Source organism: Struthio camelus, chromosome 11 (assembly GCF_040807025.1).
Source record: "Struthio camelus isolate bStrCam1 chromosome 11, bStrCam1.hap1, whole genome shotgun sequence".
NCBI lineage: Eukaryota > Metazoa > Chordata > Aves > Struthioniformes > Struthionidae > Struthio > Struthio camelus.
The window spans coordinates 26,671,056-26,812,415 of record NC_090952.1 but is presented as its reverse complement, the minus strand read 5'-3'; the positions used below and the strand labels follow the sequence as shown (position 1 = coordinate 26,812,415).

At 42.8% G+C, this 141,360-nt stretch overlaps 5 protein-coding genes and 1 long non-coding RNA gene across 8 annotated transcripts in view; 4 read left to right on the top strand and 2 right to left on the bottom strand.

Moving 5' to 3' along the window:
* SH3BGRL (SH3 domain binding glutamate rich protein like) overlaps positions 1-37,939 on the top strand; it is a 39,437-nt gene extending 1,498 nt beyond the window's left edge. Inside the window, exons 2-4 of the mRNA XM_068956690.1 lie at positions 27,254-27,439; positions 31,255-31,335; positions 35,080-37,939. Of these exons, the coding sequence (XP_068812791.1) occupies positions 27,254-27,439; positions 31,255-31,335; positions 35,080-35,112 (300 nt within the window). The 3' untranslated portion in view covers positions 35,113-37,939. The remainder of the gene's footprint in view (positions 1-27,253; positions 27,440-31,254; positions 31,336-35,079) is intronic.
* A 1,275-nt stretch (positions 37,940-39,214) lies between these two features.
* Positions 39,215-41,588, bottom strand: LOC138068778 (SH3 domain-binding glutamic acid-rich-like protein 3). The gene is made up of 3 exons (XM_068957378.1): positions 41,492-41,588; positions 41,219-41,386; positions 39,215-40,829 (listed from the first exon to the last, which is right to left on the bottom strand). The coding sequence occupies exons 1-3, from the start codon at positions 41,537-41,539 to the stop codon at positions 40,728-40,730; spliced, it is 318 nt and encodes a 105-aa protein (XP_068813479.1). The 5' UTR covers positions 41,540-41,588; the 3' UTR covers positions 39,215-40,727.
* A 5,292-nt stretch (positions 41,589-46,880) lies between these two features.
* LOC104152342 (TLR adapter interacting with SLC15A4 on the lysosome) lies at positions 46,881-51,411 on the top strand. 3 transcript variants are annotated; one of them, XR_011143548.1, is made up of 3 exons: positions 46,881-46,956; positions 47,441-47,645; positions 49,661-51,411. XR_011143548.1 is itself a non-coding variant. In XM_009687650.2 (2 exons), the coding sequence occupies exon 2, from the start codon at positions 49,708-49,710 to the stop codon at positions 50,626-50,628; it is 921 nt and encodes a 306-aa protein (XP_009685945.2). In that variant the 5' UTR covers positions 47,424-47,645; positions 49,661-49,707; the 3' UTR covers positions 50,629-51,411. The 3 variants fall into 3 exon arrangements, 2 of the variants coding, with proteins under 2 accessions (XP_009685945.2, XP_068813474.1); XM_009687650.2 differs by lacking the exon at positions 46,881-46,956 and having other exon boundaries at positions 47,424-47,645; XM_068957373.1 differs by lacking the exons at positions 46,881-46,956; positions 47,441-47,645 and adding an exon at positions 47,656-48,555.
* Positions 51,412-59,390: 7,979 nt separating this feature from the next.
* Positions 59,391-103,968, top strand: LOC104152344 (sodium/hydrogen exchanger 2). Its single transcript, XM_009687651.2, has 14 exons — positions 59,391-59,657; positions 63,891-64,103; positions 64,459-68,196; positions 69,450-69,913; positions 70,310-70,560; positions 75,444-75,661; positions 80,739-80,935; positions 86,219-86,308; positions 89,395-89,465; positions 90,764-90,928; positions 92,213-92,327; positions 94,238-94,372; positions 99,083-99,149; positions 101,226-103,968. The coding sequence occupies exons 3-14, from the start codon at positions 67,920-67,922 to the stop codon at positions 101,360-101,362; spliced, it is 2,187 nt and encodes a 728-aa protein (XP_009685946.2). The 5' UTR covers positions 59,391-59,657; positions 63,891-64,103; positions 64,459-67,919; the 3' UTR covers positions 101,363-103,968.
* A 10,373-nt stretch (positions 103,969-114,341) lies between these two features.
* LOC104152345 (transmembrane protein 182) lies at positions 114,342-132,506 on the top strand. The gene is made up of 5 exons (XM_009687652.2): positions 114,342-114,562; positions 116,985-117,102; positions 119,461-119,559; positions 121,739-121,876; positions 131,156-132,506. The coding sequence occupies exons 1-5, from the start codon at positions 114,410-114,412 to the stop codon at positions 131,383-131,385; spliced, it is 738 nt and encodes a 245-aa protein (XP_009685947.2). The 5' UTR covers positions 114,342-114,409; the 3' UTR covers positions 131,386-132,506.
* On the bottom strand, positions 115,951-126,642 carry LOC138068735 (uncharacterized). The gene is made up of 3 exons (XR_011143468.1): positions 126,527-126,642; positions 116,251-116,367; positions 115,951-116,157 (listed from the first exon to the last, which is right to left on the bottom strand). It is a non-coding gene; the product is annotated as an uncharacterized lncRNA (long non-coding RNA).
* Positions 132,507-141,360: the final 8,854 nt, after the last annotated feature.

Sequence of the window (141,360 nt, the reverse complement as noted above, 5' to 3'; positions counted from 1 at the left end):
ACCATTGGGAGGCTTGTGCCTAGGTTCAGATCTTGCTCAAGCTGATAGTGTCTTAAAGGTCACTGGATTTCTGTTTGGCCTGCATGAAATAAGGCCTGAGTCTAAAACCCAGGGGATTTTGTGGCATTTGGTATAAACGTACTAGAGATTTACAGCACACCAGCCATCGCGTTAAACGATCAGTACCTTTTGCTGCAAGTCGATGAGACTGAACTGTTGTTTATGAGATGGTCTCCCGTGTGAGTGTCAGGTACTCTGCTTCTGGTGGTGATTCCCAAAGTTTCAGAGCCGTATTTAATATGTACTCGGGGAAAAAAAAAAGCCCATTTCACTGCAATTTCTTGCTCCAGTTCAGGGCATTTGCTAATCTACAGGCTTTAGCAAAAAACAGCCTGTTGGTAAACTTTGCTATTGGTGGCTATGATGCAGTAACCTCTCGTTCAGCTCAAGCAAGAGAAGTGTCTGAACCCTGCCGCAGAAGAGGAACAGAGGAGAGCAGGTGACATAAAAGTCTGTTCTTGGGTATCCCTGCTGTAACTGTTTTTCTTTGTGGTTTATGCTTATCTTGATGCTGACATAACATGCTGATGCTTATCCTGAAAAGATGGTGATTATCCAATGCTGCTCCTGAAAATATCTTGAAATCATGAGTAGATCCAACATTCAAATAAGGATCTAGAGGTTTCAATCCAGTTTCCTGCTGGGTTTATACAGAATAGTCGTCTTGAAGGAAAGAGAAACAATCGTTAGTAGACTGGAAAAGTAATTCTTGTTTTATAACGCAGCTGTTAATGTATTTTAAGCTGACTGAATCTGTGGGTATAGATTGTTATCACTGGCCTCTTAATGGCAGTTATTGATTTCATTCGGTGTGTGCTGATACTGAACTCCAGTGGCAAGAGCACTGATCTTGACTAAGGTTTGCTTTTTTTTTTTTTTTGCTTTTAAACTAGGTTCTTAATGATTAGCTTAGTGGTATCTCAGATACTATCTTGCCGTTGGTAAGACACTATCTGTGGGTACAAGTGAGAGTCGATTCTAACTTACTCTTGCCTTTAGGGTCGCTTGTGCATCCTGATCTGTGGGATTTGAGTAGCAGTGTTGGTGTAACCTTTATGGATGTTGGCCATAACTTGAACATAATTGCACATGTTTTAGACACTGGCATGAATATGCGTACGTAGTAATATTGGCAACTTAAGTAATCCTGAGGTACTGAGTGGGACTTGCACATTCTCAGTTTACTGAATATACGAAAGGTGTTTCTGTTGGCAGGAGTCAGCCGAGTACCCTGCTGCGTGCCTGTTTCCCTTCTAGTGTAAGAATTTAAATTGATGTTTCAGCTTCATGTAAAACGGCGAGCAACCTCGCTGTGGGGAGAGGTTCTGCGTTCACCTGAAATGCGCTCAGCGGGCAGGAATTGCTTTTGTGTGCTTTAAAACAAGCTGTTGGGGAGACACGCGTTGCTTGGAGGCTTAGAGAAGGCTTGTGAGGTGCAGGACTGGAAATGGCCCACTCACAGAATGGGAGACCCGCGCCCGGGACCATTGCTGCAGAAAGGTGGAGCTGAATCAGAGTTGTCTCCGCACTGTAATTGAACCAGCTGTCAGCTCCGTCAGGTGTTCGTTCCTCCTGAGACTCGGTTATTTTTTTTGGTAACGACTGAGTAAAAGCAAAGCAGAAATAAGTATAAAATCACATCCTTTCTAGAAAATGAATGACTTGTTTCTGTAAGTCAGTAAACTTTTGTAAGATTCTGGAAAGCATTATCTCCCCCCCAAAGCAAAAAGAGGTGAGAATGCTTAACACCTTGCAGCCTCAGGCTGTAAGTCTTGGAGGATATTCAAATTTCGTGGTCATTTATTGGCAAAGCAGTACTTGGTTAGGCTATATAATTTTCCGCATCACAGTATATAAAATGTTTCCCCAAGGCACTGTTCTCCATTAAGTTGACATTCAACAGTATGTACCTGTGAGGAAAAATTGTCATGTGCAATTCATGTCTAAGTGAAGGCAGTGTACAAGTGTATTTCAAGGGGATAGATTTCTTAATTTATGATAAGATGCCCTTCACAGAGTGTTTCTCATACACCTGAGTCATTCTGAGCCTTGCTGTGGTGTGAGAGCAGAAAGTGGTTGCTGAGCTGCCCGTTTACAGGTTCTCAAACGCTTGAGAGTTACTACGCAGTGTTCTCTTTGGTACGTTTCATTGGTTGCAAAGCAGTGTATTTGCATTAGATCATGGGTTTTTGCTTTATACACGGTGTGCAATAAAGATGACTTTGTGTTTGTCGTGGTTCATTGCCGTAGCTCTCATAAGCAGAGACAACCAAACCTACTGGCAGCCAAAATATTATGATTGCAGTCTTAGTCTGGCTTCCTATTTGAATTTCACTTTGAAATCATGTGACTTAGCGTAGCTTTCTTGCTGAATTTGGAAGTCTTGTGCTGAAAGATGCTCTTTTTCTTTAATCTTTCTCAGGATAAGTTTGTATTGGTGAATCATGGGCCAAGACTCACAGATGATTAGAACTATGAAGATGAGCTGTAGGCACCAAACATGGGAATATACTGGGAAGCTACTGTCCAGGAGTCTTTCTCAGATATGCACTGTTGAAGCAAACAGTGCTACTTAATAGGAAACAGTATTAGTGAACAGGGTTACTTAATAGGAGACAGTGCTGGAGACTACAAACATAAAATGGCAGACCCCAATTCTCGCTCTGGGGCACCCAAGCGTTGGCTTGAATGGGGATTGTGGAGGCTGTTACGTAGAATTTAACTACGGACTTCTAGTCAGATCCTTTAAGAGACAAGAGGAAGGGAGGCCAGAGGGTCGTGAGCTTTCTTGCTCCTAGAAGAAATAGAATGCAAGGACTGAAGAGACTGAATTGCACAAGTCTAGTTTATGATTTTCTCCCTTAGCATTTACGTATTTTGTGGGTAAGAGATTGCCACAGCTTTCCTGCAGCACCAGGAGAACTTGCATATGTTTTCCTGAAGGTCGTTGGAGTACCGGTTTTATTGATCTCCTGTGGAAAGGAGCCAGCCCTATAAATTCTTCTCGATCTTAGGAGTGTGCATGTATTGCCAGCAGCTGCACTGCTCTGGACTACAGAATTTGTCTTGGAGAACTATGTTTAACCATCCGACACCCCCTTGCAAGCTATAGAAGAATGCAAGACATTTGGAAGCTATAGCTGTCGAAATAGCATTTGCTTTTGACGACTTGCATTGGGTGCTGTGCGCTGAGCACTCCCCTGTGCCCCGGCCAGCGCCGCGGGCTGTGTTGCGCTGCATCTAACTCACGGAGTCCAAACAACGCTGCAGAGCCAGGCACTTCGCGTCTGATCCAGGGCCTGTATTTCCATCTGTGCAGACTCTTTCCCCTCCTCCTTGTTTTGATGGCTGCATGGGTGATTTTCCTTGCTTTCCTTATACTGCGATTGTAGACATGGAAAAAATAGGAGATGTTTATCCAGAATCAGTGCCAGAGTCCCAGGTTTGCATATCAGGCTTGCCGCTGCTTGGGAACGGTTTTAGAGAGGAAAGGAAATTTTAGTTTATTTTTTCGTCCACAAAGTTAAGAATTTGGGGTTTTAGCATTTCATCTTTTTCTTGTATTGTTTTCTTTTTTGGGAAAAGATCTAGGTCTTCTCCCACGCACCAGGAAATGAAAAGTGGCCTGTGGTCTGGAGGGAGAACATTTGCAAGCAATTACACCCACTCTTCTTTATCCCCCAAATAAGCCAGTAAGGCTCAGAAGCGCTTTCTGGTGGTGCTGGGGCTGTATAGCCAGCAGCAAGTGGTTTCTGGAGCATTATGGGCTGGAACTGAAGCAGAACAATTTTGGATGAGGGTGCCTGGAAATGAGTAGATCTGTTGTGTGTAACCACCGGCTCTCGTCCATGTTAGCCTTCCACAGCTCAGGGCTTTGGGAAGGTTGGTGAAGCTGCTTCAAACTCGGTAGCGATCGCAGTAAAGTAATACATGCAGAGATGGAGCTTGTGCAAAAATCTGTTTTTATCTCTTGCATTTAAATCTCTCTAGGACCTTTTTCCTCTGCTTTTTCCAAGAAATGCAATTAACGTTGTCCTCAGATAAAAGGAATAAAGTCTTTGTCCTTTATCTTTCTGTGCCGCTTTGCCTCTTTAAGGATTTCAAGTGGCTGGCATTTTGTCTGTATGAACAGCAGTGCAGAGTGACAGAGCAGAAGATGGTGTTTAGCCTTGCTGAGGGCAAATGCAGCTACAGCAGCATAATCCTTTGTGCCTAGCGTTTTTGGTGGTGGTATACGGCAAGTGTGCGTTCTTCTACGGTTGCATCAAAGATTGCAAAGGAGGCATCAAAGCCCGAACGCACTCAGTCATGCTTGTCCCCCCAGAAGCAGTTGTAGCGTCTGTTTTGGAATTGCTTATGTACTTCTGTCCGAATGTTTGAAACATATCGGTGCAGTTAATATGAGAAGATAATACTGATATGAATCCTATTTTATTCTCAGAAATACTCTTGTAATATGATGCAAGTTCAGACAGAATATGTGATTTGGGGAAAATAAGCTGCATCTGTAATTTTAGAAACGATTTCATAAGTGTACCTGTAATTTTTTTTGTGATACTTAGCTCATACAGTTTATCATATACTATGAGTGAGAGCTGACTTATTCTACAAGACGAGATACTGAGTTTAAACACATCTCTTGTATAAACATTATATGCATGAAGTACTTGTTTGGGCATCCAGTATTTAACTAAACTGAATGTCTCTCAATACAATGGCATGAATTGTTCTGTATTAGAGTTCCTTGGGTAGAAGACAAAATATGTAACATGAATCTAGCTAGACAGTTAGCCAGGATGCGTTCCATCTGTCCTGCTGTCTCTGTTCAAGTTATTGTTCCAAACTGTAGATAAGTGAAATGTCTTTCTTAAAATATTACATTCAAATTTTTAATAGTGCCAAAGGTTAAATTGGTTGCAGCTGTTGCAAATGTTTTAATGTATCCAAATAAAAAACATTCTGCTATGCTTAAATAGAAACAGCTTTCTGACAACATGAGAAAGAGGTGATTATGCTTCCTAGTTAAGACTGGGAAAGGCTTTTTGTTAGGAATATCTGTAGACTGTAAATGCAGGTGTGACAGTGCTTATTTATAGAAGGTGCATCAGGATTATGTCCTTTTTGTGCGCTGCTGGAGGAGTAGAGGCTGACTCTGAAAGGCTCTGAACACCCTCAGTTTGCAGTGCTTTGCTTGCACCCTGACGCTCAGCACGTTTCAAGATACGATCCATACAGTGTCATGTTAGGGCTAAGCACTTTTGCTCAGCTCTGTAAATATTAAAAAAAGCATATAACTTTTCTTTTCCTGAGGCACTAAAGTTGTACTCAAAAAATCCTATAGAAGTCAGTGAATTGGCATGCATATATTGAGTAGAAGATGCCAAAAACAAGAGTCTGTGGAAGGTTGTTCCTATAACTTATTCCTCCCAGAAGAGGAAGAATTGGGGAGTGAGGAGACAAATGGAACTAAACAAACATTGATAGATATCAGCTGCTTAAGCTTAAAACAGAACTAACAAAAATACTGCCTTATTTTTATAAACAGAAGAGCTGAGGATTTGTCCCTGGTTATAGCAAGAGCTATATGAACTCTGTGTTTTGTAGCTGTTTTTTGTGTTCCCAGACCCTTGAGTTGCCACACTGGAACCACAGATGTTAATTCCCAGCTGCTAATCAGTGACCTGGAAACCTCAAGGAAATCCACAGTGTATATCAATGTTCTGTTACTCCAAAATGTTTCGACTCAAACACGAAAATACAATGTTAGGTATGTTTTTTAACCTCAGCCATATTCAGGGAAGACCTTCAGCTTGTGATGAAATTGAAAGTACTGTTGGTGGTCACATACTTACGCAGGCCTGAAAAAGTGTTTTGGTTGTAACGTTTATGCTGTTGGTTATTGCAGAGCAAAGCCTCTGTCCGGGAGCACGTCCATCGCAGGGCAGCACCCCAGGGTGACTTTTACGGCCGCTTTCTGAAATTTGGCAAGCAGTAGAAGGACAGCAGTGCATAAGCCACCAGAAGAAAATGTAAACGGTTAACATCAACCCTGGGACTGAATGAGGTGAAGTTAATGCTCTCTGAGTTCAGCCACAGTTGTCCTCATATGCTGACTCGTAACTTCTCCCTGTTAGGCTTAGTTTTGCCCATGGGAAATGGATGTGATGATTCCTTTAATAAGCTATCTGAAATCTAGTTTTATTGGGGCTCCTTTTTTCATGTGTGAATGCCACTTTGCTTGAAATTCTAGAGGCACTCAAGCATAAAATTGTAATTATTACCTGCCGAGTCGTCTGTTGTTTAAATTGCTGTGGTGTCAGAGCGAAGAAAGGAGTCAAATGCCACAGTAATTTTAAAACGGATCTCAGGGAAGTCTGGGAGGTACAGGCTGTCTTTCTGTGCTGGACAAATTGACGTTAGTCTTTGTTAGGCTCTTTCCCAGCGGACACGTGGACAAGTAGAGTATGGTGGGAAAGAGTCAACAGTGCTATTGGAGAAGGAAGCTGTGTCTCACAGCTGTGTTCTTCGAAGAAAGACAGTGAGCGTATGAGCAAGGGTGGTACTTATTGCAGCCCTGGCCTCCAGAAAGTTTTGGACGAGCTTTGGCCAGATTAAGAATCACCTTCCTTAAAGAAACTAAACTGCTGTGGAATAAGAGGAAAGGATTTTTCTTGGCTTACATAATTGATTACAAAGCAGTTAGATAAACCAGATAACAAACGTGAATTTGGAATATAAAGGCGGCTTTGTGATATACAGAAGTTACAGAGGAAATTCTACAGGGATCTGCACCGAACAACATAACCATGAAGGACCTAAAGAAGGGGGAGCGAAGTGGCAAAGTTCATGGGCGCAGCTCAGGTGCGTAGTGTGAGACGAGCTTGCTGGAGCTGTCCCACATGGGGGAAGAGAGAAGAAACAGTCCTAGTCCTGGGCAAGAATTAGGTTTAAATTAACTGTTACTGTTTAGCAAAGAGATCTTGGAGTTATAACAGGAAGTTCTAAAAAAAAAAAAAAAAAAAAAACAACCATATTAGCTGTTATAAAAAGCAAATGAAATGTTAAGAATTTTTAAGAAGAGAGAGAGAGAGAGCGCAAAGTAGAAAATAATACCACTGTATAAAGCTGTGAGGAGTCTGCATCTTTAATAGACTAGCTCTGTTGTCTTTAAAGAATGTAATAAAATCAGAAAAGATACTGAGTAGGGTGAGACGGTGATCATTGTGCAAGGAACAACAAAGTAAGCTGGGATTCAGTAGCTAAGAAAAGAGAAGGCTGAAAAGATATGAAAAGTGATTAAAATCATGGCAGGCATGGGAGAAGTACCAGGAAATGATTGCCCGTAGTGCGTCGTAGCGCAAGAACTGGTGCACAGCGAGCAGGACTCGCAGGTGGCAGGTTCAAAGTAAATGAAATGCCGTGTTTGGCAGCACGTAGCTTAACTGAGAAACTCATCGCCCAAGGATGTCGTGTATGGCAAAAATTGCACGGGTTCAGGAAGCAGTGAGACAAGGGGGAAAGTCTATTAAGGGCTATTAAACGTAATTACTACACCTCTGACTCAAAACTGCAGATTATTGGAGGCTAGGAAAGTATAATGTTGTGATAGCCCTTGTGTGCTCAATCTGTTCATGTGCTTTTCCCTCAAATCTGTGGCCAGTGGAGACAGGATATTGGGGCAGACAAGAGCTGGATCTAACCCAATAAAGCTGTTCCTCAGTTCTGGGATGAAATTGGCCCTACTCCTAAAAATATATTAACAGTTTTTATGTAAAAAAACTTAAGAACGTGTCCAGGAAAAAATGTTCCATGGAAAAGAATATGTGTGTGTGTTTGGGAGGGTGTTGGTTTGTTTTTTATTTGGTGTTTATTACATGTGCCTAAGGCTCTAAAAGGATTAGTAGGCTCTAGAAGTTTTAGATATAACGAGAAATTTTCTTTGAAACATTGATTGTGTATCTGTTTGCTATTCAGATATACCAATGCTATTGAAATCTTACCCCTTTGCTTTGCAAACTCCTAGATGCTGTGAGAGACTGTAGAGATGGGAGGAACTTTCAACTATATTTGTCCCCTGTATCTTAGAAACCGGAAAGAAAAAAGAAATAGCAAAAGGTTAATAATAATTCTGCTCTTGGTTTCTGTCTCAACACTGCCGTTCAGTGCCAGAGATCAGGGCAAGGCCGTAGGAAACGCTGTGTGAAGGTATTTGTGATGTAATAGCTGCTAACAGACTCAATTTTCTGTTGGAGATAAGCATGGAAATCTCAGCACTTGGAAGCTAAGTAAGACTGTGCATAGGGGAGATTTGCCTTTAGATATTCCATTTTACATTATGATAAAATCCACTGTAGGATCCAGATCAGGATTGGGACGTTCGTACTTGAGGGCGTCAGCACGAAGCGAGCTCTGCCGGTGATGGGAAGCCCCTCTGCCTGACGCCTGACGTAGGGCTGAGGTGGGACTGAGGAAAGTTTGCCGGTAATCAGAGCTGAAATGTCAACTCTCTTTTCCTGGCTCTTGAGTTAATGGGCAGACGTGGCTTTCGGCTACCTGAAATGTAAATGGAGCGCTACAGGAGTAAACACGGCTGTTCTTCGTGTGTGTCTCGTCGCTGGTCGCAGTCTGTGACTTCTTCCGTGGGAAACATCGGCATTCGATGATGCGGACAGCAGGTGGTTCAGAAAACATCACGGCTTTGCGGCATGAGCAGCGCATGCTAGCGTACAGCATGGTTAGACCTGGATAATAAGGTGGTTTGTCAAAAACCCCTGTAGGCATAGGCCAAAATCAATTGGCAAAGTGCCAAGTAAACAGAAAACAGGCAGCCTCTGGGAAAAATAGTAAATTTTCACATAAAACCGCATTTTTATGAGTAGTCGTTTCCAGGCAGGTTTAAACAAAACATCTGTACTAACCTCATGGGTGAACCTTTGACTGCATTAATGCCCCTGGGAGTCTTGCCACTGACTGCAGTAGGACAAGATTTTACTCCTTAGGAAATACTTAATGCCACTTGCCTGCCATCGTTCCTGTGCGCCCGTTGCAAATGTACTCAGCCCGAGCGGCAGCTGCAGGCGGAACAGGAGAGGAGCGGAATAATTCAGTGAATGAATTAAAAAAGAAAATAATCCAAAAACTTTCTCAGTGGGCTTGGATAGAAATGACGCTCAAGTTAAACTGATGTATAGATAATTGAGATAGGATTTTTTTTTTCTGTAGGCAGGAAATAGGTACAATACATGTGAGTCATAATAGAAAGGAGTCACAAGATAAAAAGGGCAGTTTTGCAAATATATATGTTAGTGCCCTGATAATCCTGATTACGAACTAGAAATTCCTTTCTACCCTGTAAAGCAGATAAGCAAGTCCCATGGTTCTGGTGACTGAAACTGTAAAATCGTTGTCCTTGCGCAATCTTTCTCTGAGTTTGTTTCCTTTTGTTGCTCGCGAGTGTACGGGGCGGTGGCTGCGAGAGCCCTCGAGGAGATCAAAGTAGCTCCATAACACTATCTCCGAGTGGGCTTTTTTTCCTAGGAAGTTACACCTATGTAAACTGAGAAGCAGCTGGATAGACAGCTATGTCGTCAATATAATGATCTAGGACAAAAATGAGCAGCTTGGAAGGCCATAGGGTAGCCATGGCTTCGCGCTGCCAGCGGTCGAGCGCTGGGCTGGGGCCGGAGAGCATCAGGGGAATGAAGCTCTTTTGGCTGCTAGCCCAGGGCTGGAGAACTCACTCCATCCTACAGCAGATAAACAGCTGGGAGACTTAATCTTTTAAAAAGTAAAATGCAGTATGTATTTGTCTTAGCATTCATACACCAAGATCAACAACTTAACTTGTGTGGAGGCAGAAGGAAGCTTGTGTATTTAAAAAAAAAAAAAAAAAAAAAGTATTCTACAGATACCAGGGTGACAAGAGTGATCTAAAAACTTAGAAAAGGCAGGCTGGGAGGTTGAGCAGTTCCCCACAGGTTGAGGTGGTGGCGGTGACCTGCCTGCCAGCCACGGCACTGCGGAGCACCAGACCCGAGATGGATGGTAGCTCTTCCCTGGGCTCCTGCCATGCAGTGGGTGAGAATAGCTTGCTCATGGGAAAGACCTTCCTGCGTGAGCCAAACGCTCCCTTTTTACATGCCTGTCGGCAGAGACGTCAGCGGGATGTCTTCTGAGGTGTCCCCTCGGGAGCGAGCCTCAGACATGGCCCTTTGCGACCGTGGCAAGCAGGAGCTGGCTGGCTCCTCTGTGTCTTCAGCTGCTGCAAGCGGCTGAAAGCTACTGCAAGTATTCCAGAAACTGCAGTGTGGCCAACTTGCTGTGAGCCTTCTGTTTATCTTGGGGTTCTTTCTCTTACAGATACAGTTCCTCAAGTTATAATATTTTGTAGAAGTCTGCACTAAAATAAAAAAGGCATTTTTGGCCCTCAGGATGATAAACACTTGAAATGTTAGCCAAGCATTATTAACAGTTTCCAAAGTTGGTGGCAATACAGACTATTATTTTCTAAATCTTTTGGCTTCTGGATGCTTTGGTGTGGCTGTGCCGCACTGAAAGTCTGCTGTTCTGTTTTGGTATAGCCTGACCCTTTTTGGAAAAAGAGGGGAAAGATGTGTATCTATCCCAGAGCTTTCCTCGCAAGCCCCTCTTCTTTGTGTTATGGTAGTTAAGTGTTTCAGTTCGGGGGAAAAAAAAGCTTTCTTGTCTTGATAAGCTTGCTGAAATTTTAGAATATTAGAGTCTTCGCAAAGAGGCTGTGGCTAAGTAACGTCTGTGGCAATGTCTTGCAGGATGAAAAGCGATACAGAACCGAAGAACCTGGTTTTGCTGTAGGATCCCTAAGGTCATATTATATTTCTTCTTAAAATAATTTTTTATTTAAAGATTATAACTGCCTGACTTGGTATGGAGGTAGTAAAATAACAATTAGTACTGTAAACTTCAGATCCTTTTAGTCTTGTCAGTTAATTTAGTCTACTAGCACTAAAACGTACAGGAAGTAAACCTTCCCTGTACTGCAAACCACAGGAGCCTTGTGTAACGCCGTCTGTACTTTTTAGCTCGTTTGTTAACGGGTGTTTTTCCTGTCTGCGCTCTCTGCCTCACCAGGCTCCCGCCACCGGCAGAAATGCACAGGTTCTGAAAAATAATTACATTCTTAGCAGCTGTATCAGTAAACACCCAACATTGCAGCTCTCTACTGTCTATTTATGGTGACTGTTGATTTAAGGCTATCTTCTCAGGCTGCTTCTCCAGTAAACATTAGCCAAGTGCTATGCGGACTGTGGTAACTGAAATTTCAGGGTGGAATGAAATTTGACCTCTACTGGTTTGTTTAACCGTTGGCTGTAGCATTATGTCAGTTCTTACAGATTTCAGCTGCTGTCAACTTTTCATGGACCTAGTTTCAATCTAAGACCTGTGCTGGAGCTTGCTATGAAAATGAAGATAAAGGAGGAATCATTTGGCTTTCAGAGGGAGACTGGCTGAAAAAGCAAGACTCGGAGTCTGAAAACAGTGGTGACATCCAGATTTTCAGGACTGAAGCCTTTTTTTTAAAGTTTCTAGAGCAAGTGGTCAGGTTTTCAGTAGCACCCACAGTGCCTTTATTCCCGTTTTTCTCAGCCATGTTGAAAACTTTTGAATATCTAAGTATTTGCCATGATCCAGAGAGTTTTCTGCGACTTATGTGATATTGAACCTGTTTATCTTGTTGGAGATTAGTCTTTCTGTCTCTTAAACTGTATTACAGCCAATGCCTAAAGCCTATTTATGAAACTGAACTCTTCTGTATTTGCTTTTTGGTAGGAAACAGCGAGAGATGATCCCTAACCTAAGTATCAAAGTAAATAGACAGTGATTTGAAAAAAAGAATTATTATTACTACCAACTAGAGGCTTGGGAAAGGAAGCTCTGAGAGATGAAGGATGCGTTTGAAATTATTCAAGAAGTCTGTGACAGAAGTAGTTTTATACTTGAGTACTTTGAGTACTTTTTTTGTTTCCCACATGGCAAAAGCTCCTGTTTCCTGGGAATTTTTCATGCCTCCGATAAGACAATGCAGTGGAGAAATTAAGGCAGGATGCTGAGGGCTAAGAGACTCAGGAAGGGCGCTGAGCAGTTGTGCTGGAGAGGAGGTCTTTGCTCACGAGCGTTGCCCATCTGCTGGTGGTATTGGAGATGCTCTGGCTGATGCATCTCGAGTTCATCCCAGATCCAGGGGCAGGCTTTTTTATGCCGGCCTTGGGTTTCCGCTTCTTTCTCCTGGGTAGTCCTGGAGCATGGTGAGCTCTGAAGAATAGTGCAATGTGTAGTTGGTGAGATCTGTCAGCGCTTCCTGGTGTTTTAATGGCCGTAATAGATGATGATGTTCAATAGTTATGTTAGTTTTATACTGTTTCTTGAGAGGAGTTGGTCTATTCATTTTTATTTAACCCTGTTCGGAGTTAGCCGCTACAAGCAGAAGCGCATTAGAAGTTCAGTGAAATACAGCCTGCCAAATTCCAAGTTTGATGCAAAAACAACTGTGCGTATTAAACGAGGAGTCCACACTCAGCTGCTGCTTATGCTTTGTTAATGGATAACCAGGATAATGGGGTCTGTCTTCTAGCAATGGGAAGGCTGTCTCTCTGTTAGTTTTAGACGAGACAAGAGCGGTTTTCAGGCTTATAAAAGTCAAATGCCACAAAATTGACCTACAAAATTGCCAAGGGCCGATTTATTTTATGTTGTAATCATGATATTTTTATTTTGCCTAGGACGATTCTGGGTGCTGCTATGGTTTGTGGAAGGTAACAGGGCATATGGTTAAGTTTGGTTTTGTAAGGTGCCTTTATTTTGGCTAAATGTCGTAGTTTAGTCGCCAAAGAAACTAGAAGAAACCCTGGTATATGAATATTTGCACTTGCAAATTCCTCCAGTTACTGAATGGGGCAAAGGGCCAAGAGAGAAGAAGTGGCCACAGTTCGATACGTGCTTTCTGTCAGAATTGCTGCTAGGGAAGGCAGTGCTGTGTCTGCGACGGCTCCTTCCCCTCCCGGCCCCGTCCTTCCCTGGTGTCGGTGCGAGCATCTGCGCGTCTGGGCAGCCAGCTGCATGCGGGACCTCCACAAAATCATGCTGCTTGTGTTATTGGAAGAATTTCTCCGCTTCAGACCGCCACAAGAGCATAGGCAGGGGTGAGAAAGCGGGAATACACATGCTCAGAAATGTGCCTTTGGATTCGAGGAGAAAGTAACTGTTTCTTTCAGTAGTCCTGATTTTCGCAGGTTGAATGTGTATGCATAAACTTTGCTGCTTCTGCTCTGCACTACAACAACTGCACGAAGGACTACTGTCAAATACACCAAATCTCCCGCAGGGGTGTTAAGCGTGTGTAAGTATCACTTGTAAAACCAACAAGCTGGCAGGCCGTGGTCAACTGGCTCCCAGTGAGGAGCCATCCCAGCCCCAGGCTCAAGGATTGTAAGTTGGCTGCAGCCTCTTGCTGCAGGGGATGGGAACTTGGAGGCTGCCCGGGCATGGGGCAGAGCCCCTTCTTCCCTGGCACTGGCAGGCATTTCTTTCCTCTGGGTCAAGGCCAGAGGAGTCCAGGTGTTTCAGTTTTAAGCCCCTGCTGGGCAGTGCCTGGAGACATCAGGCTGTGTCCGAAGCTCAGCGTTTGTCAAACAGTGCTGCTGGCAGGGTGTTTGCAGTCCCCGCGGGAGGGGCAGAGAGGGCCGTGTTGCTGGTTGCTCTGCCCAGGTGGTACCTGATGCCCAGCACTAGCAGGGAGAATTAAGCAGTAGCCAGCAGGCAGCCCTTTTTTATGGAGAAGAGGAATTTTTAAAGGTTTTGCTGTTGCCCAGGGTGCTGCCTCCCGCTGCTTTGTGTTGCTTCTTTGCTGCATCAGCTCTTTGGTCCTAAAATGTTGAATTGAGGTTATAATCTGTCCAGCTAGGGTGCTGAGCGCTCTCTCTCCCTGCATCATTTCGTTCTTCATCGTTTTATCCAACCCAGATCATATGGAAAGTCAGCCAGATTTTCCCTCTGCCTTAAGCTCTGTGTACACCACTGCCCAGTCTCGTTCGTTAACTTCTCGACTGGGGGCCAAGGTGCTGCTACGAATGTTTTACGTGTTTCCCTTCTGCCTTCCTGGCTGAAATTCGGCTGAGTTTTTATGAAACAAGTAGCAACTTTAAGCTCCCGTGCTCTGATGTGAATCTCTAAAAGAATACTGGGATTTCTTAAATGACCAGCTTTAATGTTGTCTGGTACTCATTGAAATCCTTCTGTCATCTCACTCCCTTAACAATTCATATGCTTCTGGTTCCATTTTTGCCACCGTGTGAAAGATGTATGATAAGATAAGTCATGCACAGATCCTGTTTCCTGAGAGAGGACAAGTGCACGTCTAACGTTTTTCCAGCTCTGAAACACCTTGCCCAGTATTCAACAGTTTGAAACGCTCATTTACATTCACCTTTTTTTTCCCCTCTGTTGAGGCTGTTAGGTTTTATACAAAAAATACACACATAATGAGGTTCGGAGTCTCTTCGAGTAACAGCCCGGATGCCGCCAGCCCCTTATTGTGACTTCTTGGGTTTTAATTCCTCCCTTGCCCAGCTGTTGGGGATCGTAGGTATCTTGTGTCCAGAAATACTGAGTGTAAACGGATTTGCTGCTGTTCCATGAACAAGTGTGCCTATCACCAGCCAAAACCAGAGAGATTTGAAATGTTAAAATCTTGCATTAAAATCCCCCAAAACGGAACTTTTGGTTGCATGGGGGTATTTTGCTTGTTTCTTGAAATCCAGGCAATTAATCCCCTCAAGCATTGCTGCCACTTTCCACGTAACCTAAGGAAAAAAAGTCCAAAGCAAACAAGAAGCTAATCTCTTGATGTACAGGAGGGCTCTGCATTTAGAGCTGTGACTGATGAACCCCAAAGGCACTGTACATCAGCCAGTGCAATAAAGTGCTCTGGGATATTGGCATGTCAGAAGTTTGCAGTTTAGAAATGCGGATAATATATGGTAACTGTTCATATTTTACGTACATCTTTCTGACCGGGTCACATGTTGGGGGATAGTTGTTTTTCAGCCATACAGCACAGCCAAGATTATTTGTTGTTGCAATTTAGCCACTAGTATCAGCTATTGGCCAGATCTAAAGCTTTTTGTATGAATACCGCTTAACGCTATTTTTCAATTGGCAGTTATACAAATTTTTAGTAAATCTAGGGTTTGAGCTAGGAAGGCTTTTAGCAGGTTTGGGAAGAAAGCCCTACGCGGCGATCCGGCAAGTTGCAGGGGGAGTTGTGGCTGCAACTTGGCACTTTGCAGTTTTCACTGGGCTCGGATACCCGGATTCCAGGTTGAATGCGCAAGGAGCTGTGAAACGCGGTCAGTGAGGCTGTTGCATCCTTGCTGCCTTTCTGAAGATAAAGCAGGTCAGCTGTTTGAAAGGCAAAGTGGTTTTAGGTTGATTGTCCAAGAGGCATGATGTGGACTTAACTGAGATCCTTGGTTTTTTTTCCTTAGATGTGAATACAGGTCACTTTTCAGTTGTGTAATGTTTAGCAGTTCTTTTTTTCTGCAGCAATTAATAATCTTACTGTGAATGTAAGTCAGTGTGCCGGGCACAGTGCTTGGAAGCGAAGAGCAAAGATTAGCACAGACGGAGTGAATAAGTTCAGTTGAGACGGAGTGAATAAGTTCAGTTATTTAACCAGATTGCAACAGTAAAGTGATTCTACTGAATTGGATCTCTCAGCGTTTAACCATTTAGCTCTTTTCTCCAGGATAAACTCATGTTACCCGTGTTACCTGTGACTATGTTACCTGAGGTTTCTCAGCCTTAAACTAGGGAAAACTTTTCCTCAAGAATAGAGAACTATCTGAGAGAAATTCACGTTTATTGTGGCACAAGTTCATCCATATTGGTGATAAAACCTTGAAATAATAATATTACTTTTATTCTTGTAATCCTTTAATAGACTCTGGCTGCTACGGAGAAGAGCTTTTGGTAACCAGGAATTCCAAGAAGAGCTGTTACTAATGCCATCCTGACTTCTGCCAACGCCTCCGCAGTTGTGACTCTTTTTGAGCACTTTAGAGAATTAATAAGGGCATCTGAATAGCAGACAGTGGAGGGCTGGTGTTTGGGGGGGGGGGAGGATTGGAGGAGGAGGAGGAGAAGAAACAGATATTCTGACCAAATAGAAGGCACTGGAGTAGGCGCGTTGCATCTGGTCTGCGTGGCCATCCACGACAGTGTTGCGAGTTTTGTGTGTTTTGGCTGACCTGACGTCTCGGGTAATGCAAACAGGGCGCCCTCAGAGCAGTATGTGTGACTTAGTGTCCAGGAAACGTTGAACCAAGAAGTCTAAAAAGCCAGGGAGCGGCCAGGAAGGAGGAGAGGTAAAGACTTATATGAGATGTCACCTTCTTTATTGCAGCCAAGAAAAAGAAGAAAAACTTGTTCCTGAGTTTGGTGGCTTCAGTAGGGAAGCAGATGGATTTTCAGCTGACAGAGAAGCATAGTCATGTGGCTGGAGCAAAATCTGCAGTTTATTAAGTGGTACCTTTATAATTTATCTTCAGATCTTATTGATGGTAAAATGTTCTGTGTGTTAGAAACCCAGGAGAATCGTAACAGTCCTTTGAAAAGCAAGCATGAAGGACAATTTTATTTTATTACTGTTTCTTATTTTTTCCTGGATGTTTGCATGTTATCTGTTAAGCACCGCATTTGAGTTGAGCTGTGATAACACCTTGATCCTTAAAATGCCTTCATAGAAAGTAAACTTAAAACGTATTAAAAAGTAATCCATTCTTCATTCAGCAGTGCTGCTACCACTATTTGCCAGAAGCTGAGAAAGTATAAATCGGGAAATGTTACTTGTCCTCTTTCTTGACTAATGGGTCTAAGGATCTGCTGTTGGCCTCTGCTGAAGAAGAGTAGGCTAAACAGACCTTGGATATGACACAGCGAGTCAGTTCTGATCCATTTCTGGCCTTTTAGTATGTTTGGTGTTAGAATTTGCCCTTAACAGAGTTTCCGTGGAAGTGGCTGTAATGTATTGGTCTGACACAAAAAAGTGATGCTCAGAAATCCTGCTGCAGCGTTAAGAGCAGATGCTGTGTACGCCTAAATGACAGAATCGATACCATTTCAATCTGAACGTTTGGACTGTTGCTATTGCGTAGTGCTTACAAAGGTAGCATCCCACACCTTTGCTGCAGTGACCTGCTGGGGTGATTGTGCCTATAACGTGACTAAGGGGCGCATAATGCACTGTAGCGGGTGCAAGTTCTGCTAGCAGACAGCTCTTTTTGTAGATAGACATGCATCCCAAATCACCGTGTTGTAAAGCTATAAAGAGACTATGGGATCGCATTAGGGAGCAGTTGCTTTCTTTGGCCGCTTAGCTGCTGTGCTGCACGCTGCTTACAGCACTGTGTGTTCACAGCTTGGCGTGATGCTCTGGAGTCGCAGCACATACGCTTGGGATTTCCCCAGGAGTCCAAGGCGGGGGAAAGCCCTGCAGGGAAATAAGCTGTGCTGTTACAGTGGGAACTTCTAACGGTGACAGAAACCCAGCATTAGTACCGTTCACTGAAGGTGACGGTGCAAGTGTGTATGGTACTTTACACGCTGGAGCAAGAGTCCCTGCCTGGAAGTGGACACGGCTGTGCAAAGGCGCAGTCCAGCTGTGCCGAGCATTGGGCAAGGGTGCAAGAAAGGAGAGAGCAGCACAGCAGCCTTTCAGAGAAAGTGGAGTTTGAAGACGAAGGTGTGGGGTTTGAAGACGAAGGTCTGGAGAAGAAGATGGCTTGTGGTTAAGAGGTGAAATTGCTTCAAGCATAGGGATGAGAAGTTAATAGAGGAAGGAAGAGAGAGACTGTAGTGGCTACTTAAACAGATAAATGTTGTTTTAGTTAAGTGAACGTGTGAGATTCTATATTTAGTGTTGTCCTGCTGTTCTGAACAGCATTAGGCTGTAAACGGAGATTAGGTTTCTGAATTAGTAGCTTACTAAATGATGATTATATTAGTTTATTCTTTCCTTTGGAGCGATAGAGAAAAAGTTTCTTACTTTTCTTGCTAACTCATTGAGCTTCAATAGAAAGTTAGCGACATGGCAATTAGGAACCTGTTCAACAGGCTGCTTTAATAGATTAGACTAAGTAGAGGAGCCAAGGCCTGTGTTATTGGCTGAACTTTTCAAAGCAGGCTAAGGAGACTAAGAGGCAAACTCCCAAAAGGGATTTCTCCTCTTCTTACAGTCTACATCAAAGAGCAAATACAATTCAGTGGGAGCTGGGCCCATAAGCCCCTCGGGCTCCTCCAGGAGTCCTGGTCCACCCAGCTCTGTAATGCAGAGTGCGACACCAGCTTTTGTATTTGGTTCTTCTCTTAGAAAAAATTGTTCAATGCACTGGGGTCTCTTGACTTAGGTTTTGTTGCTTTGTGATCTAAAGAGGTTTTTAGGCCTTGGGTTACTGAGTGAGTGCACTTACAATAGTATTATAATCCATAAGAGAAGGTTTTATTTTTGTTCTCATGAATTGGCTTTTCTATTTATGTAACTTTCTGCAGTTTTTGGAGCCAAGTCATGGCCTTGTTTAGGGAGGTGCGGGCTTTGCCCTTTGTTCTAGCTGTGTTCTCAGCTTGGGCTGGATAATCTGATCTGTGGTTTGGTATCTTATATCTGGATAATGCCCTGTTGCTAGTGAAACACGCTTCCAGATATGATGCTACCTTCAGGTTAGGTGGCAAAAAACTTTCAATAGCTTGGGTTCTTCCCCCACCCCGTTCCAGGCAATCGCTTTCCCCCTTTCCTCCTAGGACTCGTACTTTGCTGCTTTATTAAAAAAAAAAAACCCGGCGTCTTCCAGAACCACCCAGGAGCACGTGGGAATGTGGTTGCTGCTCTTGGTATGCACTGGAGCCTCTCCATCTCCTGCTGCCTTGGCTCCCAGGCCCAGCACGCGATGCTCGTGCAGTTCGAGCGTGGCAAATGCCTAGTTCGTAGTGGCAAGAACCGTGCCCAAGTAAACAGCTTTTAAGCTACTGAGGGCAAACAGCATCCAGATAGGCTGCTGCAGCAGCCACACCTTGATACATCCTGGACTTTTCAGAAGTGTCGTGGTGGGAGAAAGTTAGTACATATGGAACCTGTCTGGATGCTGCCAAATTTCTACAGAAAAAGAGGCAAGAGTATACAGTGAGCTTTTCCAGCCTCCTGTGTTTGATTTAGGTCACGTTAGTTCATGGTGGTTTTACTGTGTTTTCCCTGAATCTCATTCCTTACAGCCCAGAAACCAAGCATTAGAAGAGAAAATGATGGCATTACTACGTGTAACACTTGGCTTAAAAGAGGCCAAAGAAGTGGTTAGAATTCTGTAATGATAATTGCCCAGACCTAAGAACAGGTCTTCTGGGCACCGTGAGGGAGACTCCTGAGACGTAAATCAGTGGGAGACACTTCCGAGGTTGATCCTGTGAAGGCCTCGTGGAACAGCTCGTTGCAGGAGGCATCTCCTGCCAGTTCCCCGTCCTTCAACTCAAGTTTACAGTGGGATGGGAGCCACCAGCACTTGCAGAAACTAGCACGTCTGCCTTTTGCAGCTCATACAGGAAGAATGTCTGGGTTCTTCTTAGGAAAAAAAACTGTGTGTGTAGATGGTTCCTTGAATATTACAGTGAAAACATGGGGAAGGCTCTAATGGAGGCCAGGCAGGAGTACTCCTTGTAAGTGTTTTGTGTCTGGAAGGAGCCCTGCTGTAGTACCTGGGAGTGGAAAACAAACTTCAAGGGGCCTTCAGGAATCCATGGCGTTTAAATCCCGAGTTCAGCTGCCGTGCTGTTCAACTCCTACAAATTATGTTGAACTGGGAGGCAGAATTCTACACGTTTTGCCACTGATTTGCAAGAATTAGCTTCTGCATTAGCAACTCACATGAGGAAGGCATTTTAGAAATTACTTGAGGGAAAAAAGAAGGGGGAACAGCTTCCAAAAAACGGTGTGAATAGCTGTGAATACTGTGAATATAGTGTGAATAATTCTGTTAGCTAGTCACAGCAACACAGGTGGCCAAGCCTTTTAAAAAAAAAAAAAACAAAAAACGAAAAAAAAAAAAACCCAAAAAACTGACCCTGGAACGCAAAGAGAGGAAAAACACTGCTGCTGATAATGGACATATTTAGCTTCATTTGTCTGTGCCTTGCTAGATAACTTCTTGGGCTGCTTTGCCCGGCCCCTGTTTAAGCCGCGGCGGTGAGACTGGGGCCTGGCAGTTGTTTGCAGCTGGCCAGTTTGCAGTTTGCTTTATCGACTTGTACCCGGAGGCACTTTCGGAGTGGGCTCGGGAACGCGAGGCTGGGCCACAGCACGCAGCAGGACCTCAGCCTGGCGTGAGTCCCTGCGGCAAATTCATTTGTCTTGGCAGTGGTCCAGCATTCCCTGTGCTGCCCGCTCCCTCAAAAGGAGAGGTCTCTCTGGATAGTATCACCTCGGCTGCAGGGACGGACAGGACAGGGCTGCTGGCTGGCACTGCAAGTTGCTGGAGATCTTTTGATGCTGGGCTTTCGACGTTCTCGGTTCAAGTTTTAGCTTGTCAGTCTTCAAAATATACCAAAGCATTTGAAGAACCGATGGTTACCAGTCTTGCTGCAAGTATTATTATCATTTGGGGGTTTGAATTTTCTCACCTTTTTGCACAGAACGGATGTCTCATGTGATTTAGAGAATTGTCAGCCTCAATGAAGGAGCTTGTTTGAAATCATCTGTGGTCTAAAATGCAGCTGCTCCTAAGAGTTGGTTGTTTTTTCTTACCTGAAGTCCTGACTGAACCCAGAAGGCTTGAACTAGAAACTGTAAATGCCTTTAAGCTGTTTTCAACAAGAGCTGGATTCACTGTTGTGCATTCATTCTGTTTTCCTGATTTTTTTTTTTTTAAATAAAATAATTGCTAAAAATAAGTTTCTCCGTTGCGAGGTGGCAAGAAGAAGGCAGTCCAGGCCCCACCTGCCCTGTAGATTGCTGCTGCAACTCATGAGGTAACCGGCTGTGGCTGGGAACTTTGTACGAAATCTCTTTAAAATTGTTTTAAATCCTCACAGCAATGTAAAAGCTGCTTAATCAGCAAAATTTGCATTTTTCCCCATGCAAATGGCCAGGATACAAACGCTATAGAGAACTGTATGCTGAATGCCAGCGCCGCAGAGCTGCCACCACCTCGGGGACGTGCGGGAGCCCGCCCTGCAAACTGCCCTAGAATTGCAGTGGGCTGAAAAGAGATTCCTAAAAGGAATCCAACAGGGGATTTATTTATAACCTGAAAAAATAAGAAGACTGGAGGAGAAAAAAAAAAAAAAAGCCACCAAAAAACCTCCTTGGCCAGCAGTACAAATGAGACTGTTCTCTTCTGTGTTTATCTACGTATACCAAACAAGATAGAGGAGAAATTTCTTTGAAGTTCATTTCAATGAAGTCTTTAAGACAGCTATTTCCTTGCAGGGCTGTGCCGGGGCCGGCCCCGCTCCGCCACGGCGCTGACACAGCGCGTCCACCTCGGCCCTTTTCCTTCCACGGTCGTGGGCCCCGATTGCTTTCCTCGCAGAGCTCGTATCGTTGGCACGTTCATGCCTTCTCCCCATGCTGTCCAAAATCCACTGAGCTGTACAAGCTATCTCAAGTAAAATTGCTTCCCTGAAGGTGAACTAAAATAACGAGCACAAGTGTTTTTTCTATAGATGGCAAGTGCTTGTTCAAAGAAACAAGTAGTCTTGAATCGCAAATCCATATATACGTAGGGTCTTGGCAAGAGCTAAGAAATACTAGATTTCACTTTAGTATCTGAAACGAAAGTTTTGGAGGAAATTTAGTTTTACTTGAAGTACAGCAGTAATATTTCAGGCTCTTTGAGGATGTAACCAACATCGTTCTGCTGCTCCTTTTGTGTTTATTATCATTTAGTTAATTTTTTTTTAAATGAGGGCAAAGGAGAGAAAAATATTTTGAGACTGAAATATTACAGCGTTTTCTAGTAAGTCTTCTGCCCACTTTGGGGTTAAAATTCCATTTTTGATGGACTATGATTTGTTGAAAACACATCACCCACCTCTGCTCTTGACAGCTTGTGACATGGTTTCTCTTGCATTACCAGGAATTTCCTTGCAGAGGGGCATTGTTGCAGACTGGAACGTAGAGTTGTAAATTCAACTTTTGATACGTTTTCGATTGAAGGGCTATACTTGTTCATAATCCTAAAATCTGCATCTGCGTAATGTACCTCTTGTTAAAGCTTAATATTTCATAATTGGCTTATAATTGGAAAGGAAGAGAATGTCAGTACACAGTGATAGCTTAAAATGAAACTGTGCTGGAAGCTTGCAACGCCGTTTGTTTGGAAACGGCCTGCAGAAGGTTACAGTGTCGGGGTAAGAATTTACTTAACCTCCAACCACTTGACGTAAAGGTATTTCCATCTTTGGAATGGCCATTGAAAGCCAAAACCGAGTGAAAATAGATTCGTGTGATTAAATAGTTCCTTTTAACGCTGTCTTAGGAAGATCAGCACACAGTATAACGTTTCCACTAAGCTGAGTAACTCTTTTTTTTTTTTTTTTTTTTCCTTCGCTCTGCGAGAATGCACTGAAGAGTGTGAGTCATTTTGTTTTCAGACTGAGAACTAGGTGGGTTTTTTTTCCTCTTTTTTTGGAGGGTATGGCGGGGGTGAAGCCACCTGTGAACCAAAGCAGCTGTCCTGCATCCATCCCAGTCGCCCAGGCAGGAGCTCTGGCGCCTGGCTGTGAGCCTCCTCCAGCAGGGTTGACTCTTGCTTCTCTGTCTGTCCATCACTGTCCTTGAGGTTTTCCATTGTTTTTGAGCTTTCACATCTGTCCGTGATTTTTCCACCTCTGCAGCGTCCGGGTTGCTTCAGCCCACAGGCTCCACTGTGGTTCCCACAGTCCCTTTGCTCTCCAGGCTCCTGCGCTTTTTCCGTTCGTGTTCCCATCTCTCTGACGGAGCCACGTAGCCTGGAAGATGCGTCAGGAGCGCTCGGCATAAACAAGGATTTTCATGTTTGCAGACTGTGGTCAGCTGCAGCTGATGGGCCAAAATAGCTGTCAACCTGACCATTGTGTGTGCAGTACTAGGAGGGTTATCTGGAAGGGATTTGGCCAGTGTCCATGCCCAGCTAGGCAACTCGGAGGGCTTTTTTGGGAAAGCGAGCGCTCAGTGTTGCTAGGTGAAGCCTGAAGATGGTGTGTTTCCTCCCACTGAAGGGCTTTGCTTCCCGTCCCGAATGCGGGAATATGGGAATAAATACTGTCTGGAATAAGACAAAATGCTTTGAAGTGGCATTAGGCGTCTCTTGCTCTATTTTAGGCACTTTCATCCTCGTACTATTGCAGTGCCCAAGATTAATCAAGGTTTGCTAAACAGGCCCATAAAATGACGTGATCGGGCAGCCCTATCCAGCCTGCCCAGCCGTGCAGACCGCGTTTCTCCGGAGCATTGAGCATTGCTGCATAGTTGCTTGTCACCGTGGCTGAGGAGCTGGAAGGAAAACATCACTGATCTTCCAACTTACTCTGTTTCTTTGGCTGAAAGACTGGGGTTTCAAACTAATGTAACGTGTCAGCCCCAGTTCCTTGCTTTTCTTTGCGGAGAATTTCCACCCTCTTGGAAAAGGAATTACCTTCCTTGACCGTAGCTGAACCGAGAGCAGTGCAGGGAACGAACGCCATGCTCGCCCGCTGCAGGGAGCCTTTTCTAGCTGAGGAAACCCATTTCCAGCTGGGGCTCCTCTTCTGTCTTCACAGATGGGCAGAGAAGGGCATCCGCTGGGACAGCCCTGCAAAGCCTCAGTCTTGGTCTTGGGGTCCTATGTGCTCCCTGTAGCTGAGCAGGCAACATGGAGACTCTCCTTGCCCCAGAAGCTGATAGCCCAAGATGAGAGAAGACAGAGATGTTGCACGTACGGATATCTAAAGGGAAATTTGCGTTTAAATTGTTGATGTGTCACCTTCACTGGTCTGATCCTGGCAACATGTTAATATTTTTCTAATACTGTGAATTTCCTGCTGTCATCAGTGAAGTTCCCGGCATCCATCGCCTCTAGAAGAGGTGTTCTCTCTTTGAGCTGTGCACCTAGATTCGTGATAGGAAATGATGGCAGTGTAGGATAGCCAGAGGCGTTTCCTTCATGTGGAAGGAACATCTTAATGGCTAAGATAATCAGGCTTCATCAGATATTACATACTGCTTGGTTATCTGCTATGTGTGTATATATATAGAGAGAGAGAGATGCTCTACAAAAGAATTAGGTAACGGGAGCCCGCCTCTGCATGGGTGGCAGTGTGCGACGGCGGTGAGGTGCTGTGAGGAACCTTTGGGTCTGTTTATGGTTAGGAGGCAATTTGCTTTTAAAAATTATTTAAAAAACAGAGTTCTCAGGAACTGCCAGATGACAGAGCTACTGTTGTACGAGGCAGAGTGTAATTTAATAGTGGTTTGGGTAAAAACCTGTGGTTTTTATTTAATTCTGAGAGATCTCAAAGTGTGTTCTCTCTGAGCCATTGATTTTGTACAAGCTAAGGAACTGAGACTAATGGAAATTGGCTCAATCTGTGTTTTAGAAGTGATGGAAAATGGTTAATTAAAACATAACTAGTTTGGCAAAAAACATCCTTTTCATCTCGGGTCAGTGTGTTGCCTTGGATAGCGACCACTAAGCAAAGAGTTTAGAGTGCTTTATGAAGGAAACGCTGGCTTTTTTTGAGCTTTGTAACGCGACTGAGAGCTTTCCCTCGCTGCTCCTTCCTGCTATGACTCTTGTTGTTAGAGGCGAGTGAGGAAACCTCTTACCAGTAGATTTGAGTCTGCTGAAAAACGTTCTCCTACGTAGCCCGTAACAGGAACGACTGCCTCAGAGTGGTATTAACCTGTCCGTTTTATTTATTTTCAGCAATGATGAAAGTTAGCTAACGCCCAGCATTATTCTTCTGTTGCGTGCCTGTGCCTTGCATGTTCTGCCCCCGCGCCCGAGCGCTGCTGCCAGCCCGCGGCCAGGAATTGCTTTGACCCTTGCGGTCCCCCGCAGCCCGTTCCCCTGCCGACGCCGGGCAAACGTTTTCCCTCCTTTGGGAGCGCAGAGCTAAGTCCCTTTGCGCTGTGCTGAGATGGATACAGAGAGAGGTCTATCTATCCAGAGTTATTTCCTGTTAAAAGGACAAGGTCCGCTTTGGTCCCGTTTCATGGGTTGCCACGCGGTGAGCAGCAGCGGCTCCAACGTGATGGATGGAGGAGCGGCTCCGCGAGCGGGGTGGCGGGGGGCCGGGGCTGGCGAAGCGGCAGGCGAGCAGGGGTGCGCAGCTACCTTATTTGGAGCTCGCCTGCCTGCCCGCCGACCTCGGAGCCACCGCGCCGCCGGGATTTCTGTGTTTTTGCGTCTCCATATATGGAGAGGCTGCTTGGGGAGTCTGGTGGCTGGCCTGAATTAGAAGCAACGCAACATCTGCAGTAAGTGCTGCTTTTGTCACAGGGAGCTAATGAGGTTACATCCAGGCCTGGAACTGGTTTTATAGCAAAAGAAATAACGTGAAGAAAACAAATTTCCCATTAAATCCAGCTTTTTCATCGTTTGCCAGGATGGGCATGGTTATCGTTTCCTTCGTAGCGGTGAATTCACACAGAGGAAGAACAGAGCGTAAGCAGAGCAGCTCTGTCTCAGGAAGTTAATAACTCATACGTGACAGTAATAAAAGCCACGTTTCCTGTGTGACACGGCTGCAGCATCTTTGCCGTAGGGACCCTGCTTTGCCCCGGGTGTCACGTGAGCGTGCACAGGACGCGCTGCATTAGCGGTGGGATCTCATTCAGCCTGCGCGGCTCGATCCCGAGACCTTTCCTTGAAACAGATAAGGATTTTGGTGGGGAGACTCAATCTTCCCTCCGCATTGTGCTGCTGTTGTGTTTGTAGAGGAATGCTGTGATCTACAGCCGTTCTTCAAGTAAATCTGGTTTTGTAACAAGTGAATAATGATAATACGTGTTTTGAACGACCTCTTGACTTTGCTGAGTTTGTTAGCAAAACTTTTGCTAGCATAGCAGGGCAGACCTGCCTTTTCTCTCACCTGGGGCACCACTTTTGCAAGTAGTTTCCAAAGCTCTTCCTAGGCAGTACCTGCAATCACTGCATGCAGAGCACAATAGAAAAGATTTTTTTGCCGCAAAAAACGTGAGCCAGAGGTACTTTAGGATTTTACTGTCGGGAAATCCTTGCGGAGAGAGCTGCAGAGTCAGCTTCTGAAGGATGAAAATTTGAATCTTGGACGGATGAGTTTGGCCTGTGATTCCAGGGGGCCTGAAGGATGCAGTCGGTGCCTTACTTAGTCATCCCGCCTACATACTTCACCGCATCTAAGAAACAAAATCCACCTGAGTTAATTTTAAGGCCCTGCCAGCATAGCCTCTGCAAGGTGACTGCTTGCACCTTTGCCTTTGGACAGATCCTTAAAAAAAGTCAAACAATAAAACCTCATACTTGAAGTCTCCGTTACAAAGTATCTTCTGGTGCTTTGATGCGTTTTCTGGAGGGAGTCTTGTGAACCACAGGGAGTATTTTGGTCATGCGTCTGAGTTCAGAATACGCACGTGTGGATAGGGATGGTGCCTGCAGGCTTTCAGCCTGTGCAGTCATATGGGAACCAAATCAAGGGATCCCTTAGGAGGAAACCAAGCACTGACAGGAGAAACGTGGGGAGCGTGAAGCGTGCGGGAGCTGAGCTGTGCCCGCAGGGAAGGGCTCGTTAAATCGCTGTGCATCAGCAGTAGCACGGTGCATACCTGCCTTTGCAAAATCCTTGAAGCATAGCGGAAAAAGGCTGCTGGCTTCTCTGAGCTCCTGGCCCTCCAACGAGCTTGGTGGGCTGCATCCTTCTAACCTCCCCCATGCCCTCCAGGGACGCGCTGTGCGCACAGCACAACGCGCGTTTCCCCTCAGCTCTTGGATTCCTAGCTCTTCTTTAGAAGATACTTGTTCTTGCTTAAAAAAAAATACTTCTTATAGCTTCCATTTTCAGCTTATTTTGTATCCCGCCGTTTCTGCATTGAACCCTGGAATTTCATTATCAGCAGTGGGAAAACGTTTTGATGACTAATTTTGTTTGCTTTCTTCTCTTGCTTCCTTTATGACAGATTAAAAAGCAACAACAAGATGTATTAGGTTTCTTGGAAGCCAATAAAATCGAATTTGAGGAAAAAGATATTGCAGCCAACGAGGAGAACCGGAAATGGATGAGGGAGAACGTCCCCGAAGACAGCCGGCCAGCAAGCGGGAATCCCCTCCCGCCCCGACTCTTCAACGACAGCCGCTACCTTGGGGTAAGGGATCTTCCAGATCTCTCGCTTGGATTTCTCTTGTCCCAGTCCTTGAACAGCTGCAATGGTTTGTGCTTTGCTATTTCGATCCACAGAAGAGAACTTGGCCAGCTGGACCCTTGGGTGTGCAGGCTTTGAAGGGCACGGAAGATGTTAAACGTTTACTCATCCTCTGGGGCTCTTAATAACAATCGGTTCTTGCATATTCTGCTGCACAGGAATAGACCTCAGATCTGCAGATTCTCCGGCCGTTGTGCTACTTATGGGAATGAGCCAGCTTGCAGAATGTGTATTTTTCCAGTGATTTTTGTTTGTTAACAGCTTTGAAAGTTTAGGGTTTTTTTTAATTCTCATTTAATTGTGAACTAGCACATCACAGAAATCTGACCCTGCTGCGGCAACCCTATGTTCTGCAGCAACTTCAGAGAGCTGCTCTGTGTACATGGGTTTTTTCTGTAAACATAGATCCTAGATCAATCTGTAACCTGTTATTCAGCTTCTAGAAGAAGTGTTTGTATGAAGTGATTTCTGCCGTGTCAGTATATATCAATTTTCTAAAGATGAGATGAAAACACTTAGCTTGGGATCAGCTTTTTGTGTACTGTTTCTGAAAGGAAGGCAGTTGCAATCCACTTATGCTAATGCCTTGAATAGATTAAAAATCATGCTGCAAATACAGTTCCTACTTGTAATTATTTTAATGCTTGATCAAAAGTATGTTGCCCTGCAGCACTTCTACTCAGCAGGCCATGCTTGAATGATTATTAGATTAAGTGTTGATTTTATTTTTAAAACTTAATATCTTCTGAAAAGAGCCCACGGTATGCCTTGCTCTCTGCTGTTTGCTTCTAAGTCGTTTCGCGATCTGGTGCTGACCTGCAAAGTCCATAAATCAGAATCTATCAGTTCTGCACCTTTGAGAGGCAATTCTGTGGCTACGGAAAGAAACGATACTCAATCCTCAGGCATTTTTTCTTGCTTGTAACAAAGGCAGAACTTGAAACAAAATCCGCAGTGAACTAATATACCATGCGACTTTCAAAATTTTAGTGACTGTGGTTTTGACGTGGAAAAGCTTTGGTTTGGAGTGACAGATCAGTAATTGTCTATAACTGCAGGCTGAGAAGGAGCTAGTCATGAAGAGCTGAAAATGTCTATTATTTGCAGCTATCTTTTTGCTTTTTAAGAAAAAAAAAAAACTTCTGTGCCATTAGTAAGTCCAGTTGCATACAGTGTCACCTTTCTCTCCTTGGAACAGCAGAGCCTTTAGGTGCACAAGCAGATTGCTGTGCAGTTGTCCTTTATCAGTGAAACGTAGCCAGATTTCTGCTGCATTGCTACAGCTGTCCAGCAGCGCAGGGCACGGTTAGGCAGTGGTGTAGGACAGGAAGAGAAAAAATTGTATGCAGTTGTATCTGGATGTTCACTTATCACAGATGCTTCTAATGTACCCCTAACTGCAACCTATGAGAGTTCTGTGTACAGTAATTTTGGGGAGAAGTGTACACACGCTTCAGATTAGTTCTTGCTATGTACTTATTTCATCACAAAAGGTTTCCCTGAAGGAATATCATGTCACTTTGAACTTTTCAGGACCAGCCCCTGCTATTCTTCAGGGAAAAAAGTTTTTGAAACTACTGGATATTAGGCTAGGCTGAAGATCACGCAGCAAAGGATCTCCAGGAGAAGGTTTTAATCAAAGTTGTGCCAAGCACACAGGCAAGGTTACTCTCCATTTTTGGGATATTTCTGACTGGATTTGGAGAACCTCTCCAGCTGCTATATATATTTCAAAGCACTAGAGAGACCAGGGCGGTATATCATGCAGAGAGTCATTGTTCTTTGCCTTACTCTGTCTTTTCCACGTGTAAAGAGTGAGATGGTGGAGCCTCTGTCCGTCACACAAGAGGTTTCAAGTTCTTTTTATTGATCCTGAGGTTGCTCCCATAAGGAGCAATCGTACAAGATACAAAGGGACCCTAATTGCTCTTATTTTGAAATCCAGGCAATTTGCATAACTGGATTCAAGTTACTGCAGTTTAGCTTTCAGAAGGGTAAAAGTTAAATTTTATACACCCGCACATTTAAACCCATCTACGTCTTTATCTGATTCGGCATAAGCATGAACTTCCCTGTTGGTTTTATCTGAGGCAGCGTAACCGGCAGAGGTGTGAGCAAACTGCGTTTTACTGGCGTGGGTGCAGCAGAGGGGCTGTGATTGCAGGCTGCCCGTACCCGTGGGTTGGCGAGGAAGCTGTTCCTGGTGGCGAGCCTTCCTCTCCTGGTTGGTGCTAAGAGTCAGACCGCTGGACTATGCACTCGCGAGATAACAACCCCTTTGTTACCAAGCAGCCCCAGTGTAGAGCAAGTACTGTCACCAGGAGGGCTTGAGGGAGGATTTAACATACTCGTATGCGTTTTTATCAAGCTAACACCTGAATGCTGCGTGTACAAATTGAACGAGGATTTGATATCTCTGATCTCTAGGCTCTTTGCATGCTCCGTTCCCTGTACTTCCCTCTATTCCAGCTGCCACAGCCTCTTCTGCGAGTGCCCCGGCTCTGAGCACACTGCAAATCCTCCAGCATTTGCTCATTCTTTACGCTTCTGCCTGCAGACGGATGGGCATGTGAAGCAGCTTGCCCTTAATGGCAGCTCCCTCCCTGCCGTCAGCCCTCGACGGAGCCTGCTCGGTGCTGCCGCTCGTCCCTGGAGACATTTCTCGGCCAGGACTCGTTCATCAAAAGAAACCTCGTTAGAGCTGGAGAAAGCCCGTGCTGTTGCTTCAGCTAGAACGGAGAGGAGAGGCACGAGTCAGATAGGGGCTGAGTTTGGGAAGTGGAGCAAGGGAAGTGTGCGGTAACTTGGCCAGCGCCGGCTTTGCACAGTGCTCGGTTCGTTTGGCCAGTGTTTGGCCACAGCGCTTGCTGAGCCGCGTGGTTTTGCCAGCTCTTTCCCCACTTAGCAGATGGCTAGGTTGAGTCGTGTATGCACTGTACAGAATTACATTTTGTCTCAAATGTAAAAAAGGGTAGAGAAAGGAGCATGTGTATTTTGTGTGTGCGTTTCATTGTTTTTACCTTAATTTCGTGCTTGGAAAGTGGCTGTGTGCATATTTAGAGCTACTGTGGTGCACTTCTTAGTACAGCACCGAAGAGTGTGAGGCTGAGACATGCACTGTTTTGCTGGGCTGGTGCCCGAGCTCTGCTTACGCTAAAGGGAGCTGGATCTGTACATCTGCAGCACATGAGTACAGATGGATGTCTAGCAAGCAGTCCCACTGCCTTTCAGTCATTTGCCTAGACTAATCATTAATGGCAAAAGTGATGGAAAAAGATTTACTTTCAGTTTACAGGTTTAAATTGAACTTCTAACAGGTTTACGAGTTAATGTCCCTAGTTGCAGAGTTGCCAGTACTAATCAGGAGTCAGTAATGACAGCTGTGGACGTTAATGTTTCTGACTGCAACTTGGTCAGGGCTCAGCCCAGCCCTGGAGGAGGGACATTGATGTCAGACCGGTGACAGCTGAGTGCATTGCCGTGCAGGCTGTCTCTCGGGGAGAGGTTGAAGCACCTCGTAGCAGCATCTGTTGCTGCGGATGCCGAAACGCGCAGCTTGTCACCTTTTCCAAACGCTACAAGTTGTATGGTAGCAACGTTAACGATAAACATCTGAGGCGACCCTCTGAATTTTGTATTATGCCACAGCAAGCAGTTTGCTCTGTGTGGCCTGGGTGACATACCAAATTGATCTCGAGTTATTTCTGAAGATTCATACTTCTGTTTTGCTTTTTCCCCTCCTTGTCCCCGATCCGAAGGATTATGAAGCTTTCTTTGAAGCCCGAGAGAACAACGCGGTGTATGCGTTTTTAGGCTTGACTGCGCCACCTGGTTCAAAGGTAGGTGTATACGTTTTTCACACTAAACTACCGCCTGTATTTTACACCTTCTTCTTCCCTGCTTACAGTAGGGTATTTTGTGTTTTGTGGTTGCCCCAATGAATCTACCTGCTGGTCCGATATTCGGGCTCCAGAGGCTTTAGCTTTCAGACTTCAGCACTGCTGCAATACGTTGTTATGTGCCCATTTATTTAGAGGATGTTCTGTTACCTGGACCCTGTTCCTCCCTGTCCTTCTGCCAGAAAAACTCAGTGTTCAAGACTGATGCTCCTTTGATACTCTCACTGTAGAGCCACTTTGGATTTTTTTTATTGGATTTTTTTTTATATTGTACACCCTGGGAACAAGTGAAAGAGTAGTTAATTTGTGCACTGAAGAATGTCCAAGAAATCTGGATGAAGAGAAATTGTGACAAAATAAAGATTTTTCAATTTAGTGGGGAAAAAATGATTCAGATGAAATTTTGATGAGACTTTTGTATTGGAAAATACCTTGAAACCAGAGTCACTTACTTGAAAGCAATTTTTTCCTCCACCCTATTTTCTGAAGCTTTATTTTTCCTTTGCAACTTGCAAACCAAGTTGCTGCTGCGCAGATGCAATGGACTGGGATTCTCTGTTGGATTTTGACAGGATAAGACAAGGCTGCTTTAGATGTTTCACTTGAATGCAGCAGGATCTACCAGGTCACTCCCAGCTTTCTTTTCCCAATGGATAAACACACCATTTCCTTTCAACTTTATTCATGTAAGAGTTGAAGGTCACACTGTACATATCACTCAGAGACGTAATTTTAAAGGTGGATGATGATCAGTTTATATTAACTGTTACAAACTACAGGTCAAACTGAAACAAGCAGTTTGGAGAGTCAAATGAATTTCCAGGGATAACTCCACTAATGTGAATGATGTAGTGAGGAAAAACTCTGGCTCGTGCAGAGAGTTCCCGAGTAACAAAACCTGTGATGCATGCCCCTGAGTGGCGCCTCGTTGGGTTCGGGCGGCCAGCTGTGCGCAGCATGAGAGTCATTTAAATCCTGTTTTTTGTGGAGCATCTGCACAACATTGCACAAAAACGAGCAGAATGGAATGGAGCCCCGGAGTCAGGAGGCAGCACTGACACCGCAGGATGCTTTCTCAATTGCAGAAGCTTTCCCAGGTCCCGCTGTATTATCCTTTGCTCACTCTGCGGCTGATTGCGTGGGCTGCTACAACCCACCGCACCCTTGGAAGTGCAGTGCCGGCGGGGAACAGTTGGTGCCCTGATGAATCAGGTCGTCCGTCTCTGTAACACGCACGAACGTCGCTGCGTACCTAACCTACGAGTCGCTGCTTTGACAGAAGCCGTCTGCATGGCCAGCAGTTGCTCTAATTCTGTCCGAAGGGTGGCTTTTAAGGAAAAGGTTAATCTTAAAAAGGAGAGACATTTAAAGTGGTTGTACTCTGCTGAATTTTCATGCTACTTGCTGCTGCTTGGGGATGCGTTTGAGCCGATGAAGATAACCTCTGAATAAGTGACTTTGTACCCAGTGTTTTCTGCTGTTGGCCTGACTTTGGTATCTGTACCGCAATTACATGATGTCAGACCAAGCTGACTGCCTGCTGCCTAGAACGAGAAAGTGATTTGTAGATGCTGCAATTGGCATTTACAGCATAGCTACGCACAGCTCATTCTGCAGTTAAAGACATTGAGTCTGTGTACGGGGCTACGTAAAATGAAAACGATCTAGGGTCAACCTGAATAGCATTGCAAGAGAGGACCTTGACAGCAGACCTCCTTTAAGTGTCAGTCTGAGAGATTTGGAAAGTTGTTTGAATACAAAGTTCCAATATTAACGCCAAACAAAACTGTGAGGCGGGCCTCAGAAACGAGCATGGGAAATGAAATAACTACTGAGCACTGGTGCTTTGTTTTGTGCTTTGGGCAATGAAGAGCTCAAATGTACCTACAGACCCCAGGGAAGCGCTCAGAAAACAGTTTGCATTCGATTTATCTTAAATATCCCAACTTCAAGCGGTGTGGGTCTTTTAAAGGGAGACGATTGGATGAGTTAAAGGCTGTGATTACTTATTTGAGACCTGACAGCGTGCTCAGTGAGGGGCTTCGTGGGAGCAATAAGGGAAAGTGCAAAAGATGGAAAGTTTAAGATCTGAAAAGCTGAGCACTGCCCAGGTAGCTTGCAGGATTAGGCCCAAGGAAAGGGAATTTGACCTTTAAGACAGGTAGGTTAGTGTGTTCACTGCGGAGCGCGCTTTGTGTTACTACTACCCGCTTTCCTCAGGGGGAGAGCGAAATACCAGGAATCGTCTTCAGCTTGCCACTGCCTCTTTTAAACATATGTACCTGATAACTGCATTTTCTGCCAAAAAAGGCTGGATACAACTTCTGTAGTGCCTGTGACCCACTAATGGACTTGTTACAAAGCAGAGAACCACCTCTTTGTTACCATTCAAAGAATGCCTTGTCTTCTGGAGAATTTAGAACGTGCTTTTTCCCCAGGTTTTTTGCCCTTTTTTGTCTTTGCACCTTTTTTGCCTGCCTTTTTTTGTCTCTGACTGATAGCCTGCCCTTGCACAAGGCACGTGGCTGCACTGCGGCTTCCCAGTCTGCTCCCAGGCCTGCGGCACGTGGCCGGAAAGGGAGCACGGGGGACGGTGGAGCAGCAGCCCCAGCGTTCCCACGCTCCAGGGCTGAGCAGCGCTGTGCGACGCACTTGGACAGCCAGCCAGGAAAACTCGAGACATCGCCCAAGTCCAAGATAACAGAGATACACGTGGTCCTTCCTGCCCTGCAGGCCAGGGTCAGGGACTGTGTTCCCCCCCCGCCCCCTTAGTTTTGGGGTGGGGGAATCTTACAAGCTTCCCAGGAATTCCCTTTTTTCTCTTCCTGTCTTTTTTGTAGTATTTACTTGTTTGACGTATTTTTGAAATAGTTATAGTTACTCAAGCTTATGTTAGCAGTGATACCGAGTCTGCGATCTTCAGTATTTCTGTGCAGTCACTGAAGCAAATAACTCAATTACATAAAAGTTGATTTTTAGCAGATTTGGGACTTTTTCTTAAAAACAGACAAACCCTCTCTCCTGAAGTGCCCTAGTGAAAGCACTGTGAATCTGTTCATCTTTTTGTAGGTCGTGTTAGCATTAACATGTAATTACAGTAATCTTCAGTCAGAAGTTTGCAGAAACCCTTTTCAAGGAAATTGTTAACGCGAGTCATTTTATTCCCATTGGTGACCGCCTTCCTTCTGAACGTACGAAACCCCAAGACTGAAAAATGCAGGTTATTGTTTTTTAATGTTCCTTCTGAGATGTGCTAAGAAATGTTAGAGGTTAGGGGAGTTGTGTACTAAGCTGTAGCAACTGTTTCATGATCTCAGCAGGAACTGGGAATAACTCGTTGTATCTGTTCTTTGACATCTGTGGTCCAACCTGCCCTTGTTGTGGTTAGGAACGCAGAGCAGGCAGCAGAGAGAAGGTGAATAAGTGCGTATTCCTGCAGGTCCTGTTTGGGCTAGGCTGGAGTTGGAGGTAAAGCTAGCACCGTATAGGATTTGCTTTATAATGTAATCCTAGGCATGGAGACTCGACTCTATTTGAGTTGGGCTCAGTGCTGCCCACTTTGCTCAATCACATACTCCTGTAACGTTTGTTATGTTGAACAGACATTGGTGCCTAGCCCAGGTATATGTAAGCTGTCCTGTTGCATAAAGTACTAATATGTGTAATTCTGTTCTGCTGTTTCAGGAAGCTGAAGCGCTGGCAAAGCAGCAAGCATGAATTTCAACTGCCTTAAATGCTTTGTAAAGGGAATTTCCACGGCTTTTTATAAAACAGTAAAATTGTCTCTGCTTCAAGAAAAATAGATGTGATTTCTAACATTTGATTGGTGCTTGCAGCATTCACAGTACATTAACACAAATTTGAACACAAGATGAAAATGTGAACATAAAGGGAGAAGACATGGAGTGTGTTATTACAAAGTTGGAAACATAGGAAATTGAAGCAATTAGACATGATCGATTTTTCAGATAGTTTAAACTGTCTTGGCAATTTGTCCATTTTGTGTAAACGTAAAGAAACTATTTTAGTACTATTAATGCAGATGGGGTTATACCTAGATATCCAACTATTTAAAAATACAGAAAAAAAGCAACAGCATTACACTTTATCAGATACTAACTTTAGTGCCTGAGTTGCCTCAAAAATGTTGCTGAAATATACAGGAATTTTTCAGTGTCTTTTTAGATTCTGATTTAAGATGAAATTGTAGGGGGTGTTGTGTAGTATAATAACCATTGTAGTCACTTTTGGAATTGATGTTTGTTCTTTTGTAGAATGGATATTTAAAATTGTATTGTAACACACTGTACAGATGATAAAAGAAAAGAAAAATGCCATGTATTTCTCATGTAAGTGATTCACGTGGGCTCTTCCTACAAAGAAAAAGGGATTTGGGCAATGGACAGCCTTTCCATTGGCAAGTTGGCCACGTAGCTGCCTAGGCATGACTTTTACTACATGCTTGTGTGCAGAACTCAGTGCATCTCAATGAAATACACGCTAATTTCCAGGTAGTGTTGCAAATAAGCCAAAACGGCCAGAAATGGCATTTCCTTACCAGTGTAAGGGTGAAAGCCTTTAATGTAATTCTTTACAAAAATACCGGTTCACACTGCTTATAGTAATTGCGTATCTTGGTGCGTGGTAGTAATTAGTTGCATATAGTACTTTTTTCAAATGAAGAAGTAGTGTTAAGTGTTTGAATAGCAAGAACTATTGCAATTGAGCAGGACTTTTTTTTTTTAAGGTTTAAAAACTTATTTCTATTGCCATTGCCTTATCATGAAGCTATTACAGGAATTGCAAAGCTATTAAAAGTATCTTGTATTGGTGAATTTACCTTGTGCAATATTAGCCTGTGTGTACTCCCAGTGTTCATCAGATAGCCTACGTTTCTTGGCCATATTCTGCAAAAATATAAATAAGTACAAGTGCCCTGAACAATAAGAAATGTGTGTGGCTAATTTAAAATGCATTCTGCACCACATGATGTACTTACTCCCCGAAGCAACAAAAGACAGCAAGAAAGATAATTAGTCTTTGTAAAGTTAGAGGATCACTCTAATAGCTCTGCACACGTGCATTTTAGTTTTCTTTGCTTTATGTAGATAGAGAAACAGGTGGTATAGCTCAGCAAAAGGCTGCAGCATATCATCCCAATGCAGTTACTTAAACTGATGCTGTAAAACTGAGGCAGTGCTTTTAAAATATTTTCTAAAACGGCTTACAGCTTATAGTTTTAAATTCTGAAAGTAGGAGCAGGACAAAAGAAAAAATTTATGTTTGCAAAGACCGGCTAAAGTGCAGTAATGCAATACTTCTCTCACCAACATTTGTATGGGGCTTTTGTTCCATTCACTACAACTAATGATTTTGTCAGCATCCATTAAAAGAGAAATGCAGCTACTTGCTTCTGGTTGGAGAAAGTTCTTCTAGAGAAGATCATCATAAAACTTCCACAGATGTCAGAGTGAACGCATCTAGTGTGGAGCCAAGGTAGTTAAGTTTTTTTGCTGCTCTTTTTTTCCCTCCCTGATTTGGGGGCCTGGGAGTAGCTAGCTGTCTGAAGCTTGTGCTTACAAAAGCAGGCACAGTATCAAAATACAGAGGGATGGATTAATGTTGCCTCATCGTCAAGATTAACACATGCATTTGTGCTTTCTTATTAACAGGCTTTATCAGTAATTGCTGACGTTTTGTAGACTTTGCTTTTAGGATCTTTTCGGGATGGAAGGTGGGTTGCATTTTACATCCAGTGTCTGATTTTAATCATTCACTGTGATTGCATCATTCTAAACTGAGGTGAGCTTGCTTTCTTAATATTGGCATAATCTTTCTCTTTGTCTAAACCTACTGGTCAAGTTTTGGAGAAAGTAGGAAAGAATACTGGGTGAAGTTTTGTGAAGAAGGTGGAATTTGACACACAAGTCACTATACTCGTGCTTATTTGCAGTTTCCTGTGTAAGGAAAGTATGGCATAAGTTTTGTGCATTACGGTCATTATTTTGGAGAAGCTGTAATTGAAAGTGACTGCCAAATTCTGTCAGTTCAGTGACCCAAAACATTCTGAAAAAAGGTCAAACTCTATTTCTAAGAGTCAAGAAAATCTCCAAGTTTAAGAAAGCAAAGTCAGTTCCCTCATCTAGTCCCCCTGTCCTTGCCATATGGTAGCATTCAAACTATCTGCATTCCTAAGAAAGTTCTGTCGAGACAGACTGAATTACTTCTTTGTCCGGGGAACAAGGCACCAACACAAACTGAAAAATACCTAAAATCTTTCTGTTGTGGGCTGTGTGTAAAACTTGCCTTTGTTTTGATGAAGACCTTTTGCAATTAGGAGTGGTAGGGATGTGTTCCCTATATGCTACTTCTCTGGTTCACATACTTGTTTTTAGGTTAATGATGGCTGCAACAATTGAATTTGTTCATTTCTTTCTTGAACACTGTATTTTTACTATGTAGAAGGCAGGCAATGAGTATTTAAACTGTATATTAACCATTCCTGAATCATTCCAATAAAACTGTTTCAGAATGCTTTCTCACAGTCTTGACTTTTTTGCATGATATCTCCATGGTTTGAAGTGGCCCTCTTAGCTGAAAAAAGTGGTGTTTCCAAGTGAAAATAATGGGATTTTTTTAAAAAACCCAGCCCCCCAAGCTAGGACCTATATAATAAAGTGAACGTAATGCATGACATGATCTATTGTCTCTCTCACCTATTGCAGTTAAGGTGTTTTAATTATTTAGGAAGCATCTGCATAAAATCAAGTCTTTGGAGTTCTTTTGGTTTTTAGGAGACTATTGAATATACTTCCTAATTAACCTGCTTTCCTACTCCTCCCCAAAAGCAGTTATCAGGTCAAAGTGGACAGGGCAAATCAACTTCACCCCATGCCTGTAAAGCTTGCCAAACAGCCTGAGCTGCTTTTTTTTCCAATGTGTAATTAATTAGCTTTATGCTGTTCACAACAGGGGGGCTATGTTATTTAATACCTATGTTGCCAGAGAGAGCAGTGTTAGATGCCTATTTAAACAAAAGCTATTCATTTTTACCTTCTCTATTTGCCTGCTAGAGCCAGCAGGTGCATTCCTTTAAGAGTCCACGTGCTTTACATACTGAAGTATTACACCACCCAGCATCGCTATAGAAGATATGTTTTTCAACCCCTAAACTGTACCAGGATTTGCCCAAATCGCAGACTTACATTCAGATGCTCTTAAGGAAACCGATCACTAAATTTTTAGAGTGGTTTGTTAGAAGGGAGCTTACTTGCTTTCTATTTATAGGATCGACTTTTTGCTATGTCTAAACAACTAAAGCACAACTGAGAGCTGTCAGTTATCCTGATGTCTTTAAGTAGTGTTTATTGCTTGTCTTTCACTCTTGCTCTCCACCATTTAGTGTCTTAAAAATGGTCCATAATGTAAGTTAGGGAAAAAGGCTTCTGATGGTGTTTCTAATTATAAGGAATCCCATTTACTTTCACTGTATATACACTTTACTTGTATAACCTGAATAAATCTTGTTTTCTTGTCTGTTTATAAAAGTCTTAAAACAAAAAAAACCAAGTTATTGTTATTCATTAATGTAAAGCTCAATACAAATCAGTTTCAAAAATATGTTTAAAAACAAAATGCATGTCTGCATATGTTTTCTTAACTTGCTATTTCAGGTTATAATGGTGTGCACTGTAATAAACTTTTCTACCATTGAATGTGGTATTTTACTCATTTCTCATTTAATATTCTTAATCCATACTTTGTGGAAAATTCTGTAAAGTGTGATTATATCATTTAGCTCATGTTGCACATATTTCAAACACCAGAAATATCTTGCAATATACGTTCAAGGTATGCATAGTGGAGATACATGCCTGCTAGTCATTTATTGAATAGCCTTCATCAGAGTTGAGTGAGGTTAATTTGACAAAGAGAAAGCTTAGAATGTGGGCTCCTAAATAGAGTTAGCTAACTTAAAGTGAAGTTTTAGTCCACAGCAGTGAGATTTTACATGATTAAGTATGCTGAATAAATGACTGGCTCTTCTGCAGCTCTGTTACTTGAGCTGATAAAGAGTTCTTTCACGTACTGTATACAAAAATCTGAGTCTTTTTAATTTTTTTAACATGAAATGAGAAAAAGGTTGCAATGTTAGCTAAAGCTGTTCATGCAAGCTCACAAGTTGAGAAATACAAGAAAAAATACTTGCTAGGAACATCCTAATATGCATTTTTCAAAGGAATTATTTAAATACATTCATATAATAATACAGGTTATTGATAAGTCTGAATCTAAGAGCTTAATCAGGCCACATGTCGTCTGTGTTTTCCTCATTATGGTAAGAGAATTTTGTAGCCACTTTAAAATGAAACTGAGACAAGTCACTACCTGGGAACAAACCATTGAGGTTTCCTGCCTTGAACTACTGATTTCCTCTTTTGCTGGTCTTGCTTTTTCATTTTTTTTTTTTTGTGAGGTAAGTACAAGACTGGGAAAGCATATTACTTATTAGTGATAAACTTAGTGTTATTACTTAGGGACAGGCATTCCAAGTTTACGTTTCCCTCCTTCATCCCCAGCCTCTGATGAAGAGCTGATTGAAGGTGCAAGGAAAATGAAGGCATCTACCTATCACTCATATCCATGCGTTCCATTCCAGAGCTGAGTACTAGCATCATGTTTCTTCCACCTAGTTTATGTTCCTTTTTTGGAGTCAACACACTAATGTTTCTGAATGACCAGTGTCATGCTGTCTGCTATATTCATGCACGGGAGCAAAAAAAAAAACCCAGAGGTCATCTTAGCCCCACAGTAAGTTAAGCTCTGCTTGAAACCTCTTTTGCTATGGAAAATGAACAGCATGAACAGGAATCAGCTGGTGAAACTACTAGGTGCTTTCATGAAAGCAGAGTGGAGACTATCATAACACTTGTTTTGGAAATGGATTACGCTTAGCATGAAAAAGGATGAGGTGTGAAGCCCATCTGAATAGATCAGAAAGTAAATAATTACCAAGCAGGTGTCTTGGAATGGGTGTCCTACAAAAACAGAAGTATTTTGTGATTCGTCCATACTATGTGATCTTGGTATATAACATTTTAGACTGAGAAGTTTATTATGAACAGTTTTGAACTATATTGTGAAACTCTCTAGAACACGCAAAAGGCTTCTAAAAGCTGGCTTAACACAATGAAGCAGAGATCACTATTTTACTACAGAAAATAGAAGCATTGTATCATAATAAATTCCAGGATGTTTATTCTGAGTACCTAACAAAATACAGACGTTTAGTATGTCACATTCATGAACTACCAAATGCCAAAAACAGTCCTTTAGACAGTAATCTCCTCTCGTGCAGGCTTGTCTATCGAGGTCATCTTCAGGAACTTGGACACTTCTTCATTTTCAGTTGCTTGGTATAGCATCTCAAAATCCTTAAAAACGAGCAGAAAAGCGAGCAACGTCATTGAGCAATGTAGTTCCCACGGGACTTCAGCCCCGCTTTGAGTCCCTTCCCAGCACATCGGGCAAGTTATTTTTGTTGTTTACGCAAAGAACTCGAGCGGTTCGCAACCACGACCGCGGCCTTAAAGCCAAATGAACCTGCTTGCCGCCGCGATGCCGAGTCCACAGCCAGTAAGGCCTAGCTGGGAGGCGCACGGCAGCGCCGGCAACCCGCGGCCCGAGGGCGGTGTGAACTGCCCCCCTCTTCCTGCTCGATGCCGGGGCGGGGGGGAGGCCTGATCCCCCTCGCCATCAGGTCGAGGTGCAGCTTTCCCTTAGGCCGAGGGGAGCCCGCCGGCGGCGCTCGGCCCTTACTTACCCCGCAGTACTCGTCGCCGTTGAAGATCTGCGGGGGCACGGCCTGCGGGTCGCCCGCCTTGTCGCGCATCTCCCGCAGCCGCCCCTCGCCGGCCGACACGTCGATCAGCTCGTACTGCAGCCGGTTCACGTCCAGGATCCGCCGGACCGCCGCCTGCCGCTGCCGCACCTGCGCTCAGAGAGAGCGGCACCGAGCCGAGGCGCCGCCGCTGCGGCCCCCCTGCCGGGGCCGGGGCCGGGGCCGGGGCCGGGGCCGGCTCCGGCCGCCGCTCACCTGCCGGGACCCCGTCACGCTGCTGTAATAGACCTTGATGGAGGCCATGGCCGCCGCCGCCGCCGCGCGGTTGCTACAGCAACCAACCGCCACCGCGGCGAGCCCGCCCCGCCCCCGCCTTCCTGATTGGCCGCTCGGCCTGTCGGTCAGCGCTCAGCTCCGCCCGCCCCGGCTCGCGGCGGCCGTTGGCGGCCGTTGCGCGGCCGGCTGAGGGGAGCGGTGGGGTGGTCGGGTTTCCTTTGCCCGTCAGGCGAGCGGCGGCGCGGCCCCGCCGCGCTCCTCCCGCGCTGCTCTTTGGGCTTCTGGGCGTGTGGCGCAGCGCCGCTCCTCCGGGGCGGGCCCGGCGGGCCTGGTTGGGGTTTCCTCGGCGCGCAGCACCTCCCAGCGTGGCGTCTGTGAGGCCCCGGCTCTGCTGCGCTCTGTCCCCCCTCTCCAGGGATGTTGTGCGTCCCAAGGCACAGGCGTCCCCTGACTCCGGGTCCTTCTCCAGCTCTGCCACAGGCTTCGGGAGGGAAACTCGGCTGAGTTAGCCTGGCTGGTTACGGCCGCTTCGTTGTGGCTTTGGGGAGACCCTCTGACGGCTCCGGGCTTCGTTTCTTCTGTGCCTGTTACCGTTCGGTGCGTGGTGAAACTTGGTTTGTGTTTACAGAAGTGCTTTGGCCTCCCAGGTAACTGAGTGCCTTTAAGCCGCCAAGCGCCCCGTGTAGGGGTGTGCCACCACGTCAATAAGTAGCAGTTCTGATCCCAAGCTAATACCTAAAGTACAGAGGAATCATTAGAGGGTTTTTTTCCTTTTTTTTCCCTTAAAGTTAACAGTAATTACCAAACTTCTATTTCCTGAGGAAAAATCTCTTCGCTCTAGAAACTACCGTGCTGTAGTGCTTTCTGTCCGTCCCTGTTGCCTGTGAAGCCTGTCCAGGCTGCAGCGCGGCCGCTGCAGAAGCTGGACGGGGTGATCAGTAGGTGGCACGAGAGACACGGTTTTGTGCTTTGAGCCGGAAATAACTGAAGTCACGAGCATCGTGGGTTTTATGAAATCAGTTCTGACAGAGTGTCCTTATAGAATCACAGTGCTGTATTTTTTTTTTTTTTAAATATATTCCGTGCTGGGAGTAACGCAGACATGCATGACTTGAACTGAAGCCGCAGATGAAGCGTGAGTCCTGCTGGCACGCTGCATGCCGGAGGGCAGAAGGATGCGGCCAAAACTCATCTCCCTCTTGCGGAGAGGCCAGTTCATGTGCGGGAGAGATGGGATGCTGGCAAACAGCTTCCTTGGGGGCCGTTGGACCTGGGCAGTGCCGCTCCCTGGTGTAGGGTTGAGGTCGAAAGGAATTCCCAATGGGTGAAACCACAAATGTGAATTCAGTGTTGTAGGGATAGAAGGAACAGTTGCTTTAAAGTGTATCAAAATTTTCTGCTTGCACGCTGGTACCTATCAAATCTCACTCTTGTCTGATAAAGACCAGATTATCTGGGCTCCTTTTTATGTGTAGATATGTATTGATAACTTGTATCTTTTGTCACAGTAGCCATAGAATAGGTCAAGAGACATCACTGAAGAGCTGGGACGTATGTTCAGGTAAATGAAGAGCTGCTGTGCAAAAACATTCTTGAGCCTTGGAGAAGCTGGGTGGTTAAAACGAAGTACTGCTAGTTTAAATGGAAAAGAAAAGACTTACAACAGCTATGCTTGAAAACTATTAATGTAGTCAACTTCTATTTCATATTTATATGCCTATAAAATACATAGTCTGAGCTGAAATAAGAGACTTCATTTACATTTCTGCAGTAGTGCTGCTATTTAGTCAATGTTATATGATAATTGTGTTTAGCAGTACACAATGCTGTATTGTTTACTTTTCCATATATGAATGATATATTTAAATATCATTTCTCATTATAGGCTCTACTTCAAGTGTAGCCCGGGGATTCAGACATCCTTGTCTTGCTGGCTCTGTTTCTTCCAACTGAAATCTGTCTTCAGATTTTGAAATAACTGTGGTGTCTGTCTTGTTCTGATTTTGTCTTTGTAAATCTAAGCTTTTTGTAAGATGATCTCATTGGTGGAAAGATACTAATTTCTTTGAATGTTGATACATTTGACACCTGAGTACAACTGAAATGAAAGATGACTTATTTTTAATCACTCAAATGACTAATCTAGCTAAATCTTTTTTTTTCTTCCTCTCTCTCTGCTGCTTTTGTATTTTGTTGAAACTGCTTCACAAAAAATATGGCTACAGCTGGTGCTAATTATAAACTCAGTGAAGGAGGCAAGCTTTAAACTACACGGAATTTAATCCACCCTGTTTCCTGTGAGGTCTGAACCTTTCAAGGCTGGGGGCAAGAGCACTCTGCTGAAGTCGCGACCAGTTCTACCATGTGAAAATTGAACTCATGTAGCATGATTTAAAAAAGAAAAAGGGGGAAGGGTCATTTTAAGCAACTTTTAAATATGAAATGTCTTCTAGAAACGTCCAGTGGGAATCAAGAGTTTGCTTTCTGCCTCCATAAAAACTGAAGTCTTCTGTGAAGTAGAAGAGAGGAGGAGGGGGTAGGAATAATTCTAAAGAGGCTTCATCGGACTTACGGGATCATAGTTGCTTCCTACCTTACAATAATTCATCATTTCTAAGGCACATCATTATTTTGCCGCCAAAACATGTGGCATGATGGGTTGCAATCAATATATTGCTGTATTGCTGTCTTTACTCTGTAGTTTTTATTCTACCTTTTTTTTTTTTTCCACTTCTACCGTTACGCTAAGCAGTGTCTATTTAAGAACTTTAGGGTAGTACTTGGATGAGAATCAACTTCTGTTTTTTTATTTTTGGGTTTAGGAAGAAGGACGTTTAACAAAGGAATCAACAGAAAACCGTTCAGCTTGTCTATGGACTTTCTTTTGGTCTAGTACTTGGGACTGTTGTGTGGCTCAGTGCATGAGCTCTGGGTTTAGCCTTTGTGATAAGGATGCTTTCTTTTTGGTGTTTTTGTGAATTTAGTGGAAGGTGCAGGTCTTGTAATATGAACTTAGTTTTGCAAAAATATAAATGTAAACTTGTAGAACATTTTAATGTTAAAGGGGATAAAACTGAGATAAAGGCATTTTGAGCATATTGCTGCTTTTTTCTGTGTTTGGAGGCCTCTGACAATGGAAAAATAGAATTTGAGAAGGAGATTTGGACAGGCAAATATAACACATGGATTATGCACAAGCTCACTGAAGTTCAACGTTTGAGTGTTTGCTATCTCTCGTATGTCAAATGATATAGAAAAACTGAAACTATGTAGTCCATTCTGTAACAGAGTCCTGAACCTTTGGACTAACATTATTTGTCCAAGAATCAAATTACTAATGAAAATCTCTTTGGTAGGAAGTAGTCTTTCTGTTTTGAGAATGATAGTATGTTTTGGAATAATCGGTTTACACGTGGATGTTCATTTTCTTTCAGGAATTTGCCCTCCGTTTTGTGTAAATTAAATAATTACAAAACACCTCCCTCTTCTTTGTGTGTGTGTGTGGGCGGGTGGGTGGGTGGGTTTTTTGATTTTTTTTGTTTTTTTTTAAGACTTTTAGTCAGGTATAAATAATTATCTGATGGATAGGAAAAAGAAAATAACCTTTCCCAAATATTTCTAAAAATAGTGATATTTTTTGGAAGAACTCTAAATTTTAAGAATTATTGTGAGATGTGTTAAAAAATGTCTTAAGTCTGGATTCTAGCTGTAAATCAAGCAGATGTTAACTGTGTCCTTGATTTTTATTAGTCAGAATGCAGTAACTCTTTAGTTATGAGTCTGTAAGTCTTTAGTTATTACAGTCTGAGAAAAGTTAGCAGTGAAGGAAAACCAACTGAATCCTTATTGTCTCCATTTCCGGATATTTAGTATATTTTATTATAAGCCAAGGAACGCAATCATGCATTCCATAGTATAATTCTCACTTGTCTTCTTAAAAAAGTTACACTTTTGGGCAGAAACTAAGCTTTTTCCAGGAAATGGGGTAATAATGGGTGAGAAAGGAGCTATTGTCTCCTGAGAAGAATCTGTTCTATTCAAGGTAAACCATTGTTTTGTAGCTATCTGTTTGGGATCAAACCCAAATTTGTGTCACACACCCTAGATGGGTGTGTGGAAGATTGTCTTTGAATAGAATATTCTAGAATATTGCTAGATAGACATTAACTCTTACAAAATCTTCACTCAAATCTGCCCACAGAATTTAGTATATTTGAGCATCTCAGTATCTAAGTAATTATCTAATATGTGCTACAGTTGGATATTACTGCTATCATTTGTCTTTGCAAATAAGTAAGGATAGAGGTTGTTTACAGGTCTGAAAGTCAAATTTGAAAGTCTGCCTGTCAGCTAGGCAGCTTGCACTGAACAGGACATCAACAGCCAGCATTTTGCTTCTAATTTGGAGGTTAAATAGAGGTAGAGATGAGACTTGGCTTTCGTTTAAAAATAATCTAGCCTTTTAACTTGCCTAGAAAGCCATAAAAACAGAAATATCTGCAGAGGAAGCCACATCTTTGAAAATTTGCTGTTGACTCTTTCCGAAAGATCAGACCTTACTCACAGGGTCATCTTAGCCAACAGCTTGGCCTTCTGACCAGGACGGGTAGCCAGGCTTCACACGATTCCTGTAAAGGTCCCGGATCTTGTAGCAGTCAAGGGGAGCCGTGTTATCCAGACTGCAGCTCGCAGGAGTAGGGTCTCCGCAATTCTGTCCTTAGCAGTTCTTCTGCTAGGTAGTCATTTTGATTTCTGGCTTTAATGGCTAGTAAACAGCAAAAATGCAGGGGTAATACGACCTACTTCCAGATAATGCTTGATCTGTTCTTAGCTCTACCTTTCATAAACCACTATTGTACTTTTCCTTATGCTTTTATATATTCTGCCCTGCACGTCATTCCATTTGTATATCCTGTTACAGCAGTTCTGGACAATGAAACACGTGAAATGGAAGAAACAGCTGCTGTTCTTCCTCCTGAAGGAACTGTCAAACCCTTGCTTCTTCTTAAGATAGCTGGGATGGATGAAAAAAAAATAAGTGGCACAGCCCGAATGCTTGGTTCATCAGGGCAAGCTTGAGAGCTACCTAAAGACAGTACCATCTTAAGTCCATTTCCTGGACCCTGGCAGAACCTGAATTTAATATGAAGGGGATTCACAGGCATTGTGCCAAAGAGGTAAGGCCAGGTGCTTTGGATCTACTCTGCATTTGCAAAGTGACCTCGTGTCACCTGCCACGTATACGCTCTCTGCAGTGATGAGTTATTTGTATACGTATACATGTACTGTGGACATTGCCCATGACTTAGCGATCATTTGATATCATGGTATGACAAAAAAGTGCAGGGCACAGAGCTGAGTGGATTGTATTTGTGCCACAGGTTAGAGGAGGGAAACACAGAAGAAAAACGTGGAGGCACCTGTGACATGCCTTTGAGAAAAAGGTAATTTTTGAGCCCTGAGAAGGTGTCTTGGATCAGTGAGCAAAGAGACTGTCTTCAGCTATCTGATGACTGTTGCCTTCCAAGAGGCAGATTCTTATATTTATTCTTTATGAAGACATGAGATTTCATCAAAATCTTGATAAGCAAGATCTTGATATCTTGATAATGTCAGTTTCTTCCCCAGTGGAGGAAGGTCACGAGACTACAAGTTGAGCTGTTTGTTTCAAAAGGGGAAATGATATAAATAACATTGCCTCTGTAAGTCAGGTGGATGATAGTATCAAAACTGAACTTTTATAGAGATGGAAGTGTTCAGTGGAGTTCAGTTTCAATTTTGAACAGTCTAATGAAGTACAGACAGTCCAATCACTTAGTAATTTTTTGTTGTTTTAAATGACGTGTGAAGTAGCAATTACGCAACTTGTCAGCATTACACCACAGTCAAACATCTCAATTCATTTTTTTTTTTAACATCCTCTTTTAGATTTGCTGTCACTCCGTACTCAAAAACTACACAATTTTCCACTGGGATCACTTCTGTTTTAAAAACAAGGAACTAAATGGTGTGTGCTTCAGTTATCGTTCAGGCAGACAACAATGAAGTATGGGAGAATCTATTCTCTTACAGCAGTTGTAGTAGCAGAATTCTAGGCTACATGATTATCCACCTCTCTTACCTGTTAGAATTGGTAAGTCTGGGCTTTCTGTCCTTTTTTTTCCCCCCCCTTTTTTCCTTATGTTTTGTTCCGGAATGCGGGCACCACTTGCTTTATTTTAAAGAGTGTTGTTGTTGTTGTTGTTGTTGTTGTTGTTTTTAGGGTTAACATGTTTTAGCTCTTATTTTAGCACTATGAGCATTTTCGGGGCAGTATAGCTAAGTTTTATAAGCATGTAAGAGTCTGGGTACATGCATACTGTTTTTCAAAAGTAAATTAGGCATGGAGTATTCTAAATTCCATTGACATTCAACAAGATTTAGACTTCTAAGTGTCCTTGTCTCTTTTGAAAATGACACTTTCTCTCTGAAGCTCTTCAAGTGCTTCAGAAAACGTTGCCCTGCTTTTTGCATATGTAAATAGTTCTGTAGATAAAGTAAACAGTTATGCTAATGAGACCAGGAGAAGGCATGGTATGCTGCCTTTCCTGTCTGCTTTAGTCTCACTTGCAAGCATATCACAATTCCAGTGTTACAATCAACCTGGGTGGGGGGAGTGCAATTTATGCTTTAAAAAAGTGTGTGTGGGGGGGGAAGCAAACAGTTTTACTGTGGCAGTACATAAATTTAGGAGGGAAGTAGATTTCCCGCTATCAGGTAGCTGGAGTTTTAGCATAGCTTTCAGGAAGGAGTACTGGGATTTAAAAAAGTGCCCCGGTGTATCAAGTTCTATTGCAGATCAAATAAAATAGATTATGTAGTGTGGTTGCTGATAGAAGCAAATGAGTAGGGTGAGGAGAATCTTCCCAGTTGTATATCAGATATCATATTACATTTGTAGAGGTTTTGTTTGTGTGGAAGAGCTATCCAGTGACTTGCATGACATTACTCCTGATTTGAAATGGCAGCAGCGTGAAAAGAATTGAGCCTTAGGTGTCCATGATGTAAGTAGAGTTTTTAGTGGATTTCTTGCAAGGGTACAACAGGCATTCCAATATGTTATGTTCTTCAGGAGATTTAGTACATACTCTTCAGTAAGACAGCCTCGTTCTTTGCCTCTCTGCTGTTTCAAACCATGAACGCACAAGAGATGTGTGAAGGTACTTGAAATCTGCAGAGATGAAAAAAAATATTTGAAGCACGGAAGGATTTCCTTGCGTTCTTCTTTCCCATTCTTCCACAACAGGAGTGGTATGGTCTTGTCCTCAGTGAATTTAAGCCAGAGACAGCTTTAGCTGGAAAGATTCCCATTGATTTTAGCAGTAGATGAATTAAAAATAAATGATAAGGAATGATAAAACATAATAGATTTTGAGGCGTGTAGGCGAGCTTTTAATTATTCATATGCACTTAATAAAACTGTGGAGCCTAAAAGATGAAAGCACACTGCTCATACACTATCTGCTGTTAAACTCTGGTTGGGGGAGACATTAACTATTCATATCTTTTTAAATTATTATTAGGAGGGGCTCTTAAAAACTTTTGTATATGTGAATGCTCAAGTGCTGCATTTGGGATGCGGTTTTATTAGACATGAAGAACTATCAGCATCGTTTGAAGGTTCTCGGCACTTCACAAGATAGCTCAGGCCTATCGAGAATTGACTTCTAAGTCTGACTTTGATCCAGACTCTCTTCCTGCATCAGGCCTTTAGCTAGTAAATTGTTGTCTTTCAATGAAAAAAGGTGATTTGCAACTGATGATACAATGTAGACAAAAAGTGAAATTATCTTGTTGATATAATGTTAATCCTTACCGTGTAACAGCTCATGCATATAATCTATGTCGCCTAAGAGTAAAGGTGATACTAGAGGTGAAGAACCTGGTAAATGCCCTTCTTATACCTTCAGGAAGATTTTTGTTGACCTAGATATAGACATTAGATTTTTAGAAAAGCAAGCAAATTACTGTCTACTGAAGAGAAACATTCTAGAATAAAAGCAAAATTACAGACAGTCTTCGTGAAATATGCATTGTTAATTTGTTGTTCTTACTCCTTTTTTTCCAAATAAGTTTGAGGTACTTTGCCTGTTTTTCTTTCACTCACAGGTCTATACGGCAGTCTGGTGATTAGACTGTTTCTACCACTGGTTGTCATGTTGGCAGAAGGCATCTTAACTGGACTTGTATATAAAGAAACCTGTGATGAAGATAAGCCTCACAAATGTCATGCAACCAAAAAGGATACGGAGGGAATCTGGAGAGAGAAACTTGTAGACCAGCCAAAAATTAAAGAGTTTGCTGCTGGGCATGAGAAGCAGGACAAGATCACTGCTGAAAGTGGCAAAATGGAACAAAAGAGAGACCCTCACTGGAAATCCATAAAAGAGTTACCTGCAAAAGATCAGAAAGTACTTGTTAGAGGAACCACCTCACCAGCTTTACATATTCCCAAAAGAGAACAAAATAATGAACAGCTGGATTTGTATAGATCCTGGTCATGCAACAGCATTTATCAAAACTATCCTGACTTACATATTGGAGGAGACCATGTGGGTGACCATACATGTGATTCAGGTTGTGTTTTGGACCATGTGTGTGATGAACTTCCTGATGGCCCTGTTCTGCTCTCTGTAGATATTCCTCTAGGTCAATCCCCTCTACCTGAGTATCTTGAAAAGCCAGGTATAAAGTCCCTGCCTGGAGATGAAACTGGAGAAAGGAGTATGATGCTCTCTGAAGAGCCTCTTTCAAACTCCATGCTCAACAACTACATGGAAAGAAAAGTGGCAGAGCTCTATAAACAGTTTTTTGAAGAAAACTTGGCCAGATGTGGTTCTGTAACAAACCTGCTGACTTGCAGCTTGATAAGGAATAACTTGGATCAGATAAGCTTTCAGATATCCCAGGAGCAGAATATAGAAACATCTAAAGCCAGAGAGGTGCTGTTACGTTCTTTAGCTGTGTTTAGTTTGCGTAATGCTACCAATGGAAATAGCTCTGAATTTAGTACTCCAAACTTACAGATCTCAAACCCAGCATGTATGGAAAAGAGCTGCAGAATACACTTCACGTAACTGAACTGCTCAGCTGGAGAGATGAATACAATTCAGATACAAGTATTTCACTGTAAGGATTAGATTGGGAAATGAAAGTGTTAGACACTACAGACTTTTCCAAATAAATATTTTAACATTTAACATACCTTGTCCATGATGCTCTTACCAGAGGAAGAGAAAAGTCGCTGTTGTCTCTTTTCTAATACAGAATAAGAAATGAACTTATCTCTAAAATGCTATTCCACCATATTTTTAAATGGTGTGAGCCCTGCTTCTAAGACTCTGGCTCTATGAGTAATTGTTCTCATGTAGCATTGGATTTACTCCTGCAAGAGCAATCAGTCAAGTCATAAGTGCTGATAAAACTATGATCTGAGAGAGTAATCCATCCCCTCAGTAAGGAAAAGAGTCAAATTGTCTTTGAACTCTAATGTCCAACATTTGGGCTTCAACTATATTGCCTGGTTCAAAGTCCAATAAATTCTTCTGCAAAGCTTGCTCAGAGTGCCTGAGAGAATATTTCCTTGGTTTTAAAATCTTGTCAGCAGATAGAGATGTTCACAACTCTGCATTATTTTGTATATAGTATGATGCATAGGAAATGTCAGCCTTAAACATCAATCAAGACGTTCAAGAGACTGTGATATTATTGCATATATATGTTTGTATTACATAGGTAAAGTATATTACAATGAAAAGTTAGTGATTTTCTAACAGGTGAAATAGTTGATTGAGATTGTTTTATTTTCTGTTTTTAAAAAACGTTTTTATTTTAAATAAATTCTTTCCTCTTCAATGAAATACACTTATCTTTCTGTCATTATATCATTATTTCATGTAGCATTTGCATTTTTAGTAAATGGACTCTGTCTTCATTTCCTTGGAAATGAATCTCTTACAACCTAAGGAAGCTAAGACTCTATTGCAACATTCCTGAAAAGACATTGCAAGCTTTTTCCATCCTCATTTGGAAGTTTAAATGCATATTTCACTAGGGAAACTTGGGAAACTTGCTGGTTTAACCTTCAAAAATATTTTCTGCCCTTTTGGTCACTTCTCAGTATTTTGACTGGAAATCAATGACTGTATTGCCATTGTAAAATGATAAATGAACTAGGCTGTTATCTCGACAGCAGAAGTTTTCTGCAAGTAAGCAAACCTCTTCACTCACTTCTATTACGACTAACTGTGTTTTGATAAACCTGCAGTTCTAGGTTGGTAATCATGAAATTCAAGTCCAAAGTCTGCCAACAAAGCTATACTTGTACAATTTTAAGCTTCCCAAATGTGTACGATAGCGCTAGTTAAATCACTTTAGTTAGTTAGTGATGCCAGTCAATGCACAGGTATGGGACCAGTTACAAAGAACTTCTCAGTGAAAATTGCTTTGAAACGACTAGTGTAAAACAAAACTATCTCTGCCTTTGAGATACATCTGGTAAACTCTGACGTGTAGTATGCATTTTTTTAAATCTTTGTCAGCCTTCTAAGAGAATATGAAGGATCGTGTGATCTCTGGGTAATAATACATCAGATGCAAACATACTTGTGTTTGTAAATCAAGGCCCTTGACATCTGATCGGTCCTTTGAAGAGATCAAAGAGTTTTTTTTCTTTATTTTTTCATTTTTTAAAATCTAGCATCTTTAGTTGTGTGTGGTTTTTTTGTTTAAAGTCATCAGTGAGTGCTGAAAAGTATAACAAAAATAGCAATAGGCTTGAAAGAATGCCTCAGAACATTGAGAAGATCTAATTTCACAAGGGATTCACCTTGGTGCTCTTAATTCCAGTAATTTAGCTTAATTAGTTATATTTACTGTAATTCAAGCGGTATGATGAGGCTTAGAGTTGAGATTGTACCTGTTTTGCCCTGTATAGAGAAGAAAGTTTGCAGAATAAAAGCATACTGGGTCCTTAACAAGCTATACCTACATAAAGACTGCTCTCGCACCGCTTGCACGTGGCATTGGGCTTCTCTTGCAGGATAATGCAACTGTCAACTGTGTGCAGCCATTTTATGGGATGTCAAACGTTCTACTAGGTATGGCAGCATGTGTAACGGAAGGGAAACTGCAAAATATCTTAAGATTGTAGCCTTTTCTGATGCCTTTCAATCTATTCTAGGACTAGTGGAATTTAACTAACGTGCCTGGCTCAATGAATTTGTGTATGTAATGTCTAACACATCCAAATGCAAGCAAGTGAATTCAATATGGTGTGTGTATTCAAACTGGAGACCAAAGCTCAAAACTCAAAAATAAACAAAACACCAAGTAGTTGGCAGACAAGGCTGTCCATCCGATAGATGGTATGAATAAGCCTATCTAAGCATCAAGCCAATTTACAGTTTGAGCAGAGTGAATACCCCTGGTTTTGAGGTGTTTTCTGGCTGTTACATGGATTGGGCTTGGAGCTCTAAGAAGATGAGTGCTCCACTTCTCTTGAATTCCATTGAAAATTGGGCATTCATTTCCTTCAACTGCCTTTGAAAATCCTATTCTTGCTTTTTGTTTCTCATCTGAATGTCTAACTTTCAATCTTTGTATGTTGTTTCTGCACACAGTGTTGGATCTGAGCTGGACTCTTCCATGGTAGCTTTGTGGTAGTATGGATCTTTTCACAGGTATAGAGGAGAAAAGTGAGATTGCTACAGTTTGGTGGTTGGCAGGAACGAGAAGAATCCATTCCTACAGGGGAGAATGGTTTGGAGTGACCGAAACAAGAATCTTTCCCTCCTGGTGCAAGTGACAGGCAAAGACAAGAGTACATAGCAAACCTTTTCTGCTGCTGTATGTTGCCAGGTGCTCTTATAGACTAGTCTTACAAAATGAAATCAAATTCATGCATGTCACAGATTTAATTGGACGTTCTTTTCCCGATCAGAAAATTTCATTGTTGTTAGTAGTGCAAGGAGCATATACTGAAACTGGTCCCTGTTTTCTAGGAGGATGATAGGAAAGGATACTTTGTTGTTTTTATGCACTGCCCTAGTTCCATGTGTCTCGTTAACCTTCACAGCACGCAAAATCAAGTCAAAAATCCTTTGGAAGAGACTGAATGACTTCATTAAATTCTGGAGGAGTCCAGAGGAGGCAGTACCCTAAAGTGTTCCTTGGTGGAGATGCGGAGAATAAGTGAACTGAAGGTGAGAGGAAAAATATTCAGAAGGGCATCAGTAACCAGAGGGTTTGCAATTAACTATAGAAAAATCTCTTCCGTGGCATTTGTGCTGCCTTGGCCTAGCCTTTTATCTCCCCTGGGACGTATTTATAGTTCAACTGAAATCTTGAAAGAAGTTAATTGCATAAGGTTCTTCCTCAGGAAATGTGGAAGTCAGAGTTTAAAGCTGAGGTCCAGATTCTGGTGTTTTTTCTATCCTTCTTCCCAGCCTTGAGAAATGTGAGGGAGGAAATCTGTTCTTAGCTCTAATATTAGCCTTAGAGTCTTAACGTTGGAAGTCAACTGCAGTTTTAACACTGATGTTAACGGAAGCAGCAGAAGCCGCTGAGTGTCGTGAACTGCTACGGTGGGAGAAACCCCTATACATCTGCTTCTCCTGTTGTCATTAAAGAAATGGAGTGGCAGAAGAGGAGACAATAGGAAAATGAATGTTCTGTATTTGCCAGAATCCAAGATTGCTATGCAACTATGTTGATTCCATCCCATTCAGAAATTGTTTTAGAGCACATTTTAAATTTGATTTTCACAGGTAGGCGGACAATTTCAGCTCTAGTGTAAATGTTAGAATGAAAACACAACATAACAAGCAATATTATGAGAAAAGCTTGTAATCTGTAGCCTTTATTATCCACTTAAATACTATTCTTAATTCCGTTTTATTTTAATTGACACATTTCAATTGATGACATGCTTCGGTTTTATTTACATTTGAAAAATACCAAGCCACATTTTGAATTTAAGTGAGAAAACTCCGTCAGCTGCACTGGAGCTGTGCCCATTTTCACTAGCAGGAAAAATGGCTCAGTAAACTCAAATTAATAGGAAAATCACTTAAAAGGTATGCTTTTCAAGACTGCTGAAGGACAGCAGATATATTTCATTACAAGTGAAAGCAGTGCCACATATTACACGTCGCACACATGAGGCCAAATTCTGGCTGGCAGTTATGTTTATGGACGTGCCAGAAAATACAAAATCGAAGGAGAAATATTGGCAGGGGATTTTCCACTTCCAGTTCTCATTTTGCATTCCCACAGAGAAACATTCATCAAATATGGTGACCAGGACCCTGCAAGAAGCTGTGCTCTTTATGTTAAATCTGTTCAATTTAACTGACGCACATAGTTAGGACCTCATCCACCAGATTGTTTTCTATTGTCATTGGTGGAAAATAAGCCCCTCCAGAAGGTGAGCAAGCCCACCTAAGTGAGTAAGACGGATTTCTACATGCCAGATTAACAACTACAATTATTGTGATACTTATTATACCGTCAAATAAAAATACCTGGTGGTGATTTTCTTTAGTACCTCTTCAGTTAAGGATTTCCAGAGGTTTGCAAACCTTCTGCACATAAATCTCCAAAGTTTAGCTCTCTTTGGAGGCAGGATCATCTCCCATAAGAAAGGATACCCAGCTGCACAGAATAACGGCTTCCGTTAATGTTCTCACATTCTGCTGAATAAACTCTAGAAAGATGATTATCCAGCTTCATTTCCACTAGTTTATGTATGAAATTGTAATTCTGATTTTTGTTTTCATGTTGCTCCTATTTTACACACAGGTTCCAAAATTTAGCGATCTATTTATAATTGAACTCATTTTTTCTTTAGTAGAAGAACATTTCCAGTTAATTTATTTGTGATAATCCCATCAATCTGCTGGGAATATAAATCAGCTGTGTAGTTCAGCCACCACTTGGTAAATGAATGCCTAGCTACTAACATGTTCTGCTAATACCACACGCTATACTGACTGCCTGCAGGCTTCTAAGTAGATATAAATGTGTTTAGTACTGACCTATGAATCCTAAGAAGCCTAAGACCTTCCTTCCTGGTATTTTCCCTCCCTCATACTGTTCCACTTCTGGATTGCAGATATTACTTACCCCTTTGATTTAAAAATTAAAAAAAAATTGAGGTCTTCACCTTCACCTGGTGTTTTTGCTGAGGGCTTTGCCCTGTGGAAGGCTTTCACCCTTTCATTCAATCCAGCCTGTATATGTTGATCTTCTAGTGTTGCTGAGCGTTTCTTTGTAAGGAGTGGGATCTCTCACAGCAGTATAAGCCTGATAGAAAAAGCAACAGCAAAAAAATTGAAGGCATATTTGTTGCCATCTGAGCAAGCCAAGGATGGATTGGTGCATGAATCAGCAAGAGGGTTGTCCAGACCTGAATCGTTGTAACTCCCACCAAATGGAGTTCTGGAGCTCTTCTTATGACAACATCCGTCAGGACATTATTTTGCCTTGGGATATTTGTTTAGGGTTCTCTTTCAGGGACAAAATCTGGGGCTGCTGTTAGAATCTTTTTCAGTTGCTGCTTGTGGGAAGCAATACGGCGTCTTGCCAGCTTCCTGCAGCTTTGTTTACTGATGTTTTTTAGGTGCTGAATGGGCAGGCGACCAAGGGTCTGAGAAATTTCACCTGGTGAATGTTAACTGTAGGTCAGAGGAGCTGTGTTTTTACAACCAACCACAGAAGAAGCAATAAGTAAGACTTGCAGGAGTTCTTTTCCATTTCATATAAATGCTTCTTCTCTGTGAGGGGAAGTGGAAACAGCGTCTTTCTTAAATACAGCTCCAGGTATGTAAAATTGGAATAAGGAGTTCTGAACTGCACTCTGTGAAACTCTGCTTGATCCATCAGCCAGCAGTGGTGGCAAGTTAGCAAAAGCTGGCTTACAGGTCTATTTTGATAGTTTTACTGTAGTTGAATCAACCACAAAGCGGGCTGCCAGCTTTAATTTCCCTCTGCTCTTTACACAGGACTTGAAATACTAGCTTAGCTGTGAATGTGAACTTCTGTTCACCGAAGATGAAGTTCTTCAGTTTGTGTTATCCAACGTGGTATGGCTCTTATTCACTTGTCATGCTTTTGTATCAGGCTTTTCTAAAAAATCTGATCCTACAGTATCTAGCTGTAACACGTCCCATATAGGTTTCACAAGTTTTAAGGCACGTATATGCTTGGAGTTTCTCAGTGCTCTTTTACATGCTCTGTTTTATTCCTGAATAATAGTACTTAGAGTCATGGAAAATGATGACTTTCAGTTGTCCCTCTGCGCACTTAGAAAATAGGATAGTTGAGTTGTCTCACAAGGTTATTGGTTACTCTATAAAGGGTAGCAAATATGCTTTACTTCATGAGATTTGCCAGTAAATGACTGTATACTGTAGAAATGCACTCTTAGAATATTGCTGATATGTAAGCTCTGGCTTACTTGTAAGGTAGCCTTGAAGCTCCTACTTGAAAAATTTCTTGTTTTGTGCAATAATGTAATTTCTTAATATCCTGTGTTGCTATTTTTTGTTCTCATTCCTCATCTCCGGTCACTGCACGCTTCTGCTTTCCATTGCCACATTTGTAAGACGTACTGTGATCCCTACCAATTTATTCAATTGCTTTCTCCGTTGCTCAAAACCTATACATTTGGTGTTGTAGCAATTGCTTACTACTCTGAGATGCAACAAAAGTTAACAAAGTGCCGAGCACTTTGAGAGCATCAGACGAAAGGTTTGACATAATTCTGTGTTTGATGTTATTAAATTCTATTGTATGAAGGGTAGGACTGTGGGTATGATGCCCCATTCTTAAATGGTGACCAATATAGATACTAAGGTGTGTCTGACACTTACTTTTTATGTTTCTTTCTCTTGGCTTTCATGCGTAACTGAGTTTTGGCAGGTTAGCCGGTTACTGCTCATCAAATCAGCAACTGTAAGGTAGACAGGGCTCAAGAAACGCAGCTCACAAATGGTTTCCTAACAACGTACCGATGATGTCTGGTAAGACGAGAATGCTCTTAGGCTCTTCTGAGCCTGGCAGATGTTCTTGCTTCATTCACTGTTGTACTTTGTTGTAATTACTCATTTATCCTGACATGACCTTTCTTTATGGAAAGACCCTGAATTCTTTCTCATGCGGAAAGAGTAGAGCAAAAGAAAACCCAGACTTGCACCCACTCTCACCCTTTCTGTGTATGTAAACTATATTAAGGCAGACTCTGTCTTGTTTTATGTGAATAAAAATTGTGAATTTACTGGAAACGGGAACGCAATTGTAAACTAATCTCCAAAAAACCTTCACTTGAAGTTTTAAATGAACAGATTTTGTTCGTTCAGCTAACAGGAAAGAGGAATAAGAGTTAACCAACTTCTTCTGGAACAGAAAGTGAAAATTTTAATGCTACTTATGCAAAAATTGTGCAAGTTAAACTTTAAAATCATATGTCTGAATATTTGCACTGGTTATGTTTGAATGTTCAAACAAGGAGCTGACGCAACACCATTTCCCTTTTCTAACCGTTCACCACTCAAACTCAGTACCAAACGTATAAAGTCCAGATTACTAATCACAAGTAAAGGCACTGTGTTAAAATGGCTTTCAGACAGATCTACTGAATGTTTTTATATAGCAAATACATGCAGGAAGGTAGCCGTTTGCCAGTGTTTATTCCACAAAAGGAAATTTAAGGCTACAGTCGGCAGATAAAGGACTCAAAAAAATATACTTCTCCTAGTAGTGCATGCCCAGCCCTGCTCAGAGTGCACTGCAGCACGCTGCCTTATGGGCGTGCAGAGGAAGAAGCGTAGCCTTCAGTATATGGGTAGATGGGGACTGAAAGCAGCTCCAGCCGCTGTAAATGCGTATTAAGAGAAATGGCGTGCGCTTTGAAGCGCTGGGGGGCAACAGACACAGCCTCTCTCCAAGACCACGGTATTTTTCTTTTTATATCGGGGCCACGCGGCTTACAGCGTTTCCTTGGGCCTGTCGCTCAAGCGCGTGGGAGGTGCAGGGAGCGCCTGTTAGCAAAGGCAACTGGTGGTGGTGTGCCGGGGAAGATCAGTCATGTTTTGCAGCTGCCATGAGGTGCTATTTCAATGTCACACAGTGGAAAACTGGTGAATTGGCTCCCTTGATAGTGTTTTTGGGAGTGCAAGTGATTGAGTGGGGGCCACCTGTAAAGCTCTAAGGTCGTTAGCTTTGTGTAGCGTTTCTTCTTTTGTTCCGAGTTGTGAGGTTTTGCTTAATGCAATCCTCTGTGGAAGCGGGAGGTGGGAAAAGATTTGGTTTTGGTCATCTTGATCTTTGCTCTGCTTCTGAAACAGAACTCTTCTCAATTGGTTCAGAAGTGCTCTGTGATAAAGTTGATTGTAAATAGAAAAAAATGTGAAATATGTTTCTGGATATTTATCCAAACTGAGTTGAAATCCCAGAATTAAAATGCCAATGTTATCAGTAGTAAATACACAATCTTCTGAAGGCATAACATGCTCCGCATCTTTGTCTGAGGTGAAGAGTTATTGTACAACTGTATGTTCTTGGATCTACTGCGACTTTATTACGTAACATTCATAATCATAAGTTTTAATGCAGGTAACACTGCAGCATGCCTGCTGTCATCACTTAAACCGATTCCCGGGGTTCATTTTCCTCTTGGGCTCTTGTTTTACTCTGTGATAACAGAACTAACATGACTATGCATCATGACTACAGTAGTATTCAGTGTTTGGTTTGTCCAGACTTGCCTATTTTCCTGCTGGGTGATTAGTAGATTGGTCAGAGAGCAGGAAGAATTGAGTAAGCTGGCAGAAAACAGCAAGTGAGTTAGAAAACTTTCTTCCATCCACCCCCACAGCTGCATATGAGGGAAAGCAGCAAGAATAGCAAGGGAGAGGAAGAGCCTAATATCCTTCTGCCTTCCCAGCCACCAGACAGCAACTGAAGAAAGGTTGGAGGTTGCTGTGTGCAACCCATTGCCGTGTCCCCTGGGCACGGCACGCGCTCATCCTGCTAGGAGAAGGTCCTACAGGAGTTTGTTCCTGCCACCATGAGATACAGTCCAGTCTCGTCATATGTAAACCTCCAGGTGAGAGCAGAAAAAGTCTTAGGTTGTGCTCTCACGAGGAGGGTTTGAAGAATCCTCGGTTTGAGCTGTTAATTACTGAGGCAGAACTTCCTTATCGTTGTTGATTCACGGGGACTATGCTGCTTTTGACTGGACTTAGCCTCTGGGTCTCCTAGCCTGGTCCGCCATACGTTACCCGGAAGGATAGCTCCCTGGATTGAGAGGATATCATCCAGTGTGACAGGCAAGATTAAAATGATAGCAAAGAAACATTTATTTTTTGCTGTTTGATGGATGTTTCAAGTATATCAAAAGTAAATTCTTACGTGAAATCATAGCTAATTTTTGACTGGATCAAACAGAAATTTTTTCCAAACAGTGTCCAATCCTATTAGATGTCAACTGGGGTATTTTTTTTTCCCACAAATTTGAGGACTTTTGTCTAATTTGATCACCTAAAAAGTAATGAGTAGCAAAAGTATTTTGTGGGAGAAATCAAATACCATCACTTGAATATAAATCTTATTTGCAGTTGTGTGAATTCTTAGATATGTCTCAAGGAGTTAAAAATTTGGAGTTTAAATCAGAAAAAATGTTTTTAGGTTACCAAAAAAGCCAAGCATTTGCTGTTTTACAAAAGACAAAAGAAGACAAAATATTAGAGGCCGTTTAGTTTACCAGTCATTTAAGCAATTGCTCAAAGTGCTCAAGCTGTTGTTGACAAAAGTACAATCCAAACAGAAGTCAGTGCCAGAATAATTAAAGTATACTCAACCTGTAATTGCCCTATAGGAATTCTTTAAGACCATGTCAATTAGGCAGTTGTCAAATGTAAAGTTGCAATGCGGCCAGTTTGAAAATGTGCTGTCCTGAATGCTGCTTAGAGGGGAGCATACCCAGACTAGAGTATTTGCAGCGATAGCAGATTTATAGCCATGTGGAAAAAGAATGGGTGCGAGGCAAGGAGAATATGTGGAAAGATATAAGCCATTTTGTTTTGGGTCATCTTAATACTGGCATGGGGGGACCATCTGTTGGACTCTCCATTTAGGCAAGGTGAAATTATCAGTGATAAATCTGTATTTTCAAGTCAAGTTGGTTAAATATTAAGAAATGAAGCACAGAGTTTGCAGATAGCGTTGTATACGTTCTCTGCAGCTTCTTGATCATGAGAAGGTATTTGCATTCAGATGTCTTTATCATTTAAATTTATTCTTCTGTACTCATTTCTTCTTTCATGGAACTTGCTCGATGGAGTTACGTTCAAATCCTCCTTAAAATTAGATTTCTGAAGTCACTTTTGTTAAATATACATTATTCTCTTAGCCCCATGGGTGGCATATAAGTTAGGCAGTAGATCTGCTCAGCTGGCTCACTGCAATGCAAGGTTAGTTTCTCAGTAATTTGGGGGTGTTTGATGTACTGAGAAAAATCTGTGTTGTGACTATAAGGGCTTTTCTGTTCCTGCTTTCCAGAAAAACTGCCAGTGGGATCCTTCCCAGCAAGGGAAGTGTGATCAGGGGCTTGGTCTTAATTTCAGTTCTGATTAAATCTTCTTGATAAATTGCTTGTCTGCTTTATATAGTTTGTGTGTGCTCCCAAGCTCGTGTATTTTTTAAGTACTCTTCTGTCCCTGCTTCAGCAAAATAAGATCAGTATTTTGTGCACAGACTTCACTGTGCATGTTAAAATGTAATGGGAAATGCAGGCAACAAGCAGAAGTTTAAAAAAAGAAAAGGAAAAATAAGGTGGTTGCGTGTGAAAATGTGACCAGTTTCCATTTTGATGGGAGGAAAAAGATTTTGTACATTCTTGGATGGGGAGGGCATTGTTCTGCAAGTACTATAGAAAATGCATATAAACAAATGAGCATTTTGTGGTATTAGTGGGAAGGATCATATTTACATAGTTTATCAAATATTAATATATTATCTTTTTCATAAGAAGCTGATTAGATGGCGTAAAACGGCAAGTTTTTAAGGATTTTTACTATGTGTCTACTGCAGCTTTTTTAATGGAACAATATCAGTTACAGTCGAAAACCAGCTCGAATGAGGAAGTATATCTGAATTTTTGTTGGGGGGAGGGAAAGGACTAGCATCCCAGTTTAGCTTTTTTGGAGAGGCTCCTGGATGTTAATATAGTTTTGGAGTAGAACTAAAGCGGTTGGCTGTTTTATGCAAAAAGGAAATTTTGTTAGGGGGAAACTCTGAAAACAGGTCTCCTTGCAACCCCCCGCCCCCACCTGCTGACGGATAAAAGAGGTGATAAAGCTAAAACATAAATAGGTGATGCCTAAACAAAATGCATAGAGGCATGTTCCTGTTAGAAATGTTCCACACTAGTAAGGACTCTGCCTCAGCCAGGATTTTCTTCAAAAATATGCAGAGGCAAATGTGGGGTAAGGGAAGCTGCAGTGCCGCCAGGCCAAGTTCACCGCAGCCCGCCAAAGGGTTTCCTGGGAGGAAGCCACAGGTGCCCACAGGGGTCGGCTGCCAAATAACTCCTGAGAGCGTGCATCGTCGGAAAGGACGTGTTCCCCGGGGGAAACGCAGAAGTCGTTCTGCTTCTGAGAGCTGTAGGAGATGAAAAATCAATTGCTCTGTCATGCCTGCAGTATCAGTGTAAAAGTCAAAAAAGTTTTGGAAGGGGGTTTGAATAAGATTTAGTCATGATTTGTTCATGACTTGTTCCAGCTCTACCAGAAGTGGTATCAAAGTCAGAGCCAAAATCCTTTCTGGGGGGAAAGCCCAGAAGGGCTATTTAGGTATAAAAAATTACCCGGTGGGGTGGAGGGCATGCCTACTGCGCCCCAGGGAGTCAGGGCTCAGCGACTGCGACGGGTAGGTGGTGGTGCCTGGTTTTTAGATGGCATACTAATAACAAGGAGGAGTGCCAAAAAGCATTTGCAGCGCCCAACAGAGGTCCTACAGAAACTGCAAAGATACTGTTTAAAACCTAACAAAGACAAATATGGGCTATTTTTCAAAATCAAGTTCCTTATTTAGGACACCATACACGTTCAGAAGGAAAACTTGTAAGAGAAAGACAGAAGCTGCTGAGAATGGATGGAGTGTCTCTGAGCTTAAATATTCTCCGGCAACATTGCACTCAAATCATGTGACCCCTTCCAAATTTCTTGGTGCTAATCAGGAAATCCATGTCTGATTTCTTTCATTAAAAAATATGATTTTGAAGAGAGAGGGAAAATAAGGTTGGAAGAAGTAAAACAGCAGAGAACTGTAATCCTTGGCAACATTTAACATTTTGCGTTACCCCAAAACGAACCTGTGACATCACTTCTGCAAGAGTTAAGAGGGGCATTTCCTCCATCCCTGTGAATGGAAATGACGGTCAGTAGCGATCGGCTCCAGAATGATCTGAAGGATTGAGAGATGAGACCGACAGAAAAGAAGCCTTAGGCCTTTCTGATGTTAGCGAACACCGCAAGTGCTTATTTGAACATCTTTCTATTCTTGCAACAGCTCATAAAACCACAGGTGAAACTACTGTAGCCAAAGGTAGGTTTGCCCCTGCTGGTAGCAGATGGCCCTTGATTTTTGTAACTTACTGGGGCTCTGTAGATAACTGGCCATCAGACAAGCATGCTAATGCAGATGCTCTGTGCCAGCAGCCCCTATGGAGAGGAAAACAGATAACGGGAAATCCCACGCATAAATCATCTTCCCAAGCGGACCTCACAGATGCAGTTAAGGAAGTTGCTTTGGAAAGAAAAAGAGGTTTAGGGTGGTATTCCACCGCAGAATAGCTGGGGGTGGAAGGGGCCTCTGGAGGTCACCTGGTCCAACCTCCCTGCTCAAAGCAGGGTCAGCTAGCGCAGGTTGCCCCAGAGCCGTGTCCGGTTTTGTTTTCCATCTCTCCAAGGATGGAGACTCTGCTGCGTCTCGGGGCAACCTGTTCCAGTGTTCAACCACCCTCACAGTAAAGAAGGGCTTGCCTATGTTCAAGCGGCGTTTCCTGTGTTTCAGTCTGTGCCCGTTGCCCCTCACTGTGCCCGTTTCACTGGCGCCACTGAGAAGAGTCTAGCCCTCTCCTCTTTACACCCTTCCATCAGATATTTATACACATTCGATTCCCATGAGCCTTCTCTTCTCCAGGTTAAACTGTCCTGGGTCTCAGCCTCCTCTCGTATGAGAGGTGTTCCAGTCCCTTCATCATCTTTGTGGCCCTAAGACTATACACTCTCCAAATAACTGCTTCACAGAATCAAAGACTGCTGTATGTCTTTTTCAGGGAATGGGAGTTTTCTGTGGAAAAGCAAGAACTATGTTTGAGACAAACTCTGTAAAAGTATAATACCCAAAAGCTTACGAAAGAGGAAGGAATTCTGCTTGGGTTACCTGAACTGCACTGAAGCCTGGGAAGCAGCACCGCTCCCCGTGGTGGGAAATGCTGGAATACCCTTTGGATGCACCTGTGAGAGCAAGCACTCTGACGAGTTTGAAGGTGGGCTTCGGTAAAGAGAATGCAATACGTGATTCTCTGTGCGAGGTATTTCTGTTAGGCCACAATTCAACATAGGATTCTGCCATGTTATTAACTACAAGGTGTGAAATTTCAAGTACTTACAGTTAACTAAATGCTTAAATGTATTATTGAATTGAGGCCCAAGTAACTTGGAAAGTCTTTGTGGTACCATAACTAAAGGGTACGTCACAAATTATTTTTCTTTTCCCCTGTATAAGGCACCTGCTTATCCAAAGTTCTCTCTCTCATAAATTTCAGTAGTTAATATATGAATTTCAATAGGTGAAGGGATTTATGGGATTTAATATTTGCAATATTTATTTTTCTTTAAAAGATGCATGCATTTACAGCAAAAATTAGGAGGGATGAGCTACAGCGTACCCAGAAGCAACTGCGAGTCGCTAAGGGAAAAGAGACTTCACATCTTTCCGCTCGGAAAGGGGGTAAAGAAAAATAATTTGTTGACACAAATTAAGGAGTGTAATAACAACAATTAAAATGATTAACATTTTCATTGCAGGGGCCTGAATTCTGATCGCTGTTACCATATTACACAATACTTTGTTCTGCTCGTAACCCTGTGCATTTCGGCAGAAGCGAGGTACCAGTCAATGCAATTACGGGGATCAGAATCTAGTCCTGAAACCTATAGATGTGGGAAAGCACGCTGCATTAGGAAAAAATGAAAGCATGTCAATAAACATATGATCAAATGGTACTTGCATTAAAAAGTGGTTCAATAACATCAATAGCCATTACAGGAGGAAGAAAAAGTATTGTAGAATTTTGAAAAACACTGTCTTTACTTTGTCTTTTGTTTTATTTATGACTAGTATATAATGAAAAATGATACAGGTAAGAAACTGCTTGTGGGAAATGGCAGGCGTATTTGTATAGAACATCAGGGTAGAACAATTCCTAACATAAAAATGAGTTTTCTTAAAATACTAAGAGCAAACTAGAGAATTCTCACTGTGACGAAAAGAATACATCCAAAATACCTGCAAAGAGCTTTTCATTGTTCTTATACAGATACAGGCACAGCAAGCCAGTAATTAGAATTAGATCTAAACCTCCTGTTTAGGATGCTGGTGCATGCAGGTGTTGGTGGTATGCATGCAGGTGTTGTCACTTCACCTGCGATTTTTGCTTACTCCCTGAGGTCCTGACTTTATAAATTGGCTCCATTAGAAAAAATGAAGTGTATTTTAATGTTATCTTCTCCTTTGACCTTCTTCTGATACTCTCCTAACTCTGTTTTTGTTGTTGCTGTTTTTTCTGGTTCCATTGATCAAACGGGTGTTGATTCAATGCACAAAAACATTTTGCAGAAGGCACTACTGAGCTCCGCTCTTCAAGTCTTTTCTCCCTCCGAGATCCAAACGTTTCATTTTTGGTTTAAGGTAAATGTAAGTGAAAATTAACCTTTCTTCCCCTCCTCCCCTCCCGAGAGTAGCAAAAATCAAAATGGGTTGGCTTTGTGCGGGGAGGGGAGAAGGTGAGGCTGGCAAAATTTGTTGCCTGACAGCAAAATGAAACAAATTTTGCAAATCCTGCGTACAACAGCAAATATTTCAGCTGAAAGAAGAAGGAATATGATGACTTTGCATGCAAGCCCAGGCTCAGAACTCTCTGCCAGTCAAAACTTCCACTGTCCTTAGCTTTGACACTGAAGTACTGTACATCTTTGTCATCTCTGCCTCAGTTTACCCATCCACAGAATTCATCAAGAGAAGAAACCTCTTTTCTAGTACTATTTCCCTTTTTCTGATCCCACAGTTTCCCAGGCACCAGAGGAAGCTGCTAAGAGCGTTGTCTTCTCCAGGCAGCAGACAGCGCACTCCAAACTTCATCAATGGTTTTCTCCATGTAACAGCACGCTTTGTGAAGTGAAGAAAAAAGACGGAGAGATCCACAACAGCCGCTAGTGAAAGCCGTCTAGTCATCAGTGCGTTTGTAGCTGGTACCTTGTTACCTGGCTGACAGCTCAAGAGAGAGAGTGGCTTTTCTGATGTGGCAATGGTAAATCTTCACAGAACCCCTTTCTTCTGACACTGAACAGGGAATTCCACTGAAACCAGGATTTTAACATGTTTCCTAAAACTGCTGTCTCTGTACCCTTCCGACGGCACAGCTTCTGCTTATATCGCTTCACAAACTCCTACGGAGAAGCTTTCTGCTCCTATTGAAGGGAACACGTAAACTCCGTTCTTGCAGAGTACCTACGGATCCGGTGACCTGCCGCCGCCTTCTCCTCCTGTATCGCAAACTCTATGGAACTGAATTACTGAAAACAGAAACTTTGTTTGCTAGAAGACACTTCTAATTGGAGAAGTGTTTCTGTGCTTTAAAGTAAGCAAGTCTGGTAAAGGCGTGTTATAAAATCAAATTAACTGTGGTAAATTACAAAGAAATCACCCTTAGAATATATCACTGCATCTTTCCCATCTCCCAAGGTTTTTTGTCCTCCTCCTTCTTTACACGTCAGATCAGAAACCGGGAGCTCATCTGGTGTTGACAAATGCAGGGTATGTTAGGCTTTGACTTTATAGGAGAAAAATGGGTCACCAGCATGTTATTGGCAGCTCAAGTTTGGTGTCATTTAGCCAGCTGAAGAGAAAAAAATAGGCCATTGATTAGTCCAGCAACAGCCTAGGGCCTCTGTATTTTAATTACATATGTTCTCTGGACTTAATTCATCCCTGGTGAATCATCATTGACTTAAATGGAGCTTCATAATGGAGGAATTTCCCCAATACGTTTTGTTCTTTGTATTATTAATACATCTAAGTGTTGTGAATAACTCTGTTTCCCAAAACAAACATTCAGGCTTCTGTAAAAGCTGGTGCTTGGAGACTTTAAAGAACCCCGAAGACCAAAAGGTTTTGCATCCTGTGACATAATCAGAAGCCATTCCTAGCTGGAGGTATCTGATAGATTTTGCTGTTACCTATCTTGCTATCCTTTCGTTTGGCCTTCTGTCCGAATTTGTAAGCAAGTCCACCCTTTGTCTTGGCTTTTGGGGGCCCTTTTCTAGCACTGAAGAGAGATGAAGAGATTTAATTTTTCCTGTTAGTTCTTAATGCAGAAAGAAGCTTTAAGCAACTGTTGAAATGTGTTGTTCAAGTATGTGAGACCTTCATCCAGCACAACACTGTGGTTTTGTATTTTGCCTAAGAAAGCTGGTTGCTTTGCTTGATTTCTCAAGTGGCAAATGTGATTATCAGTAATGTTGCTGCTGTGTGTCCTTTCTTTGACGTTGGATTACAGGTGAGAAGTCCTGTAAGGTTGGTCCACTTCTGGATGGGGCTCTTTGATGTGGGACCAGCTCTTTCAAGGCCTGGCTGCCATAGCAGGCATTAAGTTTGTTTTTCTTCCAGGTAGGGTATCTGAAAGACTGGTAGTCAAAAATATTTAATATTCAGGACTAAAATCTGACTTCTTTCTCTCGAACGTACGTACATATGTGCACGGACTACAGGTGCATGAGATATTTCTTCAAGGAAATATCCGAAGAGAAGCCTTTGCCTATTTGGGCACTTGATTGCCAAAAGGGAGGGACTTTCCAGCTGGGAAACCCTGCTGGAAACTGATGGACTGGGGAGGAGAGTCATTGTGAGGCTGAGCAGTTGCTTCGATCTTTGCAGCAAGCCACACAGCCAGGGCAAGCTGTGCTCTGCAGGGTGCCGCAGCCAGCAGCCTTTCCCAGCTGCTGAAAGCAGCAGCAGAAGCAGGAGTCATCCGCTGGGGAGCAGCCAGCAGCGTGCTCCCCAGAGCGGACCGCTTCCCGGGTGGATGGAGAGGCAGAGCCTGGGATGCAAGGCTGCAGTCGCTCGCCTAGTTGGGCCCTTGCTCACGTTCTTCCTCCAGGTTGCGAGGGTCAGAGCCCTCCAAGGCTCCCAGCCGCAGTCACTAGGGGAAGATGTTCTCCAGGAGAACACCAGCTGGGCTGCTGAGGAAGCCCAGGGGAATGAATCCTTGGAGCATGCATTTTTCTCCCTGGATTACCAGCATGTCCAAGTCCCCTTTGAAATCACACTCTGGATCATGCTTGCATCCTTGGCCAAAATAGGTAAGGCACCGAAAATCTTGAGAGGGTGAGGAGGAGAAGGTTCTCTGTGGGGACAGAGTGGGGAAGGGCAGCCTTTGCTTCACCAGTTCCCCAAAATGGTATAGGGAAAGGCAGCTTCTGTTTTGCCTGTTCTCCAAAATCCCTGGGGTTGTGGAAAGGAGCGGGGCTGGGAAGAGGAATCCTTTCCTAAAATACTCTCTACTAGCAGGACCAGAAAGACAAGGACAAAGCACAGTTTTGTGTTTACAGTTCAAAGCTGTTTTGCATGCAAGCCAAATAGGTGATCTCTGAGTCTGAGGTAGCATGCCACCTCCTAAAGGCACACATATTGTATGTCAGATAGGCTGCACACAGGGAAGAAAACTCTGGTCCAGTTGCTTTCTAGGTTGGAAATGCTGGTTTGCCATGTGGAAGTTTATATCTGCACAGCCTGTTAGTTTTTGCTACAAATATCAACAGGGCTTCCAGGAGAAGAAAGGGGGAAAGGAATGTTTTATTTGTGTAGTACATACTAAGCTAGATATTCATCATCATGATCTTGCCAGCTGTGTTGCATGCAGTTTGTCCACTGACATCCTCATCTTAAAATGAAGTCTACTCACTCCTAAAGAAGAGTGCCAAATCAGAGTAGTCACGAGGAATAATTCAATCTGTATGCTAGGTGTTGTAAAACCTAAAATAAAAACTCCGTCTACACCAAGGAAGTCATCTGTGAAACCACATCCGAGAAATTATATTTTGTGCAAACAGGACCAATATATTTTTGCTTTTGATGAATTTTTCTCTTGCACTTAAGGTCTACGTATGTATATATTTATGTAATGCTAATATGAATTGTGAGTGGCCACCATGCCCAGGTCAAATAAAACGTATTTTACTGTTGTTTTATTTTATTGTTCTTTGTTTATATGTTGTGAGGTGTCAATCAATAGTAACTTTTAAGTTTGGTATTTTCAGCAAACTTTAAAATTTTCTATTCAATTTCTTCTTGGGTAACATTGCTTTAATTATATATATATATATATATAATTACCATTACATATTTATTATTATTGCTATTGTTATTACTTTATAATAATAATTAATAAAATAAATAATTTATTATTATGACTTTATTGTTACTTTTATACCAAAATGCAACTTTCTGGAAGTCACAGCATGGAAAGTTTCCTCATCCAAATGAGGAACTGCAGCTGTTTAGCCAGTCCGGGGTGAGGAGATAACAAGGAATATTTCTCTTGATCTGTTTTCAGGGTTTCATCTCTATAACAAGCTGCCTTCTGTTGTACCGGAAAGCTGTTTATTGATATTTGTAGGACTCATTATGGGTGGAATCATCTATGGCTTAAATGACAAGTCACCACCTGTTATGGACAGTGATATCTTTTTCCTCTACCTGCTGCCACCTATTGTCCTCGATGCAGGATACTTCATGCCGAGCCGTCCCTTTTTCGAGAACATTGGCACTATTCTCCTGTATGCAGTTGTGGGAACAATATGGAACGTGTTTGGCATTGGCTTTTCACTGTATGGGATCTGCCAAGTGAAATCTTTTCACCTGCAGGATGTATCGTTGCTCCATAACCTCTTGTTTGGCAGTCTGATAGCTGCTGTGGATCCTGTAGCAGTGTTAGCTGTGTTTGAAGAGATACACGTCAATGAAAAGCTACACATTTTGGTCTTTGGTGAATCGCTCCTGAACGATGCAGTGACAGTGGTAAGGACTAGCTTTTATTTTCAGCATTTAGCATCCGGAGGAAGGATTGTCTCATGTTGAGAAGTGGGACTTGAAATCTGCAGAGGGAAAGGGCCTTTTCTAGCACCGGACTCCTCAGCCAGGTGTCTGACCTCAGGCCCTAAAAAACATTTGGGTGAGCAACTGTCTTCAGTTTCAATAGAGCTGAGGATCTAGCCCATAAGTGTAGAGATAAAAAATGTATTTGAGTGCTACAGCACTTACCTGTTAGGCACCTGCTCTCTGGAGAAGAGTACAGATCTCTGAACTGCTAGAAGTTTCAGTAGTATATTTTAAGGTTACTGCTATGTGTGGTCATGCCTGGTTAATGCCTTGTTACTGGCTGTTTTTCCTCTTTCTTTTTTATTTTCCATCCAGGTACTCTACAAGCTGTTTAGATCTTTCTGTGAAATGCCAGCCATCAAAACTGTGGATGTTTTTGCTGGAGTTGGAAAGTTCTTTGTGGTTGGCCTAGGAGGAGTTTTAGTAGGTCTTACTTTTGGGATGATTGCTGCCTTTACCACACGATTTACCAACAATATCCGTGTAATTGAACCGCTGTTTGTCTTCCTGTACAGTTATCTTTCCTATCTCACTGCAGAAATGTTTCACCTTTCTGGTATTGTGGCGTAAGTATCTCCACGAATCTCATTTGCCAAGGAAAGCTTTCTGGCTATATTTGCTGAAAAGTAAGAGCGCTTAGTTGAAAACACTTATATGACAGTGAATTGAGTTTAAAAGCCTTTGAAATAGCTGAGGGATGTAACCTCATTCCACACGTTACACAATCACAGATTGGTGGCAGTAGGGACTCTTCAAGTGCACAGAAACGTTCTGTGGATCTGAAAACCTCAAAGAAATGATCCCAATGCTGCTCTGGAATAGCATCTAGCTTCATGACTGGGAAAGCTAAAGCGCTTGACTTCAAACAACTTGGGTATTCTAAAGCTGCAGATCATAAGCCATCCTGATGACTAGCACTTCAAGCGTCAAGTGCCTCATCAGTTTATTCAGGTTATTGTGGGACGTTTTATGAATTCTATTTTGTTGTTGTTGTTTGTAAGCCCTGCAGTTCAAACAGTGAAATTTCTACTGGATTGTAGCAGGACCAGAAGAGGCTTCCAGGCATATTTTGTTATTTAATTCATTAGGCCCCCTCAAAACCAACATTTGAAAAGCTGCAAGGAGCAATTGATCAAATACTGTGGACCTCAGCAAACTTTGGATATGGTCTGTACTTATAGCAGGTCTGTTCTAACACCCTCCTGATTTGTCTGTCCTACAAGTTAGTTGGAGGGTGATGGCCTCAAAGGCGTGCTAAGGCAGAAGGTACAATGATAGAACAAGTAAGTGATGGAGAGGCAGTTGTTTATGCCGTGCAAAGATGAAGGCTGAAAACATTCCCTCTATTTGGGAGTGAAGAGGTCTAATCAAAACATTTGCTTTAGAGATTTATCTTGGAGAGTCCGACTTACTGTCAAAAGAGGTTTAGACAACCTCAAATCACGTGTTTGTCTGGTTTCCTAGTGAGGCTGTTGCATTTTTATGTTCTCAGTTTGCATGTGCCTGTTCATCACCCCTCTATCTCCAGTAACGTTTGAATCCGCTGACCGGCTTCAGCCAAATTTGTTAGAGGTCACAGTATCAAAGGTACTAAATCCTTGCGCGTTTTTGTGAAAATGGATGGTGGGCAGAAGCGTCCCTCTGACAGAGGGAAAAATTGCAAAGTGTGCTGACTTGCTATTAGACAGCAGAGAAACCATACCTGAGCCTGCTGGCATAAATCCTGCCTCTTGGGAGAAGAGGCAGTCATGCCTAAGATCTCTCAGATCCCAAAGTCTATCAGCTACAAGACACACAGCTGTAGGAAACCAGGCTTCACAACACCAGCATGCACAGGACTGCTTGCAATTTATTACAGCACAGGGAGTTGCATACTTTCTTCCAATTTTACAAATGCTTTCGAGTACTGACAGGTTTTCTTTGTGAAGCTCTTGTACAAATAAGGCATAGAAGCACAATACATACAAGATGTCATAGAGCTGAGTCCCACACTGTATCAGTTACCCTGTCATGTATTCCTATGTAATTTTCAGGGTTAGTGAAGAGAAAGCGTTTTTATTCTGTCAAATCAGTCTTTTGCAAATTGTAATTTGTAGACAATACACTTTATTTTTTTCTGTTTTTGCTGAGTAGGTTTTTCAACAAGATTAATAATTATGGGTCAGATTCTTCAATTTTAAGAGAGATTTGGACTCACCTCAATGTACATTTTTGCCTGCAGAACAATTACTTTAATCCAGAAAAGGAGATCTAATAATCCTAATGGCCAAAGAAATCTCACTTTGGAAAGAAGAGATGGATAAAAAACACAGCATGAGTGATTCAGTCCTGATTTCTGAGGGCTCATATCTGTTGCATCTGGTTCTCCTACCTAAACTAAGTCAGATAGTGCTGAGGATCACAGACCAGCAGTACTTAATCTAAAAACTACAAAGTGCAGTTAGACTCCATTGATAGCCACCGTGTAAACAACTGTAAATCTGATAATAATGAAGAAAATGAAAAATTAAATGGTCAGATACCAGCTAGACTCAGGAGCATCTGGGAGATCTATTTTAAAAATAGTGTTACTCCTTTGGATATAAACTATTCCTATATCTTGCAGATTTTGTTTCCTCAAATGGTTAATATGAGAAATATTTTAGCATTACTGAAAACAATTCTAGCTATGGGAATAGGTGAGATAAATCTATTTATAAGAGCATCAGACGGAATGGTGAAATAAATATGCTGCATAATCGTCAAGGAGAAGAAAACATTCAATCTTAATGGTGTCTCCTTCTATCAATCATAATCTGTTGTACCCATTATGGAACCCATAGTCTTTTGAATAATGTATTGTTTCCAAAGCAAAACAGTTGCAAAAGCAGCTGATTCCTGCACTACTGGTCTTGTAGTTGCCAAGTTCCAAATGCCTCTTTATATATCTTTATTTCAAACAATTCATTCATTTGTCACCAGGGGATAATGCATTATAAGAAGCAGATCTGGGTGTTCTCTTTCTTTAGAAAATAATTTAATTGCCAAAAGAAATCAGTTTTGCATAGACCAAAAGAAAATTTGTGAGTGCAACCCAATCTGCTAAAGAGCTCTACATGCAAATGTTTGTAGTGTTGGAATTTTTTTCCTGGTCCTAGTAGCAGAGGGACTTTACCCTCCAAATAATTTTTTTTTATGGCAATGGGGAAAAACAATTATTTTCAGATAAAATAAATAGAAATGTTTTTGTTTCATTTTGGTTTTTTTCCCTGTACTTTAGCCAAGTAATCAGTAGTTCATATCGGGTGGAAGTGCATCTTTATTCCAGTCATTTTTTTCCTGGTTATTTCTTGTTTGCTATTGCAGCCAAGCATCTAATATGTATTTCCCATAATAACATTACTGGTTTTCTTAGTGCTTTAAATAGAGCAGAGGTTAACATAGCTGTTGTTCATTACTTTTGTCTTGGTCCAATAATATATGTAGAGTTATGGCAATGAAGATATGTTAATGGTTCACTGATGAGGGAGAAAGAAAACGGCCCTTATTCTGCTTTCGTTAACAACAGCGCAAATTAGGAGCAACAGCCAACTGTGTCTTACTGAAATAAAGGGTTGTTGAGGAGAGAATAGGAGTCTTTGGTTTTATACAGGTTACAAAAACACCACTAGCTGAGAACTCCTTTCGGCAGTGAAGACTCAGAGACCTTGACTGGTTTGTTTCAATAGTTGAGCTGAAAAATGAAAACAGCATTCGCTGCCTTTCCGCAGAGAGCTGTTCAGACTGTGTTGTGAATATACAGCAGATTGCATCTCGTCTATGGCGTACACACGTTCCGCTTAATTGGAACAATTGATACTGTCCAAGGAAAGTTCTTTATTCCCCCTGCACTTGAGCTTGAATTCTGCCTTGCATTTTGATAGTGAAAATGGAGGAGCATGTATGAGCTTCCTTTCCTGTCAGAAGTTTCACAGCTGATACTTGCTGTTTAGAAGCGGAGGAAAAGGCTCCCCCAAATTTAAAAAAATCCCAACCCCCAAATTTTGTCAAGTTATCAAGACTCGGCAGAGGTTTCCCTTATAGTAGGTATTAAAGAAAATGAACAAAAGTCAAAAAAGACTGTAAAAATGACCCAACTAAAACCAGGGAAATGGTGGAAAGGAAGAGGAGGTAGTTAAACAAGGGAGCTTCTGCAGCGCCTTCCCTTTTCATGAAGCTCTCTAGTCTCCTATTGTCCCATCAGTTCTATGTTGGCTTAGTGCTGGAGGATTCAGTGGGGTTTGGTTCGGTTGGCGGTGTTCTGCATTAGGAGGAAGCCAGGCCTTTTGTGTAAGAGCAATATGTACCAAATAGCAATGGAAATCAGATCTCGGAAACAAGTTCCTTTTTCCAGTGGTGGTTCAACATTTAGAACAAAATGTTGCTGCTAAAAAATGGAGCTTTGACTCTCTGAGCACTAAATGGTTTTGACCTTCTAAGATTGCTATACTGAAATTGTATTGATTTGAAAAGCTGATGAATTAGGCTAACCACATGTATCCTGTAACCTGAAGAACCAATTATCCATGAAAAATTACAGGGCAGAAGTTTTAATTGGTGCTACACAGTTCTGAAGTGACCTTGGATATCCATGCGAAAATAAGATATTCTGACTGTAGTGACGCTCTCCAATTTCCTCAGAAGCACGGCAGTGCCCTTGGAAGCCGTTTGTTGGCTCGTTGTGCAGCCTGATGAGCACCAGGCTTTCTACTGCTTGAGCATTTAGTTGTCTTTTGGTTGCTTGGACAGGATGACTTCTTAGCCGTGCCCAAAAAGTGTCAGTACAGCCCCAGCTGGGCTGAGAAATATAGTGTGACATACAGTGTATGTTTGAGTTTGTCCCACTTAGGCTAGCTTTGCTCTCTCGCGTGCGGTAGTGCAGCATTCAAGCTGTTCTCAGACTACACCAAATCTGCTGTAGTGACCAGAAATCAACCAGACTTGTAGGTGTCCTTTTTACCTGCTATTGAGAAACAATAGTATCCTGTCTCCTTAAACGTCTTCCTCCCATCCAGACCAAAAAAAAAAAAAAACCTCCAGAAAAACAATGTGAGATCCTAAGACTAAAACTCTTCTGCGCAGATGGTTAGAGTGTGGCAAAGTTACAGAGCTAAAAACAGAGTCTTATAATGGGAAGTGTTGGGTGTACTTAACTTTAAATTAAGCGACTATGATAAATGTAATAGCTTGTGAGCTGTTTATCTGTTAAAAAACAGATTCAGGCAACTTGGTCAACCTATATAGCGTCTTATTGTCCTAGTGGTCTTACCAATATTAATGGACTGATGTAGGAAGAAAGGCACTACCCAGTGAGATGTCTGCAAACATAAAACACTCAGTGAAGCCTTTTATTTTTATTCTTTTAAAGGACAGTGTGTCAATTTAGTGTGCTTATGCGGAAAAAGTAATTGTTTTATTTTCATTTTCTCAGCATCATTGCTTGTGCTATGGGCATGAAACGTTATGTGGAGGCCAACATCTCTCTGAAATCTCACACCACAGTCAAATACTTCATGAAGATGTGGAGCAGTGTTAGCGATACGCTCATCTTCATCTTTCTTGGGGTTTCCACCATTGGAGAAAATCATGAGTGGAACTGGCCATATATCTGCTTCACTGTCATTTTCTGTCTCATCTGGAGAGCACTAGGTATGGTGAAATGATGGATTTTTATTTGTGGGACTGAAACATATGATTCCATTAAGTGAGAGAATGCTGGGGGGACACTTTGAAGAGTACTGATTATCTGGCATTCAGAATATGGCCATTATTTCCAGTCTCTGATTCATGAGATAATTCCTACTACTTTCTTATCTTCTGTCCCACTTGTTTTGTCCTTTCTTTGCATGGAAAATGTGATAGACTTCCTGCATTTTCATATTTGATGAGATAAACTGGTACTTGATCTTAAAGAGCAGGGGTTTGTCTTCTGGGGGCAGTGGTCTAGAGTTTGAATCCTATTACCTTTTTTAAAATGATGTCCAAGCCCATGTGTTTTAGCTGGGTCTCATGACCCACTTGATGTCCTGTAGACCCAGATACCTTAAAGGACACTTGAAGAGAAACTATACCTTTACTAAAAGGAATAAGTCAAATTTGGTTGCAGCAGAGAAAGTGATGGACTAAAGGCTTTCTTTATGAAAAGATCCTTTGGCAAATGTACTCTGGAGCACCACGTCAATCTAATTTCTTCATACACCACGTGCAGCCATGCCTCAGAGTAGATGTGATTTGGGAATACTGTAAAACTTGGCAGCGCTTTAATGCTACAGCACTATGAATTCCCCCTGGCCTGCAGAAGGACAATATGTGCAGATGGCCTCTCTGAAGTCTTCACTCGCTTGTTTGTACAGGTAGACAACTTCAGTGTTACAGAGCCTTTTCTGTCCTCCTTTCCATGGCAGGCTGTAGGTTGCCCTTAGGAAGATAGGGAGATGTGCACCACTGGCTCTCTCCTCACATGTATTGTCTCATATTGTTGACCAAATGTGTGGGAGAGGTTAATCACACCTCCTAGCAGGACGTGACCGCAGAGACATGAATTGTCTCTGCTTCGAAATCCTGGAGTCACTGGGCTTTCAGTAGATACAGAGACAGAGAAATTGCGGTTCATGAAGGGTTCCCCAGTAAATTCCAGCAAAAGCAACCTGATAAGGATTGTGAGTGATTCTGGGTTGCTGTAGACAAGAGCAGCCTCTGAAGGTGTCTAAACCATCCTGCGCCCTACACGAGCCCATGGATGCAAGGCTCGGAGGAAGCTCGTTCTGCCTCTGCCTGTGCACACCATCCTCCATCTATAACACAAGGGCTTTCACTTCTGGGCTTGTCACGTGGGTGCCTTCCAGAGCCATGTCAGGTGGCACACACAATTTATTAGAGCTGACATGAGGATTTTCCATAGGAAAGGCTGAGAACTAGCCAGTAAGGAAAAGTTAAGCATTCTGAGTAACCTAAGGAAGTTCAAAGCTGAGGTTTTTTTCCTTCTGCTCATACTTGAGAACTTCAGATAGGATTGAGAAAACTAAATGATAAAAGGAGGAAGAGATGTGCCTGAAACTCCCTGTGGCTAAGGATAATCTTCCTGATACCATTCACTACAATGAATGTCCCATGTTCAGGTCCCACGGGGTTCTAAGCTCCCATCTTCATGTGTTGTAAACGACCAGAAGAATAGATGCGCTATTTTACTGTTGTCTCTAGTTGTATCTTGCACTGATTTGGTGTTCACAGAGGCTGATTCTCCATTACCTTTCATAATGTGCAGTTAGTGATGCCTGTGAGTAAAGAGTAGCTACCTTGTTAGTCCACTGAATTTAAGTGTTTAACAATGTATAAAGATTTTTTTAAAGGACAAGCAAAGAGCTGAGTTCCATGACACCACTATTTTGCTATGTTCTTCCTTTGCTATTCTTCTCATTTATGGATATTTTAATATATTAACTATATGTCGGCACATACAATAGGGCATACATTTTGGCAAGGAATTTGATAGATAAAGGCATTCAAAGGGATTTATGTTTACAAACCATTGAGTCAAATAGAACGATAATTCATTTGAACTCAAATTTGATAGACATTTCAAGCAATTACTTAAATAAGATAGGCCATGATTAACAAGACATAGCAGAATGTGTTTTATTAGCTGTTAATACGTGCCAAAATTTGTGTTAATGACTTTGCACCATAAATGCACTTGGAAGCATGCTTATTAGTCAGCTTTACATACGTTCAAGTGCTTTATTATGATTAAATGTTTTTCTTCTGTTAAATTATTTGTTTAAATACAAAACAAAGTTCTGAGTTATTTTGACTTTCTTAGTTTGACAACTCTTTGTTGCAAGAGGTCAGGAACATTGATAGTAACGTTATAAAAGCACCTAGCAAAATCCTCCAGCTCTCTAAACATTGCTATTCTGATCATGTTCTCTAATTATGTAATAACTGATTTGAGAAGAGCGCGGTGCTATAGCCAGGAAAGAAGACGTTCTTTACACTCAAAATTCCCCTGAATTGAATAGGAACTGTGAACACACAAACCAGGACTGAAAGCCGTCTTGCACACCTGATCCGGAATAGGGCTTCCCTTATCTACGGAGCCTGTCGTCGCGGGTCGTGAAAGGCTTGTCAGGGTGCGTTGGGTGTGCCGGAGGCCACTAGCCAGACAGTGCTGCTGCCGCAATCCAGGCTGAACAACACCTGCCCTGGAGACTGTGGAGGAGCCGAGGCACCGACTTGCTCAGGCCTGTCCTCACCGAAACAGCTCTGGACGTGCTCACGGGCACAGCACCAGAAACGCGAGGCACCTACGGAGTTTTCCTCCAGGACTGGAGGACTTTCGGGCTGACGCTTCTGGTTTTAGTCCACAACTTGTACCTTAGCCCTTTATTGGTTTTAGTCCAGAACCTTTTGGTGTCGACTAGAGCTTAGGTTTCATCTTTTGTAGGTAAAAGGGTTTGGTATTTCCTGGGTCCTTTTCTTTTCGATGAGAACTACTTTTGCAGCTTACTTTTGCCAGCAAGGAATCACAGATCAGGAATGAAGTGCTTATGCTGAAGGTGTGAGAAATTTGGTGCTGTTGGCCCAAGTGGTTCTGCGTTAGTCGCTTTCCGGAGCGCATCCCACCAGAACTCTCTTTGGCTTATGCTGGCTTAAACGAGAAGTGATTCGACTGGAGCCTGGGCACTGGAATCCCTTTGACACAAGAGATCACGTAAAAAGCAAACTATATGAATTATATGACAGCACCGGTATTCTACTGTTATCCAAACATCAGGGAGTTTTCCTGCTGCTGCTTATCAAGGTACATCTCCACAAGAAAATATATTGTGCCCAAAATGATTGTATGTTATGTCTTGGGAAACACCGGCCTTGAGTTACTGTAGGGAACGCTAACAGCAATTTATGAAGAAGGATTAAGTTAAGACAAAGACCAGGGTATCCACTCAAGTAGATTTTGTTCCTTTAAATCAGTGGTGCTGCCTGAGCTAACAATAGCTAAAGCTCTGGTATGAGGTGTGCGTTTAGGCCTAGGAGAGCTACCTATTACCAGCCTTTCCTTCCTCGTTAAAATAATTTGTGTGTGAACTGGCGGTTCCATTTGGCTCCTGTTTCTCTGTGAAAATATGTTACTACACAGCATTTGTTTGAGCTAAAAGTTACCAAGAACCTTGAAACCGAAGTACTTCACATCATCTGTTCTTCCTGGCACCAGTTCCACAGTACTCCAAGAGCTGGGAAAGTATTGCCAGGTTCGATTAACTGAGTTCACTATTTCTGTGTCCCCAGATTTTTTTTTTTTTTAGTTTTCTTTAAACTATTCTGCTGTATGATTGAAGTTTGGTTATTTTTAGTTTCTGTGTGTGGGAAGGTGTATTTTACATATGCACTATTTTTGAAGTTTATTTCTTCGGTGACACTTTACAAACGCCCTTTAGAAAATCAATAATAATGTGGGTTGAACTAACTCCTAGCAGAAGTCAATGACAGTCTGTGTCATCAGCTCTCAGAATGGCCGTTATTCTTCAGAAAATGAAATGTTTATCATATCAGTTGATATTAAGATCAGATACTGCTTACAAATTCAAGGCCTAATTTTCATCTCACTTGCACAGTGTCCTTTGACTTCATTCAAGCAAATCCTTATTAACACAGGTTCTAGGGAGCTCTGAAGCAGGCTGTAAAGTGTTGGATATATAAGCAGATGTCTGTCAAATGGATATTGTCACATCACTAGTCCCCTCTCTGACTTTCTGTAGCTTTATGCATATGTTTAGATGTTTGCAGAAGATTATAAATTACATCAGTTGCTATAGCATCTTACATAGTCTAAACTCACACAGTATAAATCTTAATGAGTGGGAAAATCCTGAAGCGACAACGTTAATGTGGGTAGAATATTTAACAAATATTTAGAGCGTCTTGGCTATTGCTTGGAAACTTCAAAATGGGGAAGTAACTTGTAACCAAATTATTATTGACAATTTCCCTCAAGAGCATGTTTATAACCCAACCAATTCAATCATTTGTTATTACTGATTAGAATAAATCAATTAATATTTCAATTAGATTCTCAGAATCTGGAGCTATATCATTATTACTAGTCAATGTCATATTTGGGCTGGCGCATGACCATAAGAGTTACCCTACCAAATTTTAATTAACTACCATTGAAATATATATACTAATATGTCTTATGCTGCCAAGAGTTATTGTTTGTTCAATATTAAGCTGACACTTACTCAAAAGCAAACTGTATGTTCTGGGAAACCTTGGTCATGGGAGAGGGCTAATACTAAAATCCCTTGCAGAGCTCAGAGTCGTTCTGAAGGAAGCTCCGGTTTCCTAAGTGGACTGTGATCAGCACGAAACCGAAAACAAGCCAAGAGAAGTTGCTACAAGATGAGTTACCTAAAATTTTATAGTTGTACGAAGCCCAACCAACTGTGGCCAGTCGATGGCGTTTGTTGTATTCCCTCAATCCAGAAACATCTGGGGCAAAGGTTTCTAACCAAACGGGTTAGATTTAAACCCATTGAAGCAGATTAGAGGGAAAGTCAGTGGCACTGAGAATATGTTGTATGTTATCACCTTTGTCCCTGACCAGTTCTCAATGATTAGTGCTTCCCACTCTAATGGTGTTTTACTGCAAAATATATCATTCTCTTCAGAGTTTTATCTAATTTCTATTTTTGTTTGATCAGTTTCTATCTTCTTTCCTGCTTTTCAGGGGTTCTTGTGCTGACTTTCTTTGTGAACAGATTTCATGTCAACACTGTGACCAGCAAAGACCAATTTATTATAGCATATGGAGGTCTCCGAGGCGCAATCTGTTTCTCTTTGGTTTTCTTGCTTCCTGACTTTCACAGAAAGAAGCTCTTCATTGCAGCAACAACTGTTGTCATCCTCTTCACCGTGTTCGTACAGGTAAAAATACTCTCAGTATGAAAGCATATCACCAACAGAGGTAGAAAACCACCAAAAAAAATTTTTTTTTCAGGCGAATAACCTGAAATCTAAACCATTAGATTTGATGCACAATATAATGAATACAGGAATTTACTGGTCATTAGGACTTTCCCTACATCAAGTGGCTAAGTATATAAAATTTTAAAATTATTACTGAAAGAGGCAGAAGGTGTGAGACTGCATCATGCATTTGTGAAGCTGATTTAATAACTGTTGACATACAACATGTAGTGTAGCATTTTCCTTGATAACATGTCCCACCTTTGATCCGGTCCAGCATTTCTGGGGTAGCAGTGGTGAAAATTTGGAAGAACAACGCTAGCATAGACTTCCCCTCTGAAGTGGTACCTTTACATGTTTTATGTGGGAGCATAGCCAACACCAAATAAAACTCCATAGACAGTTTACTATTTGAGCAAGGTAAGAGCCACCTGTTATTGCAGGCCTTGCGAAATGAGTTATGAACTGAAACACTGCCTGCTGAGCCATGCTGTAAAGGAGGTCAGTTTTCATATTTCCAAAGGCGAGAAGCTGGAAGATAGTGGAAATATTCCAGACTCACTGAACACGGGCAGCAAGAATTTGAAAAGTGGCTTATGGTTTTGGTCATCTCAGTTTCGGCCTTTCAGAGAGGGACAACTTAAAGGGTCTGATTTTGAAGGAGTGCAGTCTTCTCATTTTCTGAGAGAGAGTCCCATTTTATTGAGGCATCCAACAACTGAAGCAACCATAATCATTAGTTGCTTATGAAAATGTTTTGTATATGTGTCTGGGATGTTCTCACATTCATGCAGTAAAGCAGCTGTAGTTATTTTTTGATGACTCAGAAGGAAGGGGATAGCTTTAACTCTTCCACTGGAAAAAATTTGGGGTGTGTTACTTGTTATAAAAGCAAGGACAATCAGAAGCCAGTAAAATCATAGCACATTTTATTTATTGTTTATTTCCTTCTGATTTCTTCTTTTATAACTGAATCTTTTATACCTGTTGCTGTTTTGGATCAGGTGCTTTATGTTTGTGCTCTGTAACCACTGAAGTAGAAGGATGAACATGCAGTTGTCCCTTCTCCCGAAAGATAAGAGATACCAAAAATGAGACCAGTCAAGGTTCAAAATCTACTTCCGTCCTGTTTTGTTCTGTTTTAATGGCGCATCTGCCGTGGGTTTCCAGTGAACTGAAGCTTTCATCTGTCCTATTGCCGTTTCTACCGATACGACTCTGAAGCAGGTTTTGCTTCAGAGTCCGGCAGGAGAATCCTGGAACTCCAACAGGAAATAGATGTTGGTTTTGCTAAAATGGGTCCCAGCAGAAAGTTTGTAGAAGTTACCTTCAGAAAGTTACCTTGGAGTTTTCCTGTGAACGTGTTTCTGCTATTTCACTGGTGTTTCTCTCATTACTAATAGATTGCCTTTATTTATAACTGATACTGAATTAAGACACCTCCAGATATGTGAAAGCAAAAGGTTTTCTGCCCCTGAAGCACAGGCTGAGATTTAAAGGAATTATTTTGCTTCAAGGGTCTCCTGAAGCAGGCTCTGCCGTTCACTGGGAGCTGCACGCATCACGGACGCAGCTCTTGGCATTGCGATGACATCTAGTGGTTAAAAACACTCCTGGAAATTTCTACGCGCTAAAATTTTTGGATCTGTTTCTTTGCTGTTCTTTGCTTTGCTAACCGGGCGCTGAAAGCAGGAGCAAGCCTGTAGTGGCAGGGCTCCTTCCAGAGTTCCCGTTTCTCTGAAATGCACCTGCTTTAGTTCTCCTTCCAAACTCTGCTAGGCCTGGGCTTCAAACGAGAATGTGATTAAAAATGAGGGCCACCTGATCCAGAAAAGAGCAAGACTGAAGTCTGCCTAACATACTCTGTCCTCAAAAGCATGGAGTTAAGGTCAAACTTTTTATTGCAGACTGAGCGATTAAGGGAAGTACAAAACGGTGACTGATACTGTCACCTCCTGCAATGCAAACAGTACAGACTAAGCAGGTCACCACGGGAGATGAAGCAAGCGAGTGGGTGGTGAATATGCAATAATGGCATATAGAAAAACTCCATGGGAGCTTCCTTCACTCAAGTGCGCAAGGTCCATGCAGATTCACTGACCCAGGGCCTGCCCTCCTCCTCCTTCCACCCCTCAGCCCCCTTGCCTGCCATCAGACAGAAGGTATGAAGCAGCTGTTGGGGCTTCAGAAAGCTTGAGGTCACGGTGACAGCTGCAAAGTGGCCTCATGGCTGAGCGACACCCTGTGACAGCGAATTCCTTCCACTTGGCCTCTGTTGAACCCCTCGGTCTGTCATTTGTGACTCAGGCCATGCAGAGGGGGCACAGATTCCTTCTGGGATTGACTCTGTGCAGCAGAACTTCTTCACATCCTCCTAATCCAAGTTACTTGCCGACAAAATCAATAATGAGTGTGATGTGCCAATAGGCCTGGAGCTGAGTCACACAGGGCAGCTGGACGAGGCAGTTTTCGGGCCTCCTGTTGCAGACTGAAAGGCATGAGCAGGGGCCGGGGGGCAGGGAGACTGTAGTTAGGTGGAGGTTGACAAGTTTTAAGATGCAAATGTGGGTCAGAAATTGAAAAGATACGGTCACTAGGCACGTCCGTTCATGCAGAGACGCTCTTGAGTCTCAGACAAAGGTTGTTCTAAGGCAGCAGCTCCTTTCTGCGGAAGCTTCGGAAAATCCTTCCCAGGACTGGGAAAGGGCTTTTGTGTAACCTCAAAGCTCAACTGGTGATGTCATCTCCATGCTAAAGGGTGAGAGTTAAAGAGCATCCCCCATGGGTACGTGTCAACGGGACGACCCCTTGACCTTCAGCCATTCACTAGGAATATAGCATCTATAAAGACAGACCATGCTCAGATTCCAGATACCTGCAGCATTGTGTAGCTGAGACCACCACAAGAATGAAAAAAATATGTAAACTTGCTTAAAAGCTATACCAGAAAAACCTTGCTATAGCTCAGCATTATTTAAAAAAAAAAAAAAAAAGGTAAAAATAATAGATGCAGATGTTAAGGTAAACCTTTAGAAACCTGGGTTTTCAAATCCGTCCTACAGCTTTTGAAGTGAACGGGACTACTGCCAGCCACATTAGTGGATGAAGGATTTGAGGAATGGATATCTTTAACATTCAAGTGTCCTTCATGTTGCATTTCACTTTGGGTGGAAAGAACAAGTGAAAAACTGGCTACAAAACAACTTCTGTGGATAGTGGGCTTTTGGTTTGGTTTGTTTTGCAGCAAGTTTTCTTTATATTCACAGTGGCATTAGTACTCACTTCAAGAGAGCTTTTCTGTGTTAACACTGGATAGAAGCTGTCGGAGAGGTGATCCAGGCTCTTATATGTTGGTGTATGGCCAGCAAGGTGTCTTGTGGGAGGGAATACACATCCACTTCATTTTCTTGGATATCCTGATAATGTTGTCTGAAAAGATTCTTGCTACACAGACTAAAAACCAAAAATGTAGGCAGTCAGACATGTCCATACATGAATCTATCAGTGTGTGATATAACCCAGGAAATATGGCTGTTTTGGTCTTTTTAAACCAGTTGCATAAGTCTCTTCCCACAACAGGCCTGGTTAATAATTTTGAGAAGGTTGACCGAGCAATTGTCAAGTACTCAGTGGTTCCAGACAGGCCTGGATATATGCCACTTAGACCAGAAAGTCCTCAAAAGAGCTGTGGGCTTGTCTGGAATGTCAGAAAAGGCCCTCATTGTTCTTTCTTTCAATGTGGTTTAAAAATTAAATACCACGTTCTCCATTTAAAGTTCACTCTTTCAGCCTATTGGCCTCTGACCTCTTTGAAATTATTAATAGATATAATCGTTGTGAAGAGTTTTTTGGGTGGTGCCCACACTTACCCACTAGCTACTGGATCGTTATCAGTAGGAAAACTTTGTGTGAGCCATAGTACGGTCGCCAGTGTTGTGTGATATGCTCCTGGCAAGTTATCCTTCACGGGTAGAGGAGTGTTTCTGTAAGAAACCGTCCTGAAGTCGTAGGAGATCTATGAGTGTGTAGCTATCTGATGGTCTAGAAATGACCTGTGAGATTCCCCTGATGCTCCTGACGTAAAAATGGTACAAAGAAATTGGGGTGCAGGGGTGTTTGTGAATTTGAGAGTCCTGGTCAAAAAAACTCCACAATGCCACTTCAGAATGAAAACAAACATAACTGATTATCTAGTCAAGACAGAGACCAAATTACATGGGTTCTATTTAATTTTTTAAATATCTATTATTTCTAAATATGTTAAATTTATGTTATTTACTCTGAATAATGATGCATTTTTATTGCTATTAGCAATTAAAATGAGACATTAATTGTTTTTGTAGTTAAAAAAGCGTTCAACTCTCCACTGTGCCAACACTTGTGGCATTCAGAAGACATAATCATCAACTTCTCAATCACTTTTGCTGTAAACATATCCTAGAAAAATCATTTCCTACATAAGGAAGACTAAGAAGTGCATCATAGCAGCATTTTACAAGTTCCCTCGTGAGGCTTAAAGGACGTTAGAACTCTTCCCTTGGCCCTTCCCACCGGGTGGATACTTTGATTAGTAAACTTAGCTACTGGCTGATGATCAAAGATCTTTGGAGCAACGATCTGTGACACACAATACTCAGAAAGTTAGCAAACGTCACCCCCTTCAGTGTGGGCGAGCCTTGACAGCGGCTGTGTGCTGTGAAGTTCTGAGGACTATCATCGTTTCGTGCGTTTGAACACTGCACGTTTCAAGCCTCTTTCTGTCTGGTAGGCTGCGGCAATAACTAGTCACAGGCTTGATCCTGAAATTATTGGTTGCACTTCTGTGGTCTCTGAGATGCTAGAAGCCAGATTAGGAGAGCATAACAGCGCTCCTCTCTGCCTTCTCCCATCCTAAAGACTGCGAGTGTGTGAGTTCCTGCTGACAAACTGTTACCGTAGCTCTCCATGAGCAAAGAAAATTTTTTGGATCACAGTTGGGTGAATAGAGTTTGCAGACGTTTCAAAGCTTCATCGATAACCTCTTCCTAATAAAAAAGATCTGAGGAGAGGTGCTGTGTGAAAGAGTAGGCCTTGTCCTGACAGAGAAGCCATCATTCTTGCTGCAGAGATGGGGGTGGCGGTTGTTCATATCCATGCTGGTGATTTTGCTCCAAAAAGGACAGTGCGAGTGCCTCTAGAATACATGCAAGTCGGACTTAATGTGAAGGAAGCCTGATTTCTGTGCTTGTGGTTATGCTGCAGGGAATGACCATCCGTCCTCTCGTTGACTTGTTGCATGTTAAGAAGAAAAGAGAGAGTGCTCCCACAGTGGGAGAGCAGATTCATATTCGGGTAAGTGACCCACCCATCAGTACGTGGCCAAAGCTTTGCAATGTGCTGTGCTATAGCCTACAGCCCTTCTGAAACGGCAGTGTGCCTGAAGGACGCTGCATTTTAATATGTTCCAGTTTTGCTTTATGGGACATGGCATAGTAGTGATAGTCGCTAAAATGCAGTAGTTTGAGGGATTAAAGCTTCATGAGAGGTGGAGTGACTCTTTTGTCAGTGCGGTACTACCCTATCAGCAGTGATCAAAATAAGTTCATGTACTTCTAGGCCGTTTCTGTGATCTAATGGATCACGTATTCTTCAGGATAAGCTAGGCTGGCCAAACTGCACAACTGTGTGCTCTTGTGAGAAGCTAAAGTAGCTTTCTAAAGCTGGCCAGGTCAGAGCTCTGCTGAGCTGCCGAAGATAATCGGTGTGCAGTGTGCTCTGGCAGACTCTTCAGTCCTGACCAGCTTTACACTGAGGGGCCAGGGAGAGGTGGCACAGAGTTGGCTCCTTTGTTTTCGTCTAAGAAACTTTTAAGGAAAATATTCAGTCAACTTTAGAGCCTCTCTGTGGCACTGAAAAAAAAAAATAGAGACCTTTGCATAGGCTAGTACCGGTCCCAAAGTGTTTTGGAAATTAATACATTTGGGAAAGTACTCTATTTAAAGGGAGAGCCAGTCATGCTAAAAAAAATCTGAATTGTTGCAGGTGGCAGGTCAGACACCTCTTTATCAGATGCCACCACCCGTTTGTATTATTTTTGCAAACAATTAAAAATAAGGGAGGGAGGGAAGATAAGGCAAGCGCTATACTGGAGGGAAACAGTGCCGTCGCCATACCCGAGGGTGGAATTCATTTCACCTTGCTCTCAGCATCCAAAGGTGGCCTTTGTCTTCTTCAACTAAAGAAGACTCTTCCGTAGAATGATTCAACTCCATGAGAAAGCTGGGTATTCTTCACACTTAGCTGTGACTTTGAATTGCTGAAAGCAAGCTTAGTTAAATGCCCCTCTAAGCACTGTCAATGCACCAAGAAAAAAATCAGAGAGAGTTTGCACCATGTGTCATTCAGTCCAGGTCCTTGCAGTCTGATCAGGTGCAATGGCATGGGACTTTTAATAAGGTGATATTCACTGTTTTCAGTGTTATTCACTGTGTTCAGTGTAAAATACTGGTTCTGAATATAATTGTTTATGACCAGTCATATTTCTATAAGTATTTCTTCTTCAGGAATGCTTTTGCCTTCTTTTTTGGGAGCTAGAAATAAAGACATCAGATCTGAGGACATTTGGAAAAAAAAGTTTGGTGTCCTCGGAATTAGGTTGTATTACAGGGCTTTGTCTAAGGTTAATAAAACAGTTCAGTGGGCTGAAGAGGCTTTTTGTATAATGAACAGAGAATGCTTTCTTCTTTTGTTAGTGTACGAATATTAAATCATCTCTGGAAAGGTGTTTATTGGGAAATGTGAGCTGAAAATTGCTATGTACCAATTAAGTTAAGTAGACAGGGTAACAATGCCGATAGTCAGAAGGCAGGCACTCAGGAAGCCAGAAGCTTTCTTCCTCAGATTTATTTCTTCATCCAGATACTCATGACATTCAGTCTTGAGTCCTGGTTTTACCATTCCTACTGAGAGATGCAATCCAGCACTTGCAAGAGTAAGCAGTTCACCACTAGCCACCTGACTCGGGTGAAATGCTTGAACCAGCTCCACACAAGCCAGCTCAGATGTTGGGAGCAGTCCAGCTGAGGTAGCGCAGGATTTGTCCTAGGCTACGTCTAACCACACTGCTGGGGTAGCGCGCTACTGCAGGCGTCCCGCTGATAGCGGTGTGCATGTGCATGCCAGCGGTAGCGATCGTCAGAAATTTCCTTTCTGGTATCTGTAGTGTCTGATTCTCATGTGACAAATACGGAGGTCACAAACGAATTCTCTGCAGACACCTCTCCTCCCAGGTTTTGATGAGATCAATTGTGATCAAGTATTAATACATTTGTTTCCCTCACATATTCAAACCAGTGGGGATGAGGTGTCTGGTACTCAAGCTAATCACTGTCTAGTAGAGAGGATCTCGTCTGCCTTATGAGCACTCGCCATTACTGACTAAAGGGAAAATCCAAACATTACAGATGCGAGAAATGCGTGTTTTGCAGCATGAGATCTAATGAAACGCACCTCCAAAAGAACCTTGGGAAGCCCTGTCTTGACCCATAGAAATCTGTTTTTATGTCACGGTAACTCAGCTGAATTAGGTTAGTGTGACTGAAAAAGGATCTCAGAAAGGCAGAGGCCATCAGCTGTGCAGTCGTGTTAGCTGGCTGCTTTGAGCCTTGGAAGAGCTGCAGGATGGGGAAGACTGGGTGCTGACATGTTATGCACACTTGACTCTGCTCCCGACCATAAAAACTTGGAGGAAGCTCAGAAACATCAGCACTTGAGTGTGAAGGGGTAGTGAGCAGTGGTAGAGCAGAGCCCCCTCCATGTTTAGAGATGCCAGTAGGAGGGAAAACAATTGGAGAAATTGCAGAGATTTAACTTAAAGGTGAAAAATCAACCTGCTTGGGATTTTTAATCAAATTTTAAACAATAACAACATTTTTATATAAGGCGTAATGTGGTCGATGATTTTATTTTTTGGGGAGTATATGAGGAAAGGCAGTAGTTATTATTCAGGTGGAAACTTCACTCCTAAGTTATCTACATCTATATACTGAGGATAGCTTCCTCTTGAGACAAATTGTCCTCAAAACATACAGCATGAGAATTGCCTGCTTATCAAGCCCCAGTATCCAGGACATGCAGGCCGTTAGCCAACCGCTACATTTCATAAAGAACAGATCCATATCCCTCAGCGATTACTCTTTGCTTGCACAGACCTCAAAGAAAGCAGCCAAATCACTTATTGTACTCCAGAACCAAGGAATACACGTGTATGATTGAATGGGGAATTAGGCCAACAGCTCCTGCTCTTGTTTACTGGAGCTGTGTACCTAGCTGGAAATGTCCCGCGTTTTTGTCTGCTGGCTTTTGATGTTTGCTAACTGAGTTCATCACGTATGCAATACATGCAACTAGTGTATAGCAAAATCCTCTCTTCTCTTTAGTTCTTGGATCATTTGCTGGCTGGCATAGAAGATATATCTGGACACTGGGGACAGTATTACTGGAAAGACAAGTAAGGATTTGCCAAAAATACAACTGTATACATGTGTCGAAAAGAATGAATCTGGTTTCTATTCCGTTAAGTTTCCACTGTGGATAGCTGAGCCTTATTCATCCTTGTGCCATAAAGCAGAGGAAGAGTGGGCAGCTTTTCCTTGGGCAACAAGGTGAGACCAGGCTGTCGAGACACTGACGCTGAATAGGGCAGGAAACTCTCTCCTTCCCTGCTTGCAGGTCGCAGGTTGTGCTTCACCCTAAAACCACTCCTTTCTCCTCTCCTATGATGTTTTCCCCTCGCCTAAAGAAATCTGCTGAAATAAAAGAAAGGGCTGCGCCCGTCGTGCCAGCGCTACCCGCGGCCTGTGTCGCGCCAGCGGCCGGAGGGGCAGCCTGGCCCAGCCGTGGGGAGGGGGAGCGCCCCCACCCAATATGGGCAAAGTTAAGAGTACGATATGACCTTGCATCAGCTGGAGGTGCAACTCTTTGGTGCGGACTGACAAGTGACAGGCTAGCACGAGGGACCTCTGTAGCAAAATGCCCAGTTTTCGTTCAGTTCTGGTAGGTGGTACACGCAGGAGAACTTTCTTTCTGAAAAAAAAAAAAAAGACAAAAAAGCTTAAAATATACCGCTAACAAACAATCTGCCAGCTTTAAGTATTTGGCTGTACAAACCCAGATTCACCTAAATTCATAGTAAGGCTTCTGCCTAATGCAGCTGACAGGTATTTTCTTACGAGTGACAGTTTTTCGAAGTACCACTAGAGGGTATTGAAATCGCTGGCACCCGAGGACTGCCTGGCCGGCTCTTTGCCGTGCAGTACAGGTAAGTTTGTGTATAGCTAACAACAGCCAAACTTGAGTGATGGTATTTGATACCAAAGAGATCTTTTTACAAGCATTGTGCTGCATTTAAGCAAAAAAATGAAAGGAAATGGATTAAAAGGGACTATGGAAACTGCTTAAAGTGTTAAATCCTGTTGCTTCCATTTGGGCTAAGCTATTTCCTTGTAGCGCTTAGTGCAGTTCCTGATAAATTTTCGGGACTTTTTATTGCATTTGCATATGTTTTAACACCTTAGCTCATGTATTATAGTACAAAAATGGTAAGGGCCTGGGCCAACCTCTTAAGCCACTGAGTTTCTGGAAGGTAGGTAACAGAATATGATGGAGTGTGGGGTAATCGTGGAATATAAACCTGCTGGCTGGCTCAAATCCATTTTGGTTCTGGGGAATAGTGACATGAGGCTGATGACCATATTCAAGCCAAAGAACTTTGCAACATCAGCACAGTCTTGGTTCGTTCTCAAACAGATTAGAGTATTTCAACAGCAAGTACCTGCAGAAGATCCTGCTTCGAGAGTATGACCAGCCAAAATCAAGCATTGTGCTTCTCTATGAAAAGCTGGAGCGGAAGCATGCCATTGAACTAGCTGAAGCAGGGCAGTTGGGTCACACACCATCTCATCCGTCCTTGCTGTAAGTGTTCCCCTCTCTAGCTTGTTTGCAGAAATGGTATGTCAGAAGGATCTTGATGAAACTAAGTCCCTGCTTGTGAAAGCCAATGGGCACAATTTCTCCTGCTTGTAACGTATCTTGGCCCTCAGGGAAAAACCATGACTGAGAGTAATCAAATTTTCTCAAAGAAATAATTTATTTTTTAATGTCTCTGGAAAGATTTAAGTGGTGCTCAGTCACTTGACACACAATATATGGACAATCAATTTTGTATTAGAACCATTCAAAATCTTAGTAGATGTTCTGTTTGTTTTGGATCCTGTGTACCAAATCACCAGGTCTGATGTTTCAGCTTCTTTGAGTGCTACCTGTCAGAGAAAGGGATTTGCTCAGTCATGTAACTACATACAGAATAAATATGAAATAAATCTGAAAGCAGGGTTAGCTGCAACTGAACTACATTTCTGTAACCCCAGGCCTTGCGTGCAGTTTCTATCGGGTGATAAAAGGCCAGGACAGCAACTTTTATCGACTCTGTGTATTTCCCACCTCTGAGCCTCCAGAGTCATTGGGGTAGGACTGCAAAGACTCTCAGTGGCTCCTAAGGATGGTCTTGCACCAGGAGTTTGCAGTTGTTTCCTTCCTCTCCCTCCCTCCCACGCTGGGGAGAACTGTTCCAAAAAGATCTTGCACACTTCTCTGCCTCATCTGCTCTTCCCTGCCTGGCTATACCATAGGAAGGAAAAACAGCCTGGGCAGGCGCAAAGTAAACACTATTTAAAGATGAGCAGGTGGACAAGCATTCTCCTGGCATTGATAAACACAGTTTCTGTTCTTGTGCCTGTAGGTGCACCTGTATCTCCCAAAGAGCTACACTGAAATGGTGCTTTGAGCAAGCGGCACTTGCACTACTTTTTGATGGCTTTGCACCTTTACGTTTACTGAAAGAAACAGCGCAGCGAATGAGCATGGGTTGAGATAGCAGAGTCAAACGTTAGCACGTCGGAACAGCCATCTTATCTCTCAAATGTTTTTGCCCTACCGTGGCTCCCGACACCTCTTTTATCCACTTCCTCCGGGGAGCATACAGATGGCACAACTCTGATGTGAATACCAAATGCCCCGTCTGCAACGAGCTCTGTCTGAAAGACGTAGCTGACAGTTATGTCAGCTTGTTCTGCTGATGGTGGTCTCTGAAAGAGCTGGTGTGACTCTCTGGCTCTTGACACCACCCTGGGCTTTGGGGATGCTCCTGCTGTGCCGCTAGATAGCTTCTGAACTGAGGCACTCTGTTTTCCTTTGCAGCAACAGCCACAGGACTGTCGTAACAGACAAAAAATCAGAGGATACCCTGAATCCGGAGGTACTCCAAAACATACAGGAAATATTGGCAAGGAACCTGTACCGAATAAGGAGAACGGTACATTTTTTCCTGAACCTATTTTTTTAGATGTCCAGTAACAAAAGTTGCCTCAGCAGCCTGAGAAAATGTGAATATTTACCTAGTTACTAGGGAGGTCTCTGTGTGAATAGAGGCTAGTTGGCTGTGTGAAGCAGGAGCCAGCTTCCAAGTCATTGACACATTTCTCTTTGTAATATGACAGCTTTTGAAAGGTTCACCAGGTCAGCCTGTAATTTCTTGAAGTGTTTTAGGCATCAGTTCTCAGAATCAGAAATAAGAAATGAGGAACACAGGGATATTCCAGCATCAAATTAGCAGATCCAGCAGTTTCAGAGCTTCTGGTTACCTTCAGGCCGAAGACTTGGCTGGTGACAGCCATTAAAGCCTCCCAGTGCAATATCGCTCTTCCATCACAGGTCTGCATGCTGCACCCATATACTGCAGAGCGTTGACAAAAGGGAAAAGGGGGCTTGTGGTGCAGGTGTACTCAGAACGAATGTCTCGAAGTAAGAGAATGAAGAAACATAAGTAAAGAAGGGGAATTATGGATAAAAGGAGGGAAGACTGAGGAGATGCCCAGAGCCTAGGGAGAGAGAAGACCGTGGGGGAACCTGGCGTGGAGATGAGGGATATATGTGTCCCTGAAATGGAGAGCTATAGAAAGGTGGCACAGAGGGAGCTGGGATGGGGTAGTACTTGCTTTGTGTTTTTCCTATAGAGGAGAACAAAGCCAGTGGCTACTAGTGACAGTTAATCTACAGAGATTTAAAGCCACTGAGCAGTTTCTGCCATGAAATCTGGGAGTGCATAAAAACACTTGCTTTTTACATACTAATAATCTTGCTGCTTAAGGTTTTACATAGCACTGTTGACTGTGCTTTGTAATTGCTGTTTGCATGGTGATAACATGGAGCCTTATCCTTAGAATTGACTTAAATTTTTGTTTTATGGGCTGTGCACGAAATAGCGAACCCTTGGGGATGTGCCTGTGACTGAGTCATACAGGCATCTTGACAGAGGGATTGAATACCCGCCTCTGTCGTTTCCTTGAGCTGAGAGAAGTGACCAGATAAGGAAAATTAATGAAGTGGTGAATGGTGAAAAGATGAAGGTCTTCCTTCTATTCGCACTTACTCTTGCCTAGATCCGGACTAACCCCATCTAGCAATGGCATCATCCCAACTCCCATTGATGTTAGTGGGAGATTTTACACACTTGGTTGGTTTTATAGCTTTTGAAGCAAGATTTCTTACTCCTGTGGATGCTAATACATGATTTCTATATTAAGGTGGGGCTAATACGGAATACTGGAGGGCTTGGCAGAGGGACTGAAGCAGCTGAAGCACTAAGGCTGGTGTTTCACCTGGCCTAAAAGAGATGCGTCTCAGGCCTGTCATTCAGAGGTCACTTGGCTATTTTTTGCACAAAGAAGCAGGGAACATGCTGCTGTTCAGGGCATGCCCCTGCCTCTGGAGTCCCATCTGTCCTCTTTGGCTTTTCGTTCCAGTTTCACTTCCAACCCTTAGGTAAATCAGTTCCTTCCCATAACCAGGCATGGTAGTTACAAGGAACTGAAGGGCCTTGGAAGGTGCAGGCAATCATGAAGCAGAATCTTTCTGCTGCTACAGAAGGAAGGATGTCCTGGCTCCCTATCAGGAGTATCACTACGGGGTATCCTCTGTACCTCCGTACGGGGTATAGAGGAGGCAGTCCCAGGAGGGGAGCATGGCTTGGTCCGTCCCAGCGGGCAGGAGTGACAGTGGCAGCCCAGCGTGCTGAGTCCATCCTGGCAGGGTTTCTTCTTAGTGGGAAACCGCAATCCCTTTCCTCCTCTGACTAAAGGGTGCCTCCAGTCCTTGCCCCCCCTTGCATTGCTGCTTACACACCTCCTAAATTTAACAGCAGTCTCTTTGGCTTGATGTGAGCAGGTGCCAGCATACAACAGGCACACCCTTCCCGGAGAGACTGAGCCCGCAGAGCAGGCCAAAGAGATCCTGATCTTCCGGCACACGAGCCTGCGGATGGAAATTAGTGAAAGCGACACAGTCAGCTCCAGGAAAGAGGTAAGTGAGAGCGGGAAAAGCTTGTAACAGCAAAGAGACACAATGCATATTTCATTTTTCCTAATGAGAGATATCATGCTAGCAGATATAACCAACACTGGAAAGAGAGCTGTTTGTCGCTGGTGGTATTTCTCTTTAAAGACCAACCTGTTACCTTAAAAAAAAAAAAAAAAAGGTTTCTTAGTCCTAAATTACATTGCAATGACTAGGAAATACTGAGTGTGGCCTGAAAAAAAAAAAAAGTCCAATTCCTGGCAAACAAATGAACTGCCTTGTGCATAGCACTGGTCTGTTCTTTGTGAACACAGGCTTCCATCCATACTAGGAAAGTTATTTACTGAGCAAATGTTATTAACGGAGCCTTGGTTTGTCGATTTAAAGATCTGTTTTTCCCAGTTTTCTTTTCTGGGAGATTTCATAAAAGGATGGAACTTGGTACGCCCATTGTCACCAGTCCAGATATACTGTAAACATTTGAAACTGTCCTGTTTTTTTTCCCCCAAATCTTTTGAAAGGACAGAAGCATTATTGTTGAGCTTTTTTATTTATTTTGGAGGTGGATTTTTTGTTTTTAAAAGGAGCTACAGTTCTGGGCAGACTTGAAGAAAATAAAATAGAAGGAAGGGTTGCATATCAGATTCCTGAGAGAAGTACTCTAAGCCCAGATTTACTACTGGCATAATTCCATGGTGGTTCATGTTCTGAATTAAAAGAGAAATAGGGTAAATACTTTGCTTTGACTTTGCACTGAGACACATATACAATGTCTATGGATGGTGAAGGATGTCTTCTGCTGACTTCTTTGGAAATCAATGAAAGAAGTTAGGCAAAAAATTCCCCGTGGGAAGACAAACGGCCCTGAAACGGTGCATTAGAAATGGACGCGGTGGTCCTTCGTGATTCCTCCCATTCTGTACAACTGTTACTCTAGCGGAATCACAACTAAGCTGCAGGTATTTTGCTCCCAAAGTCAAAAAGTTCAACAGGCAGTAACTGCTGAGCGGTATGCATCCCTAAATCTCACCGACTTCGCTGAGTCTTAGCTTTTGCTGGCTTGAGTACTGTCCAAATGCAGACCGTGGCCTCTAATCTGTATGCTAAGAGCATATCACAGAGAAGGACCTTTTTAAAATAAATAAGTTATCTTTCTTTAATTTAGATAGTAGTTTTCCATGACAGCGCAAGAACTCAGGACTGCTGCAGGCTTTATTCCACTCTGATTTCTTTGTTGAAGTGCCAGTCCTTGAAGAGCCCACCGAGAACTGAAGTAACGTTCCAAACGCTTCTGCTGCTTAGTCCTTCTTTCACAGAAAGGTGTTCCGGCTCTTGCAAACAACTTAGAAGATTTAATTTGATCATTTACATGCTGATTGGTACTTACAATTCAAAATGGATAGGAAAGAACGTGGTGTGTTCCTGTAGAACATTTGGTATAATTAAACTTCAAAAGAATAACATCAAACTAGCGCAGATTTTGTGCACAGCATTACATACGCTAAGGAAGGACGTTTGATTGTTAACCCTTGAGCTCCTGCTTTGATATCCCCTGCTGCTCCCATCAGATAATGGAGTAACTTTAGTAGGAAATTTAGCCCCTTTGGGAAGACTGTTACTCCTGCTACTCTGCATACTTAGGACTGGCCTTTCAGAGGACGGAAAATCTTTGTGAGGTTTTCTGGGAAGAGCAAAAGCAGTAGGATTTACTGGGCAAAGCGTAGATCAGTCAGCAAACCAGCTTCCGCTGTTACAGCGGTCTCCCAAAGTGTCGAAGGGAGTAGCTGTCCTACAGCCTGGTCACGGGCTCTGATTTTGTGCTGAGATCTGCCACTGAACGGCTCTGCGGAGATCGCCCCCTCTCCGGGAGGTAGTTTGTAACACTGCAGCACCGTTGGCAGCGTCCTCTTATCAGCATTATGCAGCTTTTAGGTATATACTTTTAGGTATTATACATAATATAATACTTTCAGGTATTGTACGAAATGCTGATTTGATGCTTCATACTGCTGTCTCCTAGGAGTCGTTCGTTGGTGCTAATCACGTGCCTTTAGAGCAGCTAGCTTTGCTTTGTTCCAGTCTAAATAAAGCAAGTGTAAATACTGAGAGCTTGTTCTACTGGTATTCCTAAGAGTTACTCTAAACCCAAGAAACAGCCCTCTGCACCCGGAAAGAAAAGTCAGATGTGTTTTGCGTGTCCGGTATTGTATCTGTTAATGACCGCAAATAGAAATAAAGCGATCCCTGAAAACTGTAGGACGACATTCTGAAAGACCTTCAGAATATTAACACAAAGTTGCAGGGTGCGAGAAAGCCGTTATTTCACCCTGCCGAAAGACAGGCTGCAACATCAGAATTCCCTCAGAGGGAAGAAGGAAGACTGTGCTAAAAGGTAGATTTTAGCTCATTAAAAGCAGCCAACTATTTGAAGTTTCATACTGAAAAAATTAAAATAAACCTCTCCGATTTAGAATCTTATGTCAAGTTGATAAGTAAATGCCATTTTCCTATTTTAACAAGTTAGGAATAAAAAATATAGCTAGTTTGTGTTGGAGAGTTGCTAATTGTCACACACGCCATTTCTTCTGGTTCTAAAGGGAAGGATTTGGCCTTACAGGTTTTGAGGCAGCAAGAAAAAATATGCAGTGTTGTTCTAGGCAGTTTTCCATCCTACATTTCGCCACAAGATGGAAGCATTACAATTATATTTGCGAACCAAACTGGAAATCAAGGGACTGTGAAACAAACTTTAAGCAAAAGGCCACTGCAAATCCTGCAGCGTTGGTGAAACGTGTGTGCCATCTTCTGTTTTAAGTCTATTTGAAAAAAGCATTTGCAATATATTCAATCAGTTATGTGTTATAAGCTGAGCGGATAACTAAGAAATCCATTTGATTCACTAGAAACGCAGCTTTTTCTGTTCACTGCCTGCCTGCCCGTAGGGCTTTTTTTTTTTTTTTTTAGTGAACCTGTTTAACCTTTTCCTGTTAGAATATGAGGCTGTGGTACCTCCGTTAGATTCATCTCACAGTTTATTATGTGTTGTTCTGTCTTTTCCTGCTGTGTCAGTCACCAGAAACATAAGGTATATATGGAAACATATCTTGCCGTGGGTAGGCGGGTTCACCAGCCAGAGGGGGCACCAAGGGTACAATCTGTCTGGATGTTCGGTTTCTGACGGTTGGACATCTGGCTCTTCCTGTAGTCAGTGGAGAGAAACTGGCACCCTAAGCAGGATGGGCACCAGCCTCCTGTCAACACTTGTTTTCAGCCAGGAAAAATCACCCCTAGTCTCTAATCGAAACTGGATGCTGTCACGGTTTAGATGTCCAGCTCTTGATTTTAGAGCATCACGAGATGCATCCTACGCTGCGTTAGAAAAACCTCTGCCAGCGAGTATTTGCAGCCCAAGTAGGTAAGGCAGAGAAAAGAAGTAAGAAAGTAGCAATCTTTATCCCTCTTGAGCCAAAGGCACAGATTAAATGATTTACACAAGACAGAGAAATCCCGGCAAAACTAAGAGGTGAGTCCCGATCTGAATTGCAGCCCGGAGGATTAACTCCAAGACTTGCTATTTCCAGCAGAAAGTGCACCTTCCTCAGCCTGAGGACAAAATTCCTGCAGAAGGCTACTGGCTTCCTGTAGCCGTGTATCATGTTGGCTCTAAACACTGTGTATATTTTTGGTCTCCCTTATTTTAGGAAAGGATCCAACTCATAGTATCCTGGCATTGTGGTTTCTGAGACCTAGGATATCTTCTATTTACTACTGAGCACCCAGAAAATCTTTGCACCTGTAGCCAGGCAACTCAGTACTCTTTTCTTCTGCCAAAACACGAGTACACTCCCCCAGAAGGAGCTTATTTGGAGTTGCCTGTAAGCCATGTGCATAAATGACATACTGCCTTTAGTAATTATGTTGGAGTCCTTTTATGGAGCATGCTCTGAGAATCATTAAATGCCCCTGGGAATGGCTTTCTAGGGAGCTGGGCTACTGCTGCTCGAGCCTGCAGGCCATTGTTATTAAAATAGTCAATAAACCCGCAAACAATGGACTGAGGGCATCGGGTCCCTCGTTATGGGAGGGAAAAAACGAAACAAAACACGACAGAAAACCAGGCTGGGAGGTGTCCAGAGTTATTTGGCAGCCTGGGTTCTGGACCTAGATGCCAAATCACAGCTGCGTAAGAGACTTATTCCCGGTTTCGAGAAACACCAAACAATTCAGGCAGCATTGTGCTAACTGAATTTTTCTGAAGGATGGAGATTAGCTCTCAGGTGAAAGGACAGAGCGCTCGTTAGTGCAAGCTCGCTACCTTCCTGCTTGGCCTGCAGCCAAGGTGAGAGACAGCCAAGGTGAGCAAGGTCCCTGTCCTAGATGTGGGTTTTGTTTCCCTTTGCTCATCTGCTGCGTCCTCCTCACGCCAGATCCGCTGCTTTCGGATTAGATCTGCTGAATTACTCCGGGAGAGTTCAGACCTCTTTCATCAACTCAAAACAAGTCAGCGCCTGTAAATATTTCCCCTCAGAAATCCCTGCTATGTATTTAGTCTATTTTTAGAAGTAATTCTTTTTGTTTTTCTTGGCAAAAGTAAAACAAACGGCAACTGCGTCCTTGGGGATTGTAAGTGGCTTGGTTATGAGCCGTGAGTGTCATTAACAGCCTTGCTAGCAACCTTCATAAATGCATTAAAGTACTTTTCTTCCTTAATCACAGAAGGATGGTTCCTCCTCAGCACGGAGCGACTCCAGCCCAAAGCCAAAACTGTGCCGCTCCTTAACCGGTAAGCGGGAAATCCGGCGGGTGCTGGTAGGGATTTCCTACCATGCCGCCTTCTCCCCCCTGCCCCTTGGCCAGGCTGCGTTCAAGGAGATGACAGCGATGGTTTGTGAGAAGTCCCCGGCACCGCTGGGGTCTGTGAGATAGCCCAGGCAAAGTCTTCAGCCTTTGAAGAGGAGCAGGTCACACCTGCCGGTGGGGGTTTCACACCTGCCCCGGTCGCCCGCGAAGTCCGGCAGAGACGGGCACTTGCTAAGCGCAGCCCGTCTTCCCCTGTAGCGGATGGGTAGAGCAGAGCGGACCCGCCGTGTGCCGGGATGCCCATTTCTCTCCGCCGGCGCCGAAGATGCTCTAGGCAGCTGCTTGGAGGCAGGCGGCGATGCAGTGACAGGAGCGGGGAGAAGCAGTGAATCCCAAGGCAGATGTTTTGCTCCCCGTGTGCCGCAAGGGAGGGCGTGAGTTTAGACGCGGAGTCTTGTCGGCTCCGGCGGCCAGCCGGACGCGCGCTGGAAACTGGGACCGTTCCTCACGTCCCACCCAGCGCTAAGGGAATTAACTGCAGAGCGTTCCGGCTGCGGTGGAGCTAACGCATGAACTAACACTTCGTGAAGATGAATATTTCAAAACATGAAGTTCATGCCTAAACGCGTTCCAAAAATTAGGGTTTGTTTGGTTCGAAGACTTTTTTTTTTTTTTTGCGCTAAGTAGTATTAAAATGCATTTCAAGCCCACCATTAGCAGCACTGTTCTGAGTATCAGCTATAGAAGGAGCAGTAGCTCAAGACTTCACCTCTTTCATAAACACAGCCTCAGTTTTTAGATAACTGAAAGCTTAGTTTTTTGTGCTTAGAAGTGGTTTAATATCAATGAAGCCTCACACAAAGAGTAACTGGTTAAAACTGGTTAAAATACATCCTTCAAAATGCAGAGAGCAATATTGTAACCTTTGAACCACAATGAAATGTTTAATTTCCAGGCTTACCAGAGACGTAGCGTGTGAGATACTGAACATTATGAATTTTTACAACACTTAGTGCAACACTGTTTGGCACAATCACTTCTGAAAAGGTGATACACTGAAAAATTTCAGTTTTTATTGATCCCTAAAATAACATTTCCTCCAGAGATGGACTGAGTTGGATTAAGGGGATGGATCTAACACTGACATACAGAATATTTCTTTATTACATGTGTACCGGAAAAATATTTAAGAAACGAGAAAGTATTATTACTTCCTTTTACTCTTTTTGCTTTTGTTTCTAATTCTAATATTTTCTTCCATTGTAATTTTCTTTAAACGGTTAACTAAAAACTTACTAAATAGCTGTAGAAAGGTTATCACTTCATCGGCACTAAGGTATATTACTCCAAATTTGCAAGAAGGGATACCACCGTGTGACATTTGTGTGTCCATCACACGGTAAGCCCAAAGTATATCTGTTGCGGATGTAGATATTTTAATCTAGAGTTTATATTAACTGTTTAAACTCTACTGTTCCTGAAGCAAAACATAAATGTGGTAGAGCAAAGTGATAAAAAGCAGTGTGTGGGGATTTTTTTTTTTTTTTTTTACATCCTCTCTAGTGAAGACTGTGCCCGAGGGCAGGTGTAAGCAGAACAGACCCCCTGCACACCTTGGCAACAGGGCGGGAGAAGGCCATAACCCTCCCGTCCTCATTGTGTATACATCCAAACAGTCACTTAGTAAGGCAACACAAAATTATGTGTGCTCTGGCAGGACACCCGGATAGTACAGCCGTTAGTTTAAAAGCTATTTGAAGGCAGTCACTTACACGAGCTGTGTGTTCTGCGCTGGTGGGAACTGCTGAAAGAATGATTATGTTGATGCAGCTATGCAACATATTTCAAAATACAAAATAGGGTTAAAATTGCCTATTTTTTCCTCCAACTGACCTCTGATCTTTGTCTTCTGTTTTATAACTGAAATGTGATCTTTGTAGTGGAATAGCTCATCCCCAGTGAATAAACAGTCATCTCGATAGCTCTCAATATTTCTTCATTACTGTTGACCCACGAAGGAGAACATTTCTCCTACAAGTCTGTTTTTCTCTTCTCACAGTGGGGAACGCGGAAAAGGCACGGGAACTGAAACGCAACCGATCAAAGTCTGTGTGTGTCATCTCACCTCTGCAGCCCACTGGTACGGCTTGGGTTAATAAGAAAGAAACAGAGAAAGAGCTAACTCCAGACATCTAAAAGCACAAGTGATGCTGTGGGCTTCCCACGATGGATCTGACTCTGTTTCATGGATGTATACAATACAATCTGCTTTTTTTTTTTTTTTTTGATAATAGAGGCCAGCAACATGATGTTATTGTAAATAAGAGGTATATTGAAAAGGACAGCATGGACAGAGCAAGATATCCTGAGCAGTCTGCATGGAAACATGGGCTTTCATTGCACAGCGCTGTGTTTTTAGAGATGTAAGGAAAACGGAAAGGATGCACAGAAGACCACTAGCAATGAGAGATAGTACCTAAGAGAGGAGCTAAGAAAAATTAGCCTGTTGAGTCTGGGAAAACTGCTGAAACTGCCTGCAAGTGCAAGACAACGGTTTAAAAAGATGAGATATCAGGACTTCTCATTAGTCAGTGGGGATAGAATAAACGGCAGGGAAGATTTAGGTTATATGTTAGGGAAAACTTTATAATCCTAAGGAGAGGTTTATGAAGCAGTGGAACATGTTGCCAGGAAAGACAGCAGAAACAGTGAAAGTCCACTTCTAATCCTTGGGAATAGGTGAGTCCTAAATAAGAAAGACTGATCATGTAAGTTCCAAAATTTAATCATGTTGTTAAAAGCAGGCACTGTGCCTTACCAGAGAGTAAGTCTCACACCTTCATGCAGCTCTTCTAATGAAAATTTAATATAGTTGGATTTAAAGGGGAAAATATATTTTTAGTGATTTTTAAAAAAAATTTATTTAAGGGACGCTTTCCCTCAGAAATAGACTGTCCTGTGGAGAAATCAGCAATTTTTCCCCTTTGGAACACGTAAAATGCAAACTGTCACAAAGCACGATGCAGGAAGGAGAGAGGACGAGGGGGATAGTTACTGAACTGAGTCATTCCCCTCACACAAAACTGCTGCGCATCTGTTGGGGATGGGCTGAAACATCTGCTCAAGAGCGGGTAAGAACCAATGCAATTTTTTGTGCCCACGCCACAAGCAACCCCAGCATATTCTGAGGTTCTTTCTCCTAAGCTGTCTTCGCCCTCTCCCTTTCTAGCAGTGCTTCTGACATGCTGGGTTTCCTCAGCAGTGATTCGTAGTGCCTGGGAAGCTCCAAATCCAGTACTGGTGCCAGAGATCATCTGAGAGTGCCAGCCCTTAGAAAGAGAGGCAACCTTTGTACCGGAGTTGTTTGCAGCCAGTCTGCAGAGACTCCCTGAGAAGATCTCTGCTCCGATTACTGAGACCTACAGGGGTAGAGGCAGTTTGAGTAAGTCTCCTTAGGAGACCTGGCAGACAGAAGGCCTCAGAAGTCTCTCTGCTGTAGAGCGCTCCGGTCAGGAAAGGCATGATCCTTTGCAGAGCAGATGCAGGTGAGAGAAGCACTCCCAGGATAGTGCTGAGGAAGAAAGACTTCTCCACATTTGGGAAATTTTCCTTGAAACGCCAAATAAGTATTCAAGCTTTTAGATCGCTGTCCCTAGCTGAACCCAATAGGCTAAGGGTTAGCATTGTGAACGTTAATATTTTTTCCTTCTCTTCCCCTTCCTCTGCATTAAATAATGCAAGAGCATTTATCCTGAACAAGTGGCCAAAGACACTCCTTCTGAATTAAAACTAAAGTATAGGAATCCTCATACTCCCGTCCGCAATATTCTTATACTTCCAGAATCAATGTCGTCTGTGTGCTGAAATACTCCGTCAGGAGACCACTGCCTGGCGTGCTGCAGCTTTCATTTTGAAATAAAGACGCAGAATTGAATATGTTTGTTTTACAAAGATCTGCAGGTCTCATTTTCATTTGAACAAACTCCTTTGTGATGTCCTGACACAGGCTGACATATTTCTTTTTTTACTTTAAGGCCAGTCTTCACTGCCCCATTGAAATAAAATCATCTCATTGCAAATGAAAATCAGGCCTCTTAGCCTTAGGTAGGCATTCTGTGTGCATATACACATATATGTATATATTTGCTGATTTTAGTGTAATTCTATTATTGTCTTCAACCACTTTACTAGCATGTTGGTTTGCTTCTTAGTTTAATCCATATTTGCATGGGTGTCATGTGGATTTGTAGACACTTTGTTTAGAAAGCCATTCATCCTTGACTATGTGGCGATGTACAACATGTCCTATGCTGCTATCTCAATTAAATATATCGTGCTATGAGATCATCTAAGAGTTATCACCTCCTTGCATCCACAACGTGCTCAGGATGAAATCGCTGGCGGTGTTTCTCTGAGACAGATGCTCCGTTTGTCCGTCGTTGGCCTAAACAAACCCCAACCCAGCAGGCCCTGGAGACCCCTTCTGAGGAGCGAAGGGTGCAGCCCTTCCCTGGGCAGCCCTTGTCCGGGGATCACAAGCAGGTTCGGCAACGGTAATGATAAAAGCGCTCTGCTTATTGGCGTAAGCAGCATGCAAGTGAGAGGAAAATAATGCTAACTGTAAAAGCTCTTGGCTATTTAGGGTTGAAATGTCCATTGTTTGCCTCCAGTTTAATGTCCACAATGTTTAAAATTTTTGCTTAAATTCTGCGTAGTAATGAAAACTATAGAAAGGTTTGCTAAGATGTCTGTTTCCTGGTTGTTTAACTAGAGAACAAAAATAAAGAGAAATTAATTTTCTTACCAGAGAATTTTTAATCAAATTTTTATTCAGGGATGGAAACTTTGTGAATCCTTTGCCTGATTTGTTTTTTCGTTACTTTTCTTTTTTTTCCTTTAGTTTTTTTCATTTTTAGTTTTGGCTTCTGATCTGCCTTGTTCGTTTCAAAGTATCTGGATGAATGTCTGTGCCATCCTTGTCTTATACAGGATCCAGCATGTTTCTGAGTGCTGGGTACTTAAATAATGGTCTTTTTTATATGAGTTTCCCATCTTGTAAAACGAATTCTCTGCAATATTGGTAGCAGTAACCAAGGGCCTTAGCAAATGGTGGCTGTTTTGTTATGTCTAGGTTTCTTTGTAATACTGTAGCAGGCAATAGAAACGGAAAAAGCAGTATACTCTTCCAGATAATGGGGTCTTTGCAGAACTGGAATTTTCTCTCATGAGGGAAAAAAGAGGAAATCTTTTGTTTTCATCTTGTTTCTGTCAAGATGCAAATATCTTGTTTCCTGTTGAGCTAAAAAAAAAACCCTCTTTTTGTGTTTGTTTATCAAAAATAATTTTCCCTGGCACATGAAGCCACCGGTGAGGCCAGCGTAGGCTACCCTGACGCCCCGGTGCCGATGGGGAAGACGCCTGAGGACGGTCTGTCTTGTGCACAGCGACGTCTCCACTGCTCTCCGGGAGATGTTCTCCAGCGCTGACTTGCAATACCGTGGTGAGGTACACCCCTAAGCTTACAAAGCTCAAGAGGAGAAATTTGTCTTAAAAAGAAGTATTATGAACCAATTCAACGTAACAAAACCTTTCAGTCTCAGAAACAGTCAGATCTCATATTTCACCATTTTCGATCTGTAATCTTTCAGAATAACTGGTCTCTGAACAGTTTGGAAATTGTAAGTTTTCCTCCTATTTTAGTACAGCAAGGAACATTTCCATGCCAGAATTTCCCAGGTTATAGACATTGTAGATGTTGTTCAGCTCCAAGTTTGTTAGCCCTCGCACGTGTGCCAGGGCCGAGTTACCAGGGGCGTTCAGGCGGCCCGGAGGCAGAGCGTGCTCTGCGGCTCTGTGCCAGAGCAGAGGCTGCTGCATAGTTTCCTACCACATCAGTGGCTTCACCCAGCCCCGCATGCACGTGCACACGCATAGGCCTGATCCTGCAAAGATACCAACCCAGCCCATTAATCTGTTTCGTACCTACTTTGCAGCACTGGGCCTGTAAATATCTCTCTGCTGTATTAACACTTTACCTTATCTGCAGAGAAGACAAAATTCTGTGCAGTACATACTTTCCCAATGAGTCACTCTGCCCCAAATTTAACCTCCCCCGTAGCATGGATTTTTTTTTTAATGTTTCGTTAAAAAATATAATAGCACAGCTAAAGCTTTCATGAAATATTTTCCAGTTGCTCAGTGGCCAAGCCCTCTGACTAGTATAAATTTCAGCCTAGAATACATTTGATAATCTTTGCCAGTATCCAGTGTTGGTGGTCTTAAAATTCAACAACTGAGTGGAAAACTGTTAAAAGCTCAGGCTTCAGTGCATGCCTAATTAATTCTTTGCAGGGTTTTAGTCCTTCAAAAAGTGTTTAAAACATGAATTCACTGTATCATTGAATATTGCATGGTTCTGTGGAAATAAATTGCATCAGTTTGATTCCCTTGGTAGTTCAGAGAGTTATTGCTCTTTGCTTACACTAGAAGTTTACTGGAGTCTTCTGAAAGTTAAGGTTACAACAGGCAAAAGTGGTCGATGCTATTGAGTAGCTCAATTGCTGAATGACTAAGTGAGATCCCAAAATTGCATCAGAAAGATTTGGGCATATAGAATAAATATTTTACAATGAGGCTATAAACCTTTCTTGCACTCTCAACTCTATGATAAAGAATTTGTGTGAAGCATGTGGCCTTTTTTTTTTTCTTCCAATTTTGACCCCAAAATCATGCTTGTATTATTTTATTTCGTGACTATTTAAGATGATTATAATGGCTTAATCCTGGAAAGTACGGACAACCCTTAAGAAGCAAGCGAGGCAAACTGAGCAGTTTTCTCTCCTGATATCAAGTACTGGGGGTATTCAGCCTCGTAAGGAACATTCAAGCTCTTTCAGCCTCCAGGTTTGTATGCCTCTTTGCGAAGACCTGCAGAAGGGAGCGTTGAAAAGGAAACAGCCTGATGGAGATGAAGCAGTGACAACAATTTTAACACAGAATTAAGGGGGAAATGTCAGTATGAGTATGTACTCCCCTTCCCTCTCATTTAATCCTCGGGGGTGGTTGCTCTCCAGAATACTGATTGTGCTACATCTCTGGGGAGGTTGGCGGTGTTTCAAAGCTCGCACACAGACTTAGCGCATTGCTCATTGCGAACCGGATCGCTTTGCTCTCAAGGTTGGTTTCCTCTCGCTCTGAGGTTTGTGGAGACAATGGTCAAAGAGGAGGAGCATGGGAGACGTTCACCCCATCTCCCTTAGGAAGCACTAAGTGGAGTGGCATCCAGAGCGTGACAGAGCAGATCTCCAAAGGGACTGGAGGTAGATGCTTCACAGCAGTGTGAATGCTCCTGGCTGTAACCAAATGGGGTTCAGCATATGAGAAAGGGTGAATTCATGGAGGATTTGGGGGCGAAAAGAAGGCCTGTAATTGTTTCCATTTATAAAATTGAAAGAAATCCTGTGCTTTCAGCATGAGAGAATGAAAATATGTTGATCTGTCTACATAAGACATTATGCTATTGTGGGCACAGGTGAAAATACAGAAGAAAGTGGCCTTTCACTACAACTCAGATGAAGATGATGGAGTCCTTGATCAGCCAAAAGGTAAAATACTGATTCTGGGAAAAATTGGAGCTGAGTAGTCCCAGCTCCTTGCTCGAGTACGTATATTGTGAAGATTCACAGTTTCAGTTTAACAGCTTAACGAAAAAAATCATCAAGGTCTATTAGGAAATGAGAGTCACTAAAAGGCCCAGGATGTAGCTTCTCTCTTCTTAGGTGTAAACTCTCAACTCTGTCCTGGATCGCATCCTTGTTAGATCTCACTGACAGAAGAGGAGCCTGAAAGCAGCTCCACCATGGCACCGGAAAAGGAAAGGGAGCAAAGAGAGTGTCTTTTTTTTGAGGGGGGAGGAGGGAGTAATATTTTATTTCTGATGATTGCATGGATTATGGTGATATTTAATTCCTGCATCTGCTTAGCTCTGGCACAGCACTTTTCTTCCAGAGATCACAAAGCAACCTACAAAGGACAATCAACATCATTACCATTTTTTAGAGATTTAAAAAGCATGGCTAGATGTTACTTTTTTTTTTTTCCCCCAACAACAAGGCCTGCTTTCTAAACCAGATCTGTGAAATAATCCATTAAAGAATCACTGCTTTCTGAGGCTGGAGGGAGGAGAGATTTATACAAACCCAACTCGTTTCACTTGTTTAGATTGAAGCACTGCAAAGGGTTGAACTCTCACAGATGAGCGTATGGAACAAATGCACCTCCTAATGCGATTTCACCCCAGAGAAATCACAGCTCAGATGTGGCCTCTTGGTGAAGGAGTTGCCTGGGGCTAAGCAGCAAGGTAAGTACAGGACTAAGAGTACAAGGTGGGACCTCAAGCCTCTGCTACAGGATCCCAACCACTGCACCACGTGGTTTTCCTCTCTGGAAAGATGCAGATCCTTGCTCTGTTGCTGTAGTGCTTCAGGGATGTTATATTAACTTACTTAGGCACCAGCTAGTGATGAGAGAAGGCTACAGATTAGTTCGGGATGATTGCTTCCCTTCCCTCAAGGGCTCTCCCACATAAATACATTCCTTCAGCCTGGAGAAGCGGACAGAGGAGAGTCTGTTCTGCTGGATTTCAGCACTGCTGGGTCTGGGTCAGGCCCTTGAGGAATTCAGAGGGGCTGAAGTGTGAGAATATGGAACATGTTGAAAACGTAGAAGTTAACCGAGCTTCCCGGAGTGTTTGCTTTGAGTTTAGTGGAGAAAGGATGGGGTTTGGGGGATGTTCTTGGAGAAATCATGTTTGTTTTCACATTGGTACACCCATGCTACGTATCACATAGCACGCTCAGCAAGCGGAGACTTGCTTTACTGAAGGTGCGGTCCACAAGCAGTTGTAGTTTTCACTATACGTACTGCGCCAGGGCCAGGGGAAGGGATGAACAGCCTTTCTGCACATGTAGGACCCGCTGCATGGGATAGCACAGGAGTGATTGTAGTCAATAACATGATCCAAAGTTTATTTTATGTGTTGTGATGATGATTTAGGAGTGACCTCTAATGGGACATGAGCGCTCGGAGACTGTGTTGGCAGGGGTTCGTGAGCCTGGAACCTGCAGAAGGGAGGTGCTGTAGGCGCCTTAGTTCTGCAGATGTTGGCTTTTCACTTTACTGTGGAGAACAGTCCTGCTGATTTTGGACATACCATTCACCGGATTAAAAGCACTGGGTCATCGCCAAGGATCAAAAGTGAAATAAATACTTTGCCAAGGTGCTCTATTAGTAGATAGGCACTGGCAGCTCTGAAGGCTAATTCAGACCAGCCAAGATCTGCATCACCTTCTGTAGGTGCCTCTTGGTACATGTAGAGGGGTGGGATGTGTCCAGGCCAGAGCATCTACAGGAGGTGGGGCCAGCAGGCCAAGTATCATTGCTATGTTGCTCTAAGGTTTGTGGTTAGCAGGCTGTGAAATATTTTTTTTTTTTTTGCTTCCCCAAATTAAAGGATATCTCTTCACGGGAAGAGTAAAATCAAGGCTCCCTGAGCTCTTAGTGATGCCAGTAGCTGGCAAGTGAAATCCTGGTTATGTCAAGTCAACTGTAGATCTTCTCTTGATTTCAGTAAAGCCAGGGTTTATCTTTTAGTATTTTTTGTAGCAAAAAGTGCTTTTTTTCTGTTTCCCTCCCATCCTACAATATGCTGTAAACACACAAAGAATCGCACCTGCGCAGGGCTTGGTCCAGGCCGACAGTGTGCCAGCTTTACGGCGCAACTGCACTTTCTTTAGGGGCCTCCCGACAACAAGTGCTGGACGTTCATTAGTGTGGGCTCCAAGTCTGCAACCTGATCCCTTAGCACTTTCTATAGCATTTCCACAAGGGGCACTGAGCACGCATATCTCTGGCTGTAAGCACGCAATACAGCTCTGTTCATAGGCACTGCGTAGACTGAACTCTAATGTGAGGTTCAACGAGCTCGCAAAGCTGCGTATGGGCCACCCCTTTACCCGGAATCCTTTTTGTCGCAATTACACCTGCAATATTCCCATACAGAATTAGGATGAAAAGGCAATGTCGTAAAACTGTCCAGGAAGCAATAAGCTGAAACAAAGTGGATGAGTCAATCAGTAATTTTTAAAATACAATTTGATTAAAAGTTTTATTTCAACTTAGATATTTAATAATTATTTTCATGTCTTGTGCTCTATATAGAAGGATTTTGACCCCCTAAAATGAAACTTTTTCTTTACAATTGTGGAAACGAAACATTCAAAATTAAGAAACCCCTTTCTTAAAAGTTTTTCCAGAGACTCTCACTCAATCCCAGCCCTTCCTGGAAGGTGGTTTCGTTTTGAAAACTTGCAGTTTCTGGTTATTTCATCAGAAAATCCCAAGTCCTTTCTAATTGCAGTGGGGGGAGGGAGGGGTAGAATGATTTATTGGCTGTTTTCTTGCTGTTTCTTCTTTCCCTTCTTCTAATATACGTATGTCCTGTCTACTAACAAGGCTGTCCTTTGCACTGTGTAAAATCTATATGAACAGCATGCTTTTACAAAGGGAAAACACGAAACTAGCTCACCCTTCAAACCAGAATAGGCCTGAACCTTGTAATTAATAAAGATATTTTTTTCCTGAAGAGTAAAGATGCTATTTTTTCTATTAGCCTTTTAGTCTTTGGGAAAAGCATTCCTATTATTTTAATTTTAATTGTATCTACTTTTTTCTGCTCACCAATAGCAGGAAATTTCTTTAAAGGAAGACAGAAATAGCTACATACATACAAATAGGTGGCTATTTATATACAATTACGGGGATTTACCTTAAAAGCAGAAGGAGGAGGAAGCCACAGCTTGGGCAGGGAGCTGTAACCAGTAGCTTCGGCCTCGAGGCACGTCGAGCCCTTCGGCAAAAGGAGCCGGCTCGGACGTGCGAGGAGACCCAGGCACCTCTGAAATAGGAGTGCCGGAGGTGCACAGAGCTTGGGTGGACCCTGGCCACGTGGGTCTGACGCTGTCTCTGATAGCCACGAGCCCCTAACGCAGCAGACTAACATCCCACCTTGAGGGTTTTTCAAAAAAAAAAAAAGAAAAGTCCTCAAGCTAAACAGAAGGAAATAGTACAAGAGCAAAGCCCAGTTTCCATTATGTTGAACGCTGCATAGGGATGAGAACCAGAGACCCACTGGTTTGGTTTGGTGGGGGTGAGGGGAGAGGAGAAAGGGGCTGTAGCCCCTCGCATGCATGACCAGCTCCTGCTAAGCCTGAGCGCTCCCGCCATGTGCTCTGCAGCAGCTGCACAGCCCCAGGTTTGCGTCGCAGCTGCATCTGCCCATGCCCCAGGCACAGTTTTATTGTCTGTTATGTCCAGGAATTTTTCAGATCCTAATGGGGAGGAACACGTGCAGGGGGGTGTGCCAAGGAGAAGGGAAAGCTTGTTGAATGGAGAGATGTTTTGACCTTGCAGACTCAATTCCTACTCTGCAGCCTAAGAATTTGGAAAATGTTTGGCTGTGCACATAACAGCCCATGAGGAGCCAAGGCTGGGCACTAGCAATGCTCTACCTCAGCCACCCGGGGTTTTTCTGCCAATGGGACTGAGAATCACTAAGGACATCTTCCAAATGGCAAACAGCACTAACTTGCAAATATGCATTAGCATAAATACAGCAATGCTGAATACAGCTGCCTAAAAAAGCATACCCATAAGTGTAGAAGTATGTGTTAATCCCTTTTTTTAAATACACAAGTGCCCACTCTGCATTTTAATTTTATGCAATTGCAGTGCAATTTGCAAAGAAGTGCTCACTTCTAGTGTGAAAACCCTTGTCTTCACTGAGCTTCTTCAAGCATCACCAAAGCTTCCCAGTCAATTGTGCTCTACTTTGAGACAAAGAAAGATTACAAGAATAGAAGGCAACTGATTTTACTCGTCACTTAAGTCAAGTTTAACCAGTACTACATGTTAGTTAAATGGAAAATGATCAAAATTACGTTTATTGAAGATTAGTTAGATGATGCATATTTTGGACTTTGTATTTAATTAACCATTTTAGATTGACTATAAAGAGGTTATCTCATTGTAGGAGTTGTTGCCTACAGAGTAACCAGGTGATTACAAGCTGGGCATGTTATTACAGTTCAAAATATGATATGGATATGATGCACTGCCCCAGGATCCGCTGGGAGATGGTTAGTATCTAGCAAAGGCTTTACTTGGGTTACGTAAATCAGAATTGCTGGGGAATCAGCACAAAATGCTGTAGGCGTTTTGTCTGGCTAAATTCAGAGATCTGAGTTCAAGTTAAAGAGAGAGTATTTGCCTGAGAAGCTGAGTTCAGTTTGGTGCTTTGGATTTTGCAGGTGTTATTCAGCTTCTGCGCACTGTGAAACAGATCCTGCATCTTACCATGGGTTCAGGAAAGGCGTTATTTAGATGACTGTTTAGATGATTATTTAGATAATTAAATATATTTAGTCAAACACTGGAGCAGGTTATCCAGACAGGTTGTGGATTTTCCATCCTTGGAGATCTTCAAAACTTGGTAGGATGTGATCCTGGGCCACCTGCTCTAGCTAAGGCTGCTTGAGCAGGGGTGGGAATTGGACCAGACGATCTCCAGAGACCCCTGCCAACCTCCGTGAGTCTGTCATTCTGTGGTTATTTTACTGGTGTCCAAGAAACCCTTTTGTGTGGTTGATGGGACCAAGTCCCATAAATGAAGGTTTATTTGACCAGATCCTGCCTATGACTTGGTGAATGGCCACTCTAAAAAAATACCTTGTTCATCTTGCATCCGAGAGTATCTGATATGACAAGGCAATGTGTGGAAGGGTTGACCAGAAGCACCTGCGTACAATAGCAGTAGTGGAGATTGCTTCCAGGGGAGGTGACAGCTAAATAAGGGAGGACAAGCACGTGCTCCAGGAGGGCCATTTTCATTCGTTCAGACTTAGTGGGCTAAGAACAACTAATTTCCCAAGCAAAACTGCTGAGCAAGCTTGTGAGGTGCAGAGCTGCTCTCTGCTCCCCCACATGAATGCGAAGCGGTCTGAAAGGGAGGATGTATAATGTCAGAATGATTTCTCCTCTCCCTTAGCTGACTAAATAGTTTGATTTAAAGAAAAGGGACGGTTAAGCAGGGCCAAGACAGGATGTATACTTTAGCTTCCCTGTAAGTGGCTCGTGTACTGCGTTCTCCCATCAGATGCACATCCATTGCTTCCTATGTTAAAAGAATTCACATATATTTTAAGGCCACACAACGATCTCTTTGCCTGCCAAGAACAATGTGTTCAGTCTTGGGAGTTTTAATTCCGTTATATAAACATCAGAAGGCATTTTACCATTTTTGAGAGCCATCAGGATATCAGTCTAATCTTTGAGACGGTCTGCTGGCTCTAGCCTGCAGCTCAGACCTACTCTTCTGTTTCATTGCCCACCTCCCCTTTTCTGCTCCAGCGTTGCAGACGCAGTAATACCTTCTACTTTTCTCGTACACTGTCTCTTGCTCAGCGCAGCACTGCTCCAACACTGACCTGTGAGAGTTAGCAACAGGGTTACGCAGGCTGTGGCTCTTCTTAGACTTTGTGTTACTGTAATTCTGTAATCTGACCCGCTTTTTCTTTCTCCATCTATCTACATAGGGACTCTCCCAGGCAGGGACCTCTCTTCTGGAATCTATCAAATGCCTCACATGCTTGTGCCGTCAGATTAAAAAAATAGCAGCTCATCCAATGTGACTATGAGGAAGGGAGATCTAATGTATTATTTAAAAGCTACCCCTGCCTGCAATATTTAAGCAAGAACAATGAGGATGATACAATCAATTATTACAATTTAAAATCTATTGTGTTCATAGAACAAGAGCAAGTGTATTCATCAGTCCATATGCCTCAACAGTTGGCTAGAAGTGTAGTCAAAATTTTACCCTCCTCTCTCCAGCTTCCCTAAGCAATGCATAGTTTCTCTGCTATATCCATGTGAGCACAGTTAACTTTAACGATTAAATTGATTCAGAAATTAATTTGGCAACACAAAATCCCTTAGGATAAGGAAGTCAACGTCTTCATCTATCCTCCTTTTATAGTCGTTCATGACTTAGGCTAAGGTTAGAAAATCATAATTTGAATTTTCACTGTAATTTAAATTTTCTCCCCCAGACTCTTGGCATGTCACAGGAATATAGTTATTGCCACACAGAAATTATAATTTTCCTAGCCTGGCATTCTCTTCCTGGCAGTGATCTACAGCAGATGCTTCAGCAGAAGACAAAAAAAATTAGGAACCAAATGGCAACGAAATTCCATGAAGGAATCTTCTCATTCCCAATGAGACATTTCTTCTAAAGCACGGTTAGGTGGTGGGAGGGGTATGAATGCTATATATTACACTCTTTTGTAGCAGAGAAGTGGAGAAGAGGTTATCTTTCTTCATCTGCATAGCAAGACTCTCTAGAGATCTTGTGTGTATACTTCATTTAAATGCTTCTTACATAGCTAGATGTAGACCTATCTGATTTAAATGTGTTTGCATGGGATGATGGTATCACATCTGAGAGCACCAAGATTTTAGGAGAGAGTGTTACCAATATTTTACTGTCATTTCTTGGATTATTTTTTTTTGGTAAAATGTGAGCTAGTATTTTGTTCTAGAGGAAACAGAAACACAAGGAAAGAAGTAATTCAGGAAGAGCCACTTCTGAACTGCAGTTGTGAGGGTATAACTTAAGGTATCTTACAGAAGTGGCTCTAGAAACTGTGGGCTCCATGGTAAAATGGTATGGTGAATGGAACGGTAAAAATCTTCACATTCGGATTTGCTCATGCAGAGTACAGCCTCAATGCCCCATGCGTGCAGAGGGTTTTAAAAACTATCTGGTTTCCTGGACAGCTCTGCATAATAAATACTTGTGACCTATCGAAGTTGGCTAACAGGCAAAAGCTAAAGACTATCTGCATTGCTCTTTTCAAATGAGCAGCCATGTGTCTATTTGGAAATCTTCCTGCTCTGTCTCAATAGCTATTTGTCATGTTTCTTTAATGCCACAGCTGTTTGGTTATGCCAGGTCATCTGCTTTTATTAGTCCTTTTCCCACCGCCCAGTGAAACTCATACCAGCCGTGAAAAGATCTGTGTCCAAAAATAGCACTTCTCTTCATCCCTCTCTTTCAGCAGCCCTGGATACTTCAGTATTTTTCTTCTTTTCTGCACTTCAGTTTTGCTGACTACCTGCTCTACCATGAAGGCTGGAATAGCAGCCTTTGTAGCAGGGCTCCTCGGCGGGACGGGCATTCTGCTGTTTCTCATCGCTTTCGGGACAGACTATTGGCTTCTAGCTACAGAGACGTGCGGAGTCTTTGAGCACAGAAATAATACTCTGCAGACTGGAGAGGTAAAAACTGGCATCTTGTGTTACTTTGGAAGAGAAAGAGTTAACTTATTTAAGTAATATGCTATGAAAATGCTTAAAAACAACACAACAACTTTAAATTTGGGCCCTGGCAGTTTTAAATCTGTGATAATATTTGTGCATATTGAATGTGACCCATTAATGTAAAAACTCAGCCCGAGCTAACTTTGTAATCGGAACCAGCATTTTCACAGTATCTAGCACTCTGACTGAAGTAATGTCTAGGAAACCATCAAAATCAGCACTTCTGTATTCTGGCAGATATTAATGCTAGGGAATGAAAAACAAAAATGTAATAGCTTTACTTGTTGACAGCATTTGCCTCTAAAAACAAAAGATTTCTCCTGATATCTGCCATTAAACTATTTTTCCCTCTGTAGTTTCTTCATTTAAAAATAGTTCGTCTTTTAAAGTGTAGAACTTGGCAATCAGTTAAATCTCAAGTGATATGACTACAGTGCAGATAGATAGAAAACAAAAGTGAACTTCAAATGCATAAAAGAGAGTAGATGAGAATTCCTTTCCATCTAACATGAAAAGATCTATATATTCTAAAATTAAGTTTAATATAGGATTTTAGTTAGCAGGAAATGTAATTTTCGAGACAGCTTTGTGACGTTTCCTGTAGTTACAACTAATATTTTATCGCTAGCTTCTAATATTGCTTACTTATAGACCCTTTTAGAAAGCTTGATTTTAGCTGAACTTGCTACCGTCTAACTGATCAATGAAACAACAGCCAGATCAGTCCCCTGCACCTCCTGCTCTCCAAAAATAGTTTTGTGCCAATCAACGTGTGGTTTCAATTAAAAAATGACAGCAAGGTCCTTGTTCTATGCAGTCTTTTTTGTTATTTCCAAGTTCAGTCAAGTTAGGTTTGACTTTTTTCCTGGTGTAGTGAGCCACATTTGGTAAGGGCTGGGATGCCGGTGTGAAGTATTCTCTTTAGTTTCAGGAGCTCATAATCAAATGTAGGACACTGTTTGCTGAAACCATGTTTCCAAATTGCTTTCTCTACTGAAAAAAATTATGAGCCAACGACCACCTAGCAGAAGACATTGTCTTTACTGTACAAAGCAGAACAGTAAAGCCCCGACGGTGGCAGAGCATAATGGACAGAGCAGTGCAACTCTGTTCTTGTGCGCTTAGGAAATGACAACATTAATTGTTTCAAATTTTTGTTTGTACTATTATCTTTTAAAGTGGAGAGACTGGAGATGTTGCACTGCACAAAATAAACATCTCAGGCTTTTAAGATGTGTTCTTGGCATAATGTTAGCTTACCTATTGCTAAGGCAGAATGACTTCAAAAGCGCCAGACAGAACTAGGAACAGCTTTTATTCTTTCCTCTGAGTTATTTTATTTCTAATGCAGACGCTTGAATTGTTGTTGCCAGTTCTGTACGACAGGCTGTGTTTTTACCTTCTCCAGGCTTTCTTAAACAGGCAAAGTTTGTCCCTTGCAGATAATAATGATGATCTTGAATTTCTGCCAAACTGTGGCTAAATATGCCATAGGGGCGCTGTCAGCAGACATCCATCTAATGACGTACCATTGTCATAGTTTGTATTTTGTCCTGAAAGTAAAAAGGAGAATCAGGTCAGCGCTCCAGAAGCTATCATAACTTGATGCATGAAGACTCCAAGGCCAGAGAAGTATCATCTAATACCTCCCTGTTGAGTCCCAGCTCCTTTCTTCACTTCACAGCTGCAGGGTCTAATCCTGTAAGGAGTTTCTCTGTCCTCCACAGTGCGATTTTTTTGACAGTCATGTCTCCTTTATGAAACTGTATGTGACAAAGATAAAATTGTTTTTAGGTATAGCTTTAATAATTTTTTTGTAACTAATCCAGGACTTACATTGCAATATTCTGCCTTCTGGAAAGACCTAAACCTTGCTTTTGGCAGTCTGGTCTGGGTTGAAGCAAACTGGCCACAAGAGGAATATTTGTCAGTGTTCTTAGCCTTGTTCATGAGAAAACTGTTGCATACAAAGAGTAATTTCTGTCTCACATAAACTTCTGCAGGGCTAGACAAATGGAGAGAAAGAAGAAAAACTTTGGGCCAATGTTTAGAAGAGGCCCAGCAGGAGTTTTAGAGCTGGGTTGTCTTCTGGGGATTAAGCAAGACCACACATGGCTCCTGCAGGGTATAAACAGAAGGAAGGACATCAGCATTGTTGCTTGAGTCACCCCTAAAATTATTGATGCCATTCAGTGCAAGAAGCTAAAACATTGCTCTGTTCCGTAATTTTAACAAAGAAGCCCAGCAAAACAGCCATCTCTGTGCCCCCCAACAGCTCCCCCCCGAGCAAATAAGGCAACCAACAACCCGCTAAGCCAAAGACCCGTTCCACGCGTGCAGCGATCGCCCCCTTATCAGCCCGGCTTTTGTTCTCCTGTAGGCTGAAACGCTGACCGAGGTCAGAAAGGAGATCCTCACTTTCCATCATGAGGGCTTCTTCTGGCGGTGCTGGTTCTTCGGTGAGGGCGACGTGGGGACCATCTGGAGCTTCTGGTACAGTGAGTACTGCCGGCCAGCCGGCGTTGCTGTTAATTCCCCTGAGCACACTGCTCTTGTAGGTTCATGTCAGCACTGCCATTGCAAACCTCTGATTCCGTCCCATCGTATTTTTAGAGTTCAGTCATAACCTGAATAGCAAGCAAGTAAAACGAGGGCTTCCATAGATGAGGATAAAGTTGTCTATACGTTTCTTTCTTTCTTTTTTTTTTTTTAATTCTCATTATCTCTCAATCAAAAGCAAACCTGGGTCACTTTTTTTGTGCTCCTTTTTTTTTTTTTTATTTGGATTTTGTTCTGCGGGAGTTGTTCACAATCGCGCAGGAACCACTTGCTGCCTGTTGAAATATCACCTACAAAGTCTCGTGGGATGATAACTTCCACCAGCAAGGATAACTCTCCCCCGTAATCTCTGTGTGATTGAGCTCAGCTGAAAGACTGCTAAATTTGAGACCGTGACTTTCTTGGCCCTTAACATTGCTTTTTTTATGAGTATTTTCAGCCAGCAGGGCATTGTGTGCTCCCACCTCTCATTGACTTCAGCAGGGCTAAGGCAAAGTGCGCGTGGGTGCAATCTCCCTTGGTGCTCAGGAATTCCTCTATAGAGAACAATACCCAAAAGCGTTTACGTTTTTAGGCGCCCAAGACCTTTTTTTGGCCTGATTTGTTTTTTAAGGTAGTTGAAATTACACGTGTGATGATTTCACTGTGAACAAACAGAGAGTGGTGAAAAAAATCATTTTCTTCTGAAAGCACATTCACTTCCTCAAGAATTGAAGGAAAAGATGAAATGTGTTCTGAGATACGAGCTGGTGCTGACTGGTGGCCCATGTGCAACCAAGTGTGGGGTCTTGGCCTAGTGAATCGGGTGCTCACACCAGAAAGAGCAACCAAACGAAACCACCATGCAACACGCACCGCCTGGCAGCAGTTTCCACTGGCAGCTGACTGCCCTGGCTTAACGCACTGTGAATAATTAGAGGACAGCATCTCCCTGGGGTGTTACAACCTTAGAGAAGTATCAGGGGAAAAAAAAAATCTTTAAAATAAGGTCTGCAAAGGTCTTCAGCACTGCATAAGCCTTGACCTCCAGAGGGCCTCCAGCAATGCAATTAGCAGTCGCTCACAGCCCTGCATCATTAAACAGTGCTCGCTCCGGCCGTCATGGGCCTTGCAGTTCTTGCCGGATGCTGTTTTCGGTGACATCGTTCCTTTCAAGGACGAGTCTGCAGGAGGTGGGCTCCTGGAGACACGTCAGCAGGAGCCCTAGTCTTCCCATGTGGTGGGGTTTCACTGTGCTCGGGCTGCTTTGGTTGTCCAAGAGACGCAGGCAGGGCTGTGGAGAAGCATGATTGCGTGGGACATTTGTATGAAAATAAGGCAGGTTCCCACAGTAAATTCACTCCACAGTCATTAAAATTTCAGATAACTTCACTGTTCCTCAGCCTCTGACCTCTGTTCCCTGTAAAATCTTTTAGGAACAGTTCTTGTCATTGTTCAATAGAAAAACTGGAGTTTTTCATACAGAAATTTTTTGTTAAAAAAAAAAAAAGAAAGAAAGAAAGGCTCGAGAGAGGGAATTTACCATCTAATTACATTATATGGAAATACATTATATAATATAATGTTACCTGAAGTAAAATGACTCCTTTTGATAACAGGCAAATTTGTATTACTTCTTTAGGTATTTATTATAATAGGATTGATCATGGCAAATTAATTTGCTGCTCTCATGGATGTAATAATTAATTCAATAGGTATTCCATAGTCAATTTAGCATGAACTAATGTCCACCTATTACAGAGCGTTCCTTTGAGCTGGGGAACATATTTGAATAAGTGGCCAACCATTAATTAATTCATTTAACATTCATTCTATTACCGTTAATCATGATAAGCCTCAGTGGTATTAATATTGATGGGGCACTTCCTTTCTAATTGTGCTTCCCATTCTCACAAACTGGAGATCTCGTAAGGTAGCTTGTTCCAGAACCCAAATATCTTAGCCCTTCCCAGGAAGTTTAACAAATTTTCCAGAGGAAAATAGCAATGGGAATATACACATTAATTTGAGCTACTCCATTTTTCATGTTTTAGATCTGCCTCAAACTCAGGTTATGAAGATACAGCACCGTATGGGTAGCATTCTCGGATCCTGTTGTATTTCCCCTTTCTCATCACTCCTCCGTCTTTTCTTTTAAACCATGATTTACTCACCTTGTACTTTACTCTCCAGCCTTCTGACTAGAGCCATTATTTGGTAGGTTTTTGCAGAACAGGACATTTGTTATCTGAATAGTATGGGTATGATTTTGCATAAAATAAGAGCATCCCTTTTTTTGTGTTTTTATTCTTCTTCAGCTAGCCAAGCACATCCCAAGCACTGCATGCATGGCTACCTGTTTCCCATGCCCATTGCTCTTGGACCTTTTCCACATCCTTCCTATGATTCAACTGCAGGTAGGTTCCTTGTTCCCCAACAGCTCCTTTTCCAAAAAATCAGTGTATGTCAGTGGTTCTCTTATTGCAAATGTGTGTGGGGAAGAACGTATTCGCCTTTCTATAGTCTGTGTAAGAGTTTGCCACAAGCTACTTAGTACTCTGACTTAAGGGCACTCAGTGGCTGTTCACCAGCTACTTCCATTGGCCACAGCTAAGGCAAGAGGAGCGGCTAGATCTATGACCGTGACGAAAGCAGCCAGCAGAGCTGTGGCAGCCATAAATTGTACCTGCTCATAAGACAGTGAAACCCTGCAGGCACCTTCTAGTGGAGCACAGCTGCTCACCAGCCTTTATTTTGGGGAAGAAGAGGAAAGTGTGACCAAGGCTTTTGGACAGCTCATTTACGAGGCAATCTTGCTTTGTACGACTGTCCCAAATGGCTGTGACTGATGTGCTCCTACGTCTTCTGTCCTCCAGTCCAAGATGTGCTGTGCTGTGAGCAGTGCAACTTCCTTTAGGTTACCACAGTAGCTACTCCTGAGGGTGAGGGACCATGCTAAATCCATCTTCTCCTCTCCCCCCCTCACTCACCAAGGCAAGGGGCTCCTGCTCTGTGACCAAAGCCAGAACCTGAGCATGGCCAAGTGGGGAGGCAATGGAAAATACTGCTCCTGGGCTGGGCTTGAGGCAACCCAGCACTGACTCACTTCCAGTGTCTGGCTTCCTGGGAGAGCCCTAGTGCTGATTTCTTACAAGGTGAGATAAATAATCACTGAAAAATCAGCTCAACTCCAAGTTCTTAGAAGACCCGCACAAGTGAGTGACTTATTTTTCATGCACCAAGTACAGCACGGTTGGAGAGCTTTCCTTTCAACTGGTTCCCTTTTTATTTATGTTTCTCTGTATTTTCAGAGTTCTTTAATGAATCAGCTGCTGTTAGGAATTTTAATTTGCTAAATTGGTGGCAGCAGCTAGAATTAATTCAATGATCTTTTTTGAAATGAATTGATTTCTTTAAAGAGTGTGCATCACTCTGCGTTGCCTCTGGGGATCTGGGGCAGGCATGCTGCACAAACAAACATCTTGACCTTTTCCTTAGCCTTTAGCGGTACCTTTTTTATTTTATTTTTTTTTATGAGGAATTAATTAAAAAAAATATTTGTCAGTAGGAGCATTTGAGGGAGAGCAGCTATTTCTTTTGCTCTGCTGTGTAAGATTCCTGCCTCAGGGAACACGCTGCAATATAAAATGGATACGAGAAACTTGTCAACGGTAAAAAGAGTAGCCCATTTCGGGCTTTGCATAACAAACATCCAGGTTAAGCATGGGGATTTTTTTTTTTTGCTTGTGAGAGACCGCCATGACATCTAGTTTCTAAACGATCTTGCTAATAAACCCACTAATTTTTCGGTACTAAATAAAGGGCCCTTGAGCCATCTGTCCCCGTCTGTCAGCCCTGCCACGAAACCCCTCTGCAGTGGCCTCTCAGAAATCCCTCTGCCACCGGCTGCAGCAAGATCATCCGAAGAGGGTTAAAGCGTCATTTCTGAGCCGGGGCGGCACAGACAGAGCTTCCCCATGCGCCTTGCTTTCTTAATTTAAACCACTCGATACTTGCGTGTAAATTATGACAGAACAGGAGGCAGTCCAAGAAGAGGGGGTCCTCCAGCCCTTGCCTCTTCCGGAGTTAATTCTGCCTTCTCTGCAGCCTCGTAAGCTCCCCGAGAGAAACGAGTGATGTGAGGTTAAACGTGGAAATGGATTCTGTGGTTTTGGAGAGTTGAAGACACTTATCTTTTCCTAAGTGGCTCTCCTGACAAAATGGTTTAAAATGAGCAAAATGTATCTTCTCTGTATCATTTTTCCGTTCAAGTATGAATCATTTCAGAATGACCTGTTGCTCCTGCTCAGCTCCAATTTTGTGACTATTGCTTCTGAAAAGTGATAGGTAGAGCGAGAGGCGATGGTCTGAGCGGATCGGAGACATCAGGGGAATCGGGAGCAGGTCGTCAGAGGGTTCTCACTTGTGGATCACTGCCTTTGGCCAAGCTTTAGGATACTGCCTGGAAGAGGTTATTATTTCATTGTTGCTCAGGCTGGAGTTACATGCATCAGTCTCACGCAGCCATCTGAAACCTGATCAGATCACGAGGGATCCTTCTGCTTTCCCATCACTGTATTCTTCTCGCCTGTGCAGTGTACAGAGGCTTCTGGACGGCGTTCATCACCGTGGCCGTGGCTGCCAGCCTGGTGGGAGGGTTCCTGCTGGTGTGCGGCGTGCCCTTTGTCAACCCGCGGTTCTACAAAGTCGGGGGCGGATTCCTCCTCGCCGCTGGTAAGCTGCCAAGTCCCGGTAACTGGATATCGCGCCCCTGGGATGCGGAGCCCGCGTCCCCCTTTGTGCACGCGCACGGGTGTGCAGGCGTGTGAAGGGGAGGCACGCGGATGATGAGGCGCTCCTGGAGAAAGCGTGGAGCACCGACGAGGAGCGCTGACTCTGAATAAATGATTTCCCCCCCTTCCCCAACTGGGAATAAGCTGCTATGCTCCATCAAGACTTAGCAAGGTATTCCTTAGTTCTAGAGAGCCTGGGGCTTGGGAAATATGCTTTTTCTTTTTCTACTGCCAACTTCTGACCCTCCTATGCAACCCAGAGGTGCAGAGCTCTGTATCTCGGCGGAGTCTATGGGCGCAACAAGCCTGGGCTCCGCTCCGCTCCTGTAAGTAGTCTTCGTGTTTGGACCTCTCCCGTATTTGTTCCTAACATCTGGCAGAGCTGAGAACTCAGTGGAAGGAATCCCCAATGATTTAAAACTGGAGGACACATTTAATAAAATCTGAAAAGATAAAGCGCTATCAAAGCAGGAAAATGAATGAAAAATAGGCATGTATTCATTATTCCCGCTAACCTTACAAGTTATTCCACTGAATCATCACCAATTTCTATAACTTGGGCTTTTTCCTTTCCTCTTTTTGAGAATGGATAACTGGCTTAACTGTAAGTTGATTTATAATTGTGACTCAAACTTGGAAAAACATCTTTATCGCAATCTAAGCAGTTAAAGGTTGAAGCTCAGATGAGCCATGCCAAATGAAGACCTTCATAACGAAGTCAGGCCTTTCCCTGAAACAATTATAGTTAATTGGGGACCCTGCACCAGGTCCTGCTTTCTCAAACACAGCAGGAATCGAACAAGATCCAATGTTTTTGCTGCCAGTTTTGGCTTTTAGTATGCCTCAATTTTTTCTGCTGAAAACATTCATGAAAATATTTAACAAGAGAGGTCTGAAAATTGACCCTGGAAGAACTCCTTTTCAGCTCCTTTCAAGCTCGTCATGCCCTTACATTATTACCTTTTGCTATTTTCCCCATTATTTGGCTCCCTACCCATTTTATAGCTGCTTTCCTAATCTCTCTCTCCTCCAGATGTAGTAATAATTAACCACGTGACACCAGCTGTGCTGCTTGTTCAAATGAAGCTAGATGACATCTATCTATTTGTCTAAAAAATCTCGAAGACACTAAATCAATGTGGCCCTACCTGTCTCTGCTAATTCACTTTGCATTTTGTCCAATTTTCCATTTGCCTCCAGGTCTTTAGATATTGAAATAATGGCTAGCAAGCCTGGGGATATCTGCTTGTCTCTCTCATATATAATTTAATAAATGATAGCCTGAGCTTAATTTTTCTAAAGGTAAATTTTATATGGTTTTACCCATATGAATTTAATTTGCGAATGCAAGAAATCTTCCTACAAAACCCCTATTAGGTACTCCAATGCCTTCTAGTGAGTAGCATTGGCAGTTTGACATGTATGTGAATTAGCCATCTCTTGTTGTGAAGCTGGGGCCAAGTATTTGATTGCTCTTGGACTTGACACTTTGTGGTTACCCCAGTTAAAGCACTACTTCTTCAAAATATTAAACTTTCTGCCAAAATGGAAAAATTAAGAATTCTCCATGCTGGCACTGGCCAGATTTTTAAGAAAATTTGAAGTGCAGTATCACACAGAAAAGGAAGTATAATAACATTGAATCACCGTATTCCATTTTTTCATTGTTTTTGCACTTTGTTTGACTACTTTCTGATTAAAAGACTGGGACATCAAGTTTGACATTTTTTAAAAGAGCTGGTTATGCATCACATAAACCTCTTGGCATTAGACAAAAATGCTGTTGTTGAAGCAGACTTTGTGTTAATGCAGTTTCAATCTGAACAGCAATCACTGTTATTAACTACCATTAGGAGGAATAAGTTCAGCTGAAAGAAACTTACTGCTATATTTTCAATTTAAAAGAAGCTAAAAGAATGCAATGTTATTTCGGCATTTTCAGTAAGTTCACTTAGAGTCTCAATTGATCTTTTTTTGATCTTTTCTTTTTTTTTTTTTTTTGGATCCCAGATTCAAACGTCAGCATCCTGCTGGCAACTGACTTCCTGCTATATTTAGGATGCATCCCTCCACGGTTATTTTCTTGCCATCCCTTATAAAGATTTTTTGCATAATTGTACTAAGCAGTGGGAACAATAGGTTTAATACAGCTTCAACTCCCTAGCCATTGCTTTCCTTTGGATAGCAGGATGTGGAGTGATGATACAGGAGAAAGCGCACATTGTCTTCTAATCATGGCCCATAGGTCAGTGTTAATTAACCTCCTTTACAGAAATGATCTCTCCTTGAGGAAGTGTGAAAACACTGGCACTTTGCAGAGCAGGAATGTAGTCTAGCAATTAGATGGTGAGATTAGGCACCAAGACTGCCAGAGTCTCCTGCCACCGACTGTTGAGGTGCCCCAAAATATAGCGTTATTCTGTCCTTAACTTCCCTGCCCATCCTTTTACCCTTGAGCTGATCTTCTTGGGGAGCGAAGGAGAGGGCGATAACGCCATCGGGCAGGAGGGACGGCAGATGCAGCTGGGGCTGCGAGGGGCAGACGAGCCAGCCCCTTTCTGCAGCAGCCCTCGCTGAGGCTGCCTTAAAACTATCACGAGATTAGAGCCGTATCATTATAAAGCAACGAGACATTTGCCACTGAAAGGCTCTAAAGATATTCTGGGTGTAAATATGCTCCCACGCACATTTATGGTTCACCAGATGCTACAGAATTTCTTTTGGAAAGCTGGTCGCTCACCTTGCATGCAGATTATTGATCTATTTGGACTTAGAGCAGTGAGGTGCGTACTTCAGTCTTCTGACATAGTCATACCTAGTCACACATAGACATGCTTTCAAGTCTCCTGATAGTACAGCTAATAAAACTGCTATCACTTGCAGAACTGAACAGTTTCCTTTAAAACTTGTATTACTGTATGGAGCCACTGACCAGCACATTTTCCTCAAGGGCAGCACTGGCAGCAGAGGTGGGCTCCCAGCTCTAAATTATTTCTAGGACTGTAGTGTGTCCCTCCATTTTAGGGGGGGGTTCAGTGTGTTAGGGTGAAGTTTTTATCACTCAGTCAGATTCCTTTGGGTTCTCTTTCCAAGATGTGCTTTGTTTGCTGTACTTGCAAAAGGACAAATCCGATAGTCTGCCAGCTACCGTAACAAATGTAGCGCCCGGTGGGTGGTATTTCTAAGAGGTCTTTCCAAAAAAACGAGCCACTTCTCTTGGTTTTCTCTGTTGGGTGACTCGGGAAACACAGCCGGATCCCACCCAACATTTACTGCTTGTTGCATTTGCACATCTATTTCACCAACCAAGCCTTTGTCCTTGCCAAGCTGCTTCCAAAAGTGATGGAAATGCATGAGCAAATAATGAGCCCGTCGCTTTCTTTTCTAGCTTTTGACATCTTAGACTTGGCTTCAGTGCTTCCAAAGGCAAGAAAGATACTATCTGGTGACTAGTTTTAACTTGTTTCAATGGGTAGATGACAATATGATTAATTACAATTGCAATGACACCAAGAGGGTGGGTGAACACTGTATCTTCTGGAAACTGTTTAAATTCTTAAGATGAATCCACTTTGCTGTACTTGTGCTTCTCAATTTTCATTTCCTTTGGGCATTTTAGCAACCAGGTTTAAAAGTAAGAATATGCTTCCTCCAGAGCTAGGGGACTTACTGAGCCTGCAGTGCTACTGTAATAAGTTTTGGATCCGCTGCAAAGCGGTGGGTTTAAGAAGAAATGACCTGAGATCAACCTGACAGCTTGGAGAAGAGTGAGAAAGGTGTTTTGGATAAAACATACAAACAAATGATGAACATGTAGGGAGTCTGCAGTAAGACTATTTGTCGTGGGTAATGTTGAGCAACAGAAGCGAGAGTTCATTACCAGCTCTCCTTATACTAGAGAGCACATGTACACGACTAAACATATAGTCTATATTTCTCCCAGCCACTGTGATCTCAATACTCTTTTTACAACATACCCAATTGTGTGGTACACACAAGTGCGCTCCCATTTTTACACAGCTGCCCCTTGGATCAGACTACTATGACAGAGGAACATTTCCAGTGAGCAAGAGGCAACAGCAAACCACTCCTGTGCTTCAGGAGAAGTGTAATGGTCCTGTGAGAGGAATACTGTGAACGTGTGTGCTTAGATCAGTCTGTTCTTCAATGCTAGCTGATTGCAATATTTAAAAAAAAAAGAAAGTGCCTCTTTGACAGTCTTACAGCTGGAAACTGCTGAATTTTATGCTCAGGTTCCTCTTCTCAAATCAAGAGTACTCCAGGTTGCCACTTCTCGGGCTTTTCACGTGCAGCGAAAGCTAACATTTCCGGAAAGGCTGCTGAAGGTCAGCGTTCCGTTTTCTTATTATTAACATCTTTAAGAGGCAACTAGTGAGAAAGGCAAACGGGTCGCTAACATAGTCAAAGTTCGTTTTTCTTGTAATTAGCAGATTATATGAAAGTTCAGTAGTTTCCACAGAATAACAGTTAAAGATTGAGTTCATTCACCTGTCCCTACAATTAACAGCTATAAAGGTGTCACAAGGATATAAAGAGAGAGAAAGGAAAAGATAGACTCCAATTTACTCACAATTAAGGTGCAACTCTCCTTTGGAAAGGGAAGAGTGAGCGCCAGGGGTTAGTTGTCTTGCAGTTAGCCCCTAGATGGTGTCAGCAATGTACGAAGGAGAAAGATTTAATACCCTACTTCAATTTTCTCGCAATTAGCCCCTCCCCAGAAGATGCCATTGACCTCATCAGCATTGAGCCTGAGTTTCACCGGCAATTTTTTTCCGTACCAGCCTAGTGAATAGAGGCAAAGAGGGACAGAGAGAGAAAGGAGGAGATCACTTTGCTCATTTTCTATCCAGCAGAAACCACAGAGCTGTTAGGAGGAACGTGGGGATTGTCTCGTTTGACAAGCCTGTCGCTCACGCTTACCAAAACCCAACGCGCGACAGCGGAGACAACACCGCTCTGCTCTCCAGGAGGACATTTCTGTCTGCCTTAGTAACCTCTCCATCTGCCAGCCTGTCTCCACACTTCTATTAGCAGAAAGCTCATCTGTAGCAAAACAATCTCTATATACTATCGTCGCTTCCTTAGAGTGACCCCAGAGTGGTTCCTCTGCTCAGCACAACACGTTTTCCTGTTCTTCTCTTCATCTAGAGCTGTGCAAGCGTTTTATGGCATTATAGTCACTGTGTAAATGTCAAGAGTCTAAATCTGATCAATTTTTATTCATCCCTGGTTTCTGCAGTTGAAATCTTGAGAGTGCAATGTCCCCGTGACCTTTCTGCTCCCTCCGCTAGCGTCTGGGGCAGGTGTGTTGACTCCGGTTTCGGTTCTCTCTCTCGGCTGTGCAAAAAAAATACAGGTTTTTTTCAGTTTGCTGACCAAAACAAGAAGAAATCTGTCTACGTATATAGAAAGCTATTTGGGGCTGGAATTAAACAAATATATCTTTCAGCTATTATTGAAGTAAAAAGCCCCCAAAAGCTGTAAAGTGAGGCTTATTTAAAGTGAAAGTTTATGAAAAATTCAAGATAAAATATAATTTGAAAATTAAAATGCCAAACACTTACTTTGGAAACAAGGAAGTGAAACATCCTGATAGTCTCGCTGCTAACAGATCATTTTTAGTGTCTAAAAGTACAAAAAGTTGTAGGCACATTTGTGAATACTTTCGGTTGCTCCAAGAAAGTATTTTTTGCTGAAAAAATTTTGCCCTCGAATTTTCAATCAGCTCTCCTTTCTGAACTTCCGTCTTTGTTTTTAAATTTCCTTTGTCCTTTTTACTTTCTTTTCCTCCTCGCTGAGAGTCTGTAGGGACTCCTCTTACTCAGCTGTAGGTTTTCCAGAGAAGAATTTACTTACCTTACATTTTTTTGGTCATTTTTCACAGAGTGTTAAAGCATTCTTAATTTAGATTCTGTTGTTGTGGCTGTGCCATCACCTCCAGTACCTGTTTAATCATAAATCCTTCAATATTGAGATCTGGCACTATTCCTGGCGAGATCGAAGGGGCTGTTTCCCCGCTCGTTAGCACGCTGGCAACCTCGGTTTCCACCCCTCTCTTCGTGCACGTCTCCGGGCTCCTGCGCTAGCAGCCACTGCCGTTTACTCCCTTCACCTTGACAATTAAGAAGTGAGCAGATAGATAGATTTTACTCTGATTTCCTAAATAAGTGGGACTTAGTCAAGCTCAGTTGTCCCAGGACTAAATTATTTTCTACCAGCCTGTGATTTTCCCCGGCCCCATTATTTTTCCTGTGGGACGGCCCATTTCAGCCGAACTTTGCGGGAGACGGAGGTCTCAGAGATACTGAATTCCTGCAGCTGCCAAAATCGGCAGGTGGTTGAGGCCAGACCCCAGTCGGTGGCGTGGCTGGAGCTCGAGCGGTCTGTCTTTTGGCTTGGTGCTGGTTCAGACGGCACGCTCAGGTCTGGGGAAGAGCTGCTCTCCAAAGATGTAAGTAGAGGACTGGGAGGTTTGGTGAACCTGAGGGAGAAGGCAAACAGGTGGCGTCCAGCATGGGCAGGGTCATCGGAGACACCCAGGGGAGCAGGAGTTGTTGCAAATAGGCCTTGTAAGGATGTAAGACACAAATAAATAGGAAAGCAGGCTTCAATAGTTCCCCTACGCACAAAAAACCCCCCCTTGTTTTTATAAAGAAAAGCAGATGCAAGAAAACTTTAGAAAATAATATATTGTACCCCTGTCCTCTGTCCCTCAGGGACTACTTTTTTATTTCTATCTGTTACAGTAGGTATTATAAGTTAATGAAATATAAATTGATCTCTAAAAGAGCACTTTCCAAGGTTCAGCTGCTATCTAATTTAATTTAATTTTAAATTACATCAGTAATAAAGACTTAATTGCCTTCTTATCAATATATTGTATTTTGTAAAGAACATGTGACTGTTAAATATTCAATCATTTTCTTATAGTAGACTAATTGATATTTTAAGCATACAACTATCATATTAAGTGTAAAATATTTATTTGTGCACTTAATTCCAAGTGGTATCAAAATCTCAATGGGCATGCAAATGTTATGACAGCTGGTATGTAACTCCTAGCCTGCCTTTTCAGTAAACATAAGGACTTTTCTATGTAAGGGGGGATGATATGAAATAACAGAGTGTTGGGTTGTAAAGTATATTTGTATGGTTGCACAAATTTGAGTTCAAGACCTAGGATATAGAAGACGCTTTAATAAACATGACGGCTCAGGCTAGGGAGCTTCAACTTTTTTTCAACATAAAAGGAGGAAGAATTGAAGAATATTTTGAAACCTGTATGCCTTCATATAAATCTCATTTTAGGCTACAAGATGTGAAGCAGAGGTTTCTAACAATAGATTTGCTTATGTGCTTCAAAAACATAGTTAAGCCCTGCCATGTTTTCTCTGACCTGAGTTTCAGGAACTGCCATTGCTAAGCAGATATGTCAATGTCAAACTTTACTTGCTTGCCCTGCTTAGCATGGAAGCTGAGTTTTTGTAGTTTATAAACTGCCAGGAAGAATAATTAAATATAGTACCAGCTACCTTTCATTAAAAAACTGCAAAAGAAGAAATTAAATGCAGCAGAAGCCATAACACCCCGACAGAACTATATAGTAACTTATCGATTAAATTAATTTTGAGCTGTTCACTTCCAGTGTAAAAATATTATCTATGATACTGTGTTTCTTTCATATATGTATACATATGTATGTGTGTATATATGTGTTATATAGTTAATTTTTAAATATAGTAAGGTTCTATTTGTGAAGTAGCAACATCAAACATCACTGAAGTAATTTCAGATCTGTCACCACACCATCACTATTTAGTTTTAATATATGTTGACTTTTAAATGTGCTGTATATATTCTTAAATGTGACACAGCAAATAATATTGGGACCACACTAGTTTTTGTCACCTGTTTCATACAGGGGAGCTAGACCTGCACACTCTTATCCTCATCATTTTGAATTATGGGGAAAGAAGGTTCCTGTTCAGATTACCCAAGTCCATAAATCCATTCTGGGCAGGATGAGGTCTGGGAGCTGTGTGTTCTCCATGTGGTTTTCAGATGCAACTGAACTCTCCTTGTAAGGGCTGACCTCATGAAGTCTTCTACATGTATGAATATGGAAATACGAGACCGATAGGTCTCCTGAGATCTGCTATTTGGGTCACAAGCAACTTGCAAGACCTCACCTGCCCTAAACGAGATCTTGACCTTGAACTCGCTGCTCAGAGTTGAGCACGGCCTCTGCCGTTCTCCCGTGTGGGTGCAGAGGAGGGTGAATAGAGTATCACTTGCCAGTGTTGTGCCACAAAAAGACTTTCTAGCCTCATGATATAAGCTGTTTATTACTTTATTATTAAATAGCTGATCTGAGATTAACACATCATGGCTATATGCCTGTTCCACTTTGTTATTTCTCCATGAAATAGGATCATCTGTACTCCCTACCACGTGTTTTAGTACTTGGTTGCAATGCTGGGTTTAAGGAAGAGTAACACAAGATGCGAAGGGAAACTCCTGAGGGCTGCAGCGGCGCTTCGGTGTCTGCTGTGAATTCTGCTTGGCCGGCTGCAGCTCCAGTGCAGAGCAGTTTCCATGCCAAATAAAGCTTGCCACCAGCAGAACAAATCCCCATATCTTTGAATTTCTGGTGGAAATTGGGTCTGACAGGACTTGGAATAGTAGATTTTTCCTCTTGGTAAAGGAAAAAGTAATTCTTAGTCTCTCATTGTAACTCATGTTAGGAAAAAAAAAAAAAAAGCCAACCTGTCTCTAACATGGGAATCCAGAATCAGCCCCATGTGGATCCTACATTGTGAAGATAAGCCACGTTTCTGATCATTTCATCATTGCCATCTCCAGCTGTAGCTGTGCCCTCAGCAATGCTCTGGGCCTGGGAAGCCCAGCAGGCAGTCAGAAGGTGACATCAAGATGGCAAGAGCACGTGGCAGCACTTGTACACACTGACGGCTCAGAAGCAGATCATGTTAGCAGTGGATTTCTGCCACCCAGAGTGGGCTTGGTTTTCACGGGAATTTGAAGAACAATTTCGCGAATAATAATAATGCATCATTAAGCTCTAATGCAAGGGACCTGCAAGGACAGATGGAAATCCATCGTAGTCTTTTCTCAATTTGATTTCTATATTTCATGTACTGGTTACATTCTGAGAATAACTGGTCTTTGTCTCTCTTTCTAGGATGTTTGTTTCTCCTGCTCGTATTTCTGTTTGTGATGTGGAAGGAGTTTGCAGCTGATCTTCAGAAGTACGTTCTCCTGGAGAGAAGTGAAAAGTGCATGGACGATGTACCAGTACACGTGTATTACGGGTGGTCGTTCATGTTTGCGGCTGCTGGGGTGCCCTTGGTTTTACTGTCTGGACTTCTCTTCTATCTTGTTGGCAGAGACATTATGAAGTCCCTGGAGTAAGAGAAAGTTGCAATGCTGAGAAAGCCTCTGAGAGAATCAGTGGTGCTCCTTGTAATGAAATACACACAAGCTTTGAGGGCTAGATCCTTTTTGTAGCTATAACTGGCAGCATAGGTGCATGACTAAATTCACTGTTTAAACAGAGCTGGGCTGAAGCCCTGAACATACAGATCCTGACGTTTTGAAACCAGCCCTGACCTGAAAATCCAGCTTCAGAATTTTTACATTTTGGAGAAATTTGAACATATTTATGCATTTTGTAGCTAGCCTATCCCTATAATGGTAAAGGCCAAAGGCCCAGTATGGAAATACTGGTATTCAGACTTAGGCATCAGTTTTTAGGTCCATTTTCTCTGCAGTCCAAGGCACAGTCTTCACTGCACTATGCCAGCCGCTGCTGTTGGCCTGCTTGGGGCTGCATGCGTACTCAAGAGGCCTGGAATTTACACCGTTCCCAGCATTCTTGTTTCTTGTAAAAGGTAATCGAATCTGGCTGTGATGATGTACTCTACAATGTCTATTTCTGAAAAGCAATTAAGGATGATTTTTTTTCGCTAGCTCTAATTGACATCAAAGAACAACCGTTTTAATGACATGTCGGGAAATATGAGAAACGTTTTCTTTTTCATTAAAAGCCCTGATTCGGAAGATACAGATGTACCTGAGCCTAATTTTCAATACATGAATAAACCAGTTTCTATGGCATGAAACATAACATTTAATTAATTAACCTTTCTTTACCATGTTACTCTGCTCTCCATCTTTTCCGAGGAGTCAGTTTTCTGGTGATTCACAAACCAAAAACTGAAAGGTAGTCATCGTTGGGGAAAAGGGAATGGGAACAATAGTGATTTTTTATTTATTTTTTAATGGTAGAATCTATCAGCTAGCTCAGAATGGGACCCTATTGTAGTCTACAAACAGAAAAAGAGACGGTTCTAAAAAGACGGACTGTATATACTATTTAGATATTTCTAAATTCCTGCAGTTGCTCAGGTGCATGCTATTTGACAGACTACTGTGCTCCTATGAAGAGTAACGCATGTTAATTCTGTACAAAACTATTTAGGTACAAGGAGGTGAAGTAATTTATACTGTATACGTAGAGGTTTATAAAAATATTTGAGAAATGACAAGATTTGATCTTGTCATGTTTTCCAGGTTGGATCTTAGTGCTTTGAAGTAGTTTGTTGGGCTCTTGCTTGTTGAAATGATTTGCATAAATTTTAAATCAAACTTACTGAAAATATATGCTTTACTCGTGAACGTCATGGTTTGTGCTAAACATATATCTTCTAAGTTTTATGTCATACTATTGACTCAGTATAGTTAATTAATAATGTAATGTAAATCTCTTCTAGAAAGCAGTGAAAACCGTTGGCGGTATGAAAACGTTTGTTAATTCTATTCCTAAAATATTTTTCAAGCCTGGCATTTCTTTCCTTTTCGAGCTAGTTCTAATTATTCTTTTGCAAGATTCATGGCACACATAGAGTGAGAAACTGTAATTCTCACATGTAAAGATTACTTCTTTCATAAAGCTTGGTCAGCAGTTCTTAAGTAAAATTCAGAGTGATTTCCATTAATGGAAATTCTGTTTGCATAGAATTGGTATACATACTTAAAAATCATGTTATTTTTTTCTTTTTCCCAGTGAATAGGTGATTCATGGCATTTATAAATTCATCTATATTTCAATGTTTTATTTGGTAATTTTAAAGTGCTTTTTTTCATGGTCTCTCCTTGCTTTATGTCTGTGCCCCATCAGTTCTTTAAGTGCTAATTTCTTACTATAAATTGCTTTTGAATAATTTTTGTCATTTAATTATCTATTCAGCGTGGAGATGAACGCTTATGGTCACAAAGAATAAAAGTATATAATCCAGGAGCAGAAGAGGTCAAGATTTACAGTCACTTGCCTTTCACTGATCCCATAAAACAATCCAAGCATGCAGAAATGATGATCCCATAAGAGACACCAGGGCAGAAGTATGAGAATGCAGCAAGAAATCCATCAGACTTATTGATATCTGTGAAACGAAGGATCCCTGAAGTTGTGAATATAGAAGTGAGTTTTATATTATAGAATGAAATATTTATTAACTTTCTCCATCTGTTCTTTAAAAAATTTAGTTTAATGTCATCAAGGCTTTTACGGCATGCGTTTAGCTTGATCATGCATTCACGCCTTCGGGAGTGAACCCTCCCTGGAGACTTGCTCATTCTGGATTAGCTCTAGAACGAGTGATCGTTTAAAACTCAATCACTCTTTCCAAAAAGGCATGACTTTGAATCATTCTTGAACAGTGAGCTTTTTAAACTCTGTTATTGAGTGTACTGTGATAATCCGCATCAATAAGGATATAGAAAATAAGATTATAGAGTAGAATAATTAAGTTAATTAGTACCTGTATTAAAATGCGGCATTTATAGTCAGAGTAAGTGTTAACCAAATGCATCATTTTGCTGGACTAGAAAAGTCTAGTTTCTTTAGTCTCAGATTTCTTACGGCCAAAGTAGCTTAAGCAGACAAATTTTTCTATAAGAATCATTGTTTCTGGAGGGGAAGTTTCAAAAATAAGCTGATGGATTCAATGGTATGGTTTGAAATTATGGAAACCACAGTCTCTCATCTGTTGAATGTGAAAGAGTTTGATGAAAGGCTATTATAGACCAGTGACAAGGCCCTAATTCGGATCCAAGTTTTGTCATTATAAATCATGAGTAATTCTAGTCACTGCAGTAGACTCTTATCACTGTTAAACATCTGTAAGTCAGATCAGAACAGGAACTAATACATTCAAAAATGCATAATTAAAACAGTGATTTCATATCATTCTGATGAATTTTAGTCAAGGATTTCTTCAAGGATGCTTTCCTCACATTAGCATTTGACGTTAGTAAGCAATGAATAATTCCATTTTTTCTTTCCAACATCTGGGACACTTCCTGCTTTATTTGCTACTTACTCAACAGCCTGCAGGAAATATTAATGATCTAGGGTGTCAAAATATAGGCGCTGCAAATCATAGTAAGGAAGCAGTGTTATACTGTAGAGGCTGCATGTCTTGAGATTAAGAGGCTTGATTTCGGTGAAAAAAGGTATTGATCAGTCTAAGAAAGGACTATTATCGATGGATGGAAAAAGCTACTTTGTGTCCCGAAGACACAAGAGCAGTTTCAGGGCAGGTCACCACCAGATTCACACCCTGAGGTCTGCGTCAGTCCACTGTTCACATTGCACAGCTGTGTACTGGGCCACGATGACCGCAATAGTGCTGTGAAGCCCAGGGAAGCCTCTCTGGTCAGAAGATGTCACCTGTGTCCGGGCCAAAAGCCATCTTGTTTCAGGGCACACTTTGCCCTGGGTTCCTATATCACCGTATACACACTTGAATGCAATAGCTCCATGTAGCAGCAGCTTGTGGGAGATTTGGGGAAGTCACCCAGAAATCAAGCCGTGCAACTGCTTCGTTCAGACGTTCCTTCGTATCAGCTTCTCCCAGTGGTGGCAGGGTGAACGATCAGAGTTTGTCTCCTTGGTCAGATCACTTTTTCTACTGGTGAGTCAGAAAACTAGCACCCAAGGACTCCCAGAGGCCTGGAGACCCGAGTGTCATGAAAGCAGCACTGCTGTGCTCAACTGCTGTCTCAAGAGGTCTGCAGCCTGGAGATTTTTCTCATTCTAGGTAAATCATATGGTAAAATGACACATTCAGTCACACCTATGAGCTCTTTGAAGGAACCTGCAGCAGAGACCTGGGCTGAGCAACAGAGGCAGAAGAACTTCCCCAGAAGGAGAGAAATTTTTTCCATACCAGTGTGAAGAAGTGGCCATTGCTGTTCAACATCCAGCCATGAGGAGGAAAACACTATTTACTATGGAAGAGAGCAGTTGTCTTCTTGAGCAAGCAGGTATAAACTTAGATAATTACCCATCAGCAAATCACCATTCTGGGCCTGAAAGTTCTAACTTACAGGACTTTCATGCTAAAATTTGAAAAGTTGCCAGGGAAGTGAAAGAATGCTAGAAATCACTGAAACATGTGAGGATCTGGACTTGGGAGATGCAGCTTCACTTAGCACTTGTGTGCCCATTTTAAACTTTTCCACCAGCACAGACTGAACTCATCATCCCAAGATGTGTCAGGCCTTAATGTCTAGCATGTCCAGCATAAACCTGTTTCCACCATTTATGGTGCCTCTTGCCTGATGACATCAGAGAGAAGCCGGAGCAGGGCTGCTCGCAAGAGGCTGAGCCAGGCATCGAGGTGGCCCCAGAGCGCAGTGCCCTCACCCAAAGGTGTGATCCCACCAGAGCTGACTGCAACGGCAGAGCTGGTGCTGGTGGTGGGGCCATTGATGCTCCCAGACATGGCAGGCGATGAGCAAGGGCCAGCCAGAGGTCTGGGCAGGAGACAGGGCTAGAGACAAGGTTACAGCGTGCTGGGGACAGGACTGAGGGCCCCGGGCTGGGCTGAAAGGAACGTGCAGGATGAGAGGAGAGCAGGCTCAGAGGAAGGTGGCAGCAGCCACAGATGTACATGCAAGAGGCTGAGGCTAGATTTCATGAGTGGCATAATTGTAAGTACAGCTTATGCCAGGAGTTGGTTTTGCTCTCCAGGAGTGATGGAGGTCGAGGAGGTTAAGGGAAAATTAACTAAAATTAGTCCCTGTTAGGCATATCAACCCCCACTCCCCAAAGCTTGCATGATTTCACCCAGCAAGATCTACAAAAAAACTTCCTATTTTTCTTAGAAGAATCTATTTTATCTGGACAGGTAATTTTTTCATCTTCTTTAAACCACACTTTTACCACCTTGATGGGCTCATTTACCTAAATGTGGATGTCTGCAGAGCCAGTACCCACTCCCAAGCTACTCCCCTGAGGCTTTCTTTACGGACTTGCCGGTCACTCAAGCTCAGGGTCCCGCTTGACCTCAGCAGCAAACATGGACTCCACTGGGCATGTGGATGAGACCTTTAATGGGGATGGCAATATTTCCCCCAAGTAACATGAACTAGCCCCAAAATGGCAGACTTAACCTTGTTCCTCCCTACTTCCTGCAGAAGACACCTGCAAATTCCTGGTTCTTCCTTCCAGCCTGGGAGCAGGAGACAAAATTGCCCACGTTTTGGAGGTCCATATTGGCCTCTCCATCGCCAGGCTCAAGTGAGATTGCCACCAGCGGGTATAGATCACCTTCCCAGGAACCAGTGGTGGCTCAGCTAAGTCTCTGCAGGAATGAAGGGCTGTCACAGGTAACGCGCTGTCCTACCAGGTACATTTACACGAGAACAAATTCTCCTTTACACCGCACAGGGTTGCCCCCACAGGACACCCTGGCAGCTGAAAAGAGCTACACCTGACAGATGCTTGCCACGTCGCTGAATTTTACTGCTGGAAGGCACACTAACATGATGGTGCTCGGGGCACGGGAGAAAGCCAGCAGGGTGCAACCGTTGAAGCAGCAGCATCCCTCTCCAAAATTATTGCATCTCGGTAACGTAGAGATGTCACCTTGGTGGAAAGATGCCAAACCATCCCTACTTGTATCGTCAAACTCAAAAGGATATAGAGGTGCTCAAGCTTTATCTCCGATCTCCAGATTTCCGTGGCAGGCGTCCCACGCGTTCCCGTGCAGCAGCCCGGCCCGCATACTGCTGAATCAGCGTGTTTTGCAGCGCACCGTGTCGGTCATCCGGAGTGGTCGCGGCGTTGGGAAGTGCTGACATGGTGCCAGGGAGCAGCCACCGAGCAGGTGGGAGCAGGCACAGATGCAGCAAATTAAAGCACAAACAAAATTAAAATGAATAAGTAAATAGAAACCAGCTCCATGCTTTCGGCACCAGGCTGTACATTATTCCAGGATTAAGTCGTATCAGCTAGAGTACATTTTACAAGAGTGCGCAGCGCCTCGATCCTATAATCAATAGGCTGTACATGCTGCAGCACAAAGAGCTCTTATCTAGAATACCACTTTGAATTTAGTGAATTTATTTAATCCCTGATGCCTGCAGAGCATCACTCCTGTCTTCTGGGTTAATTTATTTATTCCGGTGATCTATTTTTAGTCTTTCAAGCACTTGAGATTTGAGGAGAAGATTTTTCCCACTTATTAAAAAACATCTGAACTGAAAAACTTTGTTTACAGAAAAGTATTTGTTTCCTGACTCATTCACCCCTCTTGGGACGCCGGGTCCTGTTATCCATGCTAGTAGCCAAGGACAGAGCGGATCGGAGGAGGTGCCTCTCCCACTGCTTGTCGATGCAAGTTTGTAAATCAGTGCCGGACACTCGCTGGATCCTCTCATCTTTTTCCTAAGAATACTCACTTCTTCTCTTTCCCCGTGTTTGAGGAGTACTTAGATGGGGAGTAGTAATGAACGTGGTGCTCTTATTGCATGAACCTGAAATACTGGCGGTACTGTAGCAGGAACACTTGGTTGAAGCCAAAAAACCCACAGGTTTAAGCAGTGTGACTACGCAAATGTTTACTGTTAAGAAGAAATAACAATGTGAAGAAATGTTCTGCAACCACCCCTAATATGCGGTAGCTGTGACCACTACCAGAGCTGTAAAGAATCCTTCCTAATTAACCCGAACGGCCGGTATTAAACGTTTGATTATGGAAGAGTAGACTGACGCTTTATAAGCTTTAGGGACTGCAAAGGAAAAAAAAAAATCTCATCTGACCTTGGCTAACTAGATTAATGATGGCTTCGCAAAAGCTAGAAAAAATAAAAATAAAGTAACATAAAGGGTAACTACATGAAAACCACAGGGTTAATTATAGTTTCCCTCTTCATTTTCCAATATTTCTTTGCACGGCTTGCATTAAAAATGCAACAAATGCTGAAAAGACCGAACCAGTCGGAGAGCAGGGACGTTACCCTGGCAAAATACGTTACCTGCCCTCAGAAACATTTTTGCAGAGTCACGGAACGTAACTATTTTTCCGTTTCAGATGTTTTCAGAAATCTTTTCTTCTGCGTAAGAATTGCAGTGGGTGAGGAGTCATTCCCCCAACCCTTCGGAAACCCTTCGCTGCAATAATATGCGACTTGCGGATAAGATCCGAAGCTTTTACCGCTGCTGAAGCCCCCCTGGTACAAGCTGAAATAACTTCAGCGTGCGGTGAATAAAAGCGGCTCATTCGGAAACAGAGGCGTCTGCTCGGGATCTACCCCTGCTCCCCCCCCAAAAAAAAAGTAGGGAAATATGACAAATCAGAGAGAGCAGACCTACTGCTGGCTGAGGTGGGGACCTCACGGGCTGGCTGAGACCTGCCAGATCATTTCGTATCAAGGCAGCGAACCGAACAGCAGGGCCGGAGTCGAGGCCGCTGCCTGGTGCTACCTGGAGCTGCTTCGCTCTCTGGCCGGGCAAGGAGGAAGAACGCTCCGTTGCCTGTATATCACAGCGCGCCTTGTCCGACCGCTGCGTAGAAACCAGCCCACGGGTTTTACGCTCAAAATTTTTCTCAGATCTAATTTAAACGAGAGAGGGGAAGTCTTGGCTCAGCTACAGCCCCGTGAGCCTGAGCTCGAAAAAATAGGTTTTGAGAGAGAAGAAATCATAGCGAAGGCGCCGCGGGAGCCGGCGTCCCGGAGCACGGACCGCAGCGGAGCCCAGCCTGGGACCAAACACTCGGCAAAGACCGTTTTCCTCCACTCCTCAAGCACTTTTCCGCATCTTTCTTGCTCCTCCCTGTGCATTGTGCAAATATATATTATACCAACACAAACACATACGTACTTACACCCACACACCTGCGCTTCACACATTAAATGTATATAAAAAAATCACTGTTTTTCTCTGCAGAGAGCCTTCGCCTGTGCCACAAACACTTCAAAGGCTTCAAAGCAGAGGCACCTGCAGCTAGGGCTGCGAGTACAAGCGCTGGCTGCGGCTGACACCCGAGGTTTCAGGATCTTAGGGCATGAGACAGTTTTCATTCATTTTAAATTAATTTAATCGGAAAAAAAAAAAAAAAACGGAAGGAGAAATAGCTCCAGACGCATTTTTGAAGGATTTTTTTTTTTTTAATACTTGAAAATGCCAGTTTGAGATTAAACATGCCTTTAAATAGACGTTTTTAAGTGAAAACATATTCGGTGTTTAACAAGGGACTGCAGAGGCTGACTCTCTGCAGCCGTTTCGCAGAGGAAGGGTTTTTTTTCTTTAGCAGGCATAACGCGGAGGAGAGTTGAGGTGCCCATGGGGGTCAGGCCACTCGAGGTCGGCAGGAGCGGCAGATCCTGGGCTCCGCTGGCTGGGTGGACGGGCAGCAACGCTGGGTCTTCGCTTGGCCCCGCTCTCCGGAGCGAATGCATCGACTCTGCAGGCAAATATAGTTTTCTGTTTGGTTTTTTTTTGCACCAACTGAAGATCTGAGTCTGCGGAAAGGATTCGTTTTACTTCTCAGCTAGTAGGAGAGGGCTTTGAAGTATTTTATATGAAGTCTCTGAAGACTCGGTGGAGTGTTTCTCTTTTTCCGGGCATCCGCTGCGGACGCTGTGCCGCGACCGCTCGTGGGGATGGCCGCCCACCCGCGTGCACCTGCCACCGCTTCGCAGCCAGGAAATCAGTCATTCTTCTCCACCAGTTCTTTATTTTTTATTTATTTTTTTCCTAAAGAAAGTACCAAAAGAATGGAAATGCGGCGTTTTCTCAGCAGCATGCCCATGTAACGTCCGTCTCAGAGGTAACGCCTACGCTACAAACATTTCAGCAAGGACTACGCGAGGTCCGGGGGCTCTTTCTGCTGCTCTCACTTGTTATTTCTGGCCGTTGGACGTCCAGGGGAGGGATGCAGGTGACCCGGACTCTGACAGCCCCGGGATGGGGGGAAGCCGGGTGCGGCTGCTCGGGGAGATGCCAAGGGCAGCTCCTCTTCCAAGGAGCATCCAGCAGGAGCGCGGGAACTAGCCTGGGACGGGAGGAGACAAGCTGCGCAAGCTTAGAAGTCGTCGTTTAGACCAAAATATAACTGTGGATGTCATAGTGATGATATTTAAAGAGGTAAAAGAGCGAGGGTGGGAGCTCTGCTGGGCTGCGGGCGCTGGCTGCCTCCGCCGGGGCCGAGGTGCTCCCGCGCCGGCGGCCGCCCCGGCTCGCGTCGCCCCGTGCCCATCACAGGGAAGCGAAAACCTGGAGCGCGGCAGTCTTATTTTTCTCAGTCTGACCGGCAGCCACGTTATCTTTGGATTGCGTGCGTCCTCTGCAATGCTCTATGTTTTAGGCCAAGTCCTCAGCTGGAGTAAATCGGCGTAGAGCCCGGATTGTACCTTTCCCAGGCGCCCCGGCCCCCCGCCTGCGCCCGCCGGCTGCGCCGCAAGGACTGTGCGATGCGACCGCCCGGGTCTTGCGTGCCGTAAAACAGCAGGGAAACTGTGGCAATACTATGGGAAACCCCTGGCAGGTCTGCACCCAAGACAGTCACTGAAAATCTTATGAAAAGTGGAGTTTGATTTTTTTGTTTATTTTAGTAAAAGTGGAAAACTTTATATTTCGGAATGATAGCGCTATCCTTCACAGATTCCACAGACTGGCAGGAGTTTCTCATTTGGGGAAGCAGGGTTGCTGCAACAAGCGTTCCTGCACAGCCGAAGAAGCGGGACCTCGTGTAGCAAATCACCGCCCCAGAGCGGCTGTCGTCTAGAAACTAATTTACCAAAGCCTTGGTGTTGCCATCTCATTAATACGAGCGAAGCAGAGATGGGTTTGGTCTCCTAAAATCAGATCTGCCTAAAAAGTCTCCTCTTGCTCCCTTTGTGTCCTTGGCAAGGTATCAATTTACTCCTAGTTTATACTGGCAATAAATCATCACCTAGGAGCTGTCTAACGCTGGCTTATCTGCTTTGGCTAGAGAAGAGCTAGAAAGGCATGTATAGCCCAGGCGCTACCTATTCCTTTCCCTTTATCACATCTTGCATTCCCCATTTTCTTCAGAAAAAGAGCGAATGCTCACG

What these genes read in the sequence shown, in the direction of transcription:
- LOC104152342 (XM_009687650.2), top strand. Translation starts at nt 49,708, where the DNA reads ATGTTGGCAGAAGGCATCTTAACTGGACTTGTATATAAAGAAACCTGT.
- LOC104152345 (XM_009687652.2), top strand. Translation starts at nt 114,410, where the DNA reads ATGAAGGCTGGAATAGCAGCCTTTGTAGCAGGGCTCCTCGGCGGGACG. An exon ending in CATCTGGAGCTTCTGGTACA is followed by an intron (nt 117,103 to 119,460) that starts GTGAGTACTGCC and finishes ATTCTTCTTCAG; the next exon opens with CTAGCCAAGCACATCCCAAG. An exon ending in CGGATTCCTCCTCGCCGCTG is followed by an intron (nt 121,877 to 131,155) that starts GTAAGCTGCCAA and finishes CTCTCTTTCTAG; the next exon opens with GATGTTTGTTTCTCCTGCTC.
- LOC138068778 (XM_068957378.1), bottom strand. Translation starts at nt 41,539, where the DNA reads ATGGCCTCCATCAAGGTCTATTACAGCAGCGTGACGGGGTCCCGGCAG. An exon ending in GCGTGACGGGGTCCCGGCAG is followed by an intron (nt 41,387 to 41,491) that starts GTGAGCGGCGGC and finishes CTCTGAGCGCAG; the next exon opens with GTGCGGCAGCGGCAGGCGGC. An exon ending in ACGGCGACGAGTACTGCGGG is followed by an intron (nt 40,830 to 41,218) that starts GTAAGTAAGGGC and finishes CTCGTTTTTAAG; the next exon opens with GATTTTGAGATGCTATACCA.
- LOC104152344 (XM_009687651.2), top strand. Translation starts at nt 67,920, where the DNA reads ATGGAGAGGCAGAGCCTGGGATGCAAGGCTGCAGTCGCTCGCCTAGTT. An exon ending in TGCATCCTTGGCCAAAATAG is followed by an intron (nt 68,197 to 69,449) that starts GTAAGGCACCGA and finishes ATCTGTTTTCAG; the next exon opens with GGTTTCATCTCTATAACAAG. An exon ending in CACCTTTCTGGTATTGTGGC is followed by an intron (nt 70,561 to 75,443) that starts GTAAGTATCTCC and finishes TCATTTTCTCAG; the next exon opens with CATCATTGCTTGTGCTATGG.